The sequence below is a fragment of the Lithobates pipiens genome, unplaced genomic scaffold (genome assembly GCF_037356315.1).
Source record: "Lithobates pipiens isolate NorthernLeopardFrog02 unplaced genomic scaffold, aLitPip1_a1.2 Scaffold_8, whole genome shotgun sequence".
NCBI lineage: Eukaryota > Metazoa > Chordata > Amphibia > Anura > Ranidae > Lithobates > Lithobates pipiens.
Window position 1 is genome coordinate 105,201,062 of NW_027507903.1, and position 144,179 is coordinate 105,345,240.

Here is a 144,179-nt window from a genome sequence, read left to right on the forward strand (position 1 = left end):
ATGCTACTCTTTCTTTAAGGATAACCCTATTCATATTTTGCACCCACTCTCCGCTAGTAGGAGGTGTAGAGGACTGCCATTTCTGAGCTATGAGTTTTCTAGCTTGGAAAAGACACCTTAATTTTGCTAGATTACTATCTTTAGGGTAACTACCTCCCTCAATCCAACCCAGTACACACCCCACCGGTTCTATTTCTACTACCGTCTCAAAAACTTGGGTAACTATCGTCACTACCTCCCTCCAATACCGATGTAACTTAGGGCATCTCCAGAACATATGAATCATGTCCCCTTCTGTTCTTCCGCACCTAGGGCATACAGCATCCTTCTACCAAACTGAGAGAGCCTCTTGGGAGTATAATATGCTCTATACAGCAAGAGTAGATGCGAGAACTTTTGAGATGGAGAAAGGGACACCCAAGGTGCCAGCTCAAGAATCCTCTCCCACTGATCTTCCGAGACATTTCCCACGTCTGTCTCCCATTTTTTTCCTATTTATTTGCCCCTGTGTTCTTACCTGGGACTTCTTATAAAGATTTACATAGACTTTGGATATTAACCCTTTCCCCGAATTTACTTGCATTTTATCCTTAATTACCGGTATCTCGCACCATTCTATTGCAACCTCCCCAAACTGCTTTTCCAAGGCATGCCTAATCTGCAGATATCTAAAAAAAATACTTTTTCGGGATTAAAAACTGGTCCCTTAACTCTTGAAATTGTTTCAGCTTGCCATTCTGGTAAATCTGTTGGACAAACTTTATGCCCCTTCTTTCCCATTCCCTTATTTGTCCTATTTTTAGTACCTCATCCAGCTTATTGTTAGCCCAGAGGGGGAGTATTCTGTAAATCCCCTATATCCCAGTATTTTTTTAGCTATTTCCCACACCTTTGTCATCAACCCTAGAGTAGGGATGCCTCGCATAGAGACCCCTGCCTCTAGTGCCACTACCAATGGTCTACCAAGCAGTTGTTCAAGGGGAGCTCCCTTTTTCCGCCCATCCCCCTCTATATCCTCTCCTGCCAGGTGTTGTAACTGAGCTGCTAAAAAGTAGTTAAATGGGTGTGGGAGTGCAATTCCCCCACCATTACTTGGAAGTTGCAGAGTCTTTAAACCGATACGTGCTTGGCCCTCTTTCCAAATCAATTCTCTGAATATAGAATCCATCTTGTAAAACCACTCCCTATATATCCATACTGGAGAATTATGTAAAACATACAGAAGTTGCGGCAGAAATATAATTTTAATTAAATTACATCTGCCCGCTGCCGATAAAGGTAATTTATTCCATATATTAATTTTATGTTTAAATTTAGATAACAATGGAGCCAGATTATTTACCACGTACTGTTTAGGGTCTTTGGTAATACAAATACCCAGGTATTTCACCTGACTCACTATCTGGATATGTGCAGCTTCACAAGGTAAAGTGCTATCCAAGGGGTCGATAGGCAATATACAGGATTTATCCCAGTTTATCTTTAAACCCGCGAGATGGCCAAAATTTTTAATTCTGTACATCACTACCCTTATTAAATGCTGTACATTTCTGAGAAGCAGAAGGAGGTCGTCTGCAAATAATACTATTTTTTCTTCCTCCTCCCCTCTCCTAAAACCGTTTATCCCCATGTTTGATCTCAGGGACACGGCCAAGGGTTCAATCACCATAGCAAACAAGAGGGGAGACAGAGGACAACCCTGCCTCGTACCTCTCTTCAATCAAATCCCGGCCAAACTATCATTATTTATTCTTATCCTTGCTTCCGGAGACCTATACAGCATTTTTACCCATTTTATGAATACCAGACCCACATGAAATTCCTTCAGAACTCTCCACAAATAACTCCACTCTAGAGTATCGAAGGCCTTGGCGGCATCTAAAGAGAGAACAGCTCTCTGGCCATGTCTGTCCACTGGTATTTGAAGATTTAGAAAGACCCGTCTTATATTTATACTCGTGGATCTCCCGGGAATAAATCCTGATTGGTCAGGGTGAATAAGCTTTTCTATCACTCTGTTCAATCTAGCCACCAAGACCTTGTCTAAGATTTTTACATCCAGATTCAACAAAGAGATAGGTCTATATGATGAGGGGATAAGAGGGTCCTTGTTTTCCTTTGGTATCACTATTATAGTTGATTCCATCATTGAAGGCGGAAGCTACCCCGTTCCTATCACCCAATTAAAAACTTTTAGCAGTTCCGGGATTAACACCTCGCCAAAATTACGATAAACCTTCATCCTACTTTCTGCCATACTAATCCTTGGTACCATAGACGGGGTTGAATTTGTTTTCACCAGGTGCGCTAGCATCCGACCAACCCTTTCACCTTCCCCAAATGCTAGTTGTTTCTGGAATATAAATTTGTTTTCAGCCTTCTCTAGCATTATAGGACGATATTCCTGCTGCGCTTTTAACCATTGTCCCTGATTATCGGGTGTTGGAGCTTTTATATACTGGGTTTCTGAATTTACCACTCTTTGAGGCAAGCTCTTCCCTTTCCCCAGACTGTTTTTTAATTTTAGAGATCTGTTGTATCAGAAGGCCTTGAAAGTAGGCCTTTAATGTGTCCCATACTATCCCCAGCGAAGGCGAACCTGTATTCAAATCTACGTATTCTCTAAGTGCATCTAATACTACCTTTGGTTCTCTCATAAACTCCAACCATGGGGGGCTAAATCTCCACCCCCGTTGCTGGTTTCCCTCCCTTATATCCAAGGAGGCCATCATTGCTGAGTGATCAGATAAGCTTCTTGGCATATAATTTATTTTACTTACTAGTGCCACTGCCTCATCATTCCCCAAGATCATATCTATCCTTGACAAGGTTGAGTATGTAATAGAAAAGCACGAGAAAGATCGGGATTTTGGGTTCTGGATTCTCCAAAGGTCCTTCAAGCCCATTTCTCCCATAAACTGCGATAGGCGGCTTTCACTTATGCCCCCTTGTTGAATCCTCCCATTGGGGAATCTATCCAGTATTTTATCAATAACCATATTAAAATCCCCCATTAGTATCAATGGGACTCCCGGCATTATAAACATTGGCCAAGATCAGAATCTTTTCCTCTAATTTACCACATAAAAAAATATACCTCCCCTGCTCATCAATCTTAGCCTGGAAACAGTTGAAGGGAATCCCTCCTTTGATCAAAATACTGACCCCTCTAGAAAAGGAGGTATAACACGAATGATATTGAATAGGGTACTCCCCCCACCCCAGCTGTGAAATAGAAGCATTTGTGAAGTGTGTCTCCTGTAGACAAAGAAGCATTACTCCATGAGACCCAGCCATTAGCTTGACCGCTGTCCTCTTCTTCAGATCTCCCAGACCTCTAACATTCCAGGAATATAGGGTGAGACTTCTCCCCCTTAACACTGTGTGTTCACTCATTGATGGTTATAGTGCCAGTACCTATTATAAAATTTGTGTAACTCATCTTTGTTATTCAATTTTATGTGACAATCTTTTACCCATTGTTCACTCATTGTGATTAAATGTGCTTTATATAGTGCTCTTCTAATTAAGATGTGCTTCTTCCACACTTCTCCCCATCCTGCATACCAGCCAAACCTTATACACTCTATTCTCCCTTCTCTCCAAACATACCCATCACCCAACTCACACACTTCTCCCATTGCCTCTTTAGGCATCTCCTGGGGCCTTCTACTGTGACCTTCCCATACACACCTTAACTGTAAATCATTCAACATCATTCTTTTGTGCGTTACTCCCTTCCCTCGTCCCCTCCCCTCTACTCCCCCCCCCCCCCCCCAAGAACCTCCAAACAAAAAATATACCCCATATAACAAATATAAAAGGTGAGCAACCCGCTAGCCCCCCTAAAAGGGGTAATATGCGTGCCGCTCCCCTCTTTCTCTATCTCGCCCTCCCCCTCCCTCCCCCACCAGTATTCAAAATTACATCTTACCAATTATCCCCCTCCACCACAGCAAAAAAATAAACCCACACTCCTCTCCCTCCCCCCAAAACAGGGAGAGGAGGGGGGGAGCCAAAGAAGAGAACAGGGACAACAGTCCGCCACCACTAAAGTCTCTGAGAATGGGACTCCAACCACTCCTCAACACCTCTAGGGTTATCAAATATTATAGCCCTTTCAGGGGCATTTAACCGTAGTCTTGTTGGGTATAATAAAGCATAAGTCATGTTTGTTTGACGTAGTTTCCGTTTTACTTCCCCAAATTTGGCTCTTCTTCTTTGAAGGTCTGGAGAAAAGTCCGGAAAGATTGATACTCGAGAGCCATTATATACAATCGTGCCCTTTTCTCTAGCTTTACGGGTGATAATCTCTTTATCTTTAAAAAACAATAACTTGGCCAAACATGGTCTTGGGGGGGGGGGGGGCACCAGTTTGTGGAGGTCTTGCGGGAACTCTATGTGCCCTTTTAATAGCAAAGAGTGGTGAAAAAATATCCTGACCAAACATGTCTCTAAGCCATTTCTCTAGGAAAGCTATAGGGTCTGGTCCTTCGCAAAATTCTGGCAAACCCACTATCCGAATATTCTTCCTCCTCATCTTGTTCTCCATTTCATCTAATTTATTTTCATGTTTGGTTAGCTGTTCTTGCATCGACCTAATTTCCCGTACCAAAGGAGCCAGGTCCTCTTCAACCCGGCCCTCTACGGCTGTAGTGTTTTCCTGGATCCTTTGGATATACTGTCTAACGTAGGATAGTTCCTCCTGGATGGTAATGAGTTGAGTACTCATTCCTCCTAGGGATTCTCTACATAGGTTGACTGCCATCAAAACCTCTTTTAACGTTGGTTTAGGTTCTAACCCTCCTTGAGGCCCCTCCTCGAGTGGCCCAAGTGCCCCCTCTGAACTTAAATCTTTGGACTGGCCCTGGGTGTTTACAATATCTTCGCCTCCTTCTTCCAATGCCATTGGGGGAAGGCTTAACCCGTGGCTTTTCCTAGTACCCTTAGCACCTGATAGCCTGATGGATTGATTTTGCTGTCCTTGTTGCAGACCCTTTGGGGGAGTCTAGCTAAGCCCCTGACCAGGGTTATGAGCGTATTTTTCTAATTTTGCGGCCGCAGCTGCTTGGCTTGCTTTAGTCGCACGGTGTGACGGCATGATGGTTTTGCCTTTATTCCGAAATAGTATTCACAATGAATGTATATACTTAGTTTCCTTCTCAACCCAAAAAAAAGGGGGAAGAAGGGAGGGTAAGAGAAGGAAAGAAGAGCATACACAGTAATACAGATATCTTTTCTTCGCCTTGCTCTTCTCCAACGCAAATAATACTTTGTCTATTTAAGTCGTAGTCACTTTAGTGGCCTGCTTTATTGCCCCTTAATGGATCAAGCCCTGGGGTAGAACAAAAGCCTCTATAAATTCAAGTGATTCCAATTAAAGACAGCTCCAGCCAGTGCGATGAATACAGACAGGCTCTTTAAGTCAGGTTAGCAACCCTTCAAAAAAAAAAAAAATACAGTTCTCAATATTATCTCAATATTATTTTGAGCAGAAAATTCTTAGATGTCAGGGTTAAGGCAGAGGAGAGGCATCAAGCAAGCAGGTATATAGGGTGGAAGTTAATAGAGCTACCCAGCATCCTTCCCCAGGATGAAACATCTTAATCACAGTTCACAGCTCACTAGATGATTCGCACTCACCACCCTGCTTGAGGCATTCCAGTTTACTCAGCTCTCTCTCACCACAGTTCCTTAAAGTTGCCTGTATACTTCTCCTGCTGTGTTTCTCTAGTAATGCATATGCCGAAAGCTTGCTCCTCTCCTCACCTCTCTGGCCTCAACATTCAGGTCCCAGGTCTCCTCAATCTTCAGATCTAGCCGCCAGACAAGAAGCAGGGAAAGAGCCGTCCCCTTCACCGTTCCGCCCACTGCCGCCGAATCCCCATCGAATCACAATCTCCGCCGCACGGCGGAGTGGTAGGCGGAGGGGGAGAGAGGGAATGTCCGCTCAACGAGGCACCGGTTTCCTGGAGTGTCCTCCGTCCGTGTGAAGGCTGGCGGGGAAAGACGCCGCTCATTGCGGTAACATGGAGGGGAGAGCGAGGCATCGGCTCACTCACACACACACAGCCTCCTCCATTCGGTCACGTCCCCGGTAGTGGTAAACACTTAGCTAGGCCTGATAATCTAATGGTTTCTGAAAAGTCCTTGTCTGCTAAGTAATATAATGCAACTGGTAGATAAGGGGGGCTCCCTTGACATCATGGATACTGATTACTAGAGCAATTAAATTAAGACACAACTCAGTGACAAAGACGTTCATTTGAATTTCCTACTGATACAGTAACATCATTAAAAAAAAAAATACCCTGGTCAATGTATTAAATTGGGCGTTCCCCCTAGAATTATTGTATCATGTGCCTGTGGTTAAACAGTCATATAACACACATTCTTTGATAAATGCATAGTTCCATGTTTGACATCTGTCTGTCCTCTGGTCGTCCAGCAATGAGCATTAGAACCTGCTGGCTTTTTATTAGCAACACCATTCAACTCATGGTGTTACTCAGCCCCCCCAACAGCACTATGTCATCTAATGCCAAGTTCACACGATCGCATTTTCCAACAACAAAAACTTGGATTTTTTTCTGAAGGATGTTGGCTCAAACTTGTCTTGCATACACACTGTCACACAAATGTTGGCCCAAAATTCCGAACGTGAGAACGTGGTGACATACAACACGTACGACGGGACTATAAAAAGGAAATTCAATAGCCAGTGTGCCACCCTTTGGGCTCCTTCTGCTAATCTCATGTTTATCTCGTGTTAGTAGGAGTTTAATAAAAGACGATTCACACTTTTCAGCCTCGTGTTTCTGCTTTTCAGTTTGTGCTTGTGGGTTCGCATCTGTCCTTCAGTGCGCGTGTTGTCAGTTCCTTCCTGTTTTTCAGTGCATTCTATTTATAGTTTGCTTCTGTTTTTCAGTGCATTCTTGTCCACTCGTTTCTGCTATTCAGATTGTTCTTCTCAGATCCTGATTTTCAGTGCGTTCTGTTAGTACGTTCTGACCAGCCAACCATTTTCTAACCATGTTGCGGTTACCTTCTTGTCGGAGAGCTTGTGCCGTTGTTGGGCTTGGTGTTGGAGTTCTTGCTTTGACCCAAGTCCAGTCCGTGAACAGGGAGAGGAAGAGTTCATGGACGAAGAATTGGTTGCTCCAGCATGACCAATTCTGTTATATTCCTTTGCTGCGGGAGATCCAGGAGAATAATCCTGATGAGTTCAGGAATTATCTCCGGATGACGAACCCTATTTTTCACCGTCTCTTGGCTTTGCTGTACCCTTATATTATGAAGCAGGACACCTGCATGCGGCAAGTCATTACTCCCAAGCAGAGGCTAGTCGCCACCTTGCGATACTTGGCGTCAGGGAGAAGTCTCCAGAATATCAAGGTCATGACTGGGATCTCCCCCCAGGTTCTGGGAATCATTACCTGTAATTCAGGTCCTGCAGAAGGACTATATTCAGATAAGTTTTATCCTTTAATATCACATTCTATGTATTTAATGTTTGCTAATGTATTGAATTTATTTCATCATTCCCTAAATACCCTGATTGTAATATGCTGTGAATGTCCTAATGCATGCTGTAAACTGTTAATGCTCCTTGTGTCCTTTATGCATATTTGCCTTCACTAACCTCCCCAGCATGCTATCCTGGGCCCATATACATCTAGCCTAGTCACTTAACAATGTATTTTGTCAGCTCCATTGTATTGCTTACCCTAAACACCCCCTAAAATGTGTTCAAATGTTATTGTTGTCCTTAAATTCATGCAGAGTGTAAGAGGCTTTTTTTGGGGGCCTAAAACTCATTTGGAACCCTCCCCCCAACCGCTAAGTCAACTGATACCAATACTCTATCTGCTGACTTTGCCAAACCCATACACACTATACAGACCTCTTTTGTGTTCATATTTATGAATGAATTCACCAAAGCATGTAATGCAAGGGCCTGCCTGAATACTTTCAAATGGTACTGTTTAAAGTTTTGTGATCCTATTATCTTGATAGGAAATTGTAGAATGTAAGAATGTGCTTCAATTTGTACAGTGTGTATTCATATTTTTGGATTATAACACTTCTTACCTGTCCAGTGGGCTGCCAATAGTGTAAAGTAAGGAGGGGCTGGCCAAAGTAGCACACATTATTTATGCATTCATCTCTCAATAAAGTGGAGAGGATTACCTGTCCAAAACAGCTCCCCCTCCTCCCCCCTAAAATGTTTACAATGGGCCATCAGAGGGGGTGATGAATCTGATAAGTGAACCTTATACTTTGTCTTTAAATACTCATTTCAATAAATGTTATACTTATGTTGGCCAAGAATGTTTGTGTCTAATCTGCTTGCAATGTTATGTGCAAAAGTACACTTCTTTTTTTCCTTCAAACTGACAGGAATGGCAGACTGTGGCTGCCCAGTTTGCCCAGCAGTGGGACTTTCCCAACTGCAGTGGGGCAATAGATGGGAAACATATCCACATCGTCCCACCTTCCAACTCGGGGTCATACTATTATAATTATAAGGGGTATAGTAGTGTCGGTGGTGTCGGCCCACGTATGAATTCCTCTATGTGGACGTGGGGAAGAATGGCCGGATTTCGGATGGTGGAGTCATCGCCCAGACAGAGTTCTACAGATGGTTCCAGAATGGCAGCTTGGGCTTGCCACCTCAAGACAATGTGGCGGGACTCTCATTCATCTTTGTAGCAGATGAAGCATTTTCGCTGGGGGACCATCTTATGCGGCCATTCCCTATGAGGACCCTCACCCTGGACCAAAGGGTTTTTAATTACTGGCCACCTATTCCTTACTGCAATCAATATGGCAGAATATAAACTAAATCACATTGTTCTTTCCTGCTGCATTGTACACAACTTTTTACGCAAAAATGCAGCCAACTTTGTGGCCTCTGTTGCAACTGAGGCCGGCTTACCTGATGGCACTTGAAGCTGGCCATCCTGGCTTGCCCCCCCCCCCCCACAAAGCGCACACGAAGTCCTGCAAAGCTATCTGGAGTACTTTGTGGGTAGGGGGGCCATTGAGATGCCAGATAATGTATAACATCTTCTAACCACTTCAATACAGGGCATTTATACACCCTTCCTTCCCAGACCAAATTTTAGCTTTCTGCACTCTCACACTTTGAATGCCAATTACTCAGTCATGCAGCACTGTACCCAAACACATTTTTTAACATTTTTTCCATACAAATAGAGCTGTCTTTTGGTGGTATTTAATTACCACTGGGTTTTTTATTTTTTGCAACATAAGTGAAAAAAGAGCGAAAATTTTGAAAAAAAAAAACTTTTTTAGTTTCTATGATAAAATCTTAAAAATAAGTCATTTTTGTTCATAAATTTGGGTCAAAATTTCTACTGCTACATATCTTTGGTAAAAATAACCCAAATTTGTGGATATTATTTAGTCTCTTTGAAAGTTATAGAGTCCACAAGCTATTGTGGAAATCATTGAAAATGTATCACATCTGATCACACCTGATGCTTCTGATGACCTATCAGTTAACCCTAAAAGTTATTTCTCACACATAGTATATGCATACTTCCAATTACACCCCAAAATACATTCTGATAGTCCTCCCAAGTATGGCGATATCACATGTGTGGGACTTTTACACAGCCTGGCCACACAGAGATGTCCAACATACAGGGAGCACCGTCAGGGGTTCTAGGAGCATAAATTACAGCTCTAATTTTCTAACGACCTATTACATTTGTGAAGGCCCTGGAGCACCAGGACAGTGGAATTACCCACAAAATGACCCCATTTTGGAAAGCAGACACCCCAATGTCTATTGTACGAGGCATAATGAGTCTTTTGAACAGATAATTTTTTTCCACAAGTCTTCAGAAAACGTGGAAAGAAAATGAAAACGTATTTTTGTTTACACAAAGTGGTCAGTTTATAAGATATTTCAAACTCAAAGCATGTACATAGCAAAATGACACCCCAAAACACATTCTGCTACTCATAATGAGTATGGCAATACCACATGTGTGAGACTTTTACACAGCCTGGCCACATAAAAAGGCACAACATACAGGGAGCACCGTCAGGCATTCTAGGAGCATAAATTACACCTCTAATTTCCTAACGACCTATCACACTTTTGAAGGCCCTGGAGCACCAGAACAATGGAATTACCCACAAAATTACCCCATTTTGGACAACAAACACCCCATTGATATCCTATGATGGCTGATGCCACATGTTGACTCACTGTGTGCTTCTTCAAAATGTGGCTTTCAAATTACTTTAAAATTTATATAAAAAAATTAAAAATACCGACAACATTGAATTTTTTTTTTGGTTGGATTTTGGCTAAAACATCCATGATGTTGGTGAGTCTTTTTTCAACATCATTGAGGTTTTCCTTGACTTTCTCTAATTCGCGATTGCACACCATTATTTCGTTGATCAGGATCTGTGCACTTGCACTGTTGAGTTTCTTCTTCCACAACATCCATATCACCTAAAACAAAAAATACACACCATGTATTATAAATATGCAGGCATACATATATTACCTGAAGCTATAGTCTCATACACTGACCTGTTGTGACTATTTCGTCCACTTCCTGAACCTCGGAAACCACATCCTCAGGGTGTGTGGGGATTTCTCCTTCTTCCTGGTGTCCTCACGTCTTGATTCTTTTCTCCCCTATGTGAATACAAAAAGGTATACTTAAGCACACAGATATTTGAGGCAAGAAATAGTAATATGAAACATTGCCTGGAAGTGTTGTCCAATTTTGTCTGTTTTGGCAGAGTTCCAAGCTGTAGACATGATTTTTCCCTTTCCAAAGCTGGAATACTTACCTGTTTTGTTAATGTTTCACACACGGAGAGACCCCTAGTATCCACTGGAGCACCTGTGTGGGACACCATAAAAAGGGTGTTCTGGTGTCCCACACGAATTGCTCCTGCGTCCAGATGTGTAAACAGCTGCTGAGTGTCCTCTCCTTACACTGAATCAAGTTTGCATTTCATTATAGTTACAAACACATCTAGACAACAGTGTACTAAACTTATTTTCATACAAATAGACATGAACAAATGTAGTTAACCTGCATCTGCTAAAAACATTGTATAAGTGGTCGAATGAACGATGTTTAATACGAACAATTACTGTGTACATGAACCTCAAACTTGCCATTTTAAACTGTGCAACAGTAAAGAAAAGCACATGGAGCAGCAGTAAAGTATTAAATCTAGGAGCAAGTGGTGAGAGTGTATAAGAGGACAGAATCTCACCTGCCTGTATGGTGTACAGAGATGTGTATTTATCTTTCTGTGTGGGTCTGTCAATAGTACCTACAACAGGATGACACAAGATGAATGAACCAGGGAAAAATAGGACCTGAGGGTGGTGTCCAAAATACTCATATTTATATATATATATATATATATATATATCGGATGTGACCCTATCATATTATAAGAGGATTGGATAAGTTTATGAATTAAGTGTAGCATCTGTTTAACTAACCTGCAACCAAGAATTGTAAGGGTGCTGCAGCCTGCACGCATCAGCGGAAATACAGGAGGCAGATGCTTCTAAAAATGACTGAAAAAGCCTCTTGCCAGAGAGTGCCTTCAGCTTAGGGAAAGTTTTCAGAGTTTCCAAATGTCTTCACCCTGAGAGACATCAGCTGTGTAACATGGAGATGCAGGCTTTTTTTAAAACCAGCAGTGGGCGGGTCTGTGGGATGGACAAGTGGACTTTAGTGACAGACTAGAATCAATGGATCTCAGTGGAACTAGGATCGTATACGTTTAGTGTGAAGATGTGAAGACAGATTGTATGTTGACCTGGATTATAGAGGGAACACAACATCTGCGCTAACTGGGATTGTTTTCATGTTAGTAAAACTGTAAAGCTTAACCCAAAAGGACAATAACCCCTTCATCCTGGTGTACAACTAATTCATTGTCTACCCTCCTTGTTCCAAGGCTGAAGTTACCTGCCCCGATGCCCCCCCCCCCCCTCCAATGGAAAATGGAGCACCAGCCGCCACTGGCCATCAATATGACTAATATTAACAGTATGGTTCATAGTAATGTCAGATTAGATTATAGGACAATCTGAATCCCAATTATGTAACTGAACTGACAACTAGTGGGCAGAAGAGAAATGACCAGTTACTGCCCATTTTTTTAACCAATTAGAAGAAAGTAAATATTGGTCTGGAAGTCATCGATAGAGACAATGGATCCAGATCACATATGAGATCCCAATTCCTAAAGAAAATACTTTGACACACTTCCTGGATGACATGCAAGAAGGCTGCTGCCCGCTGAGCACTGTCAATATCAATGACCTCTTGCTGCTGAGACCAACTACCATCTCATCCCATAACACTTTAAACATTTTTTATTTTGAAGCAGTGGTGAGATATAGATCAAGTATCTTTACTAACCTCTTTGCTTCCAAGATCGTTGGAATTGTATTTTACTGAAAGTGTTTTTATCCATTACTATTCACAGTGTGCAAGGCAAATTTATCTGTTAAATGTTTCCCACGTATTTTCTCTATTTTGTACGTTGAGATTGTATAGTGTATGGTTAAATTGGGTACAGAGCTGTGTTGCAACTAGGTTATTATTGTCGGTGTGGACCAGTTGTTTGTTTGTTGTTCATGCAATTTCAGCAGATCTATTGACTTTAGAACTTATTTTGATTGTAGCAGTGTTTTGCTCTTTGAGATACGTTTCTATCTTTCCTAAGGCCGCAGACATTGAGAAACTGCCTTAAGAGTGCTTATGTAGTAATAATAATAATAATAATAATATATATATATATATATATTTTATTTTTATTTTTTTTGATATTTGGAATAATGGTTTATCACTTTTTCTTGTTGTTGTATCTGCTATTGTGTTCTGTCTTTCAAATTTAAAAAGTAATTCCATTTCAATTCCCAATTCCCTTGACTGTGTGTGAAAATGAATCACCAGTAATTCTAGTTTTGTATATAAATATGTAATTAAAGTTGCATAATAACTTAATACTTAATAAATTATCTGTATTTATTACATTTAATTGGGAGATATTATTATACAGGATTTATATAGCGCTGACAGTTTAAGCAGCACTTTACAACATTAGGGCAGACGGTACAATTACAATACAATTCAATGCAGGGGGGAATCAGAGAGCTCTGCTCCTTAGAGCTTACAATCTAAGAGGGAGGGTCAAGTTATACAAAGGGTAATAGCTGCGGGGGGTGAGCTAATGGAGAAAATAGTGCAGTTGTTAGATGGAGGCAGGATAGGCTTCTCTGAGATATTTATATATTTATTAAGAAATCACCATAAGTTTAAAAAAACTCAGAAAACTGGATTGTTGTGGTATACTATTGAGTGTCTGAACACAATTCATTGTGCTAAGTTATTTATTATTTCGTGTAATCAGTCTGGAAGCACTGTTTAAGAATTCTATGTATATATCAGGCACTGCCTTTTTATTAATAATTTGCCAAGCCCCCCTTTTTTTTTATTTAATTACATTTTCTCCACATTCATCATAATTCGATTTTTATACCACACACTCACGACATAACAGACAGTGTTTTGCCCCATCCATTTTTCTTCTATTCTGACAAATGCTCCAGTCCCTTATGCAGAGAAACAACCCCATAACAGGATATCACCACCCCTATGCTTCACTATAGAAATGTTATGTGAATGGTGAGCTGTATTGGATTTCTGCCAGACATCGTTTGGTGTTGAGGCCAAATAATTCAATTTTTGTGATCGTTTTTCCAACTCAGCCAATCTGTTTTTAAATTGTTTTTTTCTTCTTTTCTGACATGTTGATGTTAAATATTTCACAACTGTCTACAAAATGTGATTCTTTTAAAAGGGGTGATTCTTTTCTATACCCACTGTATAATTATATATATATATATATATATATATACATATATACACACACACACACACACACACATATACATACACATACATACATACACACAAATATAACAATGTTTCATACGTTATGTGACACTGGGCATCCAGGAAAGCCAAAAAATTAAATGGTACATAAAGCTCCCCCTTCTAATGAGAGTTGGTATTTTAATTTTAATTTTAGTACCAGCAGTCTCAGCCACAAGGCAGCCTCCAGGCTGTCAAACAAAATATCACATTCCCAGCCGATTGTTTGTTTTATGATGATATAGTTGTAGACATGACTCATTTGACGTGACTCTTGATATCAACCTCATTTTGCGTGTTGGGTTGCAAGTAAAAGAGGATGCAAGAAACAGAGGAGTTGTGCTTGTTATGGGTGTCATCCTTGAAGTTTAGTTTTTGGACAGGACTTCTCTGACTTTTTCAATGATAGTGTCAACTTCTGCCATGGCTCCAAGACCTGTGGAACACAAAAAATGTGAATAAGCTATTAAAATTAGCTAAGGGTTAAATGGGAGCACTGATAGTGACCACCAATAATAAATGCTGTCATCTGGTATGAAGAGATAAGATATTCACAGTGTAATAAACAGAAATGCAAACTTATAGCAATGCTAGCCTCAAATTATACTTGTATAAAATAGCAGAGTATATATTTGCTGTACTGGAAGTTTGCACATTTATATGGCTAATATATACAGATCATAAACTCTGCCATTTCCTTTTTCATGTTTGTATATACAAACCTGGCTGGCGTGGGCTCCGTCTTAGATGACGGGGCACCCACAGCTGAAGTTTTATTTCTGCTAGCCAGCTATTTAAAATGTCTGTGAATAGTAATACTTGCATAAAGCACTTCCAATTATATGGGCACCTGCTCCCCACCCCTTCCGTCACCTCATTGTATGCAATATCAAAACTAATTTGATGCACTTAAAGCTTAAGTGTGGTTAAGGTAGCTGTGCAACAGTCTCTGAATATGGCTTCCTCTGCAGAGTAAAGCTGTGCCCACAAAATAGATAATAATCATGGCTTAGGAGTGTCAAAGGGGAATTGAGATGTTTTAGAGATAAGAGGGCTAGGCAAATTTCTTTCACACATATTTACTTCAGATATGTGCAGATAAACAAGCAAACAGGAATCTGCTTTTCACTTGATTTCATAAAGGACTTAAATAGTGACCAGCCATGTATTACCCCTTCCACAGCCTATATGCCTTTCCTGCTAGTGTACTGGGAAGGGTGGATGCCTTTCCTCTCATGATAAAAGTTTAACCATTTTTATTAGCCTTCCCCCCCCCCCGAGATTATTATTTTTCATTTAAAGTATATGTGAACCCCAAGTGTGTGTGTGTGTGTGTGTGTGTGTGTGTGTGTGTGTACACACACACACACAGGGGATCGAAAGTTTGGGCACCCCGGTAAAAATGTGTATTAATGTGCATAACGAAGCCAAGGAAAGATGGAAAAATCTCCAAATGGCATCAAATTACAGATTAGACATTCTTATAATATGTCAAAAAAAGTTAGATTTTATTTACACTTTCAAAATTACAGAAAACAAAAAAATGGCGTCTGCAAAAGTTTGGGCACCCTGCAGAATTTATAGCATGCACTGCCCCCTTTGCAAAGCTGAGACCTGCCAGTGTCATGGATTGTTCTCAATCATCATCTGGGAAGACCAGGTGATGTCAATCTCAAAGGTTTTAAATGACCAGACTCATCTGACCTTGCCCCAACAATCAGCACCATGGGTTCTTCTAAGCAGTTGTCTAGAAAACTGAAACTGAAAATAGTTGACGCTCACAAAGCTGGAGAAGGCTAGAAGAAGATAGCAAAGCGTTTTCAGATGTCAATATCCTTTGCTCAGAATGTAATTAATAAATGGCAGTCATCAGGAACAGTGGAAGTTAAAGCAAGATCTGGAAGACCAAGAAAAATATCAGACAGAACAGCTCGCAGGATTGTGAGAAAAGCAATTCAAAAGCCACGTTTGACTGCACAATCCCTCCAGAAAGATCTAGCAGACACTGGAGTTGTGGTACACTATTCCACTATAAAAAGAGATACTTGTACAAATATGGTCTTCATGGAAGAGTCATCAGAAGAAAACCTCTTCTGAGGTTCTGTGGACCGATGGGGTTAAAACAGAACTTTTTGGCCGGAATGAGCAAAGGTATGTTTGGAGAAGAAAGGGCACAGAATTTAATGAAAAGAACCTCTGTCCAACTGTTAAGCATGGGGGTGGATCAATCAGGCTTTGGGGTTGTATTGCAGCCAGTGGCACAGGGAAAATTTCACGAGTAGAAGGAAAAAAGGATTCAATAAAATTTCAGCAAATTTTGGATGGTAACTTGATGCCATCTGTGAAAAAGCTGAAGTTAAAGAGAGGATGGCTTCTACAAATGGATAATGATCCTAAACACACCTCAAAATCCACGGGGGATTACATCAAGAGGCGTAAACTGAAGGTTTTGCCATGGCCTTCAAATCCGTTCAGAAATTAAGTTATGTGTAATAAAATGGAACGACACAGGGAAAAAGTATTGAACATGCCAACTGAAATTTATTTAATTCTTCATACAAAATCCTTTGTTGGTAATGACAACTTCAAGACTCCTCCTGTATGGAGAAACTAGTGGCATTCATTACTTGTGGTGTGATTTTAGCCCATTCTTCTACAGTCTTCAAATCTTGAAGGTTCCGTGGGCCTCTTCTATGAACTCTGATCTTTAGTTCTTTCCATAAAATTTCTATTGAATTCAAGTCAGGTGATCGGCTGGCCCATTCTAGCAGCTTTATTTTCTTTCTTTGAAACCAATTGAGAGTTTACTTGGCTTTGTGTTTGAGATCATTGTCTTAATGAAATGTCCACCCTTGTTTCATCTTCATCATCCTGGTATAGACTCTTTGGGCCCAATTTGGACTTTTTTACTTAGTGGTGTACTCATTTTTGTTGTCAGCGGTTTTAGACATTAATGGCTGTGTGTGGAGTTATTTAGAGGGGACAGCAAATTTACACTGTTATACAAGTTGTACACGCACTACTTTGCATTGCAGTGTTGTCACATGAAAAGATATAATAAAATATTTTCAAAAATGTGAGGGGTGTACTCACTTTTGTGAGCTATTGTGTGTATATACAGTATCTCATAAAAGTGAGTACACCCCTCAAATTTTTTTTTATATATTTTATTATAGCTTTTCATGTGACAACACTGAAGAAATTACATTTTGCTACAATGTAAAGTAGTGAGTGGGCAGCTTGTATAACAGTGTAAATTTGCTGTCTCCTCAAAATAACTCACACAGCCATTAATGTCTAAACCACTGGCAACAAAAGCGAGTACACCCCTAAGTAAAAATGTCCAAACTTGGCCCAATTAGCCATTTTCCCTCCCAGTGTCATACGACTCGTTAGTGTTTCAAGGTCTCAGGTGTGAATGGGGAGCATGGGTTTTAAAATTTGGTGTTAACGCCCTCACTCTCTCATACTGTTCACTGGAAGTTCAACATGGCACCTCATGGCAAAGAACTCTCTGAGGATCTGAAAAAAAGAATTGTTGCTCTAAATAAAGATAGTCTATAAGACGATTGTCAAGACCCTGAAACTGAGCTGTGCTATAGCATGGTGGCCAAGACCATGCAGCGGTTTACCAGGACAGGTTCCACTCAGAACAGGCCTTGCCATGTTCAACCAAAGAAGTGAAGTACACGTGCTCAGCATAATATCAAGGTTGTCTTTGAGAAATAGACGTATGAGTGCTGCCAGAATTGCTGCAGAGGTTGAAGGGGTGGGGGGTCAGCCTGTAAGGGCTCAGACAATACACCACACACTCCATCAAATTGTTTTGCATGTCTGTCATCCCAGAAGAAAGCCCAGTTTGCTGAAGACAAGCAGACTAAGGACATGGATTACTGGAATCATGTCCTGTGGTCTGATAAGACAAGGTAAGCTTATTTGGTTCAGATGGTGTCAAGCAAGTGTGGTGGCAACCAGGTGAGGAGTACAAAGACAAGTGTGTCTTGCCTACAGTCAAGCATGGTGGTGGAAGTGTCATGGTCTGGGGCTGCATGAGTGCTGCCAGCACTGGGGAGCTACAGTTCACTGAGGGAACTATGAATCCCTCCCTTCTAGATTGTAAGCTCTAACGAGCAGAGCCCTCTGATCCCTCCTGTATTGATTTGTATTGTAAGTGTACGGTCTGCCCTCATATTGTAAAGCGCTGCGCAAACTGTTGGCGCTATATAAATCCTGAATAATAATAATAATAATGTCAACATGTACTGTGACATACTGAAGCAGAGCATGATCCCCTCCCTTCAGAGACTGGGCCACTGGGCAGTATTCCAACATAACGACCCCAAGCACACCTCCAAGATGACCACTGCCTTGCTAAAGAAGCTGAAGTTAAAAGGTGATGAACTGGCCAAGCATGTCTCCAGACCTAAACCCTATTGAGCATCTGTGGGGCATCCTCAAATGGAAGGTGGAGAAGTGCAATGTCTCTCACATCTACCAGCTCCGTGATGTTGCCAACCTGTGAAGCTCTGGTGAACTCCATGCCCAAGAGGGTTAAGGCAGTGCTGGGAAATAATGGTGGCCACACAAAATATTGACACTTTGGGCACAATTTGAACATTCTTACTTAGGGGTGTACTCGCTTTTGTTGCCAGCGGTTTAGACATTAATGGCTGTGTGATGAGTTATTTTGAGGGGACAGCAAATTTACACTGTTATACAAGCTGTACACTCACTATGTTACATTGTGCACAAATGACGCACAAATGTGAAACACGTAGGAGTTGTGGGAGACATACTATTCCTAAACACAAGCCAGGAACAGGTCGGTCCAGAGGAAGGAGAATATCACCACCTGCGGAACAACATTGGCTTGCCCGATTTTAAATGGTTTTCTCATTGCTAGAAAGGCTTGGTGTCGGCCAATAGGCACACTGAAATGTGAGTGCAATATGTTTTTATTGATTTCCCATTAAAGTTGAAACGGTTTTACACTATATTGGTTCTATCTAATTTTGTATGAATATACGGACACTGAGGAATTGCGGGAGAAGTGCATTAAGGATTGGTTATCCATTGAATGAACCGAAGGCTTACTGGTTGGTGACGTCTGGTGAGTGGCCATTCTGCTTGGTGACGGTGGCACAGATTTGGTTTTCTTAGTGGACACACATAGCCTTTTTTCATTAGAAGATGTATGGTGATTAAGACAGCATGGTTGGAGGGGTCGCATCAACCATTGTACAAGAAGGACACTGTTTTTGCAGACATATATATCATCATAAAATCATTGTTTTGTGTATAATTTTAGGACATTATGGTGACACAGTGACTATTTAGTATAAGTTATTTAGAAGGGGGTGGGAGGCGCAAATCCCCTAAGTTTTATACATCATACACTTACCCTGATCCTTTTGGTGGGGTACTGAGACTGGGATTGCTGCGGACCCTTAAGCATAAAAGGGGGTAGGTTGAGCGCCGGTACATCTTGGTTTTATTTCCACAAATGGATTACATCAGAATAAAATATCAGAAAAGTACCAGACACAACTTGCAGTGGACGTTTTGGGCTATACAGATAGCACCCTTTCTCACAATCACATATCTGATCTGATCTCAAATCTCGTATTGCTTGAAAAGTTGACTGGCAGTTGTGTCTGGTACTTTTCTGATATATTTTTATCTGATGTAATCCATTTGTGGAAATAAAAGAATTCTGTGCAGCAATTCGCATCGTTGTTTCTACATATCAGCCCGTGGGAAAACTATACTGCTAGCACTCCAAGGATCGTTTAGTGCATATTACCTTTAGGACGGTGATTATATATATATATATATATATATATATACACATATATATATACATATACACACACATATACACACACACACACACACACACACACAGTCTTCATTTGGTCTAGTGCGGCCCTCGCTCTGTTCGGTCTTATCTTTGCAAGATTTCATTATGCAGGATTTCATTGGCCAAATTTCAATTCTGAATACTGACCATAAGCACATAGGCTATTAATGTACCTCATCACATTCCTCTCCAAAATCATTATCTGATCTGCCTGCAGCTTTAGCGGCATCCAAGCCATCTGCTGCAGAGGCTCTATTGGATGAAGAGTCTGAAAAATCATTGCAACCTTAAAAATGGAAGAAAAGCCTGTAGCTTTTAGGCATTAAGCAGGGAGAAGGCTAAGAGAGGAACTCTGATTTGCAGCCCTTGCAAACTACCTCCTGTACCCAGGCACATGAGACGTTGTCTGTCCATCTGTCCACAGGGGCTAACGAATGTAACCTACTATGTAAAGCAGGGACATCCTTTCATGCCAAGGAGGTCCATGGTTTGCAGTTGAACTGAGCTCTTGGCTTAGGTCTGGCCTTAGAGGAATTATTCTTGGCCTCAACTGTGTCTTATATGGCTAGCTGTTGGAGGTACGGAACCTCAATCATAGAATTTTCCTACAGGGATTATAACTCCTACACCAAACATCCCTCAGTTTAGTTTAATATAAAAGCGGATAAATAGCTCTTCTCCATTCTGTGAATGTTATGTGGGCCTTTCAAGTTTATCTAAATGGCAGAGTTCCCTTTAGGAAATCAGATTCCCTACCTGTGATTCAGAGGGACCAAGTAAAGGTTTCCCAGCTTCTAGTTCCACCATTTCCTGGTGGATTTGCTACCTACTGTCCAAGTGTACATTTTAAGGGAGAAAATTAAGCATTTTCCTTTTAAGGTTCAATCAACTAGGCTAGTAAACAACTATTGGGCCTTCTGGATCATGAGGTTTATTGCTACAGTTCCAGTGGTAAAAAGATTTCAAGAATTTTATTCCAAAACGTTTTTTTCCACAAATAAATGTGTGGACATTTGCCTTAGCTTGTATCTCAAAACTTTAAGGGGGAGATTTACTAAAACTGGATCACTCAAAATCTAGTGCAGCTGTGCATGGCAGAAAACCAGCTTTTAACGTAATGTACTCTACCAGGTATGTCCCAATCTTCTTCCATCCGGGAGATTTTACAGCCTCTGTAGACAGCAAGGATGAGTATTTGCATGTCCCTATTTTTTCCATCACACTAGCGGATCATTCACTGTTTTGCTACGTCAGATATATACAATTAGCAATTTTCTCAGACTTTCTTATAAAATCAGTTTCTAGAAGGAAACATCAGCTTTGTTAAGTGAACATTCCTAACACAAATGCTACTGGAAATGTTTACACATGCTGTCCTCAAATACAATGGAAAAATAAACACTGCCATCTAGAGTTTGAGTTAGGAAATGTTTCACTCATAAAAACTGATGCAGAAATAGGATGTGGCCATGTGGGAATAAGCTGAAATAAAAGAAAACCTCTATTGATGGGATATTTAAGGCAACAAACAAATTAGAAAAAAGTGTTGGATTAAAAGCATCGCTATATTCTCTTTCACAATCTACAATGTTTTTAATAATATCGGTGTATAAAATGTTTGGAATTTTTATGGAAATTACTTTTTTTATTCAATAAAGTTATATATTTTTCTAATTTGTTTGTTGCCTTAAAAATCCCATCAATAGAGGTTTTCTTTTATTACAATTATCGTAAGGGGTGATGGCAACTACATGCCCAATTAGTATGAGTCGTAGTTAATGTTTAAGCAGCATAAGTTGAAAGTGGGGCTCCATAACCACAAGATGACCAAAGAAGGAACCTTACCTGGGACCAATGCAAAATCTACACAATGAGAGAACAGAATTTCTGCAATCGCATAGCCTGGAGCCCTGCTTGCCTACAGAGCTCATGAAGCTGCTATAACCTGAACTAAGTGACTTTTCAGTGTATCTCAATTGCAATTTGTATACCCATGGTTATTTTCTAGGATGGTTAGGTAGTGTGTGCATGTGTTGTATGTATATATACTTTATATGTATTGTATTGTTTTCCTGCAATTGTAAGTAGTTTTGTTTAGTAAAACACATTCATATACTACAGAGGTGTATGCTTCCTTGCTTTATTGCAAAGTGACCTACAAGATACAAAGCATAATGGGGTTAACACTTTCAGTTTGTAGCCCTTCCACTTGACCCCTTTTCCACACCTTGTAGGTTCACCAAGTTTCTAGCCAACGTGCTTGCCTTGTTATGCTCCCAGGGTATCCCCACTGTGGGATATTTGGAGGACCTCTCCTATTTATTGAGCAGTCGGCACAATTCTAGTACAGTTCAATCCCTAGAAAAAAAAATTTGGACTGTTCAGAAGTCAGCATTGGAGCCAACTCATTGCTTGGAGTATATGGGCCTTATTCTACACACAGCTCAAGCAAGTTTTTTACCCCCCAGGAGAAATGTAAATATTTCTACATTTTGGTTGTCCCTACAACATTATACATCCCAGCTGTTGGGTCACTTGATCAGGAACCAGTTGGACAAGACCAAAGCAGTGGCATACACTAATCATCAGAGAGAAACCCTGAAGTTTTGTCAGTAAGACAGGATTCATTCCTTGGCAGAACATCATGCTGCAGCCTTGTCTGTAATTGACATTCCAGGTGTGGACAATTGGCAGTCATATTTCCTCAGGCAGCAGCCCTGGATTCAGGAAAATGGGCCCTACACACAAAAGGTGTACTAAAACCTGATGCTCCTGGCCTCCAAGTTCAACAACAAATTTAACAGGTTTGTCTCCAGCTACAGAGATCCTTTTGGCAAAAGAAGTGGATTCTCTGGTGGCTCTGTGGGATCAATATAGCCTGATCTATGCTCGGCCATGAAACGCCTTCTACATCTGATTTGCACGATAGAGAGGGAGGGCATTCCAGTGATCCTCATAGCTTCAGACTGGCCTAGGCAGATGCAATACTCAAACCTTATCAGACTCCTGGAAGATGCTGCATGGCCACAACCAGGTCACCAGGATCTTCTCTCCCAAGGACCGATTTACCACCCTGCTTCCCTGTTGCTTGCTTTAATTTCATGAGTGTTGAAGTCTAGGGCTTAAGAGATACTGTAGAATTCTCTCTGAATCTGTGATGGATACAATGCTAAAAGCTGGGTAATCCACTTTTTAAATAGGTCTACCATAGCACATAGAAGACAGTTCATTTGGTGTCAGAAAAAGTTTCATCCCAGTTAATATTCTATGTAACAGCTATTACCCTTATATATAACTTGACCCTCCCTCCTAGATTGTAAGCTCTAACGAGCAGGCCCCTCTGATTCCCCCCGTCTTGAATTGTACTGTATTGTAATGTCTGCCCTAATGTTATAAAGCGCTGTGTAAACTGTCAGCGCTATATAAATCCTGTATAATAATAATAATAATAATATTCTGTGGGACACAACCTTACCTAGTTACAATAAGATCTGGACCAGCATTTAGCCCAAAATCCATCAAAAGTCAAATCTCAGCTTTTTTGACTTCGTTCCAGAGACTGCTAGCCTCCCATTTCCGATGGGACTCCTCCTATATGTTCACCTTTTTCTCCATGGGATTTCAATTTGTTTTTGGTCCTTCAAAAAAAATATATAAGAAAGTGGTGAGGCCTACAGTCTTTCCTTTCCAAGATTTCAGCCTTCCACCTCAAACAGGATATTCAACTTCCATCCCTTTGTCCAGATCCAGTAAAAAAGAAGCAGATTTTCTTTCATTGTCCAGATTTGGACCGTGCTATACGAGTCTACCTTACAGGCACTGTTTCCATTGGGAAGCACTCCACTCTTTGTCATCCCATATGGTCCATGTAAAGGGGTACTAGCTTCTTGATTCACAATTGCTCGGCAGCACAGACAAATTATTGCTCAAGCTTCCCTCTGTCCAGCTCATCAAAAGCAGATTTCCCTTCATTGTCTGGATGTAGTTCAGGCTACACATGTCTACTTCCCAATCACTGCTTTCCGTTAGGAAGACAGACTTCCTTTTTTTGTAATTTAGATGATCTGTGCCTATGGGCTCAAGGACAAGTTCCTCCCTTTCCTTGTACAATTATATCAAGCACCTGAATGTAGCTGCAGCTCCTGTCAGCCTCTCATTGCTTTGTACTGCAACTATCTTCATCCACCTTTGAATCTATGCAGGTATTCATTAGATTCTCACTGCAGCTTGTGCTAAAATACTGCATGAATGAGACAAAAGGTCTTTCATGCCGCTTCTTTTTTATGTTGTTTTAAGTGGGCCTGTTATTGTTTTTGCGGTGTTTCCCACCTCTGAGTTTTCTGGCATTTTGTACATTCCAAATGTCTATGAAGAAAGAGAGTTTTTTTTTTTTTTATTGTACTCACTGTAAAATCCTTTTTTGAAGTTCATTGAGGAACAGAGGTCCCACCCCTCTGCATTTACGGTTTTGCTCTCGGCACTTCCTTGTTACAAAACTGAGGCATGCTGTGAGTGGGAGGTGTTATGCAGGGCTGGTGACTTTTTTTTTGTCCAAATGCCCCTGTGGGCGGCAGTATAACTCAAGGGTCTTTGACGCCTGTATCACTCAATGAAGTCTAAGAAAAGGATTTTACTGTGATTACAAAAATCCTATTCAATTTGTTGGGTGAAGATTCTCAATTGGTTTTATAAATCAGCCCCCATCCCTTCTCCTTACCCTGTCTGTTGGTGTAACACAAGGCTGTTCTTTAATCCTTTTTTTTTGGGTGATAAGTTTATTTAGGTTTCAATACAGCAATAAAATATAACTTTCAACTCCCAGGTAAACATTTATAATGTCTTGTGTTCCTTACTGTCTGGCAGCTTTTATTTCCTTTCACTTTCTTGAATGTAATATGGATTTAAAAAAAATAATTGTAAAGCCTCATACACACAGCTCAGGTTGGAGCCGCTCTACTAACAATCCAATGTTAGTACAGCTATCTCACCTGCTGGGCTATTGTGTTCTGGGCGACCCCCCCCCCCCCCCGCGGCCAGAAAACCAAGGTTATTGATCTCAACCACTGGCTGAAAGTGCTAATTGGGAGCCGGCCTGTAATGGATGTGGCTGGAATATCATGATGAAATGTCTATTCCAATATATATAAGTACATGCTTTATATGCCTGACAAATATCAGCTTCGCCTTATCAACCTTAATGATATACAACAGATGTATGCTAGCTTGCTGTGGAACTGAACTGCAAGAGTTAACAGAAGAATCGCACCTGCTCCGAAAATACACTTAAAAGTTAACACAGTTTTAGAAGGAGCAAGAACATAGCTATGAGTGGTTGCTACTTCCTCATATGGACGACCTAGCTAAAGCCTATATTTTGTCACCAATAAATATATATATATATATATCTCTATCTATCTATCTATCTATCTATCTATCTATCTATCTATCTATCTATCTATCTATCTATCTATCTATCTATCTATCTATCTATCTATCTATCTATCTATCTATCTATCTATCTATCTATCTATCTATCTATCTATCTATCTATCTATCTATCTATCTATCTATCTATCTATCTATCTATATATAGTTATTTTGTGGTTTGCATACGCCAGCCTTATCCGATAAAGAAATAGTATATAAGCTGCGATGACAGGAAGCAATAAACAGAAGTAACTTTTACACTGAGCTGTGTCTGAGTGGATTTTATTTCAGAAGCATGCACACTTCATATTGAAAATCAATTTGGCTAGGGGGGCAGATATAAAAATATTGGACAGTTCTGGTTTGACCCAAAACAGGTCGACAGACCTTTTTTGGTCATGAGCCTTCTGTGCACATGGGCCGAATGCCTGCTGGTTTCTACTGAACCGGCTGACATTCTGGCCGTGTGTACTAGACTACTGTATTTTCATTCTACTTCAAGGTATGAAATATTTTTAAAATATTAGCACAAGAGAAGTTACTTACAGAGTGTAAACTATGCCCACCCTTTCTGCTCCCCTCTTCCATTCAAAGAAGTTGTTCTATAGATTCCATGACTAAAAATTGATTTATGAATGGAGAAAGCAGACCTTTCATTCATTAGACTGTGCTACATTCATAGATCACTTTTTTCATGAAAGCTATAGTATAGCATCTAGGAATGGAGAACTTAGGCAGAAAGGGCAGGCATAGTTGGCACTCTTGATGAGTGGCTGTCACAGATCCAGAAGGTTATGGCTGCAGGGTATGGAAGGGGGCAAAGGACTTCAGATTTACACTGGCAGCTGGCAAAAGCACAAGGGAGACTTGATCTACTGTTAGCAAAACTCTCTGATTACCCACAGGCCTCAAGTCATGATTTAAATCTAATCTCTGATGATGTCATATTAAGCCCTGGTTCACATTGGTGTGATTTGACATCAGATTGCATGTCAAATTGGCGACTATTGCCGGCAAAGGTACCCTCCTAATCAGTGAGGCGCCACACCGATTTCAAAAAGTAATTTCTGTACTACTTTTTGAGATTTCAGGGTCCAATTTCCATTGACATCTGTGCAAATGTCTGTGAAATCACAGCTGAAATCGGGACCGACATGCAGGAGTGAAATCGTGCGAGTTCAGCTATATTCGCGTGGCTTCATTCCTGCAGCTCAGTGTGAACCTTGGCTTAGGGATGTTTTCAAGTAGCAAAACCAAAGTGACACTTGCAACCCTTAATAGAAAACAGAAAACAAAACAAGGTTTGTTGAATTTTCAGTTACTGACCTCTGTCTCCACACACCAACGTCTTCTCAATACATGGGATCTCTGTGTAGCCAAAACTTAGAAGACTTTTAATTTGTTGTGCTGTGATTGGATGATTCCACATGGCGGTGTTCATAGCTGGGCAGAACAGCAGTGGCTTTGTTGTATCCCATGCACGGACCACACATGTCTGCAAAGAGAATATATAGCAAAATCTTAAAGTGTTACTAAACACAGGACCCTGCATTCACTATATCTGGTCTCCCACAGTACACAGAACATGGAAATGCAATAGTTTTAGTAAATATAAACTGCTAAATAAAGTTCTCATCAACAGTATATAGCAGTTTTGTGACTTGTATCACTGTCTGGTTAAAGCTTGTAGGGGGAGTTTTCATTTTCTCCTGACCCTCTGTCTGGAAAGTGCTGATTGGCCCTGTGCTGATCACATGCACCCTCCGAAGGAAAAAAAAAAAGGCAATATACACCAAACGGAGCATGTGCAGCCTGTCCCATAATAAGGAAATGGTCTGGAGTCCGCGGAAGAAGTGGAATCAGAGACAGGATCACTCAGCCCTTTTTTCCACAATGCAGAGGATTAACCCTTTAGGTCCCACAGTGCGTATAACAAGCATGCTTTACTGCATCATACAGACTGATTTTACTGTTGTGGGTTTAGTAACACTTTAAGGCTGAACTCCAAGCAAACCACTAATAAAATACAAAAATGTAACGGTTTTACCTACGAAATTGTTTAGACCTCTTTTCATACAGTCAAATGGATAACACCCTTTCTCTGTTAAAATTAAAGTGCATCTAAACCCAAAAAACAAAAATGCTATATATTGCAGCTTACCAGACCATAGATGTAGTGGCTGCATATTTTTCATATTTTTTTTATTGTTTTCAGCTGGTGATCCTGCATGTAACTCACTTCGTCCTATCGTGGTGACATTCTCTCACTGTACTATGTCTGTGGAGGAGCAGTGTTGTCACCCTAGAACAGGAAGAATTTTAGGATTACAGAACCCCTCCCCCTCTACTATACCAGATCTGGGAACAATGCCAACTGATAACAGAGCAGCATATACTGAAAGCACAGTTGATCAGCTCACTGGATTTCTGGCAGAATCATCATATATATTTGCACCTATTGAACAGATCTAAAAAAATTCCTTCAATGGTATATTTAACAGATCAAAGTGAACAAATAATAGGCGTTCATTGTTAGAGTTTACACATAAATACAGGGGTACCATCTATCCAAATAGACACTAGAAACATAGAAACGAGGCTCCCTAGAAGTTATAACCACTGCTCAGCTATAGACAGCAGACCAAAAGGCATATGAATGGAGAATAATGTGACAGATATACACAGTGAGAAATGACTTTCTCCATCTGTGTAGGTCTTCTGCTGTCCATGCCCCTACTGGCTGCAACTGCATAAGGAAGGTTGTTATTGGCTAATGGTTCACAACCTTCTTACAGCAGCAGTGCTGAGTGGGGAACAGGTCTTTAACCCTTTCACTGCCAGGTCCTGTGCTCTACTTTTAAACTCAGGTGTCCAAGCTATTTTTGTAATTTTCCCATTGCCTTTTTATTTGTGCCTTACAGCTTTCAGAGTTTGTTAAATTGTTTGTGCAATCTTTATTTTTTTTTATAATTTAAAAGATCGAATTAAAAAAAAAAAAATTTTGTTTTAAAATTTTATAACGGGTAATTTTGCATGTCATTGATGTACGCTGATGAGGTGGCACTGATGCATCACTGATGGGTGGCAGTGATGGGCACTGATTGGTTATACTGTTAGGCAGCACTTCTAGGTGGCACTGATTAGCACCACTTGTGGGCATCGATAGGTGCCACTTGTGGGCACTGTTGGACAGTATAAATAAGGCATAATTGCCTCTTCCTCTTCGGGACCGATGTCCCTTTAACATAAGCCAGTGATCGGCTTTTTTTTTTTCTCTTCCGCTGCCAGCATGAAGAGGAAAAAAAAAAAACGATCACTGAGCTTTTGTTTTGATTATGTGATGACAGCTGCATTGGCTGACAGCTGATCACATGGTAAGGGGCCGGGACCATATCGGTGATCACCCGAATCTCGGTGACTCTGATCAGGGCGCGCGCAGGGAGCGCGCACAGGGGTCCCGGGAATTCACACCCACGCTGTGGCCGTCATTCGGACATAGCGCGGATGTCAGATGGTTAAAGACCCACCAAACCATATATTTTCTGAAAGCATAGTACCAGTAGAATAAAAAGAAGGTGCTACTGATTTTTAGGTCCCACGATATTTGCACAAATGTTTATCAAACAATATATTTGCTAAAAATTCTCTAAAATCAGTTTTAGCAGATATAAACACAGCAAATTTTACAAAATTCCCACTAAATATAAAAGCTTAACCCTGTATTGAGTTAAGAACAAATATTTGTAAATTTTAAATTGCCCCTTTTCAGAAATAGTGAAAATTCGACATATGCCAAAATTTCTTAAAAAATCTGGGAGGTTTTCCTTTTTCACTTACAGCTTTCAGGAGTTTGTAAAAGAACTATTCGCTATTGTCTTCCGGCTTCTCCTCCTAGCAGATCGGAAGCCGCGAGGGGCGAGTGCGGGGGGAGGCCGTCACTGCGGAGCGCCCGAGTGTGGGCAGACCTGGGGAGGGTTTTTTTGCCGTTCCTCCAAAACAGTTTAGCACCAGTCGCCACTGGGTCTTATGTTTTGTTTTTACATTTTTTTACAGTTATATTTTTTTTTGTGGGGGTCTTTAGTGAGGTATCAGGTCTAAACAGACCCCCATATCTATTTTTTTGAGACAGAGAAAGTAACTGAAGATAGTCGCTTCCTCTCTAGTACTTTACATGAATGAATAAGCAATCTGTATAGAGACTCCTCATTCAATCATAAACTAATGCCACGTACACATGATCGGAATTTCAGCCAGCAAAAGACTGATGTGAGCTTTTCATCGGAAAACGCGACCGTGTGTATGCTCCATCGGAATTTAGCTGGCCGAATTCCCGCCAGCAAAAAATTGAAATTCCGATCGTGTGCATGCAATTCCGATGCAAAAAACTCACGCATGCTCAGATTCAACTACGAGATAGAAACTATTGGCTACTGGGTATTGAACTTCTTTTTTCTAGTCCCGTCGTACGTGTTGTACGTCACCGCATTTTTGACGGTCGGAATTTGGTGTGACCGTGTGTATGCAAGACAGCTTGAGCAAAATCCCGTCGGAATTCTGTCGGGAAAACCAACAGATCTTTTTCCGACCAAAATTCCAATCGTGTGTACGCGGCATTACAGTCTGACACAGTAAACTCTCGGTTTACTTTGATCAGCTCTCATTGGACATAGGAGCCATGGCTGCCTACATCCACTGTACTACAGAGAGGGGTCTGGTAAACACGTACCAAGCCCCCCCCCCCCCCCAAGCTTCACCCCCACCGCTCCTCCCCCCTGCGTTCTTCAGACGGAAGCTCGCTGTAGCTCAGTGCGGGCAGCAGCTGCAGGCGGCGGGATGGGAAGGAGGGATGCCGCTGGAGCAGGGGTGGATCGGAGTGCGGGGGCCAGTATGGGGGTTGATACATCTGGATGTCCTCTGAGCCCCATTTAGCACCTGAAGCTGGTGGGAGTGGCGGAGGAGGGATACTGGCTTATGAGAGTAGCCGCAGGGGATTGGGTTTGCGGGCGGGGGGGGGGGTCAATTAGGGTGCGGAGAGAGGAAATTGGTGCTGGGGGGGGGGGGTAAAGGGGATGAAGGGATAGTAAAAGTGTGGGGGGAGAGGGAGCAGTGGGAGGTGGAGAGGCTGCAAATAGGGAAGAGGAGGCATGGGGGGGTGGTCAGATTTGAGGTAATAACTCTGATCAGCTGGTTGTAATCCACTGGTCAGAGTTATATAATTGTTCAACAGAGTCCTGCTGTAAGTTTATAGTCGTTGAAGTGACCATGAGCTTATAGGAGAAGGAGAAATTAGGTCCGTATGGCTCATTGCTGTTTGGGCCAGTTATAGATGGGGTCAGCGGCTCACTTTTTGTATACTTGTTATATAGGTCAAGCAACAGACCGACACCTTTGCAGCTATGGTGCAATTTGCTTGGTGTTCAGTGTGTCCCTGTACTTTTAAGGAGTCGTGGGTTCCCTCCAGCCCATCTGCCCTTCATCTATCCCATCTGCTTCCACTGTGGAGCCTCTTATAAGTTAGAGTTAGGAACTACATGTAACAGGGTGCCTTGCCGGGGGCCTGTAGCTTAGGCATGTATTTGCAAATGTGTGCAGACTAAACTCCCATCTTTGACTTTTACCTATAGGGAAGTCTATAATAAGGCTTACCTATAGGTACTCTAAATATCTTCTAAATGTGCAGCGTTTAGGAGATATTTACTGTACATGCAGCCAGTGACATTACTGGCGCATGCGTGCTGAAGGAACAGCCACCAGGGCTATTCTTTCAGAGCCTTGTGCCATAAACTGCGACTCAGTTTATGGCACACGTGTGGGAGAGACGGGGCTCCAGCCAGTCACACAGCCGGAGTTTGCAAACCTGGAAGGAATACGAGTGAAGATGGAAGCTGTGTCAGTGGTGGCAGTTTGGCATTGGAACAGCTTAGCTTTAAGGCAAGTTTAATATAATGTACCTTTACCTTGCAGGGGAAAAAAAAAAAAAAAAAAGGCCAGCAGTTTACTACCGCTTTAATAAGACTCGCATGGTTTTGCTTACAAATACTTACTGAAATGTTTATTTCAATCACACAAAAATACTCTCTTCACTAAAGTAAAAACATAAAAGACATGCATTCACAGACATGTCACCATAATCCCAGTAATTAACGCTCAATGACAATATGGCTACTTATGAGTTCTAAACAATTCCTAAGTATACCAGAAGCGGGCAGTGGAAATTCCACTTATACTCCACATCAGATAAACCTTTAAGGTTATAACCAATCTTAGAAAAAAACAGAATGATGGTACATCTCATCTTGTGCACTCTTGGCCCTTGTACACACGGTCGGAGATTCCGACAACCAAATCCGTCGGATTTTGTCCGAAACTGTTGCATACACACGGTCGGACAAAGTGGTCGAAAAAAATCAGATCTTTCAGAACGTGATGACGTAATTTCGTTACGATGGGTCTACGTTCAGGCTAGTAGCCAATAGCTTTGATGTAGGAATTTGATCTGAGCATGCATGGCACTTTGTCTGATCGGAATTCTCTACACATGATCGGAGTATGTCCTTTTGGACCAGTTTGTCGGAAAATATTTCCAGCAAGTTGGAAAATTTGGTCCGACGGATATTCCGACGGAAACAGTCTGATGCATACCACACACAGTCGGATTATCCGACAACACGGTCCGATAGGACACATTCCGACGGATTCTCCGACCGTGTGTACAAGGGCTTAGGACATTCTCTTCTCATAAAACTTTTCAATAAATTGTTTCCTCCGTCTTTTTGTGCTAGTCATGTCTAAGAACAAACACGCATAACCAGTAACACAAAGGTATTACACAAGATGGCAGCACATATTGCACCATAATCACATCATTCTGTAGGGACAGCCAGTAGCAGATGAAACTTGCTGGTAAGCCTACATTCACAAGCAGAGTAATAGCATCACTTGGCTTTAAACTGCAAATCACACTCAGCATTACTAAGCAAGGACTTCATTCAACAGGTCAAGATGGACTATGCTATTCATCAGTTGCATTCAAACTCAGAAATCCCTTAATTTCATGACAGCCCATGCATCAGTAAGCTTGTCAATAAATAGTGAAGCAGCAGTGTTAAAACCATTAGCTTGGTTTGTCCATAGATATGCATTAATTTGCCAGCAGAGAAGCACTATAAGCCATATAAAGCAGCCTACCAGCACAAAAATAGGATTTTTATAACAGCTTACCTGTAAAATCCTTTTTTTCTTTGAAGTACATTATGGGACACAGAGCCATAGTATTTACTATATGGGTTATATAGGCACCTTCAGGTGATGGACACTGGCACACCTTAGACAGGAAGTTTGACTCCCTATATAACCCCTCCCCTTAGCAGGAGCAAAGCAATACACGTGTATACCAGAAGAGGAATGGGACACAGAACACAGAGGTCCCATCCCTCTTCTGGTATACACGTGTATTGCTTTGCTCCTGCTAAGGGGAGGGGTTATATAGGGAGTCAAACTTCCTGTCTAAGGTGTGCCAGTGTCCATTACCTGAAGGTGCCTATATAACCCATATAGTAACTACTATGGCTCTGTGTCCCATGATGTACTTCAAAGAAAAGGATTTTACAGGTAAGCTGTTAGTAGCTAGCCACTACAGTAAGCCATAGTAGTTACTATATGGGATGTCCCAGAGCAATGCCAGGGCACCCTGAGACCAAATAACCTTATACTTCTGCCTGCAGCATACTGTGCCCAAAGGCGATATTCTCATGCCTTTTTACATCCACCTGATAGAATCTGGTAAATGTATGAACTGAAGACCAAGTTGCAGCCTGCAGACCTGAGCCATAGAGGCTTGATGATGCACTGCCCACGAAGCACTAACAGCCCTAAGACACTGGCAAAGAAAAATGAGGTACACCTGGTAAGGGGAGGGTTTATATAGCGAGTCAAACTTCCTGTCTAGGGTGTGCCAATGTCCATGTCCTGAAGGTGCCTACATAATCCATATAGTAACCACTATGGCTCTGTGTCACGTGATGTACGATGAAGAAAGTAGGTTATGCAGAAAGGCTTTCACAGTGTTGGAGTGCAGTAGGATTCATTTGACTATTACCATCACTCAAGTTCCCGCATGCTCGACCCGCATAGCCATTCCACTGTCCCTGCCACAGCAGGTTCGTACACACAGGGATTAAGGACTAAATGTTGGCATGTTATAGATGTAGTCTGGTGTGATTATGGCAATGAGTTTCACTCATGCACCAGTGTTAATTTTGGCAGCAAATTTTCGATTTAGTTTTAGCCTTAGGAATAAAATGGCATTTTAGTTTTAGTCCCATTTTAGTCTTCTATTGTTTTAGTCATATTTAGTCGACTTAATCTCCAGTACATTTTAGTCGACTAAAATCAAATGTGTTTAGTTAAACAATGCATTTTTTAAGCATTTCTCTAGAATTTCAAAACTCATACACTCGGAGTAAAAAATAAAAAAAACACCCAATATGTTATTATTTATGGTTTAACCAGTTGCCGACCGCCGCACGCCGATGTACGTCGGTACAATGGCACGGGCAGGCATAAGGACATACATGTACGTCCCTTGCCTCCCGCGGGTCGGGGGCCCGATCGGGCCCCCGCCCGGTGCCTGCGGCGGTCGGTATTCGTACGGGAGCGATCCCGGACGAGGGGACGGCCATTCATTCATGGCCACCCCCTCGCGATCGCTCCCGACGAATAGAAATCCCCGGTGACATCACTTCCTCTCCTGTAATGTAAACACAGGAGAGGAAGTGATGTATTCTCTCCTCCGTGTCGGTATTTTTCGTTCCGACACGGAGGAGAGCGGATCAGTAAGTTGCACCAACACTCACACACACAGTAGAACATGCCAGGCACACTCACACCCCCCCTTTACCCCCCGATCACCCCCCCAATTACCCCTGCCCCCCAGTCACAGTGACACCAATGTCATTTTTTTTTTTTTTTTTTGCATTGGTGTCATTTGTGACTGTAATAACTGTTAGGGCAGTTAGAGTTAGCCCCCTTTAGTTCTAATGTACCCCCCTAACCCCCCCAATAAAGGTTTAACCCCGTGATCACCCCCCGTCGCCAGTGTCACTAAGGCTGGGTTCACATTGCAGCGGTTTATGAGAACGAATGTGATTCGCACCGCACTGCAGTGCAAATCACATCCGATCTCTGTGCGATTCGAGTTCAGCCATTCGCCGCACCCGCCACACCCGCCGCACCCGCCGCAAATTCGCACGGGACCCTTTTTTTGGCCCGCAGCAGAATCGGATCGCATGGGTGTTCACACCATGCGATCCGAGTTTGCAGATCGCACTGCGATATGCGAACTGATCTGGGGGTGTCAGTAACATTTCACTGACACTCCCAGCAGTTCGCATAGGGCAGTGTGAACTGCCGCCGGGAGGCATGCGATGCGGGAACCCGCCGCGGATTCGCGGCGTTTCCGCATCGCTCCAGTGTGAACCCAGCCTAATAAGCGATCATTTTTCTGATCGCCGTATTAGTGTCACAGGTGACGCTAGTTAGGCAGGTAGGTATTTAGGTTCGCCGCAGCTTTTTATAGCGCCAGGGACCCCCATATACTACCGCATAAAGCCCCCTGATTTCCCCCTAGTTAACCCTTTCACCAGTGATCACCATATAACTGTTACAGGTGACGCTGGTTGGTTAGTTATTTTTTTATAGTTTCAGGGCACCCGCCATTTATTACCTAATAAAGGTTTAACCCCCTGATCACCCGGCGGGTGTCATTTGTGACTAATAACTGTTAGGGCAGTTAGGGTTAGCCCCCTTTAGTTCTAAGGTACCCCCCTAACCCCCCCAATAAAGGTTTAACCCCGTGATCACCCCCCGTCGCCAGTGTCACTAAGGCTGGGTTCACATTGCAGCGGTTTATGAGAACGGATGTGATTCGCACCGCACTGCAGTGCAAATCACATCCGATCTCTGTGCGATTCGAGTTCAGCCATTCGCCGCACCCGCCGCACCCGCCACACCCGCCGCACCCGCCGCAAATTCGCACGGGACCCTTTTTTTGGCCCGCAGCAGAATCGGATCGCATGGGTGTTCACACCATGCGATCCGAGTTTGCAGATCGCACTGCGATATGCGAACTGATCTGGGGGTGTCAGTAACATTTCACTGACACTCCCAGCAGTTCGCATAGGGCAGTGTGAACTGCCGCCGGGAGGCATGCGATGCGGGAACCCGCCGCGCATTCGTGGCGTTCCCGCATCGCTCCAGTGTGAACCCAGCCTAATAAGCGATCGTTTTTCTGATCGCTGTATTAGTGTCACAGGTGACGCTAGTTAGGCAGGTAGGTATTTAGGTTCGCTGCAGCTTTTTATAGCGCCAGGGACCCCCATATACTACCGCATAAAGCCCCCTAATTGCCCCCTAGTTAACCCTTTCACCAGTGATCACCATATAACTGTTACAGGTGACGCTGGTTGGTTAGTTATTTTTTTATAGTTTCAGGGCACCCGCCATTTATTACCTAGTCTCACTAGTGTACCCCTAAATTTAGGGGTGTCTACTTTCCAAAATGGGGTCATTTGGGGGGGGTTTGTGCCATCTTGGCATTTTATGGCCTTCAAAACTGTAACGCCCTTAGAAAGCCTGAAGGCGGTGCTTGGTTTTCGGGGCCCCGTACGCGGCTAGGCTCCCAAAAAGTCCCACATATGTGGTATCCCCATACTCAGGAGAAGCAGCAGAATTTATTTTGGGGTGTCATTTCACATATGCCCATGGCATGCGTGAGCAATATATCATTTAGTGACAACTTTGTGAAAAAAAAAAAAAAAAAAAAAAAAAAAAAAAGTTTGTAATTTTCCCGCAACTTGTGGCAAAATATAAAATATTCCATGGACTCAACATGCCTCTCAGCAAATAGCTTGGGGTGTCTACTTTCTAAAATGGGGTCATTTGTGGGGGTTTTGTGCCATCTTGGCATTTTATGGCCTTCAAAACTGTAATAGGTAGTGAGGAGTGAAATCAAAAAATTACGCCCTTAGAAAGCCTGAAGGCGGTGCTTGGTTTTCGGGGCCCCGTACGCGGCTAGGCTCCCAAAAAGTCCCACATATGTGGTATCCCCGTACTCAGGAGAAGCAGCAGAATTTATTTTGGGGTGTCATTTCACATATGCCCATGGCATGCATGAGCAATATATCATTTAGTGACAACTTTGTTTAAAAAAAAAAAAAAAAAAAAAAGTTTGTAATTTTCCCGCAACTTGTGGCAAAATATAAAATATTCCATGAACTCAACATGCCTCTCAGCAAATAGCTTGGGGTGTCTACTTTCTAAAATGGGGTCATTTGTGGGGGTTTTGTGCCATCTTGGCATTTTATGGCCTTCAAAACTGTAATAGGTAGTGAGAAGTGAACTCAAAAATTTACGCCCTTAGAAAGCCTGAAGGCGGTGCTTGGTTTTCGGGGCCCCGTACGCGGCTAGGCTCCCAAAAAGTCCCACATATGTGGTATCCCCATACTCAGGAGAAGCAGCAGAATTTATTTTGGGGTGTCATTTCACATACGCCCATAGCATGTGTGAGCAATATATCATTTAGTGACAACTTTGTGTAAAAAAAAAAAAAATTTTTTTTTTTGTCATTATTCAATCGCTTGAGGCAAAAAAATAAAATATTCAATGGGCTCAACATGCCTCTTATCAATTTCCTTAGGGGGTCTACTTTCCAAAATGGGGTCATTTGGGGGGGTTTTGTACTGCCCTGCCATTTTAGCACCTCAAGAAATGAGATAGGCAGTCGTAAACTAAAAGCTGCGTAAATTCCAGAAAACGTACCTTAGTTTGTAGATGTGACAACTTTTGCGCAAACCAATAAATATACAATTATTGACTTTTTTTTTACCAAAGACATGTGGCTGAATACATTTTGGCCTAAATGTATGACTAAAATTGAGTTTATTGGATTTTTCTAATAACAAAAAGTAGAAAATATCATTTTTTTTCAAAATTTGCGGTCTTTTTACGTTTATATCGCAAAAAATAAAAATCGCAGAGGCAATCAAATACCATCAAAAGAAAGCTCTATTTGTGGGAAGAAAAGGACGCAAATTTTGTTTGGGTACAACATTGCATGACCGCGCAATTACCAGTTAAAGCAGCGCAGTGCCAAAGTGTAAAAAGACCTCTGGTCATTTACCAGCAAAATGGTCCGGTCTGAAAGTGGTTAAACAAACTACACAGATTTAGCCAATATATAAACGTGTCTACTCGTAAAACCAAGTTTGGTTACAAAAATGTTGCCAATTTGAGTCAAGCAACTCCATTCCTTGCTATATTTTCTGTTGTTGAGAACAAGTAGCCCAAAGTCCATCCACACACTGCACACTCAATTAAATCACTGTGTGGACAAAAGCTTGCATGAGTGGGACACAGCAAAGAGGAAGATCCTAAGCATTATGACAGACAATAGGAGTAATATGGTGGCAGCTTTTAAACAAACCAAAGCCGCAGCAGAAGAACCACCCAGCTCCATGACAGAGTCCAAAATTAATGATCTGCGATGAGCCATTTTTATTATTCTTTTACATGCTGACACTACAGTCAATTATCAAATGGATATTAAATGAATGATCTTGGGGCTGTCTGCTCTACTAGTGTATCTTTGTTATTTTTCCACTTTATTTGTACTTCGTGTAAAACTCTTCCCATGAGATGTTGAACCGGACACCTTGTGTGGTCTTGTCTGGTGCATGGAGGCAAGTGTTAAAAGAATCTTTGATTAAGCAAAATCAATAGTGAACGTCTTCAAGTCTTCCATTTCATTGCACCACTGAAGATGTTGGAGCATTGTGGCCTCTTTTAAATGACTGCTCCACATGCTAGTACATTTAACATGATCGAAAGACTCCTCAAACTGAAAAAGTCGGTCTGCCAAATTGCAAATAACATAGGATGGGACACCACTTGCTCCCTAGTTAAATGGAAAAGGCTCACATTGCATCACCTACTGCTGCCTTTTGCAGAGCGGAACATAATAAAACCCTCCAGAATAACACCATGTCCATGTCCCTGCCCTCTTTACTCAGCCACCTTGAGGACTTTAAACAGAACACTAGCTACCAAGACCGTGGCACAATTGCACAGAGAATGAAAGGGAACGTGAACCAGCATTTTGCTTAATTCATTCTTAGATCCAAGTAACTGATGAAATGTTGTAGCCAGTGCTTGCAGCAGCTGCTTGTTTTTTGTCAATTCTGTGGTCTGTGAAAAACCCTTGTTGATGTGGCAGATGAAAATATTCAGGAACTGCTTAAGAAGGCAGAGAAGTATGCGAGTGCCATAAGAAAATCCACATTGCACCACTTGAGGATCTGTCTGACCCCCTTACATTTTTCACTCTTTGTTATATTGCAGCCATTTGCTAAAATCTTTCAAGTTCATTTCTTTCCCTCATTAATGTACACACAGCACCCCATATTTGACAGAAAAACACAGAATTGTTGACATTTTTGGAGATTTATTAACCACCTTGCGCCCGCCCTATAGCCGAATGACGGCCGTAGAGCAGGCGCGTTCATCCGGGTGGCCGTCCCTGGACGTCCTATTGTTTACTTCCGCAATGCGCGCCGCCGCAGGCGCGCATCGCGGAAGTTCTGTGTTCGCCGTGTCCCCCGGGGACAGGCAAACACAGATCGCTGTAAACGGCCAATCACAGCGGCCGTTTACAGCGTGATCGGCGTGTCCAATGGGAGATGATCTCATATGTAAACATATGAGATCATCTCTCAGCGCCGCTCTCCCTCCTCACACAGACAGTGTGAGAAGGGAGAGATGAACGGCTGCAGCGGCAGCCGTTCTGCTTGGCTTAGATATAAAAAAAAAAAAAAAAAAGTGCCAATCTCCCCCAGCAGTGCCAATCTCCCCCAGCAGTGCCATCCTGCCCCAGTGCCATCCACCCCAGTGCCATCCACCCCAGTGCTACCTGCCCCCAGTGCTACCTGCCCCCAGTGCCACCTGTTGTCAGTGCCATTTGTCACCAGTGCCATCTGTCAGTGCCACGTATAAGTGCCATCTGTCATCAGTGCCAAGTGTCATCAGTGCCACATAGTGCCATCTGTCGTCAGTGCCACGTATTAGTGCCATCTGTCATCAGTGCCAAGTGTCAGTGCCATTTGTCATCAGTGTCACCTGTCAGTGTCACGTGCCATCTGTTGTCAGTGTCACATGTCATCAATGCCACTTATCAGTGCCATCTGTCATCAGTGTCACGCGTCATCGGTGGCACGTATTAGTGCCACGTATTAGTGCCATCTGTCATCAGTGCCACGTATTAGTGCCACGTGTCATCAGTGCCACATATTAGTGCCATCCATCAGTGCCACATATTAGTGCCATCTGTCATCAGTGCCACGTATCAGTGCCATCTGTCATCAGTGTCACGTGTCATTGTCCTGGTGCTCCAGGGCCTTCAAAAGTGTAATAGGTAGTCAACAAGTTAGATGTGTAATTTATGCTCCTAGAACACATGATGGCGCTACCTGCATGTTGGGCCTCTCTGTGTGGCCAGGCTGTGAAAAAGTCCCACACGTGGTATTGTAATACTCAGGAGGAGTAGCAGAATTTTTTGGGGGGTGTCATTTGTGGTATACACATGCCACGTGAGAGAAATAACCTATTACCATGACAATTTTGTGGAGAAAAAAAAATGAAAAATCTTAATTTTGCAAAGAATTGTGGGAAAAATATGACAACATCAAAAAGCTCACCATGCCTCTTACTAAATACCTTGGAATGTCTACTTTCCAAAAAGGGGTCATTTGGGGGGTATTTGTACTTTCCTGACTTGTTCGGGTCACAAGAAGCGAGATAGTCCACCAGTACATCAGATGTGATCAATTTTGTGCGAATCGCACCACAGCTTGTAGACTCTAACTTTCACAAAGACCAAATAATATCCACTAATTTGGGTTATTTTTACCAAAGATATGTAGCAGTATAAATTGTGGCCAAAATTTATGAAGAAAAATAATTTGCATAATTCTGTCACAGAAACAAAGAAATATGCGTTTCTTTTCAAAATTTTCGGTCTTTTTTTATTTATAGCGCAAAAAATAAAAACCCCAGAGGTGATCAAATACCACCAAAAGAAAGCTCTATTTGTGGGAAAAAAAGGACAAAAAATTCATTTGGGTACAGTGCTGCATGACTGAGTAATTGTCATTCAAAGTGTGAGAGCACCGAAAACTGAAAATTGGTCTGGGCAGAAGGCTGTTTAAGTGCCCAGTAAGCAAGTGGTTAAAAAAGAAAAACTGAAATATCACATAGGCCTAAGTATTCAGACCCTTTGCTCAGTATTTAGTAGAAGCACCCTTTTAATCCAATACAGCCATGAGTCTTTTTGGGAAAGATGCAACAAGTTTTTCACACCTGGATTTGGGGATCCTCTGCTATTCCTCCTTGCAGATCCTCTCCAGTTCTGTCAGGTTGGATGGTAAACATTGGTGGACAGCCATTTTTAGGTCTCTCCAGAGATTCTCAATTGGGATTTAAGTCAGGGTTCTGGCTGGGCCATTTAAGAACAGTCGCAGAGTTGTTGTGAAGCCACTCCATTATTTTTGCTGTGTGCTTGGGGTCATTTTCATGTTGGAAGGTAAACCTTCGGCCCAGTCTGAGGTCCTGAGCACTCTGGAGAAGGTTTACGTCCAGGATATCCCTGTACTTGGCCGCATTCATCTTTCCCTTGTTTGCAACCAGCCGTCCTGTCCCTGCAGCTGAACCCCCCCCCCCCCGTAGCATGATGCGGCCACCACCATGCTTCACTGTTGGGACTGTATTTGATAAATAATGAGCAGTGCCTGGTTTTCTCCACACATACCGCTTAGAATTAAGGCCAAAAAGTTTCATCTCGGTCTCATCAGACCAGAGAATCTTATTTCTCATCATCTTGGATTCCTTCAGGTCTTCTTTTTTAGAAAACTCCATGCGGGATTTCATGTGTCTTGCACTGAGGAGAGGCTTCCGTCAGGCCACTCTGTCATAAAGCCCCGACTGGTGAAGGGCTGCAGTGATGGTTGACTTTCTACAACTTTCTCCCATCTTCCGACTGCATCTCTGGAGCTCAGCCACAGTGATCTTTGGGTTCTTCTTTACCTCTCTTTCCAAGTCTCTTCTCCCCCGATAGCTCAGTTTGGCCGGACGGCCAGCTCTAGGAAGGGTTCTGGTCGCCACAAACATCTTCCATTTAAGGATTATGGAGGCCACTGTGCTCTTAGGAACCTTAAAGTGGAAGTAAACTCCCCTATCGTTTTCAGCCAAGGAAGCTGCCATCTTTGCCTCACCACACCAGCTACTGGATGGTTTGATAGTTTGGCTGAGAGCACAGCCAATGTGCAGTTAGCATTCACGGCATGCCTTTTTTTTTTTTTTTTTTAACTCAATGGGTTTACTTCCACTTTAAGTGCAGCAGAATTTTTTTGTAACCTTGGCCAGATCTGTGCCTTGCCACAATTCTGTCTGAGCTCCTCAGGCAGTTCCTTTGACCTCATGATTCTCATTTGCGTTGACATGCACTGTGAGCTGTAAGGTCTTATATAGACAGGTGTGTGGGCTTTCCTAATCAATTCCAATCAGTATAATCAAACTCAGCTGGACTCAAATGAAGGTGTAGAACCATCTCAAGGATGATCAGAAGAAATATACAGCATATGAGTTAAATATATGAGTGTTACAGCAAAGGGTCTGAATACTGAGGACCATGTGATATTTCAGTTTTTAATAAATCTGCAAAAATGTCAATATATATATATATATATATATATATATATATAATTTTTATTTTTTTATTTTCTTACACCTTTTAGATGTTCCTTAGGAAGGCGTCATGGTTGACTGCAACTTCGAAACAAGTTCAGAGTGAGTCTGTCCCAATAGAAAAACTTAAGGCAGAACGAACTTCCTGTTATAACCAATGAAGAAGTCATATAGAAGTGTAAAATGGATAGGCAAGCCAACATCCCAAAGGGTTATATATACACATAAAGTTACAAAAAAGACGAAGTACAACTTTTAAGGTAACCAACACATGAAATAGAAAATTGTAAAATAAAATTTTTCATTTTACAAATTTTAAAATTAAAGCATTTAGGAAAAGGAAAAGGATTGCCACAGAGTCACGTCTTAATATAGTATGACATACAAATCATGGCTTGTGTATACATTCCCAAACAGAAGGAGAAGTGCATGCTCCAAAACGCGTTACCGCCCTCCACCATAACCTGATGTTCCATCGGCCGTATGCATTCCAGCTTGGTTCCAGAACCCAGGCCAGTTCATCACATCTTCACCTACTCCCTAATCCACTTCACCAGGTACTCCGACAGCTGCAGGATGGCTCTTTCCCCCAGACAGACCAGGATTACAGTGATCCGCATGAGGACTAATCATTATTTGCCTATGACCTCTTACTCTCTTTTAAGTGTTTTTAACCCCATTGTGCCTGTAAAAAAAATAAAAATAAAAAAAAAACCACTGCATTTAGAGGCGCCTTTCTCTTTCTTTTGTGACCCTCCAGCGCTACTTATTCTCAAAAAAATGCTGCCTTCACTGCCATCTCTCCACTGCTACCAAGGACCGGATACCCAGCCTCACCAGAACGCCCTCATCTCTCCCTCTTTTCTACAGTATGTGGTCAAATACTGTAAGAGAAGAAACGATCATAATTGCATTTCTACGTTCCGTGTACCGTGGGAGACCAGATTTAGTGAATGCAGGGTCCTGGGTTTAGTAACACTTTAACATCAAAAAGTTAACATATAAACATTGTCTTTTCGAGATTAAGATGCACTCCCTCCTTTATCATTTTTTTAAGACGCCAAGTGGGCACCATCCTGTCTAGTACTGGTGAAGATGTAGCAATTAATGATCTATACGTTAACATTTTTAAGTGCTAACAAGCTATTTCAAGGTTCTTCCACTCATTTGTGCAGATCATAAATACTGCTTTCTTGATAGGATTGTTGATTTATGTAACTTAGATATTTGATAATTGAATAGTGTCTGCTCATGAATGTAAATATAGTAAATTAATCATCTCAAGCAAGACACTGTCTGGCTTTCTGAATGACATCCAAACACTACAAAATAAAAAAAAGGTCAAAGAGCTTATTCTCTCCGCCATCATATGACCGTTTTCTTCAAACCATTAAAAAGATTTACAGCCTACAAAAAAAAAAAAATATATACATTTTCTAAAGGCAGAGGACCTGTAGAATACATTTATAGTCGCTGCTGTTTCTTTTGTTGCATTTTTGCACAATGGTCTATGAAATCTATATTTTCAAAAACCACACTAATAAAAAGTGCACACAGGCACAATGGGGATGATTTGCTAAAACAGGCGCATGCAAAATCTGGTGCAGCTTCCTGGTTTTCAAAGCCTTAAAACTGGTACACACTAGTCTTTTTTCGTGCAACGCTGCAGGTTGCAAGGATAAAAAAACAAAAAACTGACAGCTCCAGTCGGGAGCACCTGTACCAAGCATGCAAGGTTAGTCCAGCGATCTCCCTCGCTGGGCTGTTGAGTTTTGCCCCCCCCCCCCCCGCCAGAACACTCCGATCAATGCTATCTGCCATTGGCTGAGAGCGCTGATCGGGAGTCGGACATCTGCCAGTTTTCCAGCATTCATATCCGACAGAAGCCCAATGGACAATGGACATATGCATGGGCAGAATGTCTGTCTGTATTTTTTGTACCAGCAAATGTCTCCGGACATTCTGCCCCTGTGTACTGGGCTTTAGGCCCCTTTCACAAATGCAGACCTTTCATTTCATCAGTTCAGTCACGTCAAAAAACTAACTTTTCATAACTTTCTCGGACGAATTGTTTTTTATCCGATCCGTTTTTTTTAAACGGAAGAAAAATAGGGCTTTGATCAATAAAAAAAAAAAAAAAAAAAAAAAAAAGGATGATGGATTCAGATGTAAACTGATATAAATGGATGATCAGAGGGCTTCATATATTAACAGATCATTTTTATTATTCCAACCTTTTTAGTATATACATGCATCTGACTCCTAACGACTGGTTGAAAGCCATGAACGTGTTGTGTTACCATGTGTTAAATTTTTATAACTTCCTAACCTCTGTATCAACTGTATTAATCATATTTATTGTCTCATTCATTTTGCACTAAATCCATCATGTCCAGTGATTACTTACCGTATTTATCGGCATGTAACACACACCCTGATTTTAAGAGGGAAGTTTCAGGAAAAAACAAAAAAATAAAAAAACTTTCCACAGCCCCCTGCACAGCACACAGACCCCTCTACAAGCCTTCTGGGACAGTCCTGCCAGCATAACTTTAGGGGTTGAGAAGCTCCTCCTGTGTCTCACCCATTGTCAATGGGGGCTTCTGTGTGCCTCAATGAACGGTGCTCTCTCGTGCTCTCTCCATGCAGGGAGCCCGCAACTAATTCGCAATAGTGTGAACTTGGCCTGAATGTTTACCTTCGTGGATAGAGTGCAAGAAGGTAAAAACCCTTCAGCCTTTACAATCACTTTAACTGCTTACCGTCCACCCACAGTAAGTTTACTGTGGGCGAGCGGCACAGGCACGCCGGACAATGTACTGGTACGCCGCCAGCTTGCTTCGGGGTCTGTGGTGTGCCCCTAGAGGTTAACCCCGTCCCAGCCAGTGTCATTAGTACAGAGTCAGTGTACAGTATTATCAGTGATTTTTGTATTAGTGACACTAGCAATATTCATGTCAGTTAGTGACCTTCCCAGATGGTGTCTTTTGGTGCCAGATTGCCTACCACACTATCACAGTCCCCGTATAAGTCACTGATCACCGCCATTACAGTATAGCGTCTATAGCTGTGTAAATTTCAGTATACACACGAGCACACACACTTGTTTGAAGATACACTTATCAGGATTTTATTTAATTTTTTTACCAAAGATATTTTGGCCTAAATCCCCCTGGTGTGCTGCAAAGAGTTCTCAGGAGTTCTGCGGCAAAAGGATAAAAAAAATCTGCCCCTACTAAATTAGTAAGGTTAAAAAAAAAAAAAATAAAAAAAAAAAACATTCTTCACTACCTGCTCAAGCCTAGTTTTCAACTATAGTATCAGTCTGGTGTATTATATAATAGCAAATAACCTCCTCCAAGACTCTGTGCCTTGGTGATTGCCCATCCACGTCCTGCCAACTGATGACATTGCTGGTTGCTAAGGAGCATGTTGGGAGCCCACCCAGCATCCTTCATTGGTTGCTCTCACTTGCATCCACAACTGAAAGAAAGGTACAGGTTGGCAGGGGGCACAGTCTGTCACTGGCGCTCTCATGGTAGTTCATACGGAATTCTCCTCCCCTTGCAGCCGGTGGTGGGCGGGAGGGGGGATTGCCACCCCCTTCCCTGCTGGCACAGGTTAGTCCTATGGCTAATCCAGCAGCTAAAGATGAGGGAAAAGAGACAGCAGCCTTGCAAGTCTCCCTTTATCTTTAGTGTGGCAGAGAGAGAGAGGCTTCTGCTCACTGCCTGACACCACATACTACTCACTGACCCCCCTACCACTGCATACTGTCCTATCCTGTCAGTACATACAGCTCACCGATTTAAATATTGTACAGGTAAAAAGGGCAACTCTGCATTACAACCTACTGACCACTGAACTCTGTCTCGCATACTACTTTTTAGGTCCAGGTGTGGTGCGGGAACACGTACAAAATCATACGCTTCCCTGCAGTGCACATAAACATGTTGCCTTTTGCAGGCGCATGTGGGTGCCATTCTTAATCCCAAGACCCGATTTGCCGGGATGAGAAGCAGGAAGACATTAGCGAATGTAATTTGCTAATGTCACACGTGTGTGGGCACAGTGCTCTGCACCCCGAGCTCACACTTTCTGAAGCCAATTAGAGCCTCATGCTCTAATCATGTGCTTCAAAACAAAAGAAAAACCCCATTGCAATCCATGCGTCCGGCGCCCTGCATGGAGATTAGGGGCCGTGCACATGGATTGGGGGTGGGGGGGGGGGGGCAGTGCCCCTTATGAGCGGCCATCACTGGGATAAGCATCTATAGATAAACAAGGTACATGATAACATTTGATATATGCCATGAAATGATCACGGTCATAAAAACATTTCAACTTTCCTATTCTCGCTACCCCAAGAGATCTTAGATAGTTTATAACACAAAGATGAACCATATGGGTTTTTTTAAATAAAACTCAGAGAGTGACAAATTTGGTCCAGCTCTGCAGAGAAACCAATCATCTTCCGGATTGTGTGAAAATCAATGTTTCCCTATGAGAGCCATCTTAACTGGTCCAACAAGTCGTTCCGACTTTGAAAATGTTCCCTGCACTACTTTGGTCCGACCTTGATCCTACTTCAACCCATTGAATATCATTGAAGTCGGATCAAAGACGGATCGCCGTCTTGCCTGATTTGACTTTGGCATGCGACTTGATGATCTGGAGTGGGAACTCCACGCCAAATTTTAAATAAGTCAAAATGGCATGGGTCCCCACCCCCCTCCAAGAGCATACTAGGCCCTTCGCTGCAGCACCTTGTCCCCATGTGGATGTCTTCCCGACAACCCTGGACATTAGTTGTTGGGGTCTGCGGGCAGGGGCTTATTGGAATCTGGGAGCCACCTTTAATAAGGGGGCCCCCAGATCCCGGCCCCCCACCCAATCATCGTACCCCTACCCATTCACCCGGGGTAAAAAAAAGCATCAAAAAATAAAAACACCACACACACTAGACCGTTTTTAAAAGTAATTTATTAAGCAGCTCCGGGGGTCTCTTCCCACTTCTCCCCTCTTTCCGGCCTCTTCTCCCAGGCTCCTCTGCTCTTTTGCCCTCTCTTTTGCTAGCATTGGCCCGGTCTTCTCCATTGTCCTCTTTCCACCGGTCTTCTTCCAATGTTGACACGATACTCTCTCCTGATGTAATGCCGTGTGCGCTGTGCGCAACGACTTCTATAGGCATGGCTCGTGGTCACCGGGCGATGTCATCCGGTGACCCTGCCCCTTATAACGTCACCACCCGCTGTGTGATGGGGTGGTGACGTCATAAGGAGCAGGGTCGCCAGATGACGGCATCACCCTGTGACCATGCCTATATAAGTCGTTGGCCCGGTTTTCTCCATCGCTTTTTTCCCTCTGGTCTTCTGATGTTGACACGACACTCTACCGATGTAATGCCGTGTGCGCAACTACTTATATAGGCATGGGGCATGATCACTGGTGAATGCAGTATAGATCTGATGCTGCATCTATCCCCTGCTGCCTCTACACAGAGAGCTGAGTGATCAAAGACCACTGATCGCTCAATTCTCAGTCTTCATTGAGCAGAGAGCTAGTGACCATCAGTAACCACTCTTTGCTCCGCCCCTCCAGCACTCACTGGAGCACAAGGCAGGAGCGGCTTACTCGGGCTCTCAGCACTGAGCAGAGAGGCTGAGCTAGTTCCCCGTCAAGGCATCTGGGTGGATCCCAATATTAAAGTTGGGACCTCTCCAGAGCCTGAACTGGCTGAGTGACACTAGTCAACAGCAGAGTTTAGCCTGCTGTCAGCTGAATACGGGTCACAGGGGTGCAGAACAAACTACTCCTGTGATCCCCAGATCAAAGCATTGGTTCTACTTCTCCTTTAATCGTATGTTAAAAGAATGTGTTTTTATTATAGTATGGTAGGCGACACTTCCATACAGCACGTCCTGCACAAGGCTTCCCTGATAAAATTAAAGTGATTGTTAAGAGATCTATATAGCTACATAATTTTTATAATTTTTTTTTTATAAAAATGTTGCACGTACCAGCTCTGTGCAATGGTTTGGCACAGAGTAGCCCCAATCCTCCGCTTCCGGGGTTCCCCCCCCCTGGCAATTTTGGCTCCGCCCTCCCGCGGAGTGCCCCTATAGCAAGCTACTTGCTATGGGGGGCACTCGTGAGGGCTTTCTCCCAAGCCAGCTCTTTGTGCCCATAGATGCACAGAGCATGTCTTGCCTCCGCCCCCGTTTCTTCCTCACTGGCTGCGATTGGCTCCTGCCGCTGTGTCTGAGCCAATGAGAAGGGATAGAGCCAAGATAGCCACATCGATGGATCAAAATCAGGCTCATGTAAGTATAAATCGGGGCTGGGGGGGGGGGGGGGGTGCAGGCTGGATAAAGATGTTTTTTTACCTTAATGAAGAAAATGCATTAAGGTAAAAATCCTTCAGCTTTTAGAACCACTTTAAGCACATAAATCATCTACATACCATACTCTCCCACTATACTGTGACTGGGCGCTAAAATAATGAACCAAATTCCTATTTGCTAATATAATTGTACCTCACTTGAATATAGTATCAGAATTGCTTATTGAGATTACATTAACACATTAGTTAGAATTCTTATCAGGAATTCTTCCCAGACAGTTTTCCCAAGGTCTGGTGTGGCAACATTATCTGGAGATGACTCCCACTGTATTGAGAATGTGACATCCTTATCTGGCGACCTCTTACACAGAATACAGCAAAGAAACCATTTAAAGCTTCGGCATACCTATTCACATCTCATAAAAGAGGTCATGTATTGCTACAGGTGAACTAATTGGGTATACAGGTTGCCAACCCCCATTTAACCATCACTGAATTATAATCCAAAAGTTTTTGGTATGTAGTGATCAAACACAAGGCTCAAATAATTGTCCTTGACATATTCAACAAACTTGTGCAAATCTTTAGGTGGTTCCCCCCCCCCCAAACAATATAGGTCATCGATACACCTACCAAACCACTCCGGGCCTGCAAACTATCCTAAATGAGGCTGCCAGAACTGTTTTTAAGCATATGGGAAGTCCTTCCTATGTTGAAGTGAATCACAATGGATGGGCTTTATAATACATGTCTATGAGTTGGCCAATGCAATCCCTATGAGACAGATATCTTAGCTCAGCAGTTGTCAAGAAAGAAACAGCAATTACACCGAAACACGGATAGCTCCCTCTAGCGATTAATCTACAAAACATAATTTTTAATTACAAGAACAAAAATATGGAAGGCTCAGTTTTTTACCTTCATGCATCCTAAGCATGTGGGTTAAAAAACTTCTGTGTGCAGCAGCCGCCCTAATGCTTACCTTAACCACATCTCAATTCAGCGATGTGCACAAGAGCCTTGGTTCTCTGTGGACTCACCCTCCTCATTGGCTGAGACAATCACACCCAGTGAGCCAATGAGAAAAGATGGGGTGAGCCACAGCTCTGTGTCTGAATAGACATGCAGAGCAGGGGCTTGGGAGCGAGCCTGCTTTGGTGCTCCCACACCAAGGGGTTTGCTCTAAGGGCACTTGACAGGAGGGAGGGGCCAGGAGCATCGGCGGGGGACCAGAAAAGAAGTGGATCGGGGCTACCCTGTGCAAAACCACTGCACCGGTAAGTATAATGCGTTATTAAAAAAAATAAAAAAAAATTATTAATAGCACTTTAAAATTCTGAAAGCAATATTGAAAATAACTTGAAAACAGGAAAAGCAACAGCTTTAATTTAACCACTTGCCTACAGGGAACTTAACCCCCTTCCTGCCCAAGCCATTTTTCAGCTTTCAGCACCCTCACAATTTGAATGACAATTGCGCAGTCATGTAACCGTGTACCCAAAAACATTTTTTTATCATTTTCTTTACACAACTAGAGCTTTCTTTTGGTGGTATTTAGTCACTGCTGGGTTTATTTTTGACAAAAAAAAAATTTGGGAAAAAAAAAAAAAAAAAAAACAGGTTTACTACAGTTTGTCAGTAATTTTGTAACCAAGTAACTTTTTGCCTTTACTGATGTGCGCTGATGAGGGGGCACTGATAGGCTGAACTAGTGGGCATTGATGAGGTGGCACTTATGGGCACTGATGAGATAGCACTAAAGTGCCGCACTTATGGGCACCGATATGTGGCACCAATAGGCGGCACTGATGGGCAGTGATGAGCATCACTTGTAGGTGGCACTGACAGCCAGTACTGACTGGCATTGCTAATGGGAACTGATTGGTGGCACTATATTGCTATACAGTAATCAGTGTCACCAATCAGTGCCCACCATTACATTCCTAGATGTTCCCCTGCATGGAGATGCCTCTGATCGGCTCTCCTTGCCACACACTCTGTTAGTGTGAGGCGATGAGAGCCAATTACCGGCATCTCCATGTTAAACATGTAACCGGCTGTGATTGGAAACAGCCGATCAGATGGTTAAAGAGCCATGGACACGGCTCTTTACAGAGATCGGATGTCGCACTGTGTCCTAGCACGAGAGCCGCACCGCCCCGCCATCATTTGCAACTAGTTAATGCAGGTCTTACTTGCTTATCTTTCCTTTCATACCTTAAAGTGATTGTAAAGTCTTGTATGTTTTTCTATTGAAATACCAAACATGTCATATTTACCTGCTCTGTGCAGGGATTTTGCACAGGGCAGCCCATATCCTCCTCTTCTCAGGTCCCTGGCTAGAGCTCCTGGCCCCTCCATCCTGTTGAGTGCCCCCACAGCAAAGGAGCTGTGGTTCGGCCCTGTCCCCTCTCGCTTCCGATTGGCTAACCGAGTTTGATTGCCTCAGATAATCAGGAGAGAGAGAGAGTACCGGAGGGCTGAGGCATTCATGAACATCGCTCTTTAAGCTGGCCATACACGTATAGAATTTCTGGTCATTTTTGGAATGATCGTTCGACATTCGTGCAGTTAGTGGACTCAACTTTATCGTCGATTTTGACAGCAGGCCCGGCTAATGTCAATGGATCCAAAGAAAAAAAAACTTTTACAGTTTCAACAAAGGTGTATATGTGTGTCTGTTATGTTTTTTGTTCTGTCTTGTATTTCTCATGTAGATGCAATATAGGTACCGTATATACTCGAGTATAAGCCGAGATTTTCAGCCTCTTTTTTGAGGCTGAAAGTGCCCCCCTCGGCTTATACTCGAGTCATCGCTGTCTGCCTGCTCGATCAGCGTGTCGAGCAGACAGACAGCGGCCATTCTATAATTCAAAAGCCGCGCCTCCGGCTCCGCCTTCGCCTGTGATAGGCGGAACACTGAATTTCCCAGCAGCCTGTGTTCCGCCTATCACGGACATCGTCTCATCCTCGTACTACGGACGAGGATGAGACGATGTCCGTGATAGGCGGAACACAGGCTGCTGGGAAATTCAGTGTTCCGCCTATCACAGGCGAAGGCGGAGGTGCGGCTTTTGAATTTTACAATGGCCGCCGAGTCGCCGACGAAGAGCAGCGATCCTGGCAAGGCACGGGACGGAGGCAAGGCAAGGCACGGCACGGGACGGAGGCAAGGCACGGCACGGGACGGAGGCAAGGAGGCAAGGCACGGGACGGAGGCAAGGAGGCAAGGCACGGGACGGAGGCAAGGCACGGGACGGAGGCACGGGACGGAGGCTCGGGACACAGGTAGGCTGGACACACACACACACACACACACACAGGGATGGATGGATGGAGACACACACACACAGGGATGGATGGATGGATGGAGACACACACACACACACACAGGGATGGATGGATGGAGACACACACACACACACACAGGGATGGATGGATGGAGACACACACACACAGGGATGGATGGATGGATGGATGGATGGAGACACACACACACAGGGATGGATGGATGGATGGAGACACACACACACACAGGGATGGATGGATGGATGGATGGACACACACACACACAGGGATGGATGGATGGATGGACACACACACACACACAGGGATGGATGGATGGATGGACACACACACACACACAGGGATGGATGGATGGATGGACACACACACACACACAGGGATGGATGGACGGACACACAGGGATGGACGGACACACAGGGATGGACGGACACACAGGGATGGACGGACACACAGGGATGGACGGACACACACACAGGGATGGACAGGCATGTCTCACCCTCGGCTTATACACGAGTCAATAAGTTTGCCAGTTTTTTTGGGGGTAAATTGGGGGCCTCGGCTTATATTCGGGTCGGCCTATACTCGAGTATATACGGTAAACTGGAATTATAAAAATATGGTATTGACTGATCACTTTTGAACATGGAAATTATTTTATTCTGTCAGTTAGTGGACAAGTCTCTACCGAGCAACGAATAGTTGTTTGCACTGCATACGGCCAAAACTCTATATGTGTATGGCCAGCCCAAGTCTCCCTTTTTGTCAGTGGGAGTACAGGGTTGACAGCAAAAAAAAATTCCCTGCCCCCACACAAGAGCTCAGAGTACTTGAGTAGCTAGGGAAAAGGGAGTGCCCCTTCCCAATAATTGGAACTACCTGGCTTGCTTCTTCACCTCACCAAGGCTTCTCTTGTGCCCAAAGAGTGATATTTTTTGAGCTAGTTTAACTTCCAATTTAAAGCTGAATTCTATGAAAGTTGAAACGGTTTGTGTTAACTGCTCATTTAGGTCTGGAAGGTGCAGAAAAGTGCTTAAAGCAGACCTTCAGTCATTTTTTTTCAACTTTCCATCCATTAAATCTTCTGCCCTTGTTATTTTAATTTTGGATAGTAAAACATTTTTTATTACAAATTATGTGAGCAGACTGCAGTTCCTCTTTAATCGGTTCCTGGGGCAGCTCATGCAGATATACTGTGGCAGAATGGCTCCCCTGGGCGAAATCCTGTACAGGTACATTCTTCTTTATCCCGGCCAGCAGAGGGCGCGCGCGATCACATGAACAAGCATGGGGATTTGTGTGTGTAAACACACAAATCCCTGTGCTGTCAGGGAGGAGGAAACATTGTTTGCGCCTACTAAGTAGGAAAAATGATATGTCTCCTCTCCTAGTCACTCCCATCCCCACAGTTAAAACAAACAGTTAACCCCTTGATCGCCCCCTAGTGCTACCCCTTCCCTGCCAGTGTCATTTACACAGTAATCAGTAGATTTTTATAGTACTATCGCTGTATAAATGTCAAAAAAAAAAAATTGTCTGATCTGTCCGTCGCAATACCGCTAAAATCGCAGATCGCCACTATTACTAGTAATAAAAAATAAAAATGTCATAAATCTTTACCCTTAGTTTGCTATAACTTTTGCGCAAACCAATCAATAAAAGCTTATTGCGATTTACTTTTACCAAGAATAATTAATATATATTAAAATATAACCCGCAGAGGTGACTGATCCTTCGCTTATGCAAGCTCCTCCATGCTGCTAGACTGGTCCTTCAATTCTTCTCTTATGCTTGGGGGAGCTAATGTCTTGAGGTCATCAAGATTGATGTATTGGTTTTGAGGACATCGAGGGACAGTCCAACACCACTGGAGCATGAGGGAGCACTGTCTGTTGGAAGATCAGGTAAATAAAAATGCTTTGACCTTTCCCCCTGACTAAATGAACTGTCAACCCTTGCAGTGCAGGTGCAGCCCCACGGGAAGGGAGAATTGTATGGTTTCTTGGAGTTCAGCTTGGTATTTCAGAATGACCTACCGTAATTATATTCTAAAAATGTGATAGCTATTCAGGAATGCACAAGAAACGTTTAAGTAAAATACCAATATTATACCCCTAAAAGGTTCATTTTTTTCTCCATATATGCCCGCTTGTGGTGTATCAGGGCAGTACAGTCATACATGATTATAAATAGTAAACAAACAGGGCTGCAGTGCAGACAGGCACTGTGTGATGTATCCATCAATGACTTATCCAAAGTTTAAAGTAATAAAACTAACAAAGCCTGCAATCTGACAAATTATATGGCTTCAGAAGAATTAAAAAAGTACCTAAGGGCCAAATGTAATAAACTTAAAGTGATAACTAAAGCTTTGTTTTATATAAAAAAAAAAAATTATATATATTATATATATATATATATATTATATATATATATTTTATAAAAAAAACAAACATGTCATAATTCCCTCCACTGTGCAGCTCATTTTGCAGAGTGGCCCTGATCGTCCTCTTCTTGGGGCTCTCGGCAGTTCTCGTGACTCCTCCCTGCATTAGACCACCACCTAGGAGAAGCGCTCTCCCAAGAGGGTTACCTTGCGAGCGCCCTCCTGAATCATACACTCTGCGGCCATAGACGCCGAGTGTATGACTCGGCCCTAACCCCCCCCCCCCCCCCCGGCGCCCACATCATTGGATTTGAATGACAGCAGCGGGAGCCAATGGCTGCACTGCTATCAATCTATCCAATCAAAGCCAGGACTCTGTGGAGAGAAGGATGGCGGGGACATGCGCACGGAAATTCTGGGCTCAGGAAAGCAAAAACGGGGGGGGGGGGGGGGGGCGGACACTGCCAGGTGTTTTTTCACCTTAATGGATAGGATGCATTAAGGTGAAAAAAAAGGTTTACAACAACCTCTTTAACAGCAAGAAATGAACATAATCCCCAACGTTTGGTTCACACTAGTCTGCATGGCGACCCAATAATGACCAGCTGAGAAATGCATGCCTGCTCAGTCTCCCTATAAATTTCAAGCAGCCTATGGGGTGGTGCAGACAGGGGCAAGGCGCAGACATCATGGCTCTGTCACGAGTGATGCGCAGTTTCACTGACGCAGTTATCAAGTATGATCATGTCTTCTCTGCTCTTCTATCCATCTGTACATCTCTACTGAACTGACACTGCTGTACTATTTTTGATAAATGTCTTCTGCTGCCATATCTTTAACCACTTGCCGACCGCCACACGACGATATACGTCGGCAGAATGGCACGGGCAGGCATATGGGCGTATATATAAGTCCCTGCCTTCCCGCGGGTGGGGGGCCCGATCGGGGGCCCCCCCCGGTGCCTGCGGCGGTCGGTATTCGTTCGGGAGCGATCCGGGATGAGGGGGCGGCCATTCATTCATGGCCACCCCCTCGCGATCGCTCCCGACGAATAGAAATGCTCCGTGACATCACTTCCTCTCCTGTAATGTAAACACAGGAGAGGAAGTGATGTAATCTCTCCTCCGTGTCGGTATTTTTCGTTCCGGCACCGAGGAGAGAGGATCGGTGAGTTGCACCAACACACCACACGTACAGTAGAACATGCCAGGCACACTCACACCCCCCCTTTACCCCCCGATCACCCCCCCCCCCCCAATTACCCCTGCCCCCCCCCCCCAGTCACAGTGACACCAATTGCATTTTTTTTTTTTTTGCATTGGTGTCATTTGTGACTGTAATAACTGTTAGGGCAGTTAGGGTTAGCCCCCTTTAGTTCTAATGTGCCCCCCTAACCCCCCCCCAATAAAGGTTTAACCCCGTGATCACCCCCCGGGTCACTAAGGCTGGGTTCACATTGCAGCGGTTTATGAGAACAAATGTGATTCGCACCGCACTGCAGTGCAAATCACATCCGATCTCTGTGCGATTCGTGTTCAGCCATACAGTTAGTATGGCTGAATTCGCGCCGCACCCGCCGCAAATTCGCACGGGACCCTTTTTTTGGTCCGCAGCAGAATCGGATCGCATGGGTGTTCACACCATGCGATCCGAGTTTGCAGATCGCACTGCGATATGCGAACTGATCTGGGGGTGTCATTAACATTTCACTGACACTCCCAGCAGTTCGCATAGGGCAGTGTGAACTGCCGCCGGGAGGCATGCGATGCGGGAACCCGCCGCGGATTTGTGGCGTTCCCGCATCGCTCCAGTGTGAACCCAGCCTACTAAGCGATCGTTTTTCTGATCGCTGTATTAGTGTCACAGGTGACGCTAGTTAGGCAGGTAGGTATTTAGGTTCGCCGCAGCTTTTTATAGCGCCAGGGACCCCCATATACTACCGCATAAAGCCCCCTGATTGCCCCCTAGTTAACCCTTTCACCAGTGATCACCATATAACGGTTACAGGTGAGGCTGGTTGGTTAGTGATTTTTTTATAGTTTCAGGGCACCCGCCATTTATTACCTAGTCTCACTAGTGTACCCCTAAATTTAGGGGTGTCTACTTTCCAAAATGGGGTCATTTGGGGGGCGTTTGTGCCATCTTGGCATTTTATGGCCTTCAAAACTGTAACGCCCTTAGAAAGCCTGAAGGCGGTGCTTGGTTTTCGGGGCCCCGTACGCGGCTAGGCTCCCAAAAAGTCCCACATATGTGGTATCCCCATACTCAGGAGAAGCAGCAGAATTTATTTTGGGGTGTCATTTCACATATGCCCATGGCATGCGTGAGCAATATATCATTTAGTGACAACTTTGTGAAAAAAAAAAAAAAAAAAAAGTTTGTAATTTTCCCGCAACTTGTGGCAAAATACAAAATATTCCATGGACTCAACATGCCTCTCAGCAAATAGCTTGGGGTGTCTACTTTCTAAAATGGGGTCATTTGTGGGGGTTTTGTGCCATCTTGGCATTTTATGGCCTTCAAAACTGTAATAGGTAGTGAGGAGTGAAGTCAAATATTTACGCCCTTAGAAAACCTGAAGGCGTTTCTTGGCTTTCGGGGCCCCGTACGCGGCTAGGCTCCCAAAAAATCCCACACATGTGGTATCCCCGTACTCAGGAGAAGCAGCAGAATTTATTTTGGGGTGTCATTTCACATATGCCCATGGCATGTGTGAGCAATATATCATTTAGTGACAACTTTGTGTAAAAAAAAAAAAAAATTTTTTTTTTTTGTCATTATTCAAATCGCTTGAGGCAAAAAAATAAAATATTCAATGGGCTCAACATGCCACTTATCAATTTCCTTAGGGGGTCTACTTTCCAAAATGGGGTCATTTGGGGGGGGGTTTGTACTGCCCTGCCATTTTAGCACCTCAAGAAATGAGATAGGCAGTCGTAAACTAAAAGCTGCGTAAATTCCAGAAAACGTACCTTAGTTTGTAGATGTGACAACTTTTGCGCAAACCAATAAATATACAGTTATTGACTTTTTTTTTACCAAAGACATGTGGCTGAATACATTTTGGCCTAAATGTATGACTAAAATTGAGTTTATTGGATTTTTCTAATAACAAAAAGTAGAAAATATCATTTTTTTTCAAAATTTGCGGTCTTTTTCCATTTATATCGCAAAAAATAAAAATCGCAGAGGCAATCAAATACCATCAAAAGAAAGCTCTATTTGTGGGAAGAAAAGGACGCAAATTTTGTTTGGGTACAACATTGCATGACCGCGCAATTACCAGTTAAAGCAGCGCAGTGCCAAATTGTAAAAAGACCTCTGGTCATTTACCAGCAAAATGGTCCGGTCTGAAAGTGGTTAAACTTCTATATTTAATGCTAGCTCTATAACAACCACACTGCAATATCAATATTACTGGTGATTGATTCTCAACCCCATTTGGCTTGAGTGATCAAGAGAGGTAATTAGCTTTGCGACCCTTGCCTGTATCTGTAGCTGGTCTGGTATTGGCTATCTCTTCTCTCATATTCAGGTGTCTCAAATCAGACCCAATAACGGCCAGCTGAGAAATGCATGCCTGCTCAGTCTCCCTATAAATTGAAAGCAACCTATGGGGTGGTGCAGACATCATGGCTCTGTCCTGAGTGGCTCTGTCACAAGTGATGTGCAGTTTCACCGATGCAGTTTAAAGAAAGCAGGATAACTAAAACTGGATGAAGATACAACAAGAACTCTGCTACACTCTGCAAGACGACAAGCAAACCAGCTTTTTACATTTTATATAGTCAGTTTCCCACTCTAGCCACTAACCTGCTCCTTTTTCTCTTCCTTCTGACATTGGTGTCTTCTATCGTAAAATGATATTTACTCTACCCCTCCTCTCTTCCCTGCAGCATGCACATATCCCCCTCACTCCTACCCTCTCCCTACTATGGCACCCATCATCTCCTGAATTTGCTGCACCTACATACCGACATAAACACCAGGGCCACTAGACACGTGCGCTCATGCACTTCCCACTCCCATCTTGCCTTCCTCGCCCTCCTTCTAGTCTCAGGTGACATTTCTCCTAATCCTGGTACGCCATTTTACAACTGCAAGCCACATATCCAATACCCCTTCCCCTCTGGCAACCACCACAATCCACTCAGTTTAATTTCCATCCCCCTGCTTCCTCAAAGCAGCCCACCAATCTCATGCACCATTTGGAATGCCCGCCCCATCTGTAACAAGCCAACATCTGTACATGACCTCTTCATCTCTCATGGCTTTAACATACTCGCCATAACATAAACCTGGCTTCAAAATGTTGACTCAGCTTCTGCTGCCCTCTCCCATGGTGGTCTCCATTGGACTCACGCCCCAAGACCCAACAGACAGAAAGGAGGTGGAGTTGACTTCCTTCTATCCCCACAAAGCACCTTCCAAATCCTTCCTGTCCCTCCCTCTCTATCCCTCTCTTCTTACGAGATGCACTGTATTTGTCTGTTTTCTCCCATTTGTCTGAGGATTGCAGCAATTTATCGCCCTCCTGGACCAATATTACGCTTTCTTGATTACTTTGCTGCCTGGCTACCCTACTTTCTCTCCTACGAAATACCCACTATCATTCTTGGTGATTTCAACATTCCTGTCAATGTTAACAGCCCACTACAGATAAACTTCGACTTGACCTCATCTTTTGACCTAACCCAGTGGACACATACTTCCACTCACTCCAATGGTAATACCCTTAACCTTGTATTCTCCCATCTCTGCAACCCTGGAAACCTCACCAACATCTCCTTTCCTCTCTACGATCACAAACTCATTACTTTCACTGTATCCTTGCCTCCAACCACCTATCCCTCCAAGCAAACCATTACTTGTAGAAACCTTCACCCCTTTAACCACTTCATTACCCAGTAGTCAAATACCATAGTAAAATGACGTCCACAGATGGGATCTCCCATCCTGGGTGGGTGTCATACGATATCCTTGGCTTATCGCCGCTACTGCAGGCCCCCGAGTGGTGATCGGAGATCCGGCATGTCCCTTGGACACAGCCATTCCCCGATGGGGGTAATGGAGCGGTGGAGCTTCGGGAGCAGCGTGACCGGCTGTGATCGGTCACTATGCAGAGCTCCTTGTGTAGCAGCGTGCATGGTGACCATGCGCAGCAATCAGGACTGAGGCTTTTCCCTTGGATACAACCTAGCCCCAATCAGGGTAAAGAGCCAATCAATTGGCTCTATACCATGTGACAGGCTGTGTCCAATCACAGCCAGTCATTAAATGTAAACAAAACATCAGTGTGTAACCGCTGTTGCTGGGTTCTCCTCTTCACACACCAATCCAATATGAGGAGGAGATTAGCTAACAGTGAGTTACATGTTACAGTACCCTATATACGAACTACTGTGCCCAGATTGACCCCAATAAATAAAGAGGACCTGTCAACTAGTACCTGTCCATCAGGAAGGTGTACACCCCAGAAGAGGCATACCAAATACTCAGTCTGACCGATAAGAGCAACGGGGAGCTCTCACAGCTCATTTTTGATTCCGATTCTGGTTCAGAATATGAGCCCCCCGAAGGCAGCACATCAGGATCCGAATCAGAGGAGGAAGAAGTCCGTACACCAGGCAGCTACCAGCATTGCCAACGGTGGTAGACCCCAGGAGGAGAGCCCAGTACAAGCGCTGCTAGATCCCAGGAGGAAAGGCCCAGTACAAGTGCGAGCCAAAGAATTAGGGCCCAAACCCAGCTTCCAGATGCCTTGGCAAACCCATTGTAGCTGCCTTCTACTACAGGGTCATCCACTATCCCCCCTTTTACAGCACAGCCAGGTGTGCAGGTCAACACTGCAGGTTTTTCCCAAATGGATTTTTTAAATTTATTTTTACCTGACAAATTCGTTTGAGGCATCGTGGACCAAACCAATCTTTTTGCCCAACAATTCATTGCAACCAACCCCAGCTTCAGCTATGCCTGCCCTTTTGAATGGAGACCCCTAAAAGTGGTGGAGCTTCCAATTGTTTCAAGGCTTAACGGCTCAACATGGGGCTTACAAAGAAAATGAAATGCATATGTATTGGTCGACCAAACCCATCCACCATATGTCAATTTTTTCATTGGGTCCAGGTCCCGATACGAAATTATAAATGTACTTCCTGCATTTCAGTGACAACTCACAGTGACCCCCTCCCCCCCTCGAAATCACCCAAACTTTGATAAACTATATAAAATTTTCCCCCTAAATAATTTTTTTCCCCCAGAAGTTTGCCGAACTTTATGTTCCCAACAAAAACAGCTCTGTGGACGAATCCCTGGTGCATTTCACAGGCTGGCTGGGAATCAAGCAATATATCCCCAGTAAGAGAGTAAGGTACGGCTTGATGCTCAACAAGCTCTGTGAAAGCACCACTGGTTACGTGTACTCATTGTACGAAGGCAAAGATTCCCAGCTCCAGCCCCCTGAGTGTCCATCGTACATAGTAATAAGTGGAAAAATTGTTTGGGAATTGGCATTCCCACTCCTCCAAAAGGGGCATCATTTACATGGACAACTATTACACCAGTTTGCCCCTTCTCTGCCACCTATACCTTAAAAAAAATAAAAACAACACTTTTCCTGTGGTACAACAAGGAAAATCCGAAAGGGCTTCTCACGTCTTGTCACCACAACCAAAGGGGGATGATCGACAAGCTTGAGGAACGAGGAAATGTTGGCAGTGAAGTGGAGGGATAGGAAAGATGTGTACATCATGTCCACCATACACGATGACACCTCGGTGGAACTTTGCCGAAAACGCGGTCCCGTTCGCAAGCCTTCCTGTATCAATGAGTACAATAAATTCATGGGGGGGTGGATTTAAATGATCAAGTTGCAGCCCTACCTTTCAGTCACAATTAACTTTTTTCATTTGGCCCTTTTAAAGTGGAGGGCCACCCTGAAAAAAGAAAAAAAAAAAAAAAATATATATGTATTTTTTATGTACTTACCATAAATGCCTGTTGCTAGGCACATCATCCTAATCTGCCTCTTTCTCCTCCACGGAGATCTTCTTTTTCTCCTCCATGCGGCGTCTTCTGGGTAATGGGTCGCGCTGTGTTCTGGGAACTGTGTGTCCCAGAACACAGAGCGTCCCATTCACAAAGCGCTGCGCGACTCACGCATGCGCAGTAGGAAACGGGCAGTGAAGCCGCAAGGCTCCACTGCCTCTTTCCCTTACCCAAAATGGCGGCGCCGGGACCCGAGACCGAGGGACGGGTCAGCCTCGGTCGGCCGACATCGCGGGCGCCCCGGACAGGTAAGTGTGCTTATTAAAAGTCAGCAGCTGCAGTGTTTGCAGCTGCTGACTTTTAATTTTTTTTTTTCAAAACCGGCCCTCCTCTTCAAATTCTCTCATCGTCTACCAAAAATCAACAGAAACACCCACTACCTTCATAAAGTTTATTGAAGACATTGTCACAGCCCTGATCTACCAACAAGTATCCCCCCCCCAGAAAGCATTCGCTCCGATTGTGTCAGCAGACTATATGAGCGCCATTTTCCGACCATATTCCACCATCAGGATCCGGAAGACGACGCAAAAAAATAAATGTCGGTGTGCACCAAAAGAGGAGTTAGGAAAGACACCAGCTTCCATTGTCTCGACTGTCCCTCCCAACCTGGCCTTTGCATCGGAGAATGCTTCAAGCGATATCACACTCTCAAAAACTATTAGCCCATATTTCTAATACCGCCATTTCCCAGTTTTCAATTTCTGTCCTTAATATTTCCCAGCCTCAGCCAACCATATCATTGTCTTCCATGTGAACTGACCCTGGCCTGTTTCTCGACTATGCCGCTGCCTACCGTCTGCATTGTTTATCCGCCATGTTTTTGCCTTTCACATGAACTGACCCTGGACTGTATCAACTATGCCTCTGCCTATTACCTGCACTGACATCAGCCTGTTGACCATGTTTTTGCCTACCCCTTGGACTGATCTTTCACCTTGCTACACAGGGGTCTCACATATGTGAGGGGCTCCAGAATAATGTTCCGAGTTCAGAAAAACAGTTTTTGGTTTTCTGTGTTCCCAGAACTGGGTCTGGTTGTCCGGAGGCTTCAAAGTGATTTGGATGGGAGAAGCCTCTACCCAGTCTACATTCTTTCCTGACCGATGCCCTAAGCTTGATGGTCCTGCCTTCTCCCTGGACAAATACTCTGGCTGTGCTGACCATACCTCTGCCTGCTGCATGTACTAATTATGGACAGTATTACTGCCTGCTGCATGGACAATCCTTTGATCCTTTTGCTGCTGCTGACCACATCCCTGCCTGCTATCTGGACCAATGCTTTGGCTGTGCTGACAACATCTCTACCTGTACTGACTATTCCTGCCTGTTGCCCGTTTTGCTGTCGCTGTTCACATTCCTGCCTGCTGCCTGGACCGATGCTCTCCTCTGTGGACCACTGCACTACTAAAACTGCAGGTAATCTTTTCTTTACCCTTTGCTCAGCAGAATGTATTTTGGTTTTTAATTGGTATGTACAGTACATGCTATGTGTTAGAAATATGAAGGGCCGTCAACAATGTGAAAGGTTGGCAGGAATTTGTGTGTGTAATTTATGCTCCTAGAACACCTGACAGTGCTACTTGGATGTTGGGCCTCTGTATGTGGCCAGGCTGTGTAAAAGTCTCACACATGTGGTATCGCCATACTCGGGAGGAGTAGCAGAATGCATTTTGGGGTGTCAGTTTTGCTATGTACATGCTATGTGTTGGAAATATCTTATAAATGGACAACTTTGTATAAAAAAAAAATAAAAAATATGCGTTTTCATATTTTTTTAACACATATTCCAAAAACGTCGGGGGGAAAAAAACGAACCATTCAAAAAGACTCAATATGCCTCATAGATTATATGTTGGGGTGTTAGCTTTCCAAAATGGGGTCATTTTGTGAGCGTTTCCATTGTCCTGGTGCTCCAGGGCCTTCAAAAATGTAATAGGTGGTTGAGAAATGAGATGTGTGCACCTAGAATGCCTGAAGGTGCCATTTTTAATTGGGATGGCATCACCAGCCCAATTGGCACCATCTCATCACTGGGGATCCAGTACTATAAGCGCATTAGACGCACAGCCGTATGGCATGTGTGTCCACCTGGTGTGGTAAGACTACCCATCTTCACATTTGAGTATCTTTCAGATGTATACCGCTGTATATTCGATCCATCTGCATTTCTGATTTATCCATCTTGACCACGTTTCCTACTTCAGTTTGAGATTGAAGATACATTTTTCCATTTATTGGACACTATATGTGGACATTTGGTTATTGGACTATTGTGGTTCATTAGTATTACCCTATTTTTGGTGTATGTTTTTATGTCACATTTACTTATTTTAGTTTAATCTATTCCCATTTGAGGTGACTTAATTGTTATTTCACCTAGTCACATTCATTTAGTGCTACACTGTTTACCTGTTATTATTTCAATGTTGGGCCTCTGTATGTGGCCGGGCTGTGGAAAAGTCTCACACATTTGGTATCACTATACTCAGGAGGAGCAGCAGAATGTATTTTGGGGTGCCATTTTTGCTATGTACATGCTATATGTTGGAAATATCTTATAAATGGACAACTTTGTCTAAAAGAAAGTGTTTTCATTTTTTTTTTCCACAGTTTCCAAAAACTTCTGGGGAAAAAAAAAAAAAAAAAAAAAAAAAAAAAATGAACCGTTCAAAAGACTCATTATGCCTCATAGATTATACGTTGGGGTGTTAGCTTTCCAAAATGGGGTTATTTTGTGGGCGTTTAAATTGACCTGGTGCTCCAGGGCCTTCAAAAGTGTGATATGTTGTCATCAAATGAGATGTGCAATTTATGCTCGTAGAACGCCTGACAGTGCTACTTGGATGTTAGACCTCTGTATATGGCCAGGCTGTGTAAAAGTCTCACACATGTGGTATGACTATACTCAGGAGGAGTAGAAGAATGTATTTTGGGGTGTCATTGCAAGTATGCATGTGCTGTGTGAGATAAATAACTTGCTATGACAATTTTGTGCAAAAAAAAAAATGTTACCAAGAATTGTAGGAAAAAATTACAACTTCAAAAAAACTCACCATGCCTCTTACTAAATACCTTGGAATGTCTGCTTTCCAAAAAAAGGGTAATGGGGGGGGGGGGGGTATTTGTACTTTCCTGGCTTGTTAGGGTCTCAAGAAATGAGATACATCAGGTGTGATCATTTTTTAATGATTTGCACCATAGCTTGTAGACTAACTTTCACAGAGACCAAATAATATACACCAATTTGGGTTATTTTTACTAAAGATATGTAGCAGTATAAATTTTGGCCCACATTTATGAATAAAAATTACTTTTGCAAAATTTTACAATAGAAACTAAAAAAAAATTATAATTTTTTTTTTTTTTTTTTAAATGTCTTTTTCCGCTTAGATTGCAAAAAATAAAAAACACAGCGGTGATTAAATACCACCAAAAGAAAGCTGTTTGTGGGAAGAAAATAATAAACATTTGGTTTGGGTACAGTGTAGCATGACTGAATAATTGTCAAAGAGTGAGAGTGCTGAAAGCTAAAAATTGGTCTGGGAAGGAAGGGTGTATAAAAACCATATAATAAAGTGGTTAATCCTTCTCTTCTCTATTCCGCTACTGACCACCTATATGACAATCTCTCTCCTGTCCTAACCTTGCCACCTCTGTCTACAACAGTTCACTCTTCACTAGATGCACTTGCTCCTCTAACCACGTGCAGAATCAGGCCCCGACCATTACAACCCTGGCAAACTGACAACACTAGAAATCTCAAGAGACATTGCTGTGCTCTTGAACGACGTAAAACCAAATGCCTGCAAGACTTCACCCTATATAAAGCTGCACTTTTAAAATACAATTCCTGCCTCCATACTGCCAAACAAGTCTCTCTTATTAATTCCTTGTCATCCAGTCCCCTCTTCTCAACTCTTTGCTTTGTCCCCCATCCCCTCTACCCACTAACTCACTCAGTACCCAAGAGATTGCCAACTTCATAGACAAGATTGATGCAATTTGTGAGGACACCTCCACTGTGCGTACATCCTCCCCACCCAACATACCTTGCCTAGCAGCACATTCAACACTCTCCTCTTTTGAACTGGCTACTACTGAAGAGGTTACAAAACTTCTCAGATGCCCACATAATCAATTGTCCCTTGGGTCCTGTTCCCTCACAACTACTATGGTCACCCTCTTCTTCTATCCTATGCTCCCTCAGATCTTCAATCTCTCCCTCTCTAGTGGCACCTTCCCCTCCCCTCTAACACATGTGCAGATCATTCCCATACTTAAAAAGCCCTCACTGGACCCTACCAACCTGAACAACTTAAGACCCATCTCATTGCTCCCATTCACCTCTACACTTCTAGAACTCTTAAGTCTACAACCGTCTTCGCTCCTACCTCGAAAATAATCTTCTTGACCCCTTACAGTCTGGCTTTTGCACACAGCACTCCACGGAAACTGCCTTACTAAAACTCACTAACGATTTAGTAACTGCTAAAACCAACAGCCAGTACTCCAAACTCCTACTACTTGACCTCTCTGCAGCCTTTGATACTGTTGACCACCCGCTCCTTCTCAATACATTCCGAGATTCTGCTCTATCCTGGTTCTCTGCCTATTTATCACAGCGCTCCTTCAGTGTCACCTACAACTCTGTCTCCTCCTCTTTACTGCCCCTTTCTGTGGGGGTCCCCCAAGGCTCTGTTCTTGGACCCCTTCTCTATCTACACCTCCTCCCTTGGTCACTTGATAACCACCCATGGCTTCCAATACCACTTATATGCCGATGACACCCAAATCTGTCGGTTTACTCCTCACCTCACTCCTTCAGTCTCCTCTCCGACATATAAGCATGGATGTTGCACCACTTCCTTAAAATAAATCTCTCTAAAACTGAGCTAATATTACCCCAAACCCCCTCCCCCCCTCCGCCCATGCCCCGCTCACCCATGCCCCCCCTCAATGACTTTTCCATCAAAATCAACAATGCAACCATCAGTCCCTCCCTTCGGGCCAGGGTACTAGGTGTAATCCTAGACCCTGACTTGTCATTTCAGCCTCAAATCCAATTGTTGTCTGAAGTTTGTAGAATTCACCTTCCGTAACAGCTCTAAAATTTGCCCCTTTTTAACAAAGGAAACCACCAAGCTCCTCATTCACTCCCTTGTTATCTCTCACCTTGACTATTGCAACTCCCCTCTTCAGTCTATCATGAATACTGCTGCCAGACTTATCCACCTCACCAACCGCTCAGCGTCTGCCAAACCCTCTCCTCCAATCCCTACACTGGCTCCCAATCCCCCAGCGAATTAAATTTAAAATACTAACCACAACATACAAAGCCATTCACAACTCTGCTCCGAGCTACATCACCAATCTTGTCTCCAAATATCACCCAAATCGTCCTCTGCTCTTCTCAAGACCTACTCTCAACCTCTCCTCTCCTCCACTCCTCATGCTCGTCTCCAGGATTTCTCCAGAGCCTCTCCCATCCTCTGGAACCTATTAGATTGTAAGCTCTTCTGAGCAGGGCCCTCTTAATCCTCTTGTATTTTATTGCATTATAACTGTATTGTCTCCCTAAGGAGCAAACACCCCCTATAGGTTATTGTCGTCCGGTAAATGTGGGTCTACCAAACAAACAAACCCCCCTTAGCTGCCCACTTCCACGTGCACTAACGACAAGAGTCCCAGAAAGAAACAAATAAACCACTAACCAATTATTACTACTAAGTGTCTATAGCCATAGATTTCATATGTAGAATAAAGTGATATAATCAGGTGTGTCATAAATAGATCAATGGTGATAAATCCCCACAAAAAATAAAGTATTACAATATTCTGTGTAAAAAGTCTGTATTATAAAATCACAATACATGCATGTTCTAAATCAAAGTCCATATAAAGCATATATAATAGTATGCAATAGTGTACCTAACGCACCAAAAAAAGTATATTAATAAAACCAATGGGTATTGCGCAAAGAAAAATAAAAGACAAGCGCTGTAAAGTCCACAGATCAAAAAATCCATATCCAGAAGTCAGAACATCACCATAAGAAATATATGTAGGATAAACAGTGTCTATATAAGTAGCTATATAGTGATTTTCACATCAATGGTGATCACATAGTGCATATAAATAAATCAAAAGCATCAATCACAGGCGACTTTTGTGCTCGCAGTATCTACTGGTGACTTGTGTGCCCCCCCATAAAAGGTCCCCATTCACCAGATCCTATCACCTATTATCACTATATTAAGCCAGTATCACCAGGTATCCAATGTTATGGCCTCCAGGTTAGGTGGACATGAGTATCAATGTATTCCACTTGGAAAAAGGAAATCAGCTCCCATAGTGTAGCAATTAAAAAAGTTCAATTTATTAAAAAATGTAAATATATAAAAAACAAAAAACAAAGCAGCAATGTATATTTCTTTAAAGTGCTTCAATATAGCAGCAGCCAGACGGAGCACAGAAGAGCTTGTGTAAAGCTGAGTAGGGGGGACGGCAGCGTGCGTTCCACCCTCTCCAGTTCCCGGAACTGACGTAGTATGCGTAGTATCCGTCTGGCTGCTGCTATATGGAAGCACTTTAAAGAAATATAAATTGATGCTTTGTTTTTATTTACATTTTTTAATAAATGGAATTTTTGAATTACTTAATACACTATGGGAGCCGATTTCCTTTTTCCAAGTGGAATACATTAACCACTTCCTGCCCAGTCAATAGCAGATTGACGTCCGTAAAGTGGTTCTGTTATCCTGACTGAGCATCATATGAAGTCCTTCAGGATAACATGTCGCCACGTGCTCAGTCTGACACACCGCTCCACCGATCTCAGTAAAGAGCCTCCAGCAGAGGCTCTATACCACGTGATCAGCCATATCCAATCACGGCTGATCACGATGTAAACAGGAAAAGCCATTGATCGGCTTTTCCTCACTCGCGTCTGACAGATGCCGAACGGCGGCTCTCCTGACAGGGGAGGTCTGCGCTGATTGTTTATCAGCGCAGCCCTCCCTTGGATGCCCACACTTGAACACCAGGGAAGCCCCCAGGACCTCCAGGGATGTAGGCAACATGCAGATAGCCAGTTATGCAACCCATGGCCATCCACATGTGCCCAATCTGTGCCAATCAGTGCCCACAAATGGGCACTGACTGGCACCATCATGTACAAAATAAAATCAGTGATTCCCAGCAATGCCACCCAGTGTCATCGGTGCCACCCATCAGTGCCCATCCATGCCCACCTACAAGTGCCACCCATAAGTACCCATCAGTGCTGCATACCAGTGCTGCTCATCAGTGCCGCCTTATCAGTGCCCATCATTGAAGAAGAAAATTTACTTATTTACAAAAAATAAATAATTTAACAGACAAAGAAAACCTTTTTTTTTTCAAAATTGTTGGTCTTTATTTGTTGCGCAAAAAAACAAACAAAAAAAAAAAAAAATCGCAGAGGTGATCAAATACCACCAAAAGAAATCTCCATTTGTGGGAGCAAAACTATAAAAAATCTGTTTGAGTACAGTGTTGCATGACCCGCACAATTGTCATTCAAATTGCTACAGCGCTGAAAGCTGAAAATTGGCATGGGCAGGAAAGCGTCTAAGTGCCTGGTATTGAAGTGGTTAATACTCATGTCCACCTAACCTGGAGCCCAAGGGACGCCTCTGGAGGCCATAACAGTGGATACCTGGCGATACTGGCTTAATAGAGTGGATTACACGCACACTACCCCTGCAGGGGTGAAAGGATTCAGTGAGTGGGGACCCTTGAGGGGAGCACACAAGTCACCAGGAGATACTACGAGCACAAAAGTCACCTGTGATTAATGCTTTTGATTCAGTTATATGCAATATGTGATCACCATTGATGTGAAAATCACTATATAGCCTCACTTATATTTCTTATGGTGATGTTCTGACTTCTGGATATGGATTTTTTGATCTGTGGACTTTACAGCACTTGTCTTATTTTTATTTGCGTAATACCCATTGGTTTTATTATTAATATACTTTTTTTGGTGGGTTGGATACACTATTGCATACTATTATATGGACTATGATTTAGCACATGCATGCATTGTAATTTCACTGACTTTTTACACAGAATATTGTATACTTTATTTTTATTTGGGGGGGGGGGGGGGGTTATCACCATTGATCTATTTATGACACACCTGAGTATATCACTTTATTCTACATATGAAATTTATGGATATAGACACTTAGTAGTAATAATTAGTTAGTGGTTTATTTGTTTCTTTCTGGGACTCTTGTCGTTCGCTGCCCACTTCCACATGCACTAAGGGAGGTTTATTTGGTAGACCCACACTTACCGGACGACAATACCCGATAGAGGAGTTTGCTGCTTAGATGTCCAAATTTGTATTTTGACTACAGCCCCCACTATCCTCCTGCCTATCCTATACCTATCCTTTTGCCCCCTAGGGGAGCCGTTTTCTTCACCATAAGCGCAGCTTTCTTTTACTTTTTATATAAATGAAATGTAGATGTGCAATTTTTAAAGTGATTGCAAAATTATTACCTTGTAAAACAACCCATTCCGTTTAAAATAGAAATGAAAGGCAAAATATTATTGTACAGATAAAAAAAATAAAAAAAAAATAAACCTTTTTTATAAATGATCACATTCCTTCTGCTCTCAGCTGTACAAGAGCTGGAGGAGGAGAAGCAGCAGTACACGGACCTTCTCAGTGAATGGCTGTGCAGCGGGGTCGTGTCAGGACAACTCTGATCATTGGAGGAGTTCCTAGCATAGCTATAGAACTGACCATGATGTGCTCTCCTGCTTCACGTGGTCAGTTTTTAATAGGAAAGTAAGGGGACACCAGGGATTGCACATAAAAGGAAGAAAGAACAGGATACTCTCTCATACAAGGATATGGTACAACAGAAACATATCAGGAATGTGAAGTGTTGAGGTAACAAACACTTTAAACCACAAATGATTGTGACCGAAACCCCCTCTATGGTTAGATTTACCTTGGTACTTGGTAGCCTCATTGGTTTACATTGCATTCTCACAGCACCTATTTGTGCATACCACTACAAATACACCTGTCACTACTCCAATTTAAAAAGCAGATGTCCTACCAATAAGTTGTCACAGATCCCACTGCAAATCTTCCCCAAAGTATTGGCATCAAGGGGAGCAAGGAGGAAGACATCTGCCCACCGTCGCAACTCAATGTGAAGAACGGGGTCAGAGCGCTGCGTCCACATCTGCATGTATAGAATATAAAAAATTAAAAAGTACAGAAGGTCAATATTTACCACAGAAAAAAAAACTGTAAATATGAACTCTGTAATGCAAAAAACTTAAAGTGCTTCTAAACCAAAACTTACACATGATAGTTGCATTAATTTTACCTTAAGTTTCAACTGATCATCTGACAAACAACATGTGGGAAGTTACGCTCACTCTACTTTATCTAAGGGATAGACATGTCTAAGTCCTTTCACATGGGCTTGTCCATTTGACAGACTCCACTTTGCTCAGCAGGAGGAAAATGGCTCCACTGATCCCCGCTGAGCAGGTGGATGACAGGTCCGTTTCCACTCACTGTGTAGAGACGGACCTGTCAGAGCCCCACTGTTCTCTATGGGAAGGATCAGATGAAAACGGACCGCCTGCCCGTTTTCCTCCAATCCCATTCGATCCGCCAGACGGATGGAAAATAGGGTCACCACCCATCTAGATTTCATGGACAGGATCGGATAGCAGCGGGTGTCAGCAGACATGTCACCTCTGACATCCACCGATCCAGAGGAGCGAATGAAGCGTTCGATTAAGTCCACCTGAAAAACAGCTCGAGTGGTTTCACACTGAGGCAATGCGCTGGCAGGACGTTAAAAAAACTATACTTAACTAGGTGGATGCAGCATCAGTCCCCTGGCGCCTCTGCACTGAAAACCAAGTGATCGAACATCGCCGGCCGCGCGGTTTTCAGATCTCTGTGAGCAGAGAGCTGTAGACTGTCCGTTACAGCTCTCTGCTCATTGGAGCACCGAGCTGTGGAGGGGGCGGAGTGGTCCTCTCAGGCTCTTAGCGGCTCACTGAGAGGCTGAGACGGGCGTCAGTTCAGGTACCTGACAGATCCAGACTCCCACCGACGGGATGACGCAGTGCCTGTGCTGACATCTGTGACATCAGCAAAAGAGCAGACTTCAGTCCGCTCTCTGCTTAAAAAATACACGTATTACAGGAGATGAATTGCATTTCTGTGACCCATAGGAGAAGCCCAGCCAAACGAGCTTTGGCTGGACTGCTCCTTTAACCACTTCCCGACCAGCGCACGACAATGTGCGTCGGCAGAATGGCACAGACAGGCATAAGGGCGTACAAGTACGTCCCTTTAAGAATGCCGCCGTGCCATCAACATTTGCACCGGTCAGGATCTGAGTCCAGACGCGGGTCCCGCAGACTCGATCACCGCGGGGATACCCGCGATTGTCTCACGGGGAGATGCGGAAGTAAACAGCACCTCCCCGTTCTGCCTAGCAACAAGTGACACTGATCTCTGCTCCCTGCGATTGGAGCAGAGATCAGTGTTCACTAACACACAGTCACGCCGCCCACAGTTAGTAACACGCCCCTACGACACACTTAACCCCTACACTGCCACCCCCTGGTTAACCCCTACACTGCCAGTGTCATTTACACAGGAATCAGTGCATTTGTATAGCACTGATTGCTGTATAAATGACAATGGTCCCAAAAATGTGTAAAAAATTTCCTATGTGTCTGCCATAATGTCGCATCACAATAAAAAAAAAAAAAAAAAAAAAAAAATCGCTGATCACCGCCATTACTAATAAAAAATATAATAATAAAAAATGACATAAGACTATCCCCTATTTTGTAAACGCTATAAAATTTGCGCAAACAAATCAATAATCGCTTATTGCGATTTTTTTTTTTTTAACAAAAATATGTAGAAGAATACATATTGGCCTAAACTGTGGAAAAAAAAAAAAAAACAGGGGATATTTATTATAGCAAAAAATAATGTTTTTTTTTCAAAATTGACACTTTTTTTGTTTATAGCACAAAAAATAAAAATTGCAGTGGTGATCAAATACCACCAAAAGAAAGCTCTATTTGTGGGAAAAAAGGACGTCAATTTTGTTTGGGAGACATGTCACACGACCGCGCAATTGTCAGTTAAAGCATCTCAGTGCCGAATCGCAAAACGTGGTCTGGTCTTAAGCCAGCAAAATGGTCCGGTCTGAAAGTGGTTAAGAACTATCTGAATTGTCACATTTGTCGGTAAAAGCATTAGAACTGTCAAACTGCTTTCTTGTTTGAGGCAGGACATTCTTAAACATGAATGCCAGAAAAGTATTGCATACTGTAATCTATCCCCCTCTAGCTACAGGCCTTAAGGAATTCATAAGAACAAAAAATAAATCTCCACATCTTACCTTCCACTCATCATCATCACTGAAAATTGGTACAGATATTTCCTTTACATTATAAAAGTGTTTTGCTTTTTCCGTAGTCACAACCTGCACTTGTACCTACAAAGAAGACATTAAGTTATATGGAATATGATGCAGGACACAGAAACCAGCAGCACAGAACATAAGACAACCTGTGTTTAGGCAAACAACAAAGTAGTGCTTGGTGAAGAACATTGACGAAAGTATTGCTACAATATAGGTGAATGTATTTCAGAAAGCGAAGGCTATGGAAATAATTAGTTATCTGGATTCTGGCTAAAGTAAAAAAAAAAAAAAAAAAAAAAAAAAAACAACAGTTGAACATCATCCTACAGCTTGCTTCTCCAAAACAGTGTATACTGTTAAGGCAGATCTGTGGGTGGTTCAGACATATGAAGATGGCTCCTTTTCTAGGTTGCAGACATCTCAAGGTGCCTGCCCACAGTTTCTACTTCTTTGGAAAGAAGACTTACATTTGCGGGGAGGAATGGTTTCATAAAGAAAAATGTACCCACAGCTCACATTGTCACCATTTAACTCAACTTCTTCTTACCCCTAAAACTGAATTATCGTTTTTGTTCCCCCCCGCTATGCATCACCAGGGTCATAACTTACCCATAAATAAATGGACTGTAAATGATCACCTTGTAAAAAAAAAAAAAAAAAAAAAATTTGAAATACCTTTTTTATAAGTGATCGCATTCCTTCTGTTCTCAGCTGCACAAGAGCTGGGGAGGAGAAGCAAATGTACATGGAGCTGCCCAGTGAATGGCTGTGCAGGTGGGTTGCCAGGACAGATCTGAACACTGGAGGAGAACAGGCTGAGTTTCCAGCATAGCTAGAGAAATGACCACAGTGTGTTCCCTTGCTTAGTGTGGTCAATTTTTATTAGGAGAGCAGAGGGACTGACAGAAACCCCAGGGATTTCACACAAAGGAAGCAATACAAAGAGAACAGGATAGGTTTCCATACAAGTACATTGTACAGCAGATACATATCAGGAATATGAAACGTTGAGTTTTCAAACACTTTAAGTGTGTCCCATGTCCTCATTGGCTGCTGCTTAGTGTATAAATTTCCCCTGAAGTGACTCCTGAACCGTTACCTTCTGGTGCTGCGGAGATAAATTTAGCATCTGCAAATGTTAGGCAATGATGCCACTTGCCCGCCCCTTCGTCCGCTCTCTTCTATTCACAAAACTCAACCTATTTTCTTTCCCAAAATGAAAAGTGCTCTGTGATTGGAGGCAGATCCTGTCATTCATTGACCGGTCCCCCACTCACAAAGTGCTTTACATTCTGGGAAAGAATAGCACAAGGTTTGAGAATGGGTGAGAAGATACGAGGTGTGGGGAGCACCGCCAATGTGTCACACTCGCAGCGCCCCGATCTCAACTCCTGCAAAGCCCTAAGATAACTGCTCTGGGAGGGTATCTGCAGTCACTGTACCCCCATCACTTGGTCCCCATACTCCCTGAAAGGAAGCCCTGAAGTAGATACAGGCAGTCCCCTACTTACAAACATCTGACTTACAAATGATTCCTACTTACAAACGGAGGGAGACAACAGGAAGTGTAAGGAAATCTACCCCTAGGAAGGGAAATTCTCTCCTGTAAGAGTTAATATGGGAAAAAGGTGTCTCCACTGATGCTTTATCACCAATCCTTGTTTCCCCAACAACCCAAAATTTTCTAAATCCAATTGTCACTGGGACAGAAAGTGAGATGAACTCTTCTGAACAGGGGCACAGACAGCAAAATAAATGTTACAGGGGTGACAACCCTTCCCTATGCTATCTAAAAAAAAAAAAAAAAAAAAAAAAACTTAATAGATTTTTTGGCTGGAGCTACACTTAAAAAATGTACCTGTTCCGACTTACAAACAGATTCAACTTAACAAACCTACAGTCCCCATTGTTTGTAGCCTGGGGACTGCCTGTAAAATATTCCTCTAGCTTGTAATCTGCACTTTGTATGATAAATGTTTAGCATGGATATCACTTGTGTACACTCACCCCAGGTATTTGTAGAAGACGGGATACGAGAAGTGGAAGCTTCAGCGCAGCCACACTGCCTGTCACTCCCACAAGCACACGAGCTTCATGGGGTGTGGGTGTAGTCATGGCCCCGGGAGATTCCATGGCAGGATTGATGTCCTCAGGAAACAAATCCTTGGTCAAATCCTGTGGAAAAATAAATAAATAGATGGATATTCAAAGATCAATGAAAGCAACACTTGAACAGTCAACTGTTCGACTTCCTAAAAAAAAAAATTGGGGAAATTGCATTCATTCCGAAGCCGATTGTTAAAAGTAAACAAGATTTTGAAGTAATTTTGAATGGCATTTACAAAGTCATTAACTGTACTATTTTTGATACAAATGCTTTTGTAGTACCCTCTACCTTAGGTAGGTGCTAAGTGTAAGAGTTTTGTGTAAGCTGCCAGTGCAGGTAAATTTAAGCAGGCCTATGCTGTGAGCTAGGCCTGTTTGTTTTGACCTGGAGGCAGGGTAGTGGTCTAGTACAGTGTTTCTCAACTCCAGTCCTCAAGGCGCACCAACAGGTCATGTTTTCAGGATTTCCCTCAGATGAAATGGCTGTGGTAATTACTAAGGCAGTTAAACTGATTAAATCACCTGTGCAAAATAATGGACAGCCTGAAAGCATGACCTGTTGGGGCGCCTTGAGGACTGGAGTTGAGAAATACTGGTCTAGTATAGCAGTAGCTGACCGACTGGCAGGGGGCAGGCCTTCTACATATACCCATGGTCAGCCTGCTTGGGGGGGGGGGGGGAGGTGTTAGCTGGGTGAACTGGATGATCGAGTGTTACACTGTCGTGTCTGAGGGAACCCCTATCTGACTTTACTCCGGGTATGCGTACCAACTGTCTCCTCCAGCTCCTGTTTCAGGATACCTCTCCATGACTATGTAAGGAGAGGCTCCCAGAGATGGAGGAGCTCGGGAGCCTCTCCTTACACAATCATGGAGAGGTATCCTGAAACAGGAGCTGGAGGAGACAGTTGGTCCGCATACCCGGAGTAAAGTCATTCAGGAAGGATCCAGGGCAGGTGTCAGTGAGTGGAAAGCACAGTGGAGAGATCTGGAAGAGGCATGTCAGGGGAGCTGGATGTAGAGCCAGAGACTATGGGAGTTTGTGTCAGATCGATGCAGCCATGAGGGGGGGCAGGATTTGCAAGTCGGACTTGCTGAGATCAGTAGTCCATCTACATTTATTCTCAAGTAAACCGTTGCTGCCATAAAGGGGTACGGCAGCTACATAGGGTCAAGTAACCTCACTGGGACCTATTCAGAGCAAGGCCTAGTCATGTTCTGATGCTGTGACGGGATTACTAGACTTTGACAGTAGTGTGCTGGAGGGAGAAGGGTTCTGAAGTAAAAGTCTGTCAAGGAATTGCGCTGGAGGAAAAAGTCTTCTGAGGTAATAGTCTGTCAAGTTTAGTGTCAGCCATCTTGTTCTTTTGAGAAGTGTGACGCAGTTACTATATTCTTCAAAATACTAATTTATCCTGTGGGCATCCCATGTCCCTTTCCCCAACCAAGTTCAATCCCCTAATAAAACATCAAAAACCAAGCAAGAGACTGTTCATTCACTAAGAAGTATGTTTAATGGATGTCTGACAGTAGGGTGAAATGTGTGGATGCTGTGACACGTAGCAACCCATCGGTACATTTTTTTTATCACGGCTCTTGTTATGTATTTGAACACCACCATTGGCTCGTTGCTGCAAGCTGGCTCCTCCCATCTGTAGAAGTCCATCTGTATGTGAGCAGGATCATCCACACTGACATGCAGATCAATCGCTATTATCAGTTACTGCTGGCAGTTAGGCTGGGTTCACACCGCTGCGGCAGCGAGAACCGGATGTGATTCGCACCCCACCTGCAGTGCAAATCACATCCGATCTCTGTGCGATGCAAGTTCAGCCATACAGATAGTATGGCTGAATTCGCATCGCACCCGCCGCAAACTCGCACGGGACCCTTTTTTTGGCCCGCAGCAGAATCGGATCGCATGGGTGTTCACACCATGCGATCCGATTCCTGTCCGAGTTTGCAGATCGCACTGCGATATGCGAACTGATCTGGGGGTGTCATTAACATTTCACTGACACTCCCAGCAGTCCGCATAGGGCAGTGTGAACTGCCGGCGGGAGGCATGCGATGCGGGAAAACGCTGCGGATTTGCGGCGTTCCCGCATCGCTCCAGTGTCAACCCAGCCTTAAGGATGGGCTCAGGCGCATTTGCAGTTCAACGTGCCCGAGTCCGCCAGAAGGGTTACACTGCGCAGTGCTAATCACAGGCAGCAAGACATATGCAGCTGCGGATCGGGAAACGTCTCACTGCCTGTAATTAGCACTGCACAGGGTAAGCTTCCTGGCGGACTCGGGCACGTGGAGCTGCAAACATGCCTGAGCCCATCCTTACTGGCGGTAACCCATATCAACATCCAGATCGCAACAAAATGCATTCTGACTGGCTGTTCCATTTTTCAAAAACGGACTTGAGGCAGGCAGGTGTGGTCTGGTGTCACAGCAATAAGCATCACCAATGGAAGATTTTCCCTCACTTCCTGTTCTGGACACAGACAGGCGTCCTATCCCCCTCATTACTCTGCAAATTTTACAAAGTTTTGTCGCTGCTTCTCCTTTACCATCTCACTGGAATCAGGCAAGACACATGTAATTATAGTATGAGTGTTAGTCCTCTTCAAACATGGAGCAATGAAATGAATAAAAAACCATCCATTCCTCATTTCCATCGATCATCACATTACCATCATCCGCCGCCCTGCTCTCTATGGCTCCATTCCCCGTCCTGTACACATAAACACAAGCAGCATGGAAACTAGCCCTGAAGACTACAACTCCCAGAAGTCTGTACGCACTCCCCGATCAGCCAATCAGTCCGTATCCCAGCATCCTTCACTCCTGCCGCAAGCGTGTGTCAGAAACATCTGGGGAGATTACTATAGCTCGCTCTCGGTCAGCTCTTCTAGATATAGATTTCAGCTTACGCTTGTTCGGCAAAGCATGCTGGGATTTGTAGTACTAAGCATACACTGGGGCGGGGCGTACACAGACTTGTTCACACCGAGAGACAGTAAGGAAAGCCTGGGAAGTATTACCAGCACTTCCCACAACCCCTTCGCGCCTGTTTACTCCCCGCCCACCAACCAATCATCGATTTCTTCCTGGTCATAAATAGATGTGCCCGCCCATCTCCTAAAACACACTTGACCATGCTCTGCAGTGTCTAATCACAGATAAGGTGTGACGTCATAAGGTGATGTGAGTCAGTGGGGTACAGCGGTCCAGTACACCTGAACAAAATAGGAATTCTTTGGGGTTTTTTTTCGTCCATGCAGTGCATGATAATATTACAGCTTCAATACCGGACCAATTCTGACACTTCTCACCTTTCTGTATCCCCCAAACCAAATATCTCTCTCGCTCTATTATTTCTTTTTTTGCAGAGGTCCTATGGAATAAAATGGCGGGTGTTGCCACGAGGTATTTTCAGGAAAAATTAACTTTAACCACTTCAATACAGGGCATTTTCACCCCCTTCCTGCCCAGACCAATTTTCAGCGCTGTTACATTTGACTGACAATTGCGCAGTCATGCAACACTGTACCCAAATTACATTTTTATCATTTTTTTCCCCCACAAATAGCTTTCTTTTGGTGGTATTTGATCACCTCTGCTTTTTTTATTTTTGAAAAAAAAAAGGTGTAATTGTTGAAAAAAAACACAATATTTATCTCTTTTTGCTATAATAAATATCCCATTTAAAAAAAAAAATTCCCTCAGTTTTTGCCAATATGTATTCTTCTACATATTTTTGGAATTTTTTTTTGCAATAAGCGTATTGGTTTGCGCAAAAGTTATAGCGTCTACAAAATATATATTTTTTTTTTTACTAGTAATGGTGGCAATCTGCGATTTTTATTGTGACTGCAATATTGTGGCAGACACTTTTGACACTATTTTGGGACCATTCACATTTATACAGCAATCAGTGCGATTAAAAATGCACTGGGTACTGTGTAAATGTGACTGACAGGGAAGGGGTTGAATGTGTATCCTAGGGAGTGATTCTAACTATAGGGGAGGGGGACTCACAAGGGGAGGAGACCAATGGTGTGTTCCCAGTACAGAAGAACACTGATCGGTCTCCTCCCCTTGTGAGTCCCCTCTGACAGGACGTGGCTCTGTGTGTTTACACACAGATCCACGGTGCTGCTGTGCTCACGGGCAATCGCGGCCGCTGGGCACGTGCATCGGGTGCCTAGTGACGCAGCGGGGAGCGCTGATCGGAGTGTTCTGGGGGGGGATCACCCTGTCAGAACATAGCAGCTCAGCCAGGGAGAACACTGTACTAACTTCAGATAGTTAGTACAGCGGCTCCAACTGGAGCTGACATTTTTTTTCTTCATTCAACCAGAAAAAGACTCAGTGTGTACCCGGCTTTATACAGGTGGTATGGTGATAGAATTATTTTTCCTGACAGACTCCATTGCAGCAACGTGTGGATTAAGTCCCGCCTCCACTACCTTATAGGACACTACTCCCATAAATCTTTGCTCCCTGCTCCTGGCTGTGTTCTTTTTTTGTCCTCCTCTGAAAGACCCAGAGGTGGTCTTTCTACCTGAAGATCTGTCATTCCCACGATCGAGGTCGGCCGGTCTGCGACTCTGGGTCTGGAAAGTCGCATTACTCTGCTAAGCCCTAGCAATTAGCAGGGTATGGAGTGGGCAGTGGAAGAGGCGCTGTGAAGATGCCCATACCCTGGCCACTGGCAGGCAGGCTGCGCATTGGTTGGATAGCCAGCTATGAGCAGGTGACCTGTTTTGCCCCCTGGAAAGTCCGGTGTCATCTTACCTTACTTTCGGCCGAGTGGTCGATCGTGGTGGGAGTGGTGAGAGGTTCTATGGTTCATTATGGCAGCAGTTTGTGTTATCTTTTATCTGTCCTCATTTTTTTTTCTGTTTGTTTGTATGTGCAGGCATGGCGGCTGATTCTTCCGCGTTCCAGCCGCCGTTCTACTTCCGGGTTTGCGCTCTCGGCCGTACTGCGCATGCGCGAGTACGGTTTGAGACCGAGGCGTGGTTTCGCGCATGCGCGATAGCGTCAACTGCCACTATTTCGCGCATGCGCACAGGCACGGCGATGACATCACAGGGACGGGCTATTTAAACTGGGAATTCGTCTGCAAGCTTTCCCCTGCCTCTGTGTTGCATCTATTGGTAAGTGGCATTCTGGGACAGGGTGGCTATCCCTTCCCTGTCCCTTGCACTGATCCCTTGTCATCTTTTCAGCACGTATGGATATCGCTGAGGACATGGATTCTCTACCGCCTGTCTGTGGCCAGCCCTCTCATAAAAGGTATTTTTAATGATCGCCTGAAGGTCTGGTGGGGGAGGGGTGTATATCTGTTAGCTTTGTCCTGATATCTTGTCTCTTGTGGTTCCTTGTCTTGTTCCTGTTTCAGCCCTTCCAGGTCAGAACAGCATCGCAGCTCTCATAGAGGGAGCGACTCCTCCAAGTCGCATCACCGGCACTCCTCTTCCAAATCAAAACATTTTGGTTCCTCCTCAAGATCAGGACACCGTAGTGAGGAACGGTCGCATTCCTCGAGGGCTCAATCCAGTCACTCAGCTAGTGCCTGTTGGGGGTGTAGAGCTCATGTACCGGCAGGAAAATCTTTGTGCGATCTCTGCTACACCAAGGCTTCCAATGAAAGGGGTGACGCGGATCAACAACTTAAAACCCTGGTGGAAAAGGTTGTTAAGGAGTCCCTCAGAAATATTGAGGGCCAGTCCTATGTTCCTTCGGCAGATCCGCCGCATTCTCCAGGGAGGGAGACTCAGCTGCAGGATACTTGGGAATCCTCTGTGCATAGCCACCCCTCAGCTGCCATATCTGACAGTGACTCTGATGAAAGTGATCCCTGTGTGGGTTTTAATTTCACTCTACTTCCTGATTCTGTGGCTGCTCCTTTCAAACAGAGAAAATTCTTTAAGCAATTACGAAGGAACGGATTAATTTTCCTTTTATCTCTGAGCTAGGTGAGATTATCACAGATGAATGGGGCAAGGTGGAGAAGAAAAATTCCATGCTGTCTAAGGTTTTGAAACTCTATCCTTTCAAGGAGGAAGAGGTGAAGCATTTGCAGTCAGCACCGTTGGTAGACACAGCAGTCATGAGGCTGGTGAAACATGTGACACTTCCCTTAGAGGATACTGTTTCTTTTAAGGATGTTCTGGACAGACGGATTGACGCTGATTTGAAGAGAGTGTATCTCATAGCAGGAATGGCCTGTAAGCCAGCGTTAGCTCTGGCCGCTGTGTCCGAAGCAATGGAGGTATGGACGGATAGTGTAGATGAGATGCTTAGGAATATCTCTGAAGATACGGCTAAGAGCTCGCCTATCCAAGAACGTAGGCTGGCCTTTCTTGGGGAGGCCTCTATCGACATCATACGCCTGGTGGCTGGGGTGATGCTTTCTTCTGTTATGGCCAAGCGGGCTCTGTGGCTCTGTCCTTGGCTGGCGGACCCAGCCTCAAAACAAGTATGGTGACGTATCCCCTTTGAGGGGTCCTCCCTTTTCGGCAATAAGTTAGATAAGGCTATTACCCGAGCCACTGGTGGGAAGTCGGGGTTCCTTCCCCAGGATCGGCGTTTGCAAGCCCAGAGAAGGTCTTTTCCAAAGAGACAGTACCAGGAACGAGCTAGGGAAGCTCGCACTTACAGGCCGGGCTGTGAATTCTCCAGGTCCTGAAAATCAAGACAATCCTCTTTTAAAAAAATCTACAAAAAGTGGTTCAAAAGGAGAGAGGGAACCGACTAAATCCGTTTGAGGTTGGGCCCGCTCAGACAGGTCAGGCGGGGGCTCATCTGTTCCACTTTCTCCATGTCTGGGCGGCCTCGATCCAAGACTTCTGGACCGTCAAGACTGTCTCCTCAGGTCATGTTTGGACCTTCAAGGAATCTCCCAGGCTCAGATGGGTCCCCACCTCTCTCCCGGCTTCAGAAGAAAAAAGGCTAATTCTTCTAGCCTACGTGGAATCTTTGTTGACTCAAGGCGCCTTTATCCATGTTCCAGTCAATCAGCGAGGCATGGGAATCTACTCTCCTCTGTTTATGGTCCAGAAGAAGAGTGGGGCCTGGAGGCCGGTCATAGATCTAACTCACTTGAACAGTTTTATCAAAAAAGAAAAGTTCAAGATGGGGACATTATCCACAATTCAACAATCTGTTCAAGCAGGGGACTGGATGGTCTCCATAGACCTCAAGGACGCCTATTTTCATGTCCCAGTTGCAGAAAATTACCAGCAGTATCTCCGCTTCTCCGTGGGCGAACACCATTTTTAATTTACATGCCTTCCCTTTGGGCTATCAACTTCTCCGCATGTATTTTCAAAAGTTCTGTTGGCAGTGGTGGCTCTTCTGAGGACCAAAGGGATTCGTCTACATCACTACCTAGACGACCTTCTACTGTTGGTTCAAGACAAGGATCAACTTCTGGTACACAGAGAGAAGGTCATCTCCACCCTACAGGAGTTCGGGTGGATCTTGAACTTGGAGAAGAGTCAGCTGGACCCATCTCAGTTGCTGGTGTTCTTAGGGGCCCTATTCAACACTGTCAGAGGCACCATCTCGTTACCAGAAGAGAAGTTGTCAGTGGTCAGGGACAGAATCCATCCGGCCCTCTCTGCCTCTCATCTCCAGGCTCTCCAGGGCTTGAAAATTATAGGCACTATGGTAGCAACAATTCCAATGGTGAGGTGGGCACAGTGGAGGATGAGGCCCTTTCAGAAGGGTTTCCTTCATCAATGGTCAGGCAACAAAACCCAGCTGATTCGAATCACCTTATCCATGAGGAATTCCCTTCTGTGGTGGCTCCAACAGGAAAATCTCTGCAACTGCCATTCCATTCTCCCCATTTCATGGGTAACCATAACGATGGATGCCAGCAACAGAGGCTGGGGCGCCCACTGTCTGGCGGAAGTGGCTCAGGGCACCTGGGTTCTCCTCTCCAGAAGGACAGTGTCAAACATCTTGGAGTTAAGGGCAGCCTTTGAAGCTCTGCTAGCCTTTTGGCACCTGATTTCAGGAGCCTCGGTCTTACTCAGGCTAGACAATACCACAGCAGTAGCGTACATAAGAAGGCAAGGGGGTACCCGAACTCTATCCCTTCTCCAGGAGGTGGAACCGATCATGACCTGGGCTCAGAGGAACCCGAAGGATCTGACAGCAACATATGTTCCGGGGATTCAGAATGTTCAGGCAGACTTTCTTTCCCAGATACTTCTAGACAACGAGTGGTCTCTTCACGAGGAAGTGTTCAATTGGCTCCTGACGTTGGGGCTCTCCCCGGAAGTCCACCTATTTGCCTCTCCCTGCAACAAAAAACTGTAGAGGTACTACTCAAGGTACAGGGATCCTCAAGCCTACGGGGTGGACGCCTTGACGGAGAAATGGTGGTTCCACAGGGCCTATACCTTCCCACCAACTCCTATCATTCATCAGTTCCTGAGGAGACTCAGGTCAGAGAAGTGATAGCCATAATCCCTTATTGGCCCAACAGACCCTGGTTTCCGCTTCTGATGCTCCTCAGTTTCAGGGATCCAATTCCTTTACCATCCAGACCAGACCTTCTGTCTCAAGGGTCGAGATTACATCCTTGCCCAGATCACCTGCGCCTAAAATCTTGTTTTTTTAAAGGGGACGGTTGAAGGCATTAGGCTGTCCTGAAGAAGTCATTCCCACTCTTCTTAGTGCACGAAGAAGTAGTACCAACCGGGTATATGAGAGAATTTGGGCGAAGTTTACAAGTCACTTGTCTTTAAGGTCCAGTTCCTGTAATACCCTGGCAGTCCGGGACGTTTTAAGCTTCTTACAGTCAGGATTGGATATCTCCCTTTCAGTTAGTTCTCTCCGTGTCCAGGTATCAGCAATTTCAGTTTTTTCTGGAGTCGCATGGGCCAATCATCCCTTGGTCCAACAATTTTTCAAAGGAGCAGTCAGGCTTAGGCCACAAAGGAAGCCTAGATTTCCCAAATGGGACCTTCCATTGGTTCTAGATTTCTTCTCTCAACTTGACAAAACTCTCTCAGTCAGGGAATTAACCCTTAAAACCTATTTTCTGATAGCCATAACTTCGGCAAAGAGAATCTCCGAAATTCAGTCTCTAGGTGCAAAGGAACCCTTTCTTACCTTCTTTCCAGATAGGGTTGTCCTAATTCCGATGTTGGGGCCAAATCCCAAGGTTACTTCTGTTTTCCATGAAAACCAAGAAATCACTCTTCCTACCTTCAATTCTGCTGGAAGTCCGGATCCACATCCACTCGATTTGGGAGTTACTCTAAAACAATATCTGGATGTTATAGCTTTTCGTCAATCTGACTTCCTCTTCGTGTTGGCCTCCGTTAGATCCATTGCTGCTTGGGTGGTCCAGGCAATCAAATGGGCTTATAGAGAGAAGGGCTTGGCTCCTCCTGAGGCGGTTACAGCTCACACTACCAGAAGTCTCTCAACCTCATGGGCAGCTTCTCGTCATGTTGCGCCTGAAGTAATCTGCAGAGCGTCCTCCTGGTCTTCAATTCATACCTTCATGTCTCACTATTGTGTTGAACCAGCATCCTTATCCTCTGTTGATTTTAGTTTGAAAGTCCTGTCGGCTGACAGTGTTAAATAAATCTTTTTGTTCAGCATTTTGCCCACCCGGGTGTGTTTGGCGAGGTATTTCCCACAAGTTGCCGCCATGGAGTCTGTCAGGAAAATGGAAAATTCCTATCAAAATACTTACCGTAATTTTCCTTTCCTGATGGACTCCATGGCAGCAGGAGTTCCCTCCCAAATGGCTGGAGTAGGCTAGTTACTGAACACGGCCAGGCGCAGGGAGCAAAGATTTATGGGAGTAGTGTCCTATAGGGTAGTGGAGGCGGGACTTAACCCACACGTTGCTGCCATGGAGTCCATCAGGAAAGGAAAATTACGGTAAGTATTTTGATAGGAATTTTCCATTTTCTCACTGATGTTTGCGACGATAACTCACAAGTGTGGTGCAATCACTGTTTACATATGCGTGTGGGACTTATGTATGCATTTGCACATAGTGAGGACAGGGGTGCTTTAAAAAAATATATATATTTATTTTATCCAAAACTTATTTTACACTGTCTCTATAGTTTTTTTTTTTTTTGTATTAACTTTATTGCTATCCTAAGGCTATTATTATTATACAGGATTTATATAGAGGCAACAGTTTACACAGCGCTTTACAATATAAACAACATCCCATAGCATGCGCTGTGACAAGTCCTCTTTATGGAGAGATCGGGGGTCTATTCGATCCCAAATCTCTCCTCTGGCTTAAATGCAACTAATCAGACACAGATTGGTCTGATTGGCCCTTTTCTGCCTTCGCCCACGTTCACATGTCGAATTCCATGTCAATTCATAGCCTATTGCCAGCAATGGCACCGTCCCAATCTGTGCGATGCCGACTTTGCGGCGCCACACTGATTCCCAAAAAGAGTTCCTGCACTACTTTTGGGCGACTTCAGGGGCGATTTCAATAGACATCTGTGCACTAACTCACAGGTGTCTCTGTAACTGCACCCGAAGTCTGACTGATACTCCGGTTTGAACTTGCACGATTTCAAACCTGCCCTCATCCCTCTGAATTTGGCGCGTGAGTGCGCCCGCGTGTCCTGGGAACTTGATGTTCCCAGGCGGGCCTGCGATTGCGGTTGGGAGAGGAAGAACAGGGAAGGTGCCGATGTAAACATGGCATTTCCCTATTTTTCCTAGTGACAGGACAGTGATCTCTGATCCCTGTGATCGGGACCAGAGATCACTGATGTGTCACTCGTAGCCACGCCCCCTCACAGTCAGAATCACTCCCTAGGACACACTTAACCCCCTCAGCGCCCCTTAGTGATTAACCCCTTCCCTGCCAGTGTAATTTTCACAGTAATCAGAGTTTTTATAGCATTGATCGCTGTATAAATGACAATGGTCGCAAAAATGTGTCAAAAGTGTCAGATGTGTCCGCCATAAAGTCGCAGTCACAATAAAAATTGCAGATCTCCATTACTAGTAAAAAAAAAAAATAATAATAATAAAAATGCCATAAAATTACCCCCTATTTTGTAGACGCTGTAACTTTTGCATAAACCAATGAATAAACACTTATTGCAATTTTTTTTTTACCAAAAATATGTACCGGCCTAAACTGAGGAAAAAATTTGTTTAAAAAAATATATAAAATTGCATATTTATTATAGCAAAAAGTAAAAGAGTGTTTTCTTTCAAAATTGTTGATCTTCTTTTGTTTATAGCACAAAAAATAAAAACCCCAGAGGTGATCAAATACCACCAAAAGAAAGCTCTATTTGTGGGAAAAAAAGGCCATCAATTTTGTTTGGGTACAATGTTGCACGACCGCGCAATTGTCAGTTAAAGCGACGCAGTGCCAAATCGCAAAAAGTACCCGGTCATTTGGCAGCCAAATGGTCCGGGTTGAAGTGGTTAAGTAACACCTGATGGAATTAGGTTTGTTGCATCATAAGCAATTGCCATTTTAACCATGGCTACAGCTCGTTCAGCTTATTCTAGGAGGGCGTCCGTGTACGTCCTCCCAGAATCCTGCTCCCGCGTGCCCCTGGGGCGTGCACCTGGGAACATCCGTGACCGCCGGGTCCAGAGGACCTGACGCATCACGGTAAACGGCTCCATTTGACGGAGTGACCACTTGTAAACAAACCGGCGACACATCATGACGCCAGTTCCTCCCTCCCCTCTCTGTACCGATCGGTTTAGTGTGAGGGGAGAGACGGCAGCAGCTCTGTGGGCTGGATGTGCCCGCAGCGCTGCTCAGTGACAATAATCTGCAGTACTCTGCCTATACTCTGCAACACTGTGCAATACTCTGCCAACACTCTGCAACACTGTGCAATACTCTGCAACACTGTGCAATACTCACCAGTACTCTGCAATAAATTTTAAAAGAAACAAAGAATTATTTTTTTATTTTTTTACCGAATTTTCAGTCTCTTTTGATTAATAGCACAAAAATAAATGGTGATTAAATACCACCAAAAGAAATCTCTATTTGTGTGAAAAAAAGGACAAAAATATCATATAGGTACAGTGTTGCATGACTGAGTAATTGTCATTCAAAGTGAGAGAGCACCGAAAGCTGAAAATTGGTCTGGTTAGGAAGGGGGTTTAAGTGCCCAGTGGTCAAGTGATTAATTAAGGCTGCTTTCACACTGAGGAGTTTTCCAAGCGATTTTGCGTAAAAAAAAAAGCTCAAGAAAAATGCTTCCCTTTAAAATCAATGAATGTGTTCACACTGGGATGGTGCGCTTCCATTGCAGTGAAAAAAATCCTGCTGGAAGCAATTCTGGAGCAAATTTGGGGATATAAAAAACATGGCAAAAATGCCCCATGGTGCCTTTTTGGTGCCGTTTTTGATTCACAGGTCCCTTAACCCTTTGCTAACTGGCTCACGCCGATATACGTTGGCAGAAGGGCACGTAGCGCAATAGCGCCAAAAGTGTCCGATCTGTCCGCCATAATGTCGCAGTCACATTAAAAATCACAGATCGCCGCCATTACTGGTAAAAAAAATATATATATTAATAAAAATGCCATAAAACTATCCCCTATTTTGTAGACGCTATAACTTTTGAAGAAACCAATCAATAAACGCTCATTGGTTTGTTTGTTTTTTCACCAGAAATATGTAGAAGAATACGTATCGGCCTAAACTGAGGAAAAAAAACGTTTTTTATATATTTTTTGGAGGTATTTATTATAGCAAAAAGTAAAAAATATTGAGTTTTTTTTCAAAATTGTTGGTCTTTTTTTGTTTATAGTGAAAAAAATAAAAACCGCAGAGGTGATCAAATACCACCAAAAGAAAGTTTGTGGGAAAAAAAGGACTGACAATTGCGCGGTTGTGCGACGTGGCTCCCAAAGAGCCACGTCGCACAACCGTGCAATTATCAGTTAAAGCGACGCAGTGCCGAATCGCAAAAAAACGCTCTGGTCTTTGCTCACCTACTACTAATCTTACTAGCATATTAAAGTGCACCCATACTAAACCATACAGGTTTGGTGGCTGCTCACCTCCTGTGTGGCTAGCTGTTGGTGATATTATAGTGCAGATGGCGGTTTCCATGACAGCCAATGTCCTATACAGATCTCCACACCTGCAGAGGCTCACAACTGCTGTTAGCGAGAAAGGATGGCTCGTGTTTATGTGCTGTTACTTCTGGTTCTATTTGCTTCATTGTTTGAAGGAGCGCGTTCCTACCACTCTGAGAGTAAGTTAACTTAAGAATCATTTATATTTTGTCTATTTAATTTATTTTTATTTTTCAATTTTATTTAAAGAGGAAGTAAACTCTCCCACTCTGATGCTTCTCTTCATTTAGTCCATTATAATAAGTAATTATCAGACTATAGCCACAGTAATCCAGCCCAAATCGCATATTACTTACTGTTTAAAGAAACTCTAAAAAAACTTGTTTCCAGGGGTTAGGTAGCGCCATCTTAAGTAGTGTTTTCTGAGTCCACAGTGGAGTGTATTTCTGCCCTTACATTGAGCACTTCCTGTACTGTTAACCAAGCCTCCTTCTCAATCCAACGTTTATATGGCAACTCTGCTTCCCTGTTCATAGCTTACTTGTTTATTTCATAGTATTTACTTGTGTTGATGTCTAATGTTTGCCTGTGTCAGTCTTATCAGCTTCAGCTGATAAGACTGCAGTAATGGCCAAGTTTACACTGCATGTCATGTCACATGATCACATGGTGTGTAGAAGGAAGCTCTGAATGATTCTGAAGTCTCCTGGGAGTTCAGTGTTGTGCGGTAGGAAGTCCTGATAACAGATAGATAAGCACATAGAGAGTGTGCCGTAAATCAGGGGAGATCTGGGCATACTCAGTGACTTCATTCTAAAGAACAAAAGGGATTACAACAATACTATGCAAGTAAGGAGATATCTACAAGCAGTGTTCATTAGGGTTTTTTATGCTGATTTGCATGGGACAAAGTTGTGGGGGAGGGTTTACAACCACTTTAAAGTGGTTGTAAACCCTTACAAACCACTTTGACCTACAGGTAAGCCTAGATTAAGGCTTACCTGTAGGTCCAAGCAATATCTCCTAAACCTATATGGTTTATGAGATATTTGCCCGAAAACGGGCACCGCTGTCTACGGCGCATGCGCCGTAGACAGCGGCGCGCAGGCGCACTGAGCGTGGCATTCTCATCGACGAAGCTGCCGCGCGTGTCGGCTCCCGTGCGCATGCGCGGGAGTGACGTCATCGCGGCTTCGCCGAATGACAGCGGCGGAGCTGCGAGACCCCACCAACAAGATGGATGCGGCGGACTACAGGGGACAGCGGCGACTTCGCTGGCTCCTGTGTCAGGTAAGTGACACATAATGGGCTACTATGCGATGCATAGTAGTCCATTATGCTTTGCCTTTGCAGGGAATGAAAGAGGAAGTAAACTCATCAGGGTTTACTTCCTCTTTAAGGAGTTGCATTGTTAGTGAGAAGGAGGGGGGCTGCCATAATGTGCAAGTATGAACAGCATAACTGACCCTAGCAACATTGGCCAATGTGTCAAACTATATATACACACACACACACACACACACACAGTGGTAATCTTGCCAGTATATTAAATCATATATTAAAGCATTAGTAATCTTACTAGCATATTAAAGTGCACCCATACTAAAATAAAAAAAAAACGCAATAAGCGTATATAGATTGGTTTGCACAAAAGTTATAGCTTCGACAAAATAGGGGATAGATTTATGGCATTTTTATTAATTCAAACCCTCAAACGTTATATGTTTTTTTTTTAAAGCTGAGGCCCTAGAGAATAAATTGGTGGGTTTGCCAATTTTTTATGTCGCACAGTGTTTGTGCATCGGTTTTTCAAACACAATTTTTTGGGGAAAAAATACACTTTTTGGTATTTTAATGCAAAAAAAACACAATGCATAACCCAATTTAAAAAAATATATATATAAAGGATGATGTTACACTGAGTAAGTAGATACGAAACATGTCACGCTTTAAAATTGTGCACGCCCATGCAACGGCGTAAAACTTACATTTTACTACCCATAGGCGCCGCTTTAAAAGCCTTTACAGTTTACCACTTTAGATTTACAGTGGAGGTCTAGTGATAGAATTACAGCCTATGATCTGACATTCATGTAAAACCTCACATATGAAACCTCATATGTGACGATCTCTGTTTACGTGACGATCTCTGTTTACATGCAGATCCGCTTTTGCACGCAAGCACGGGAACAGTGGCACTTTAATAATTATTTATTTTTTAATTTTTACACTGTCGCTTTAAATATATTTTTTGATCACCTTTATTGCTGTCGTAAGATATGTAAACATCCTTGTGACAGCAATAGGCATTGACATGTCAGCATGTGCAAGCTGCGCTGTGTCCCGTGAATTGTCCTGCAGTCTGCTGGGATCTGTGATTTTCCCAAGAGTCTACAGGGAAAGGGGGGGGGGGGCAACTTCTGTTTAGATCGCACTGCCAAAATCAGGTACACACTACAATAAAACATTCCAAATCTGGGAGAGGAGGGGGGGAGGTGAAGTTCTGCTTTAAAAAAATATATATATTTATAGTATTGTCAGACACATGAGCGACCCAACAACTGCTGTGAAAGGACATCATGTATTCTTTGCTGTGGCTATATTTAGGCAATAAGAGGGAGTTGTGGTGGATAATGCTGGGGGTTGTGTCATACTCACTCCTACCTACAACAGAAAAAGGAGACGTAGTGTGGAAATCTTTGTATGGGGATTGAAATGTTTATATGGTAAAGTGAACCACACCCCTTAATCAAACTGGCCACACCCCTTAATCAAACTGGCCACACCCCTTATTTCAATTAACCACATTATTACTCACTATTGGTGAGCTTGTCCCAAGGTTGATATCTCTGCAACTAAAAGGCAATATGCAATTTGTGGACCTTAAAGCTTCATCACACAGACGTATATTTTTTACGTAGGAATTTGTTTTAGTAGAAGTGTGTTAATTCGCTGTTAGAACTGGTTTTATAGAGGAATAGGAGTTACTGCTTTATGTGGCCTTGCAGCTCTGTGGTTATGAGTTCACTTACCTCAATTAAAACTATTTGCATGCAGTTTGCAATAAGAAAGGAATACGAAGTCAGGCTTTAGTACAATTGCTGTTTTCAAATCTGAAATTAACATTAAATCAGATCACTACATCTGAGCGCTACAAACCAAAAACGTTATTTAATTCATTTTTAATATTCAAAGCAAACTCCCCATCCATCCACGTCTCTGTGCTTTATTTTGTTGAGAAATCACTTTGAAAAACATCCCTCTGGCTTTTCTGGTCCTGGCCATCTTGAGTAATTTACGTAGCATTTACTTCAGGGAATCCATCTGCCCTTAGCTTAAGTATGCATCCAGGAGAGTGTGCTTAGTTGAGAAAACCCTCCTCCTTTGCTCCCTTCCTGAAGACTCCTGGGATGTATGTCGTAATTTGCCTAGGCAAGAAACCAGGAAGTAACTTAAGAAATGTAAAAAAAAAACAGGTAAATATGATATACTTTCCTATCTAGTTACTAATGCTAGCAGCAAGAGGATTAAAAATAATCAATGTTGATTGGGAAAGTGAAGTTTCAGTTCAGTATTCACTCTAAAAAGCTGTATAATGTGTTAGTACTGTTTTAATTAATACAAATTCACAATATTAGTACATTTTATATGTTTAGAAATAATAAAATAAATACGAACGTTAGTTGTTATTTAAAGTGGTTGTAAACCCTTACAAACCACTTTGACCTACAGGTAAGCCTAGATTAAGGCTTACCTGTAGGTCCAAGAAATATCTCCCAAACCTATACGGTTTAGGAGATATTTGCCCGAAGACGGGCACCGCTGTCTACGGCGCATGCGCCATAGACGGCGGTGCGCAGGCGCACTGAGCGTGGCATTCTCGATAACGAAGATGCCGCGCGTCTCGGCTCCCGTGCGCATGCGCGGGAGTGACGTCATCGCGGCTTCGCCGAATGACAGCGGCGGAGCTGCGAGACCCACCGAGAAGATGGATGCGCCAGACTACAGGGGACAGCAGTGACTTCGCTGGCTCCTGTGTCAGGTAAGTGACACATAATGGACTACTATGCGATGCATAGTAGTCCATTATGCTTTGCCTTTGCAGGGAATGAAAGAGGAAGTAAACTCATCAGGGTTTACTTCCTCTTTAAATAGTTGTTTCAGTAACTGTATATCATATTGATGTGAATTCAGTGTTTTTACTATTGTATTCTCAGTGAAAGTGAATGATTTATGACCGTGTTCTTCTTCTATTTTAGGTTGTGGTGCACGCAACATTAAAACTTATGGTTCCCGGATTGTAGGAGGAGTTACTGCCCGGGAAGGTTCCTGGCCATGGTTGGTCAGCATACAGACCCCAGGGTTCAATGGATATAGGCACTTTTGTGGAGGAACCCTAATACAAGACCGATGGGTGCTGACTGCTGCCCACTGCTTCAGTGATTTAAGGTAAGGATGTCTCAAACTATTTTGACATGTAGATTTGGGTTGGGATTTCTAAGCGCTAGGCAATGTCATAGATATAGATATAGAGAGATGGATGGGTAAAATCCAGTGGATGCCATTGCACACATATCGGAGAGAAAATCGGCCCGGGTGCGCAGCAAAGCCTGTAGTACATATAGTCCAAAAGAGGTCCTTAGGAATTTGAGCTTGTGCCTTGTCGAAACGTTGCAATAAAATCTTTACCGTGAGTTTGGCTCTCAAGACCTGTCGACCTGTCAGTGCGGCTCCTCTCTCTTTTGGAATATTATATATATATATATATATATCATATTAATCTCTTGACATATACTGTAGCAGTCTGTTCAATGTGTTTCAATTTTGTGCTAACATCTTCTTGCAGTCCTTTTTAACATTATTTATTTTTTATTTTTTATTTATAGCTTTGTGGCCAAATGGAGGATTGTGATAGGAGGTCACCAACTATCACAACTTGGCAAGGATGTGCAGATAATACATGTGGAGTCGTACATCCTGCATAAAAGATATAATGGGCGATTAAAGATCAATGATATTGCCCTCATACAGCTCAACTCGCACATAGTATACAACGACTTTGTTCAGCCAGCCTGTTTACCCAGCAGAACCATGGACATCTCCAACATGACCACATGCTACATAACTGGCTGGGGACTAATGTCTGAGAAAGGTAAGTTTTGTTTGCAGTCATGAAATCTTTATTGAACCTGTTCCTGGTATCGTTATTGCAAACCAAACATAACAATGTAAAAGAAGATGCCAAGGAGAGCCAATTTGGGTTCCTACGTTTTCTCGAGTGTAAATTAGTATTTCAGCTCTATCTATAGAATATCTTCTTGTATTAGCCATTATATAGGCCAAAAAAGCACAAGGGTACTACTGATTGATGGAGTGTGGGTGAATGCCTGCTAAAGCTCCACATTTAGAGCTGATCACTGCCAGTTGGTGGACACCGAGGAGAACACTTAGGAAAAAAGAAAAACGATATACTGGCACTTTCTGGTATCTGCTTTTTGTTATACTGGCATTACAAGGTTTATACCATGTGTATTACAGTACTTCACTTCTCGTATCTCGCAATGGCTGTATAGTGTGCATATTTATAACATTTTTATTCTCCTCTTTACAGCTGATAGAGCAGCGGATATACTACAGGAGGCCAAAGTGTTTCTGATTGACAGCAAAACCTGTAACAGCCCAGGCTGGTACAAAGGCCGCATCTACGAACAAAACCTGTGCGCTGGATATCAAAAGGGAGGAATTGACAGCTGCCAAGTAAGTTCTAAAAGAATATATTCATTTTTTGCAAACAATGCCTGTCTTGTACAGAGGAACATTATATACATTCATATTATATTCCATGGTTGTATATACTATACCAGTGATGGCAAACCTTACCACCCCAGATATTTTGGAGCTACATTTCCCATGAGGCTCAACTACACTGCAGAGTGCATGAGCATCATGGGAATTGTAGTTCCAAAACATCTGTGGTTCCAAGGTTCGCCATCACTGTACTATGTGGGTGCATATAGTCTCCTTGTAATATATATATTTTAGTTAGAAGTAGCAGCTTATAGGTGTAGAAAAGGGTTAAAATAGCACAAGGTGCTTAAAGGAAGCATGTCATGAGAAAAGGATATAGATTTCCATTGATGTCCTTTCCTGAAAATGATGCTACTTATATGCTCATGCACTGACTTTAATACCTTCTGGGTCACTGACTTGGAATAATTATGCAGATAATCAATTATAAATGTTTTGCAACTTTAAATTGCTATATTCTTCTGGGGCTGTGACTCAGAAATTGAATCCAGACACATCCAGGGAAATGGCATTTTCAGAAGAATTTTGTTTATAGCACCCCTTATATTTTCAAAGTTAGATACTATTTAATTGCCCTTCAGTTATCCGTTTGACCACTAAAGGCTTTTTAAAAAGACCCTGTCACCACTCAATGCATAAGGAGATAAAAAATGCCAAAGTTAACTAACATTGAAATACTAATTTTGTTGCTCCTTCTTGCCCCCACTGTGCTGCAAAAATAACCTCTCCTTTTATTCAGCTCTGACACTTCTAGCAGGCTTTGGGTCCTACAGACTCGCAGCTGCTCTTCCTCCACTACTCTAATGTCAGCCAATGTCCTGGCAGCAGCCAGGGAAAGCCTCATGCCACGCACCCTTACAGTCTTTGTAGTAATATAACATAAGGGCCAAGGAAGAAAGTCCAGGAATGTTCTCTAGCCACTTGAGATCCGCGCTATAGCCAAATGACTGCTACAGCGCGGACCTGCATTGCCGGGACGTCGTCTATTGAAGTCATCCCATGCACAAGCAGCCTGCGCGCCCCCCTAAAGGGAGCGCGCAGCGTGCTCTGTGATCAGCGAGTCTATGAGACTCGCTGGATCACAGATCGGAGTAAGGGGTCAATCCCCACCCTTACCACGTGATCAGCTGTCAGCCTATTTTTGCGAGGAGAAAAAAAAAATCAGATCACCGGTGGCAGTGAGAGGGACATCAGTCCTGATCACTGCGAGCTTACGCCAGCTCCTCGGTACCCACCTATGCCCCCTACAAGTGCCACCTAGCAGTAGGCAACAGTGCCACCTACCAGTGCCCACCAGCGCCACCCATCAATGCCCATAGTGCCACCTGTCAGTGCCCACAGTGCCACCTATCAGTGCCCACAAACAGTGCCTCAAGAACAGTGCTGCACATCAGTGCCACCTATCAGTGGCCATCAGTGTCACCTACCAGTGCCACCCATCAGTGCAATCTTATCAGTGGCCTTTAGTGCCACCTTATCTGTGCTCATCAGTACCTACTTATCTGTCCCCATCAGTGCCATCTTAACTGTGCCTATCAGTGCCGCCTCATCAGCGCATATCAATGAAGCAGAAAAATTACCTGTTTGCAAAATTTATAACTATTAAACATGATTTTTTTTTTTTTTTTTCAAAATTTTCCTTTTTTTTTTGTTTGTTTAGCAAAAAATAAAAATCCCAGCTGTGATTAAATGCCACCAAAAGAAAGCTCTATTTGTGGGAAAAAAATGATAAAAATGTTATTTGGGTACAGTGTTGTATGATCGCACAACTGTCATTCAAAGTGCGTCAGCACTGAAAGCTGAAAATTGGTCTGGGCAAGAGGGGGGTTTAAGTGCCCAGTAAGCAAGTGGCTAGAATGCTCAAGGAATTTGTTGGAGATGATAACATAAAAAAAGGGAGAACCAGGGAAAAAGCAGTAAAGTAACAAGCGTATTTAACCACTACAGATCCGCGCTATTGCCAAATGACGGCATTAGCGCGGACCTACATTTCCGGGACTACGTCTATTGACGTCGTCCCGGATACGAGCGGCCTGCGCGCCCTGTGATCGGCGAGTCCGTGAGACTCGCCTGATCACCGATCCGTGCAAGGAGTCGATCCCGACCCCTTATCACGTGATCAGCTGTCAGCCAATGACAGCTGATCATGTGATAGAACGGAGCCGGTAATCGGCTATTATTCCTCCTCGCGCTGACAGCGCGAGGAGAGAAAAAAAAAGCCGATCACCGGCGGCCGTGATCGGGACATCAGTCCCGATCACGGCCAGCAATACAGCTGACCACCTGCCCCCTGCCAGTGCCCACCTGCCCACCGCCGTGCCATCCTGAATAAAAGTAAGTGCCCCCCATCAGTGCCCCCCATCAGTGCCCATAGTGCCCACAGTGCCACCTACAGTGCCACCCACAATGCCACCCACAGTGCCATCCAGCAGTGCCACCAACAGTGCCACCCACAGTGCCCACAATCTGCCTCAAAGGTGCTGCGACCCAGTGCCGCCCATCAGTGCCCAGCAGTGCCGCCCATCAGTGCCCAGCAGTGCCACCTATCAGAGCCACCTATCAGTGCCACCTATCAGTGCCCATCAGTCCCATCTATCAGTGGTACCTATCAGTGCCCATCCGTGCCACCCATCCGTGCCACTTATCCGTGCCACCCATCCATGCCATCTTATCTGTGCCCATCTTTGCCCATCAGTGCCGCCTTATCTGTGCCCATCGGTGCCGCCTTATCTGTGCCTATTAGTGCCGCCTTAACTATGCCTATCAGTGCCCACCAGTGCAGCCTATCAGTGCCCACCAATGCAGCCCATCAGTGCCCACCAATGCAGCCATCAGTGCCGCCTAATCAGCGCACTTCAATGAAGGAGAAAAATGACCCGTTTGCAAAATTTTATAACAAACTATTAAAACATGATTTATTTCTTTTTATTTTTTTGCATCTTTTTTTGTTTGTTATAAAACTCCGAGCTGTAACTAAATACCACCAAAAGAAAGCTCTATTTGTGGGAAAAAAATGATAAAAATTTCATTTGGGTACAGTGTTGTATGCCCGCGCAATTGTCATTCAAAGTGCATCAGCGCTGAAAGCTGAAAATTGGTCTGGGACTGAGGGGGGTTTAAGTGCCCAGTAAGCAAGTGGTTAATTAAGTTCCTCTCAAAAGATAATATGGGGCCTCTGCTCACATTCTGGTATTTGCTATTTTTTGTGAATATTATAGATTTTTTTTTCTTCTTCTAATCTATTACAGGGAGACAGCGGAGGACCACTCATGTGTTTGGATAAAAGAACTTCAAAGTACTTTGTAGTTGGTGTCACGAGCTGGGGTTCTGGTTGCGCCCGCAAACAACGTCCGGGTGTCTATGCCAGTACCCAGCATTTTCTGAAGTGGATTTCTGCTAAATTAATGGGTTGCTCTGCTCAGCAGAAACAGACGCCTACTTTTAGTGCCACTTCCAATAAATTTTCTTCAGGATCTGAACGTAAATTGGATAACATGCCTTCATCTCAACAAGTCTTCACAGCAAGGCAATCTATGATGGACAGCCCCTACGCCAGGAAGATCCTGAAGAGGTTTAAACTTGGAGCTTAGTGCATCGGCCACAGGCCCCAGAAGAGGAGGATCAGGTGCATAGAGGCACTGAGTGTACAGGAGGGGGTGGGGGGGGCTGAGTGTGTACAGGAGTGGGGTGGGGGGGCTGAGTGTGTACAGGAGTGGGGTGGGGGGGCTGAGTGTGTACAGGAGTGGGGAGGAGGCTGAGCGTGTACAGGAGTGGGGGGGCTGAGTATGTACAGGTGTGGGGAGAGCTATATCTGGATATCCCTTTGCTGAATATACTGTATTTTTTATTTTGGAGTTTTTTGTTTTCTTAGATCTGCTAGGGAAAGATAGATTGGGGGGGGGGGGGGGGCATTGAAAAGGTGGTGTTAATGTAGGGTCCTGCTGAAAAGAGTCTACCTTATTATAGTGGCAGGCTTCATATTTTGTGGATAAGACTTAGTGTTATATCTTGAAAGCATTGATGACTTGGAATACATTTTTCATTTTCATATATTCAGTTGTAAGAGTCTTAAAATAAAAGTGGGTGCACTGGAGGACTTGGTGGCCTGTGGGCGAATTTGGTGGGATGGCTAGTGGGCGGACACTGGGCCTAAAGCTGTGCAAGGGGCCCCAAAATTTCTGATGGCTGCTCTGCGTGCAGGTGCATTCTAATTTGCGTGTGAGCAGGAGGGACAAGGCTGCTTACAATTTTTTCATTGTATTATTAATTTTATTTAACTACTTGCTGACCACCACACGATGATATATGTCCACAGAATGGCACGGGCAGGCATATGGGCGTACCTGTACGTCCCTGCCCCTCCCCCCGGTGCCCGCTTCCTTCTAGGAGCAATCCGTGCTGAGGGGGAGGCCACCGATTCATGCGATCTCTCCTGACAAATGGGCCTGTAAACTGTAAACACAGGTCAGAGGAAGTGATGTCATATCTCCTCGCGCTTCCTTTTTCGTTCGGGAGCTGTGGAGAGAGAACGAGAAAAGTGAGTTGCACCAACAGCACACTAACACCAGTACACATTAGCACACAAATCACCCCCTGCAACCCCAGTCAGTGTCACTGTGTCATCAATTGCAGTTTTCATTTTTTTACTGATCACTGCATTTGGTGTCATTTGTGACTGTAAAAAGTGTTAGGGCAGTTAGTGGTACTCCCCTAGAAAAGGTTTAACCCCTTGATTGCCCCCAGTTAACCCTTTCATCCCCTGTCACCAGTGTCACTAAGCAATCTTTTTTCGATCGCCGTATTAGTGTCACGGGTGACGCTAGGTAGCCAGGTATTTAAGTTCACCATCAGGTACCCCCATATACTACCTAATAAAGGTTTTAACCCCCTGATTGTCCCCTAGTTAACCCTTTCACCCCCTGTCACCAGTGATCACCGTATAAGTGTTACGGGTGACGCTGGTTAGTTTGTTTTTTATATCGTCAGGGCACCCGCCATTTATTACCCAATAAAGGTTTAACCCCCTGATCGTCCGGTGATATGCTTTGGCATACATATATTTTAGGCACAGGTTTGCGTTAAAAAATATTTTATATTATAATTTTTTTCCTATTTTTTCTGTATTTGCTTTGCAGGTATGGTATGTCTTACTGTTATACTGTAATATTACTTTATTTTATTGTTAACCATCATTTGCTTAGCAGGTATGCCATTCAGATGCAGAGCGGATTTATTTATCTTGACAGCAACAGCGTTTACTCCCACGATACATAAAGCCGTGACTGTGGCACTGTAGGAGGTGATTTCACCACCACAGGTTAAAAACAAAATGGTGCATGTATGCCCATCATTAGAAGTGAGTAGGATGAAGGGAGGTATTCTAATGGTGGGCATACTCACCGATCAATCTCTTTTTTTTTTTTCGTTCAGCCCACAGGCTTAAGATTACAATATATGCCCAACAAGGACATTGCTGGACTTTGAGTGGTTATACCAGAATAATGCCTGTGGGTTTTGTTGTGGTTAAAATGGTATTTATATATACCTGACAAAGACCAGCTAGGTATAATTATGGCAATTACCACACTTACGAAAGCCGCTTAGCACTAAAACACTGATGAGACAGCTTATTACTGAACACAAGAAGAAATGAGTCAAAGTTAATGTTCAAAGCTTATCTGGTTTAATTCTGGGTGGGTCTACAACGTATATACGCTATTATTAGCCAATCATTGCATAGAACATGGGTGTGGTTAATACAGAGGTGTACATTACATATCATTACATGTCATTAATTATGCCATCTGCTTTCATGACTCATAGTCATGAGTCCTGTGGCCCAGACATATTGAGACACAATTTCTTTATTTAGACTGTATGCAGAATAAAACTGCTTATGCAAGCTATATTTTCTTATATGTATGCTGTATAGGAAACTGCAACAGTCTGTAAATACAGAGTTTAAACTAACTAACAGATTAACCCAAGTTAATCTTGTATGAACTTATAAAGATGGAGTCACTCTGGTTCAGCCATATCACAACAATCTCCTCTTTAAGTCATGAAATCAAATCATGAACATGACTTACTTCTCATTGTGACATACTCATCCCGGTCACCATAGTAAAAGTTAAGATATATTCTATTAGCTGCAGCTGGGTTGGAAGGTCAAGTACCTTGGGAAATCATGCACATCATAAACTTGAAACGGGCATATAAAAGTAATACCATATGCAAAATCAGTACAACAAACAGCAATATCCCTAATCCAGGATCTAGCATTGAAACCAAACCCCCCATGTTACCCCAGGGGGCTCCCAAGCAATTATTTTGCCTTTTCGTCATGTCAATACCTCATTAGGCTCCTGAGAGGAACCATGCCCAGGTCATGTTCTTTTCCAGAAACAATGACCCAGCATAACAGTGTTTGAGGGGGCATTTTAGGATGAACACTAGCCTTGAGCAAGTGACGTTCCTCACTGTCCCCGAGAATCACCACTATCGGAACCAATGAGGCCAAGTAACACCATCCCTTGAAATCATTCAGAATCCATCGATGGCATGTTTTTCCACAACATATGTAGGTGCTGTTGCCCAAAGCCAGTGGCTGTCTGCTTAAGGACCCGTTGGGCACCTTCAGAGAATCCTGCAAGGGCAATCTGTGAAAGTAGCTTGGCCATCTCAGTATGAGGGTCAGAGGTATGCACGAAGTGTGATGTAGGGCACGATCTAAGGTGCCAAACACTATAGAGTTCCTGTAGACTCTGAATACACATCCCCTCTATGTCCAATGAGTGTGTTTTTGTTGGTGTTATTGGGTAGGCCACATATAACCTTAAGGCCCCCCCAGAACACAGAGGCTGGTCAATGACTTGTGAACCAATACATATATAATACAGTGCCTATGCCAGCATCCCTTCAAACAGTATACACACTGAAATGGTTGAGCATGTCCTGGGCACACTACAACAACAATCCCAATATGCCTCCTGACCCTCACCCGGACCACCTTCTAAGCATGCAAAAATAGAAAACAACAAACACATAATCTCAGCAGCATAGCAATTGTCCATGGAATGCAAAAGGGAGGGAGGGGCATGACAGCCTTTAGACCAATTAAAAATAGTCCCAAAGAAAAGCTTAAAAAGAAAAGTCTCTTGGATGGCTGCAGAATGTCCATTAAATTTGCAAAAAAGGAAGGAAAAAGAAATGTCCACATTATAACTTTCATTCTGCTCAACTTTTTCCCAGAACCTTTTGGTTCAATTCTGTGATCACTCATATGTACAGACATGAATTCTCTACCCCAAAACACTGCCTCTTTGTAAGGACAGAAATTGATATCCACAGACAGATGGGAAATTATGCGCTGGGCAAGACCGGGGACTTTGGGCTGGCACATCTGGATCTCTCTCATGTGGTGCTCACAGTAATTTTGTACCCCAGGTTTGCGTCATCTGGCTCCCCCTCGAGGTGTCATTCGCAGGAACATTTTCCAGCAGGAGTCCGCCTTTAGTCATCTGAGCACCTCCTATGGTATTTGAACAACAAAGATGAACAACAAAGCTGTCGTCATCACTTCATCCGGATAGGGTATAGGGCAGGGTATGAATGGGGTGTAGGGTATGACTGGGGTAGGCATTTCTTCATGTGCATATGGCTGTGGGTAAATGCAGGCTGGCTGGGGCAGATACTCCTCATCTGACATGAGTAATCACAGAATCTACCTGATCAATTCAGGTCTTAACCACTGGAGGTATTAAAAATAATATTCTTCATTGACTCAAACATAAGTAAAACTCAACAAAATCAACATTTTAAAATCCCCAATCTTTGTTAATACAGCTTAAACACTATTAAACAATTTGCACAAATATAGAACATTTGCTGTTATCAGAAAAAAAACATCTTTTAACTTCAATAATGTCAAAAACAGTCTTAAAGTCAGACTCTAAAAAATTGTATCTGATCAGATGCCTTAGAAAAAAACATTTGGTACCAGCGCATACATATAATTTTATCAGTGACATGTCACATTCCCCTTTTAATGTTCCCAATTTACTATGGAGTGGGCATGGGCTTAATATGTGCCCAACACATTTCATGAATAGACTGACACTAGTTGCAACATTTTAACAATAAACATGTACCTTCATAGATAACTTTTCTGAATCAAATCCTTCTCTAATATTCATTCTCCAAGTCAGCAAGTCTCTCTGACTATGGAATGCAAATATAGCAGTATGCTCCCCACAAAAGCGGTGGTGATGGCATGGTTGGTGGTTTGGTCCCCTCTTCCACCCGAAACAAAATAGCAGATCTCTGCGAGCGGATATGTACCTCCGTGCATTGTGCTAAACAGTACTTTGGACAGGAGGGATCACTCAAATAGTAATCTGTCTTTGTCCAAATCTGCGATTCAATCCTCTTAAAGCACCACACACAGATAAGTACCCTACTCTGTCCCTCTCACCTGCCCACTTTAGCAACGCTCTCTGTCTTGGCAGGATCATAGGACATATATCAACTACCCAACAATTTATCTGCATTCACAAAACAAAAACAATCTTATACTCTAAATTGGAATTCCAAGACAAGACAAAAATTCACATACACATAAAACTAAGCATTTATCTCTATTAACAACTTTCCCTTACCTAGGTGTCCATCCTATGAAACTGCGAACAGCGGCTGAAAGGGTTAATCCTGTGTCTAGGGTGGTCCCTTCAACCTCTCAGACCTTAGATCCAATGTATTGTATAATTTCAGATATATCTGGAATCAGTTCTCAAAGAACATATAAAACAACACTCACACCATGCTGTCTTTTGAGAACTAATTGTATTGAGTTATCACAAAGTAATTCATATAGTAAATTACACGTCACACAGAATAAGACATGTGCAGTAGAAATTAAGACGTTTACAGCTGGTCAAGACAAGAAGCTTTTGTTCGTTGTTCTAGCTAGCTAAAAGAATGTGAGAAAAAGATAACAAAACGTGAGACCGTTCATGATTTCTCCAGTAGCTGAAGGAATGCTGAGAAAATGTGTGAAAGTTTTAGATAAGTGTGTGAGAACAAATGAGTTAGAAGAATCTCATGTTGAGACAGTTATCCGAGAAGTTAAAGGGGTGTTCAAACTGTACATATTGTAAAATGTAAGTTTGTGAATATTAAGATGGCTGACAGAAACAAGATGGATGCTTAACATAACCTCTTAAGTCATGGAATGACTTTCTACAGATCCGCAGCCTCCTGAAATCTACGGTTCTCGCTACGTTTGTTATATTCATTTACATAAAGCTGTAGATATTGTGTATATGCATGAGAAGGTTGGTCATTTGCTAATACAAAGTAGAATAAGCTTGAAAATCAGGTAGCCTATCAATCCTAACAATAGTACTATGATAATCATAATCACTATGTCCTTTAACCATGAAAACATTCCACCTAAACCCAAACTAGAAAAGGGATTCCATCCATAATTACCTATGTCCCTTGCTTGTTTCATTAATTAATTTACCTGTGTGCGGTGTTGATTAATAACGTCATAGTAGTCTGCAATTTCCAGGCTGGTATTGTGAAACCACGTACAACATAATCTTGGGTCATTTTGCATAAACCTGTCAGAGCTGCACTCATGCTTTCAATAGCCAATTTGTGTAACTCTAGTTGTCTTCTAATTGCTTTGAGCTTGACATTGAGTAGTCCTATATCTTGGGAGTTTTTTTCCATAGCATCATTTATTAGACTAGTGTAGTTATATAATTTGTCCATCATGGTTATGCCCCATCCTGTCCAGGATGGAAACCATGTCCATGACTTATCTGAAGTAGAAAACATAGGTGGGTTTTCTCGCTTGTATTTATAAGTTAACCTATGTACTGGACTTGAAGTAACTGGTATGTGATGTTCCTGATTCTGGCCTAGGGCTGACATGACTGGTACCAATTGTGCTAAATAACACCACCCTTTCACTCCTGCGGGGATCCATGGGTAACACATTTTACCACTGCATATGTATGTATTGTTTCCCAATGAAAAACTTCTTAGAGAACTATGTTGGGGCTCAGCTCCAGCCTCAAATGCAGCACTAACAAGTTTACTCACAAGTATAACAGCGGTTGTGTTCCTGTATGTAGTAAGTTCACTAATGGTGTTGTTAAGGGATTGATTTTTGTAACTACACATATGACCTATGATAATTTTACTGGTGTGGAAGGGAATACCCTTGGAAATGTTAACTACTGACTTGGAACACATACCTATTCCGTTGGAAGTATTGCCTAACAGAACACACCACTCGGGTTCATGTGTCCTTCCTAAAGTGTAAAACATAATACTCTGATTGCGGTACCCTTCTGAGACATTCTTAATACTTAAGACTAGAGTATTTTCCAATAATGACTTGAGGTTTAGAGGGACAGCTAAAAGTGGGATCTTAGCAGTTTCTGGGTGTAACCTACAAATCCAGCATTTTTTATACCCTGACTTTTTAGTATAAGCATATTTAAATTTTAACAGTAACATTTTTCCAGAAAAACCTGTTTCTTTGATCAATTCATTCGAGACATCTCTTTTACTGTGATTTCTGAGGTGAAAGTCAGTATGGTTGGCGTGTTTTTCGCTTTTACCACATATGAGTTTCAGGGCACCCAAGTCATCAGGATGAAAGATACAGTTAGTTATTATACATACTAGGAGAAAGATCAGAATTAGAAACATCACCAGAAGGCAAAAGCCCTTCCCAGAAGTCTGTGGTCAAATGAGTGACATCACTGTCCTTTATTTCTCTGGTTGTCTTTTGAGGACTTAAAACACCTGCTTCGCCTCTTTTCAGCCTTTCTTCAATTCCTGGGCTTAGATCAACCTTCTTTACTCTGCTGGCATGGATCCAAGTAGGAGTTTCCTCTGTAAGGATGGTGGTCCTGGTGACGGCTACCACTTTGGTCACTGGTCCGAATGGAACCTCTGGAGCCTCTGGACCACAACTTGATCACCGACCTGGAACGGGTGGGTTGGTACCTGTGAAGAAGGAGGAGAGGTGCAAGCAACTCTTCTTTCAACAATATCAAGAGTTTCAATCAATTTTTTTTTACATATTCCTCCTGTATTTGTTCCAAATCACCTTTCTCCACCATCAAAGGATGATTAGCCCACGGTGTGGAGAATGGCCTACCCATGAGTACCTCAAAGGGGGAATAACCTGTCACACTGTGAGGGGTCATTCTGATTTCAGCTAATACAGCTGGGAGAACTTTTTTCGCGCTTGCCAAAATTCACACCCGTAGCTTTCCTTATCCTGTCTTTAATTGTTCTATTCATTCTCTCTACAATCCCTGAACTCTGTGAATGGTAGGGGAGGTGAAATTTCCAGTCTATTTTTAGTACTTTTACAAGATCTTGGCAGATTTTAGCTGTGAAAGCTGGGCCATTGTCTGAATTTATTTGCAATGGACATCCCCATCTAGGAATAATTTCCTGCGTGAGGATCTTCACTACAGTTTGTGCGTTTTCATTGTTGGTGACAAATATTTCTGGCCAGCGTGACATCATGTCCACTATGATCAAAATGTATTGTTGTTTCTTTCCTTCTTTGGGCATATGTGTAAAGTCTATCTGTAAATGGGTAAATGGTGTTGTTGGGTACTCAAGATGTTCATGCTTTGATTTCTTTGGGTTTATTGGATTGTTCCTAATGCAAGTGACACATCTCCGTACAAAAGCTTTGACTAGATTAGGTAATCCTTCAATGAAAAAATCTGCATCTAGGAGTTCACATGTGGCCTGCCAGCCCCTGTGACCCAGTCCATGGTATTGTGCAATGAACAGGGGGGCGCTAGCAACAGGAATACACGGTTTCCCCTCTTTGCAGATTAATCCTGTTTTAGGATCCTTCTGTACCATCCCATCACAGTTCCATTGTGCAAAATCATCAGGGGTGGCAAAAGCCTGCAGTTCCGTGAGCCAATGTGTCTCTTTCAGGAAACATGGCTGAGGTGTTAGCATGGGCATTTGAATGTCTGCCTTTTGTGTAGATGCAGCTTCTTTGGCTATTCTGTCAGCTAGTGCATTACCTTTGGCTATATCAGTCATTTGTAGCCTGTATGTGCTTTACAGTGCATGATAGCTAGTTTTGAAGGCAACTGAATTGCATCTAGTAATGCTGTGACTAGGTCAGAGTGTGAGATGCTCCTTCCATCTGCTGCCACATATCCTCTGCAAAGCCATATTACACCATGGTCCCAGACCACACCATGAGCATACCTGGAATCGGTGTAAATGTTTACCTCTTTTCCTGCAAACAGCTGGCATGCACGGGTTAATGCTATCGATTCAACAGCTTGTGCAGACTGATAGGGTATTGGATTGGCCTCGAGGACAGCATCTGGCAGTTGGACAACAGCATATCCCGCATGATAGACATTATCACTTGGTCTTCTGCAAGAGCCATCAACAAAAACTGTTTGTGCAGTAGGGATTGGTACTGAAAGCATGTCAGCTCTAGGTGAAGTGTCCTGATGTATTGATTGTGTACAGTCATGAGGTGGTGTTAAGTCATCCTGTTCTCCTTTAAGACCTAAAAAGGCATTCAAAATTGGAGCTGGGCCAGAGTTTATGTTTGAACTTTTTATTTTCAGGTTTGAATTGGATAGGAGGATGACTTCATACCCACTCAATCTTTGTGCTGACATATGCTGAGTGTCATGGATCTGCCACCTAGGGGTTAAAATAGTGCAGACTAATTTCAGTGATTGGTAACAGGCTGCCTTATTTAAACACCTCAGCAGCACTGTGTCTTTGCTGTCTGGTCTGCAGCTCATACCTGTTCCAGTGACTTCCTGTGATCCGATCTGTTTCCTGTGTTTGACCCGGCTTGTTTGACTACAATTTGATCTCTGCTATCCTGACCCTGGCCTGCCTTGTAACCACGCTCTACTCTACACTGCTTGATATCCTATTGCCGAACTTTGCCTGTATCCTGACCATTCTCTGCCTGTCGTCTATATCTACATCTGATCATCTGTTACCAAACCCGGCTTGTCTGCACCAGCTGAACTGACAAGACCAAAGACGAACCAGGCACCCATATACTGCCAGGCTCTTGTTGCTACTGTTGCAACATCGGTGGCCCTTGAGCCGGGGTTGTACGAGACAGCCTTCCCACTGCACATCAGGCTCATCCGTAACACTGAGTATGTAAAGTTTTGAGGAGTGTGGTAACGTTGTGTGAGGCATGTAAAGTAGTGTTATGACCCAAGGTAAATGGTGCTGCCATCTCTACAACCATAGCACAAGAAGCCAACGCTCTGAGACAAGCAGGCATGCCTTGCACCTGTACTGGAACTACTTTTGTGGAAAAAAGCTACAGGGCGCAGTCTCCCACCATGTTCCTGGGCCTGTACTCCTGCCATGGTTCTGCAATTTTCCCTGGCAAACAAGTGAAACATTTTGTCAAAATCAGGGAGGCCGAGGCTCGGGCTGGTAACCATTGCACATTTCAACATGGCAAAAGCATTTAACATTTCATCAGACCATTTTACAATGTCCGACATTTTAGAGAGGGTTGCTTGTCTCAATATATTGTCATAGAAAGAACAGTCAGGTATACATTGGCAGCAGTAACCAATCTTTCCAAGAAAGGTTAGCAGGTCTTTCTTGGTAAGCGGGTGGGGCAGACCCACTATAGCAACAGTTCTTTTGTGGCTGACTTTCCTAACTCCCGGAGACAGCACAAACCCTAGGTACTCAACCTCCTGTTTACACCATTGTATTTTGTTCTTAGACACTTTGTGACCACATGTATGTAACCATTTCAATAAGGATAGGCTATCAGCTTGGCAGTCCTCCTACAAATCAAAATATCATCAACATATTGCAACAGTACAGAACCATGAGGGGCAGTCCAAAGTCCTGAGGGTGGCTTGGAGTACTATAGAATAGACCACAGGTGAGTCTATGTAACCCTGGGGCATGCTACACCAGGTAAACTGGCAATTGTGTTGGTCAATGGACACAGTAAAAGCAAAGAGTGGCCTTGTCTCCTTGTCTACAAGGACAGAGTAAAAAGCATTATTTAAATCAATTACAGTAAAACATTTGGCTGTTGCTGGAATGGAGTACAGTAGTAATGGAACATCAGATACAATGGGTGCTATTGGGACTATGAGGTCATCTATAGCCCTCAAGTCCTGTACAAATCTGAAGGAGCCATCTGGCTTCTTTACAGGGTTAATAGGTGTGTTGTATGGAGAAATAATTTCCTCCAGGATTCCATCCTGCAGAAACCTTTTCACCATTGGCACTATGCCATCCATCTTTTCCTTAAAGAGTGGATACTGTTTGTGATAGATAGGAAATGCACCTTCTTTGAGAGTGGCCTTGTATGGTGTGCATGAAATAAGTCCTACATCCAGATCTGATGTAGACCAGACCTGAGGGTCTATATCCTCAAAATCTTCTTCACTATTTTGTTGTGACAGCATCAATAAACCTGGTTTGCATGCTACTATAGTGATTTTATCTGAGGAAATGTCTAGACCTCCTTCTGAGTTGGTTCTAATTGTGATTCCTAGTGGCCCAAACAAGTCTCTTCCCAACAAATTTACAGGGCACCTTGGTATTATCCTAAAAGAATGTGTGCATATGTTGTACCCTTCATCATCTTCTATTGGTAGTGGTGGGGTCCTATATGTTTTTGTCAGTATCCCATTAATTCTCAAAGAAGTTTCCGCTGGTTCCCACTTGCCTTTGAAATGATCTTCACAAATAGTACTCCTAGTGGCGCCGCTATCGACGAGATAGGGAAGGAGTCTCCCATTTATTGAAATAACAACCATTGGACTGTCAGTGAAATCATCTGAGACAAAAAGAAAAGCTGGGACACTACCCTCCGGGCCCCATCATTGTTGTTGATTTCCCCATTTGATTGGAAATGTTGGACTTTGTTGGAATGATGCCTGTGGTTGTTGTGTCTGGTTAGGGACAGAGCTGGAGTTGGGAGTCTGAAGAGGGGTGGGTTGAGGGCACTGACTCACCCAGTGATCCTCAGCACCGAAACTGAAACATCCATTGTTTCTAGAGCAACTTGTCCCTCTTCCATTTCTGCCTTTAAATCTGCCTCTAAAATTTCCTCTGCCTCTGAAGTTCCCCTTCATATTCCCTTGGAAATGTTGTGTTAGAGACAGGCGACGGCTTTGGTATATCAAAACAACCTGCTGCATCTTTCTGTGAAAGAGCTTTGCCAAAGTAAGTTCTAGAAAGTGTTGACCATTCAGTAATCATTTGTTTGACTGGGACCACTAAATGGGGTCTGAGATTACTCAGGAAAGTCTAGATCAATAATGGATCCAAAATTGTTAGAATACCCAAACCGGCTTTCTGTCCATCCTGCCATATGATCCACTCAAGGGTTAACTAGGTAGTGTCCTGTACCACACACTCTGGCAACAAAATCTTTACAGCTTTCACCTAGATTTGGCAATGGAATTTTCCCTTGTGTTTTTCCCATTATCAATTCACAGTATTTGACTACCACCTAGTGGTGTAAGTTAGACAATACCTCAATTATTTACACAATAAAGAAAATAGATTTGGAACAAGCTCGAGAGTTTTTGGACATACAATAAACACACAATCTTGCTCATGGACCTGCTGTCTTGCCTCAGACAAGCTTAATCCTTCTATGAAATTAACTTTGCAATGTAGATTAATTCTTAAAACTTCGATTTTTGGTTTACCTTCCCTAAAATATGGACCTCTGCCCAAATTGTGCCAGTAACCTTCAGGAACACTACTAATCAAGTATTCCCTTTGGTTCCTGAAGCAAAACAGCAGCCCGCATACACACTCAGAGCACTTCATTCAGCGTGATATTTTAAAGCAAAGCAGTTATACAATCATACACAAAGTTTGCACAATACATTGATCATCAGTCACCAGTTCTGTCCCGAACAGAACTAAAACTCTAGAGTACTCTGTAAATCCTTCTAAGGTCATCAAAACCTTTTCAAGTGTCCCCAAAACACTACATGACCCCTAAGGTCATCACCGGTCAACTTATCTATACTTATGAGAGGTTCTATAACCCAACAGCAATCTCTGTGGGATGGAAGCCAAGTCACACACCTGACACCTGGACCCCGGCAAGTCAATTTCACTCAATAAGAATAGAATTCACTTACCGAGTCCGTTAACTGTTAAAAGTAGCCTTCCAATCCCGGATGAGCCCCCAGTGCTGAAAGGGTTAATCCTGTGTCTAGGGTGGTCCCTTCAACCTCTCAGACCTTAGATCCAATGTATTGTATAATTTCACATATATCTGGAATCAGTTCTCAAAGAACATATAAAACGACACTCACACCATGCTGTCTTTTGAGAATTAAGGATTGGCACTGATCACAGTCCACAAACAGTCCATGAAACAGAGACAGTCATGGGAGAAGTGTTTAAACATGTTCTTCCTCTGATGATCGCTGCACTCTGAGAATCCTCACTGATCAACACAAAAATGGTCAGTGCATGAAGCTGCAACCCTAGCGCCTCACCGGAGATCCGTGTCAGAATTCACACCCCCATTATCAACCCTACCAACCCTACCCACCCTATCCCTCTTATCCCCTATTCCTACAACATCCCACTCTCCCATCTCCCTCCCTTCTTGCCCCTCAGGGCTTCCCCATAGGGGTGCACCCGTGACCTTCTTGCATCCCTCCCACCACTTACTTGCAAATATAATTTTTAGCGTACTAAGCATAAATTGAACCAAAAATAGGGAGCTTAACTGCCCCCTTAAACACATACCAACATACATTTAATTTTAAACCTCACCCATTGCTATTCAACCCCCCGCATCGCATAGTAGTCCATTGTGTGTGTCACTTACCTGACACAGGAGCCAGCGAAGCCACTGCTGTCCCATGTAGTCCGGCCCATCATCTTCTCGGTGGGTCTCGCAGCTCCGCAGCTGTCATTCGGCGAAGCCGCGATGACGTCACTCCCGCGCATGCGCACGGGAGCCGCCACTCACGGCATATTGATTTTGACCGCGGCGCGCTCAGTGCGCCTGCGCACCGCTGTCTACAGCGCATGCGCCATAGACAACGGTGCCTGTCTTTTGGTAAATATCTCCTAAACTTCTTGGAGATATTTCTTGGACCTACAGGTAAGCCTTAATCTAGGCTTATCTGTAGGTCAAAGTTGGTTGTAAGGGTTTACAACCACTTTAACTGGAATGAATTCAGCTCTATGTTTCTGGAGATCTGGCGAAAAGTCAGGATAGAGGGAGACCCTGGCCCCCTCAAACCTAATGTCCCCCACCTCCCTGACCCTTTGCAACAAAGTCATTTTGTCATTATAGTTGAGGATTCTCATTACTATCGGCCTAGAACGGTCCCCCGTATGGTGGACTTTTGAGGGAGTTCGATGTGCTCGTTCTATCGCAAATAATGGACTAAAGGAAGTACCCCCAAAAATCTCCCAGAACCACCCCTCTAATAAGCTTATTAAATTAGGACCCTTGCTACGCTCGGGGAGGCCTATCACCCTAATAATTTTTCTACGGTTCCTATTTTCCATCTTGTCCAGCTTAGCAACTTGAGTATTTATTGTGTTTTTAAGCAGTTCAATTTCGCGGTTTCACTGGACTCAACGCATCCTCCACTAGGCTTACACGTTCTTCAAACTTGGAAGTCCTTAGTACAGTTTTGCTCAGATCTTGTTTCATAGAAAGTAGTTCCTCCTTAATACATCTTAACTGAAATTGAGTCTTTACATTCCTTAATCGCATTCAGTATCTCTAGTAGTGTGGGTTCCCCCTCCAAAAACAGTAGATGCAGGTATATAGGTAGTGGCTGATGTGGTCAGGGCTGTCTTTAAGGCAGGGCAAAAGGGGCAGCTGCCCTGGGCCCTATCATTGTTGTGGGGCCCAAAACAGCTGCCTCATACTTGTAAACTATCCAGGTTTAAATTCCCTTGTCCCTTGAAGTTTTATTCCTGTGCTGTGTCCCGATATCTCAGTGTGAAGTGCTGGTACTAATTCTGCCCAGCTCTGCTCTATTGTTGTGTGCAGATGACTCACCTGCAGACCCTGTGTTTACATGTAAATAACCGACATTCATATGTAAATAGCGGCGACAATACTAAGTAAATAGCTGCGGCTGGCGGCATTGATATGTAAATAAAGGCGGCATTCCTATGTATATCATGCTCCCCTGCTGTGAGGAGGTGATGTGGGGGGGTCCATGAAAAATTTTGCCCAGGGTCCAATCTATATTAAAGAAGGCCCTGGATGTGGTTATAGTAGTTAATGTTTTACCTCCCCTCAAACCCTTATTACCTACATTTTTGGCAACCGAGAGGGTAGAAGGGTTAGAAGGGGTAAACCCTTGGCTCTTTCTGTCTGCGGGGGAATTTTTCTGCTCTTTATTCTGTGATACTTGCTGAGAGCCCAGCTTGGTAGGTGAAACAGACGCTGAGTGAGCATATCGCTCCAATTTAGTGGCTGCAGCAGAAGCCGTCTGGTTGGTTTTATCCTTTGCAGAGCAAGTGACTTGTGACCCCTCATGGGGTAAGTGCTCCTCAGGCAGTCTTTTCCTAGACATGGCTATCTTGCTTAAAAAACTGAATATATCTCTTGCTTACGTGGGAAAAAAAAGGTGGGGGGACCCTTACAAAGAAGGTACACAAAAAATCGTACTTGGGTACGCTTATTGATTATCTTGCTATGAAAAAAAAAAGCACCAACAGTCCACCTCTGTTTACTATTACAGTGAGCCAACTATTTCAGCAGCAAGGAGAAATAAACATGTGGGCATAGACATAAAGGCATGCAATCAATCTAAACAGTCCAGATGGCAAATAGCAATAGGAATCCTATGCATCCACATAGTGCAGCCCCGCTTCTAAAAAAGAAAAAAAAAGGCAGCCAAGTAAGGTAATGATAGCTCACTCAGCACAGCGTGGTGGTGGACGGAGCAGGGCGGGGGAACAGCACCACACACTCACTCCCAAGCTCCTCTCATCCTCACGCGCATCCGCAACTTGTCACGCCTCCATCATATGTAAAAAGCAATTGCACCATGCAAGTGAGGTATCACAACGAAGGTCAGATCGAGGGCAGTAATTTTAGCAGTAGACCTCCTCTGTAAATCTAAAGTGGTAACCTGTAAGGGCTTTTAAATATGTATATAGTTTGTCGCCGCTGCACGTTTGTGCACAATTTTAAAGCATGTCGTGTTTGGTATCCATGTACTTGGCCTAAGATCATCTTTTTTCTTTCATCAAACATTTGGCCAATATAGTGTGTTTTAGTGCATTAAAATTAAAAAAAATATTTTTTTCCAAAAACAAATGCGTTTGAAAAATTGCTGCACAAATACTCTTTGAAAAAAAAAATTAAACACCCACCATTTTAATCTGTATGGCCTTTTCTTTAAAAAAAAAATATATAATGTTTGGGGGTTCAAAGGAATTTTCTTGCAAAAAAAAAGTATATTTTCATGTAAACAAACAGTGGTTAGAAGAGTGGGTGATGTGTGGCATAAGCTTCTAAATGTTGTTTATAAATTGCCAGGACAGTTCAAAACCCCCCCCAAATGACCCCATTTTGGAAAGTAGACACCCCAAGCTATTTGCTGAGAGGCATGTTGAGTTCATGGAATATTTTATATTTTGACACAAGCTGTGGGAAAAAGACAATTTTTTTGTTTGCACAAAGTTGTCACTAAATGATATATTGCTCAAACATGTCATGGGCATATGTGAAATGACATCCCAAAATACATTCTGTTGCTTCTCCTGAGTACGGGGATACCACATGTGTGAGACTTTTTGGGAGCTTAGCCACAAAAACCAAGCACCGCCTTCAGGCTTTCTAAGGGTGTACATTTTCTATTTCACTCCTCACTGCCTATCACAGTTTCGGAGGCCATGGAATGCCCAGATGGCACAAACCCCCATCCAAATGACCCCATTTTGGAAAGTGAGTATTTGCAGATCTTTTTTTGTCACTTAGTTTTGAAAATTGAAAAGAAAAAAAAAATATTCCTTTTCTTTCTTAATTAAAAAAAAAAATGAGAGCTGCAAAATACTCACCATGCCTCTCAGCAAATAACTTGGGGTGTCTACTTTCAAAAATGGGGTCATTTGGGGGGGTTGTGCTATCTTGGCATTTTATGGCCTTCAAAACTGTGATAGGTAGTGAGGAGTGAAATAAAAAATGTATGCCCTTAGAAATCCTGAAGGTGGCGCTTGGTTTTCGGGGGGCCCCGTACACGGCTAGGCTCCCAAAAAGTCCCACACACGAGGTATCCCCATACTCAGGAGAAGCAGCAAAATGTATTTTGGAGTGCGATTCCACATATAACCATGGCATGTGTGAGCAATATATGATTTAGTGACAACTTTTTGTAAAAAAAAAAAAAAAGTAATTTTTTTGTCATTATTCAATCACTTGGGACAAAAAAATTAAATATTCAATGGGCTCAACATGCTTCTAATCAATTTCCTTGGGGTGTCTACTTTCCAAAATGGGGTAATTTTTTTTTGGGGGGGGGTATACTGCCCTGTCATTTTAGCACCTTAATAAATGAGTTAGGCAATCATAAACTAAACTGTGTACATTTCAGAAAATGCACCCTAGTTTGTAGACGCTAAAACTTTTGTGAAAACCAATAAATATACGCTTATTGACAATTTTTTTTAACAAAGACATGTGGCTGAATACATTCTGGCCTAAATGTATCACTAAAATTGAGTTTATTGGATTTTTCTTTCAACAAAAGCTAGAAAATATAATTTTTTTCCATTTATATCGCAAAAAATGAAAATAGCAGAGGCAATCAAATACCATAAAAAGAAAGCTCTATTTGTGATGAAAAAAGGCTGCAAATTTCGTTTTGGGTACAACATTGCATGACCGCGCAATTACCAGTTAAAGCAGCGCAGTGCCAAATTGTAAAAAGTAATCTGGTCTTTAGACAGCCAAATGGCCCGGGGCTTAAAAAAAAAAAATTTACACGGTCTCAATTTTCAACAACAAATTTTTGTGGAAAAATACACTTTAATGCATTTTAGCGCACATGAATACAATATAATACCCAATTGTTTGGTAAAATATAAAAGATGATATTACGCTAAGTAAATAGATTCCAAACTGTCATGCTTTAAAATTGCGCACACCCATGGAATGGCAACAAACTACGGTACTTAAACATTTCCCCTGGGGCCCCCCTTTTTTATCAGTTTAGAGTAACACAGGTCTGGAGCTAGAATTATTGTTCTCACTCTGGCATTTGGCTCAATACCTCACATGTGGGGTGTGATCACTTTTTACATACATGTGTGGGGCCCTAATGTGTGCATTCAGATTTGCAATTGAGCGCAGAGGGGGGGGGGGGGCATTTCATTTTTTTTTATTTTATTATTTGTTTTATTTAATATTATGTTTTGACACGGTCTCTTTAAAATATTTTTGTATCAACTTTATTGCTGTCACAAGTGAAGAATAACATCCCTTGTGATCCCATAGGCAGTGGCAGGTACTTTTTAATGGGAGATTTAGGATATATTAGAAAGCAGATCTCTCTTCTGCCCTCAAAACCATCTGATCAAACCAATGGTTGCTGTCTTGTAAAGTAGTGCATGCACTATTTTTGCTGCTGCCCAGCAAAAATTTCAGCCCATTCAAATGAATAGGCTGAAATCACACTGCACCTCAATCACATCGCTGTGCATTCCTGTGCAATTCGTCATTTGAACCGGTCCTTAATATTTTAAAATACTGGCAACTCAGAATACAACTAACTTTTTTTGGTACTGACTAATTTATAATGAAACAAAAAAGATTGATTGCTAGGCCCTCGGATGGCAATCAGGACACCCCAAATAACAAATGTACCACATCCTATTAATAGATTTGAAAAATGGAAAAGGGAATGGACTTTACCGGCACATTTAAAAAATATATATCAAAAATAGTTTTAATAGTTCACAATGCATAATGTACAAATACACATCAAAAAGCAATACAAATTAATTAAACAATACAAAGACAACAAAAATAAAAGGACCCATTGATCAACCCAAAAGGATTAAAACCATTTGTGTACTTCCTGTAAGATATTATTAACCGAATCAAGGAAACCTCCACTAGGATGTGGCATATGTTGATGGGGTGTTCATAGGTCCTGATGATTAGAAAACAACTGGGTGCTCGACGTGTTTCGCCATTTTCATATCGCTTTCTCAGGAGCTTCTGTTTGATTGGAAAAGAGCTTTTTGAATCATAATCATAATAATAATTTATTATATATTTTTTTATATGTGCCTGTAAAGTCCATTCCTTTTTCCATTTTTCAAATCTATTAATAGGATGTGGCATGTTTGTTATTTGGGGTGTCCTGATTGCCACCCGAGGGACTAGCAATCAATCTTTTTTGTCAAATTAATTGGTGGAAGCACCTTGGTGTCCACGCTATAATGGACAGAAGGGATGAGCTTTGAGTTCAAGTCAAACTCATGTTTGACTCGAACGTTGCCTGTTCGCCCGAACAGCGAACAATTTGGGGTGTTCGCGGTAAATTCGAAAAGCCACGGAACAGTCTATGGGAGAAATCTAAAGTGCTGATTTTAAAGGATTATATGCAAGTTATTGTCATAAATAGTGTTTGGGGACCTGGGTCCTGCCCCAAGGGACATGAATCAATGCAAAAAAAAGTTTTAAAAACAGCTGTTTTTTCGGGAGCAGTGATTTTAATTATGCTTGAAGTGAAACAATAAAAGTGTAATATTCCTTTAAATTTCGTACCTAGGGGGTGTGTATAGTATGACTGTAAAAGGGCACATGTTTCCCGTGCTTAGAACTGTCCCTGCACAAAGTGTCATTTCTGCAGGAAGAAAAAAGTAATTTAAAAGCATTCGCAGCTATAATGAATTGTCGGCTCCCCGTAATACAGAGAACAGTCATTGAAAGTCATTGATAAAAAATTAAAAAAACGTGTGGGGTTAGCCCCACATTCAATTACCAGGCCCTTCAGGTCTGGTATGGATATTAAGACGAACCCTGCATCAAATAAAAAAAAAAATGGCGTGGAGTTCCCCCCAAAAATCCATACCAGACCCTTTATCCGAGCACACAACCTGGCAGGCCGCAGGAAAAGAGGGGGGGACGAGAGAGCGCCCCCCCTCCTGAACTGTACCAGGCCACATGTCCTCAACATTGGAAGGATGCTTTGGGGGTCTGTGACCCCTCAAAGCACCATGTCCCCATGTTGATGGGGACAAGGGCCTCATCCCCACAACCCTTGCCCGGTGGTTGTGGGGGTCTGCGGGCGAGGGGCTTATTGGAATCTGGAAGCCCCCAAGCCCCCTTTAACAAGGGGACCCCCAGATCCCAGCCCCCCTGTTTGAAATGGTAACGGGTACATTGTACCCCTACCATTTCACAAAGAAAGTGTAAAAAATTGTAAAAAAACACACAGACACCGTTGGGATAAGTCCTTTATTAAAAATCCCTATTTTCCCTCTTCCCCACTAAATCTCAAACTATCCAAGTAATATATTCCTTCAATAGCCAAAACCCATTCTATCATTCTGGGGCTTACTTCTTCTTGCCATCTTTTAGGGATAAGGCTTTTTGCTGCATTAAGCATATAGGGCACTAATGTTTTGTTATATTGTTTCACTGATCCCTCTGTTCCATGGAACAGGCATATTCACGGATCTTCAGGTACAGTTTCTCCAGTTATTTCCTTAATAAGTTGTAAAATTCCTTTCCAATAGTCTTTAATTTTAGAACAATTCCACCACAGGTGGGCCATTGTTCCTACTACCCTACATCCTCTCTAACACTCCTGGGATTTCTCTGGTTGATATTTACCAAGTTTATCTGGTGTTGCATACCACCTTGCCAAGCACTTATAATTCATTTCTGCTGTTCTCATATCAATAGACAAACTATGTGTTAGTTTCAGAATTTTCCTTATCTTATGTTTATATTCAAGTGATTCAAGTTCTCCACCCCATTTTTTAAAGAATGGCGGTACCGCCAGTTCCTCATTTGTTAACAATATTTTATATAACCGCGATATATCCTTTTTTGCTCCCCCATCCATACATAGTCGTTCAAGAGATGTTAAGTCCTCTACTGTTCTTATTGGTTGGGGTAAATTCTCCACAAAATGCTTCAACTGGAGGTAACGCCATTAATTTATTACCATTAAATCTGTGTTTTTGTCTCAAAAAGTGTGTTTATTTTCCCTTCATTAATTATATCTCTTAATTGTGTACTTTCCCTAACCCAATTCCCTCCTATGTCCCCTTTTCCGGGCAAAAAAATAATCATTCTCTTTCAAAAAAATTAAAGGTGAATTATATTTCCATTTAAATTGTTTGTGAACCAAATCCCATATTTTAAGTGCATGTCTTGTCATCTCGTTTGTATTTACCCCCAACCCCCTATATTGTGGGGGGTTCCATATTACCCTATTCAGCCATACTCCACTAATATTATTCTCTATTGTAACCCATTGCTTTTCGCTTTTTTCCCTTGCCCATTCTATAACACGTGATAACACCACTGCGTGATAATATTTCTTTATATCTGGTATCGCCAAACCTCCTTGGTTTTTCCCTTGTTTCAGTGTGGTAAATGAGATTCTGGCTTTTTTATTTTGCCAGATGAATCTCATTATAATCGTTTTTAAAACTTGAAAATAGTGCGGCAAGGCGATAGGCAACATTTGAAACTTATAGGTAATCTTTGGTAGTAGAACCATCTTCACTGTATTAATTTGCCCAATCCAGGAGAGAGATCTAAATTATATATTTTTTTATTTCATTTTTTATTTCATCTAGTAGAGGGATATCATTTTCTTTGTATAATTTTTTTTAACAAAGTCGCCAACTTAATTCCTAAATATTTTAATCCCTCCTTCCTCAAAGGGAACTGGAATTCCTTTTGCAAACTTTGCTCTTCTTGTTTGTTTAAATTTATATTTAAAATCTCTGATTTATTCAGATTAATTTTAAAGTTTGATATTTCTCCATATTGTTTTAGAGTTTTAAGTAAATTTGGCATTGTCATCCTAGGGTTGGATATGTAAAACAGCAATTCGTCTGCAAAAGCCGCCACTTTATGCTCCTATAGTGCCACTGTTCTAATTATTTCTTTGATAAATGGTCTTTGTTATTTAAGGAACTTAGGAATCATTTAATATACATTTAAAAATGGTTTTGACGTTGTGTCAAATGCAATTGTTGTTAAGCAGGAAGATAATATACCTGCAGTTGACGATATGATAATCAGCATCGCTGCAAAGTCCTTCTTAGCAGCCTTGCATTGTGTATAAGCATATGTTTCATGTTTATTTATACTGCATTGTCTCATTACTTGCTCAGCTGGCTATAGTGGTATCACTGTAGCCACCCACATGACCACCAGGGGGGGGCCTCCCCCCTTTCGAATCGGTATCTATGCAGATGCAATACGCGGCCACCCAAGCCGTGAGCTGCGCATTGTCTTCCCCCTCTTTTTTCTCTATACGGGGGGTGGAGTGGACAGTGTTCAGCTCGCGGATACTATGGATAACGCATCTCCCGATGCATGCGCAGTGTCCCCTTGGCTGGTCTAAGTTGATGTCAGACGTGCGCTGGCATCACTCAGACAGGGTGCATAAATACAGCGAGCTGGGATCCATAGTCCAGAGGCGTTCTGTGGTGTGGAGATGTCCAGCATACGTTTTTTCTGACCATAAAAGGATCAGTGCCTTTTAAACAGACATCAGGTCTTTGAGGTATTTCATATATTCAAGAGTTAGCAATTTTTTGGACCCCAATACTTTCATAGTTACCTGCCAGGCTTTTCAGTGCATAATGTCAGGCTGTAAGGTTACCTTCGGCTTTCTAATTGCCAGCAAATTTAAACAGTTTGACCTAGCTGAAATATTAACCAGTGGCTAAGACTACGGGTGCAAAAACAATGTAGTTAATTTATTTATATAGGCGTATTATATGTAAAAGGGCCATTAGTAGAGTCTTAAAATGTAAATGGAGCATACATGGAAAACCTTTTTAAAATCGCTACATGAGTGGCAGACCTCCCTTGTGATGGAGATATAGATGTTTTCTCAGCCTTAACAATTATACTTGTTCACAGAGTCAATCTAGAGTTTTATTAGTTATTTATATTTAGTAATTTTATTATTATCTAGTTTACAATTTATGAGATTATAATTCTATCTCACCCCATCTTTTGCTCACCCAGAAATCTAATATAGTCAGCATAAACGATTCTTCTTCAATACATGGTAATAGCCTGGAAAAGTGGCCTGCAATAATATTTTGTAAGTATAAAATTGGCTGTACATGATAGTATGTATCCAGAAACATACACCATTGTCCTGTTCTTTTAAAAGCACTATATGTACATTTATATTACAGTTACCAGATGCACCCTCATTTTGCAATCTGCATGTAGATTTTCTTTTTGATCCTTGGGTGGACCCCACAGATCCTTGAGGTCATCCCCGCCTTTCCATCAGGAAAGGCTTGTGGTGTGGTAGCAGTAGTATTTTGTCGGCTGGGCAAGTCTGAGCCTTTTTTAAATACTAAGTGTGGTGAGGTGACACCAGATGCATATAGAAGTACACGTTGATATTGTATACTGTATACTTTATATCTATATTGTCGGTTCTTATGATTCAAAAATCTCTTTTCCAATCAAACAGAAGCTCCTGAGGAAGCGATAATATGAAAATCGCAAAACATGTTGAGCACCCAATTATTTTCTAATCATCAGGACCTATGAACACCCCATCAACATATGCCACATCCTAGTGGAGGTTTCCTTGATTTAGTTAATAATACCCCACAGGAAGTACACAAGTGGCTTTAATCCTTTGGGTTGATCAATGGGTCCATTTTATTTTTCTATTTTTATTTTCGTTGTTTTTGTATTGTTTACTTAATTTGTATCGCTTTTTGATGTGTATTTGTACATTATGCATTGTGAACTATTAAAAAAAATGTTGATATACATTTTTATATGTGCCTGTAAAGTCCATTCCTTTTTCCAAATCTATTAACAGGATCTGGCACATTTGTTATTTGGGGTGTCCTGATTGCCACCCGAGGGCCTAGCAATCAATCTTTTTTTATTCATTATAAATGAGTCGGTACCAAAAAAAGTTAGTTGTATTCTGAGATGCCAATATTTTAAAATATTAACCACTTTCAGACCGGACCATTTTGCTGGTAAATGACCAGAGGTCTTTTTACACTTTGGCACTGCGCTGCTTTAACTGGTAATTGCGCGGTCATGCAATGTTGTACCCAAACAAAATTTGCGTCCTTTTCTTCCCACAAATAGAGCTTTCTTTTGATGGTATTTGATTGCCTCTGCGATTTTTATTTTTTGCGATATAAACGTAAAAAGACCGCAAATTTTGAAAAAAAATGATATTTTCTACTTTTTGTTATTAGAAAAATCCAATAAACTCAATTTTAGTCATACATTTAGGCCAAAATGTATTCAGCCACATGTCTTTGGTAAAAAAAAAGTCAATAATTGTATATTTATTGGTTTGCGCAAAAGTTGTCACATCTACAAACTAAGGTACGTTTTCTGGAATTTACGCAGCTTTTAGTTTACGACTGCCTATCTCATTTCTTGAGGTGCTAAAATGGCAGGGCAGTACAAAACCCCCCCCAAATGACCCCATTTTGGAAAGTAGACCCCCTAAGGAAATTGATAAGAGGCATGTTGAGCCCATTGAATATTTTATTTTTTTGCCTCAAGCGATTGAATAATGACAAAAAAAAAATTTTTTTTTTTTTTTTACACAAAGTTGTCACTAAATGATATATTGCTCACACATGCTATGGGCGTATGTGAAATGACACCCCAAAATAAATTCTGCTGCTTCTCCTGAGTATGGGGATACCACATATGTGGGACTTTTTGGGAGCCTAGCCGCGTACGGGGCCCCGAAAACCAAGCACCGCCTTCAGGCTTTCTAAGGGCGTAAATTTTTGAGTTCACTTCTCACTACCTATTACAGTTTTGAAGGCCATAAAATGCCAAGATGGCACAAAACCCCCACAAATGACCCCATTTTAGAAAGTAGACACCCCAAGCTATTTGCTGAGAGGCATGTTGAGTTCATGGAATATTTTATATTTTGCCACAAGTTGCGGGAAAATTACAAACTTTTTTTTTTTTTTTTTTTTCACAAAGTTGTCACTAAATGATATATTACTCACACATGCCATGGGCATATGTGAAATGACACCCCAAAATAAATTCTGCTGCTTCTCCTGAGTACGGGGATACCACATATGTGGGACTTTTTGGGAGCCTAGCCGCGTACGGGGCCCCGAAAACCAAGCACCGCCTTCAGGCTTTCTAAGGGCGTAAATATTTGACTTCACTCCTCACTACCTATTACAGTTTTGAAGGCCATAAAATGCCAAGATGGCACAAAACCCCCACAAATGACCCCATTTTAGAAAGTAGACACCCCAAGCTATTTGCTGAGAGGCATGTTGAGTCCATGGAATATTTTATATTTTGCCACAAGTTGCGGGAAAATTACAAACTTTTTTTTTTTTTTTTTTTTTTCACAAAGTTGTCACTAAATGATATATTGCTCACGCATGCCATGGGCATATGTGAAATGACACCCCAAAATAAATTCTGCTGCTTCTCCTGAGTACGGGGATACCACATATGTGGGACTTTTTGGGAGCCTAGCCGCGTACGGGGCCCCGAAAACCAAGCACCGCCTTCAGGCTTTCTAAGGGCGTTACAGTTTTGAAGGCCATAAAATGCCAAGATGGCACAAACCCCCCCCAAATGACCCCATTTTGGAAAGTAGACACCCCTAAATTTAGGGGTACACTAGTGAGACTAGGTAATAAATGGCGGGTGCCCTGAAACTATAAAAAAATAACTAACCAACCAGCGTCACCTGTAACAGTTATATGGTGATCACTGGTGAAAGGGTTAACTAGGGGGCAATCAGGGGGCTTTATGCGGTAGTATATGGGGGTCCCTGGCGCTATAAAAAGCTGCGGCGAACCTAAATACCTACCTGCCTAACTAGCGTCACCTGTGACACTAATACAGCGATCAGAAAAACGATCGCTTATTAGGCTGGGTTCACACTGGAGCGATGCGGGAACGCCACGAATGCGCGGCGGGTTCCCGCATCGCATGCCTCCCGGCGGCAGTTCACACTGCCCTATGCGAACTGCTGGGAGTGTCAGTGAAATGTTACTGACACCCCCAGATCAGTTCGCATATCGCAGTGCGATCTGCAAACTCGGATCGCATGGTGTGAACACCCATGCGATCCGATTCTGCTGCGGGCCAAAAAAAGGGTCCCGTGCGAATTTGCGGCGGGTGTGGCGGGTGCGGCGGGTGCGGCGAATGGCTGAACTCGAATCGCACAGAGATCGGATGTGATTTGCACTGCAGTGCGGTGCGAATCACATTCGTTCTCATAAACCGCTGCAATGTGAACCCAGCCTTAGTGACACTGGCGACGGGGGGTGATCACGGGGTTAAACCTTTATTGGGGGGGTTAGGGGGGTACATTAGAACTAAAGGGGGCTAACTCTAACTGCCCTAACAGTTATTACAGTCACAAATGACACCAATGCAAAAAAAAAAAAAAAAATGACATTGGTGTCACTGTGACTGGGGGGCAGGGGTAATTGGGGGGGTGATCGGGGGGTAAAGGGGGGGTGTGAGTGTGCCTGGCATGTTCTACTGTGTGTGTAGAGTGTTGGTGCAACTCACCGATCCGCTCTCCTCCGTGTCGGAACGGAAAATACCGACACGGAGGAGAGAATACATCACTTCCTCTCCTGTGTTTACATTACAGGAGAGGAAGTGATGTCACGGGGGATTTCCATTCGTCGAGAGCGATCGCGAGGGGGTGGCCATGAATGAATGGCCGCCCCCTCATCCCGGATCGCTCTCGAAGAAATGCCGACCGCCGCAGGCACCGGGGGGGGGCCCGATCGGGCCCCCCACCCGCGGGCAGGCAGGGACTTATATATACGCCCATATGCCTGCCCGTGCCATTCTGCCGACGTATATCGTCGTGCGGCGGTCGGCAAGTGGTTAAGGAGCGGTTCACATCATGAATTGCACAGAAATGCACAGTGACGCAATTGAGGTGCAGTGTGATTTCAGCCTATTCATTTGAATGGGCTGAAATTTTCGCTGGACAGCAACAAAAATAGTGCATGCACTACTTTACAAGACAGCAACCATTGGTTTGATCAAATGGTTTTGAGGGCAGAAGAGAGATCTGCTTTCTAATATATCCTATGTATTCTTCCCTTGTGACAGCAATAAAGTTGATGCAAAAAATATTTTAAAGAGACAGTGTCTAAAGATAATATTAAATAAAACAAATAATAAAAAATAAAATAAAAATGAAGTGCCCCCCCCCCCCCCCCCCCCGTCCCTCTGCACTCAATTGCAAATCCGAACGCATACATTAGGCCCCACACATGTATGTAGAAAGTGATCACACCCCACATGCGAGGTATTGAGTCAAATGCCAGAGTGAAAACAATAATTCTAGCTTCAGACCTCCTGTGTTACGCTAAACTGGTAAAAAAAGGGGGGTCCCAGGGGAAATGTTTACGTACCATAGTTTGTTGCAAGAACTGCATGCACCATATACATCTCTTAGTAGTATAGTGTCTGAACGGAACAATATCTGATCTTATCAGATCTATACTAGCGTCCACAGCAGTTTAGGGTTCCCAAAAACATAATGTTAGTGGGATCAGCCCAGATACCTGCTAGCACCTGTGTTTAGCCCCTCTGCCAAGCCCAGCCCACCCAAGTGCAGTATCAATCACTGTCACTTACAAAAACACTAAATGCATAACTGCAGCATTCGCAGAGTCAGGCCTGAGCGCTGCGAACGCTAACATTTTTTTTTTGTAGCGTTTGAAGCAGTTGCTGACAGCCAGGAGTTCTTTTTCCTGTGAGTCTCACAATTGTACTAGTACTGGACCAAAATGTCAAATCGAAGGTACAGTAGTGAAGAGGCCTACACTTATCTGAGCATGACAGATAGTGAAGAGGAAGTCACCCATCAGATTCAGGCTCAGAATGCGAACCGGTAGACAGCAGCGGCACCCTGCCAAGATCAGGCGTAATTGACCCCGTTATGCTGTTGTTGAGTTGCAAGAACCATGGGGCACTCATATGGAGCAGAAAGCCAGTACTAGTGCCGCTCATCCTTCTGGAGAACTGGCAAGCAACAGTGGCCTAGTACATCCTGGTCTTATATCCAGCACTGCAGTAACACTTGGTGACGTGGCGAGTCCCATAAGTGCAGGACAAACTGGTGATGTGGCTAGCATGAGTGGTGTCCATCAGCCACCAAGAAGAAGACAAGCACAGGCCCATTGAGCCCATAGTGTCCTTCCTGCTGCATTCTAATTGGGAGCCCACCACTTCTGCAGCACCCGTACTTTCCCCATTCACTGGCCAACCTGGAATTCAGGTTGAAAGTTGATTTTACGCCACTTGATTTTTTATTCGCTGTTTTTCACGGAAGATCTCTATAGATCTATTGTGGACCAAAGCAATTTGTATGCCGGTCAATTCATCGCCGCTAATCGCTAGTTGACCCTTGCCAGAGATTGGAGATCTATTACAGTCTCAAAATTTAAAACCTTCCTTGGCCTATCCCTCCTCATTGGCATAGAGTTAAAAAGAGTGAGTTGCAGTCATATTGATCCACTGACCCAATTCACCCTATGCCAGTGTTCTCTGCCTCCATGACCAGGACACAATACAAGCAGATCTTGTGGTTCATGTACTTAAATGATAATGAACTCTGACGTCCTTGCGGTGACCCTGGATTTGATCGGCTCTACAAAATTCAGCAGTTTGCAGCCTTGTTTACTCCTGATCAAGTTGTTTGCATTGATGAGTTCCTGATTAAGTTTTCTGACCACTTGTCTTTCAAACAGTATCTTCCCAGCAAGCGTGCCAGATCTGGGGTCAAGATGTATAAGCTCTGTGACAGGGCAACAAGCTATACATATAGTTTTATGGTTTATGAGGGGCAAGATAGTCACGTACAGCCAGAGAACTGCCCAGACTACATAGGGAGCGCTGGTAAGATTGTGTGGGACTTGTTGTCACCCTTATTCGGAAAGGGGTACCATTTGTACGTGGACAATTACACAAGTGGGGCACTTTTTAGTCACCTTTTTGATTAAGGAACTGGCGCATGTGGCACCATGCGATCTAATCGCTGGGGCTTCCCCCAACGGCTTGTAGAATCCCGACTTAGACTGGGGGAGAGAGCCTGCTTGAAGTGTAATAATTTGTTAGCAGTAAAGTGGAGGGATTCACTGAATGTTTTTGTTCTTTCCTCTCTTCACGCTGATACGACAGTCCAAATTCCTATGGCAACTGGTGTTGTGGAGAAACCCGTGTCCACGAATACAACCTTAACATGGAAAGGGTGGACTTCAATTACCATTTGTTGGCGCTGTACCCAACTGCCTGTAAGGCCAGATGCTGGTACAAAAAAGTGTCTGTATACTTATTTCAATTGACTCTGCTAAAAGCTTTTGTGCTATACAAAGCTTAAGGATGAACTGGATCCTTCCTAAAATTCCAGGAAGAGATCGTCACAGCTAGGGATGAGCTTCGTGTTCGAGTCGAACGCATGTTCGACTCGAACATTGGCTGTTCGTCTGTTCGGCGAAATCCGAACTCTTGGTCCGTTCGCGTCAAAATTCGTGTGGCGCGCGCGGACCACAATGCACTGCGGTGGCGCAGTGCATTGCTGGCTCATGATTGGCCAAGCATGCACTGTGACCCCGCATGCTTGGCCAATCGCAGCGCCAGCAGCGAGGAGAGCCATGATTGGCCACAGGCAGGATGCCTGTGGCCAATCATAGCTCAGGCTGTGTAGTGCACGCCCCACACTATATAAGGCCGCCTTTGAGGCGGCCTCGTGTAGTGTGTTGGCATCTGAAGCAGTGGGTGTTCTGTGTACCTTCAACACAGTTACACACCAATCGTTTTTGGCTAATTTCCTATCTTGCTCTTGTGTAGTGGTTATTGTCTGTGCCCTGACCGCAGTATACACCACTATATTCACCTCACCTATATAGCTAGTGATCTAGCTTTAACAATAGAGCTTGCAGTCAGTAGTGTCAGGAGATAGTGCGTGCTGTCTGCGTGCTCTGTACCCAGTACATACCGCTATAATCCACCTACATAGCTGTTCTCTATTTGAGCCCAATTGTCATCTGCAGGAGTTATTGGAAGTTGTGTGTGCTTCCAGCACAGCACAGTATACATCTGTATATACCCCTTTAACTCTGCTGTTTTCTGGTTATTGTCTGCGTGCCCTGACCGCAGTATACAGTGATATTCACCTCACCTATATAACTAGTGGTCCATCTTTAACAATAGAGCTTGCAGTCAGTAGTGTCAGGAGATAGTGCGTGCTGTCTGCGTGCTCTGTACCCAGTACATACCGCTATAATCCACCTACATAGCTGTTCTCTATTTGGGCCCAATTGTCATCTGCAGGAGTTATTGGAAGTTGTGTGTGCTTCCAGCACAGCACAGTATACATCTGTATATACCCCTTTAACTCTGCTGTTTTCTGGTTATTGTCTGCGTGCCCTGACCGCTGTATACACCGTGATATTCACCTCACCTATATAACTAGTGGTCCATCTTTAACAATAGAGCTTGCAGTCAGTAGTGTCAGGAGATAGTGCGTGCTGTCTGCGTGCTCTGTACCCAGTACATACCGCTATAATCCACCTACATAGCTGTTCTCTATTTGGGCCCAATTGTCATCTGCAGGAGTTATTGGAAGTTGTGTGTGCTTCCAGCACAGCACAGTATACATCTGTATATACCCCTTTAACTCTGCTGTTTTCTGGTTATTGTCTGCGTGCCCTGACCGCTGTATACATCGTGATATTCACCTCACCTATATAACTAGTGGTCCATCTTTAACAATAGAGCTTGCAGTCAGTAGTGTCAGGAGATAGTGCGTGCTGTCTGTGTGCTCTGTACCCAGTACATACCGCTATAATCCACCTACATAGCTGTTCTCTATTTGGGCCCAATTGTCATCTGCAGGAGTTATTGGAAGTTGTGTGTGCTTCCAGCACAGCACAGTATACATCTGTATATACCCCTTTAACTCTGCTGTTTTCTGGTTATTGTCTGCGTGCCCTGACCGCAGTATACACCGTGATATTCACCTCACCTATATAACTAGTGGTCCATCTTTAACAATAGAGCTTGCAGTCAGTAGTGTCAGGAGATAGTGCGTGCTGTCTGCGTGCTCTGTACCCAGTACATACCGCTATAATCCACCTACATAGCTGTTCTCTATTTGGGCCCAATTGTCATCTGCAGGAGTTATTGGAAGTTGTGTGTGCTTCCAGCACAGCACAGTATACATCTGTATATACCCCTTTATCTCTGCTGTTCTATAAAAAAGGCATCTGCAGGAGTTAGTGGGTGTTGTGTGCCTCCAGCTCAATATAAACTACCCAACTACTGTTTTACCCAACTCCCTTCAGGCCATTACCATGTCTGGAAGGCCAGCAAGGAGAGGCAGACAGGCGCGAGCCGATAAAAGAGGGCAAGCAGGCTCTGTGTCTAGAGACAACAGTGCTGGTCGTGGACGCGGTGCATTGTCATCAGCACGTGGCCATGGGACATGCTTGTCCTTCTTTTCTGCAGCTGGACATGTTGAACCGCAACATGCCAACGACTTGGTAGAGTGGATGACCAAGCCCTCTTCATCCTCCTCATCCTCTCTCACCCAGTCTCAGGGTAGTAGCAAAGCAGCTGCCAACGCATCGTCTTCCCTCCTCTCAATGTCATCATCAGTGACTCCTTCCCTAGACCCACCACGTCCTCCTGAGGAGTCTCCTGAACTCTTTGAGCACAGTGTTGGGTACATGCTCCAGGAGGATGCCCAGTGTTTGGTGGGCTCTGATGATGACACTCAGCTAGAGGAAGGCAGTAGCGTGAGCGCAGAGAGAGGGGATGCTCAAGAAGGACAGCAATCTGGCAGTCATGTTCCACAAGCTGCAGCATACTGCCAGGTTTGCTACAGCGATGAAGAGGGAGGGGATGATGAGGGCACTGACTCCACGTGGGTGCCTGAAAGGAGGGAGGAGGAGGAGGAGGCACATGTCCAACGAGGCAGGATGCCCTCCGGGGGCCAGCTTAGGGGCAGCACACCGACTGAATCACACCGCAGAGCTCCGCCTGCGCAGAGCGCTTCCTCTGCGCGTTATTCTAAAAGTTCTTTGGTGTGGGCCTTTTTTGAGACGAGTGCATCAGATCGCACCGCTGCTATTTGCAACATATGTCTCAAGCGTATCTCACATGGCCAAAACATCAGCAGCTTGGGCACCACATGCTTGACCAGACATATGTTGACCTGCCATGCAGCTCGTTGGCAAGCGTTCCTCAGAGACCCACACCAAAGAACAAAGCGGACCTCTCCTTGCTCCTCATCAGCTGGCATCTCCAACCCCACTAGACCTTCAGTCCTCTCTGAAACCTGCTCTGAGAGGAATGAAGGTGTAGAATTAGGTGTGTCACAGCCAAGTGCTTCCGGGAACTCTGCTAGTGGTACATCCACGTCCGATTATAGCAGGCAAATGTCCCTGCCCCAGCTGCTGGACCGGCGGAAGAAGTTTACTCCCAGCCATCCACATGCCCAGCGGTTGAATGCTAGCTTGGCTAAATTGCTAGCACTTCAACTGCTGCCTTTTCAGTTGGTAGACTCGGCCCCCTTCCGTGAGTTTGTACAATGTGCGGTTCCTCAGTGGCAGGTCCCCAAACGCCACTTTTTCTCACGGAAGGCGATTCCGGCTCTCTACCGGCATGTGGAAGGCAATGTCCTTGCCTCGCTGGACAGGGCGGTCAGCGGTAAGGTGCATATTACCGCTGACTCATGGTCCAGCAGGCATGGACAGGGACGTTACCTGTCTTTCACGGCCCATTGGGTCACTCTTCTGGCTGCTGGGAAGGATGCAGGACAAGGTGCAGTAGTGTTGGAGGTTGTTCCGCCACCATGCCTCCAAAATGCTACTATTGGTTGTGACACACCTCTCTCCTCCACCCCCTCCTCTTCTTCTTCCTCCATGGCCTCTTCCAGTGCTCTGTCCTCAGAACCAGCGGTGCTCCGTAGGCGTTGCAGGGGCTACGCAAGTACGCAGGCAAAACGATGCCATGCCGTGCTTGCGCTGGTTTGTTTGGGGGAAAGGAGCCACACTGGGGCGGATGTTTTGTCAGCTCTGCAGGGGCAGGCCGAGAGGTGGTTGACGCCATGCCAGCTTAAGCCAGGAATGGTGGTTTGCGACAATGGCACCAACCTCCTCTCCGCCCTCCGACAGGGACAACTGACCCATGTGCCCTGTGTAGCTCACGTCCTTAACCTGGTGGTGCAGCGGTTCTTGGGCAGGTACCCCGGCTTACAGGATGTCCTGAAGCAGGCCAGGAAAGTCTGTGTGCATTTCCGCCGATCATTTAATGCCTGTGCTCGGCTGGCTGAGCTCCAAAAGGAGTTGAACCTGCCCAAGAACCGCCTTATATGTGACATGCCCACCAGATGGAACTCAACATTGGCCATGCTGCAGCGGCTGCACACGCAGCAGAGGGCCATCAATGAGTACCTGTGCGACTACGGCACCAGGACAGGGTCAGGGGAGCTTGGTTTTTTCTCACCACGCCAGTGGGGCATGATCAGGGATGCATGCACTGTCCTGTCACCGTTTGAGGAGGCCACAAGGATGGTGAGCAGTGACAGTGCATGCATCAGTGACACTGTACCTCTTGTCCACCTCTTGGAGCATACGCTGCGTGGAATAATGGACAGGGCACTTGAGGCAGAACAGAGGCAGGAAGAGGAGGACTTCCTTGCCTCTCAAGGCCCCCTTTATCCAGACAGTGTTCCTGCTGTGCCACCCATCACACAGGAAGAGGGTGAGGAGGAGGAAGAGGAGGAGGAGGATGATTGTGTCAGCATGGAGGTGGAGGCTGGCACTCAGCATCAGCAGCAGCAGTCTTATAGGGATGATTTACAGTCCCAAGAAACACGTGGACTTGTACGTGGCTGGGAGGAGGTAGCTGCGGATCATGTTGTCCTTAGTGACCCAGAGGACTCCGGACCGAATGCCTCAGCTAACCTACGCTGCATGGCCTCCCTGATCCTGCAAAGCCTGCGGAAGGATCCTCGTATTCTTCGGATCAAGGAGAGGGACCATTACTGGCTGGCCACTCTCCTTGATCCACGGTACAAGGGTAAGGTTGCCGACCTTATCTTGTCATCGCAGAGGGAGCAGAGGATGAGACATCTCCGGGAGGCCTTGCAGAAAGCTCTGTGCAACGCGTTCCCAGAGACTGGGAGGTTACAAACTCCTGGTCCTGGACAACGTGTTGCTGAGGCATCGGTCAGAAGGAGCGGTGGAGAAGGTGGCCGTCTGACTGATGCTTTCAGACAATTTTTTAGTCCGCAGCCTCAAGGTATGATTGGTTCCAGCACCCATCGCCAGCGTCTAATTTACATGGTGCAGGAATACCTAGGGGCAAGGTCAGACTTGGACACCTTTCCCACCGAAAATCCTCTGGCTTACTGGGTCTTGAGGATGGATCACTGGCCAGAGCTTGCACAGTATGAGTTACTGGCCTGTCCTGCATCCAGCGTTCTTTCGGAACGCACCTTCAGTGCTGCTGGTGGCTTTGTTACCGATCACAGGGTGCGCCTGTCCACCGAATCAGTTGATCGACTGACCTTCATCAAGATGAATCAGTCTTGGATCACCCACAGCTACCAAGCACCTGAAGCTGATGTAACCGAATAATTTTTTTTGAAATACCACATCCCTTCAAGACTGCCTATGCTGATGCTGAGTGACTGTCCTGTTATGTTGATTGTCTATCCTCTTCCTCCTCCGCTGATATGTTGGAAGAACATTTTTGGTTCTGGGTGATGCCAGCAGCCCAATTTTTCTGCCCCTGTTTAACAGGGGCGTTTAATTACAATTTTTGATGCAATGCTTTGCAGCAGGGCTAATTCCTGCAATAAAACTAGAGTATATGGCAGTTGTTGGAGTGTGGTGGCACCAGCACCAGTGCCTAAGGCCCAATTTTTCTGCCCCTGTTTAACAGGGGCGTTTAAGTACAATTTTTGATGCAATGCTTTGCAGCAGGGCTAATTCCTGCAATAAAACTAGAGTATATGGCAGAGGTTGCAGTGTGATGGCACCAGCACCAGTGCCTAAGGCCCAATTTTTCTGCCCCTGTTTAACAGGGGCATTTAAGTACAATTTTTGATGCAATGCTTTGCAGCAGGGCTAATTCCTGCAATAAAACTAGAGTATATGGCAGAGGTTGGAGTGTGGTGGCACCAGCACCAGTGCCTAAGGCCCAATTTTTCTGCCCCTGTTTAACAGGGGCGTTTAAGTACAATTTTTGATGCAATGCTTTGCAGCAGGGATAATTCCTGCAATAAAACTAGAGTATATGGCAGAGGTTGGAGTGTGGTGGCACCAGCACCAGTGCCTAAGGCCCAATTTTTCTGCCCCTGTTTAACAGGGACATGTAATTACAATTCTTGATATAATATTTCACAGGAGGGCCCCTTCCTGTGCCCACCCAGAGTAACGGTGAGGACTTATAGTGTTGTGGCACCAGCACCACAACCACCAAAGTTCAATTTTTCTACCACTGTTCAACAATGGCATGTAATTACAATTCTTGATATAATCATTCACAGCAGGGTGCTCCAGCGCCCACCAAGAGTCACTTTGAGGGCTTACAATGTTGTGGCAAAACCAACACCTTGTTCCGCCATTTCTGCAGAGCATATAGGGCAGGCCCCTACTTTCAAACATCCAATTTACAAACATCTCCTACTTGCAAACGGAAGGAGACAACAGCAAGTGAGATGAAAAAAGATGGACGACAAAACAAATTATACAGGGGTGATAACCCTTCCCTATATTTTCCAAAAAGCTTTAGGGTCCTTTCACACGGGGCGGATCAGTTCTGATCCGCCCCGTGGATGTCCGTTTGCTCAGCGGGGATCAATCCGCCGATCCCCGCTGAGCAGGGAGATGACAGCTCCGTCTCTGCACACTGCGCAGGGACGGACCTGTCACAGCGCCGCTCTCCCCTATGGGATATCGGATGACGACGGACCGCAGTGCCCGTCGTCACCCGATCCGATCCGCAGATGGATGGAAAAATAGCTTTTTCCTCCGTTACACTTTTTCGGATCGGAGCGGGTCGGATGTCAGCGGACATGTCACCGCTGACATCCGACGCTCCATAGACCTCTATGGAGCACCCGTTCAGGTCCGCCTGAAAAACTGACAGGCGGGCCTGAACGGGACGTCAGTGTGAAAGAGGCCTTAAAATAGTTTTTTTGACTGGAACTACACTTTAAAAATGTACCAGTTGAAAATTACAAACAGATTCAACTTAACACAACAAACCTACACAGTCCCTGTCTTGTTTGCACCGCCTGTATACTGCTGTTCTGAGTATATAGGGTCTGGGGGCCACACGCATTTCCTTTTTTTAATATGGGTACGGGGTTCCCCTTAATATGCTTACAAGACCCAAATAGGCTGGTAATGGGCAGGGAGGGCTACCCATGCCATTTTTCTGAATGATTTTCAACCATATTGCAGGAACCAGATATAACATTAAAACCGCAAGCAGTTTTAAATGGTGTTATTTCCGTTTAATGTCATTTTGTGCAGGGACTGTTCTAAACACGGAAAACACGTGGCACTTCACAGGCATACTACAGACACCCCCCAGGCACCATATTTAAAGGAATATTTCACTTTTTTTTTTCACTTTAATCGTCATTAAAATCAGTGTTCCCGCCAAAACGGCCATTTTTAAAACTTTTTTTTTTGCATTGACCCATGTCCCCTGAGGCAGGAGTCAGGTCCCCAAACCCTTTTTAGGACAATACCTTGCATATTAGCCGTTAAAATTAGCACTTTCCATTTCGAACGTTCGAGTCCCATAGACTTCAATGGGGTTCTAACGTTCGTAACGAACGCGGGGTCCGTTCGAAAGTTCTGGTGCGAACCGAACCGGGGGGTGTTCGGCTCATCCCTAGTCACAGCCCTTCTGTTTCCAGATGGTGCTATGGCCCACCTTCCCAATGCAAATGCAGCGAGCCGGCTGCATGAGAGGCATTTTTCTTATGTCCTCCCTCGTACCCCTACCCAAAGAACACCACAAAGAAGATGTGTCTGCAGAAAACGTAGATTTAGGCATGACACTCGCTTTTATTGTCCCTCCTGTCAACCTGGTCAATGCACCGGTGACTGTTTCAAACACTACCACACACTAGTGGAGTATTAGTGTAGGGTACAGCACTACACAGTCCTAGGGCACACTAACACCGGGTTTCGAAAAATGAGATGGCCATCACATTTTGGGAGACCCTAATCTGCAACGTTCAGTTTACAGTTTTTACAAAAGTGAAAAAAGCTAAAAGAATAAAAAATAAAATACACACAAAAAATATATAAAATAAAAAAGCAAAAATAGTTGTGGTTTTATTATTCTTCTCTCTACTGTCCTCTCTATTGTTCGTTCACTATTATTCTATATCTATTGTTCTCTCTCTGTTTTATTTTACTATGTTTTATTGTATTTGCTTTGCAGGTATACTGTTATACTGTAATGTTACTTTGCTTTATTGTTAACTATCATTTGCTTAGCAGATACACCATTCAGCTGCAGCACTGATTTACCAGAATGATGCCAGCAGGTTTAGGTATCATCTTAGTATCGTTCTTTTCAGCCAGTGGTCAGCTTTTATGGAAAAGCTATCCTAGCGGCTAATTAGCCTCTATACTGCTTATACAAGCAGTGGGAGGGAACGTCCCCCCCCCCCCCCCCAAAGTCTTCCATGGTTTTCTCTGGCTCTCCTGTCCCAACAGGGAACCCGAGAATGCAGCCTGTGGTTCCGCCAGCTGACTATAGAGCTGAACAGAGACCAGAACAGCTACAATCATCTCTATGGCCTGAGAAACCAGAATCTACAAGCATTTGATGACTTCGCTGGACATAAACAGTACCATTGGGAAAGCATTTTATCACACCCCAATTTTTTCAAAAAAAGAGTACCTGTCACAAAATATTGCCATCATAGAGGATATTTACATTCCCTGAGATAATAAAAATGATTTAAAAAAAAAAATGAAAGGAACAATTTAAAAATAAAAAAGCAAAATAAATAATAATTTTTTTTTTTAACCACTTTCAGACCGGACCATTTTGCTGGTCAAAGACCAGACCACTTTTTGCGATTCGGCACTGCGTCGCTTTAACTGACAATTGCGCGGTCGTGTGACGTGGCTCCCAAACAAAATTGACATCCTTTTTTTCACACAAATAGAGCTTTCTTTTGGTGGTATTTGATCACTCCTGCGGTTTTTATTTTTTGCGCTATAAACAAAAATAGAGCGACAATTTTGAAAAAACGCATTCTTTTTTACTTTTTGTTATAATAAATATCCCCCAAAAATATATAAAAAAACATTTTTTTCCCTCAGTTTAGGCCGATACGTATTCTTCTACATATTTTTGGTAAAAAATATCGCAATAAGCAATTATTGATTGGTTTCCGCAAAACTTATAGCGTTTACAAAATAGGGATAGTTTTATAGCATTTTTATTAATAATTTTTTATTATTTATTTTTTTACTAGTAATGGCGGCGATCAGCGATTTTTATTGTGACTGCGACATTGTGGGGGACCCATCGGACATTTTTGACACATTTTTGGGACCATTGTCATTTATACAGTAATCACTGCTATATAAATGCAGCGATTCCTGTGTAAATGACACTGGCAGTGAAGGGGTTAACCAGTGGGTGGCAGTGTAGGGGTTAAGTGTTCCTAGGGATGTGTTACTAACTGTGGGGGGGTTGGGCTTTCATTTAGTGAACACTGATCTCTGCTCCAATCACATGGAGCAGAGATCAGCGTCACTAGTTGCTAGGCAGAATGGAGAAATGTTGTTTACAACGGCACTTCTCCATTCGGCCGCTCCGTGAGACGATCGCGGGGATGCCCGCGGCGATCGAGTCCGCGGGTCCCGCGACCGGACTCACGGGGGTCCCGACCAGCGCTCCCGATGGCAGGGCGGCAAATTTAAAGGGACGTACATGTACGCCCATTTGCCTGCCCGTGCCATTCTGTCGACGTACATCGTCGTGCGCTGGTCGGCAAGTGGTTAAAAAGCGCCCTGTCCCACCGTGCTTACGCGCAAAGGCAAATGCAAACATTGGTCTGGTGTCCAAAGCACATAAACCCAAGGTAAGTATAATAGCAAGTCCTAGTTGCAATCTTGGAACATTCAATAAGAGGATAATATGCGATCAGTCTAAACTACACGGCATGTTCACCAATGCCAGGAGCCTGGCGGACAAGATGGGTGAACTAGAGATACTATTGTACGAGGAGGATTTGGATTTCGTGGGAATTTCAGAGACTTAGTTCAACAGCTCTCATGATTGGCTGGCAAACATTCAAGGGTATAACCTTTATCGCAAGGATAGAGAGGGTAAAAAAGGGGGAGGGGTATGCCTATATATCAAGAATAATGTACAAGTGAATGTGAGAGATGACGTCACTAAGGGAGCTAGGGAGGAGGTGGAATCCTTATAGGTAGAGCTCCAAAGGGATGAAGCTAAGGGGAAATAATACTGGGAGTATGCTATAGGCCCCGTAACCTGAGGGAGGAAGGGGAGACTGATCTGCTATCACAATTTGGATTAGCAGCAAGGATGGGAAGTGTTATCATAATGGGGGATTTTAATTATCCAGACATAGAATGGGCACAGTGAGCCCTGCATTCATCTAAGGCTCGCCAGTTCCTAAATGTATGGGTCAGATGGTAGACGCACCAACTAGAAATAAAGCGTTACTGGATCTACTGATTACCAACAATACTGACCTGATCACGGATGTGGAAGTACGGGGCAATTTAGGGAACAGTGACCACAGGTCAATTGGCTTCCGTATAAATCACACAAATAGGAAACACAAGGGGAATACAAAGACACTGAATTTCAAAAGAGCCAATTTCCCTAAACTACGAACCTTATAAGGCATAAATTGGGATAAAATCTTAGGAACAAAGAATGTGGAGGAGAGATGGGTTTGCTTTAAGAGCATATTAAATAAGGGCATTAGCCAATGCATCCCATTGGGTAATACATTTAAAAGAGCGAACAAAAGTCCTGGGATGGCTTAACTCCAATGTAAAAATGCATATAAAAGCAAAGGAGAAGGCCTTCAAAAAATACGAGGTTGAGGGATCATCAGCATTCAGACTTTATAAATAATGCAACAAGAAATGTAAGGGTGCAATAAGGACAGCTAAGATAGAACATGAAAGACACATAGCAGAGGAGAGCAAAAAAATCCCAAGAAATTCTTTAAGTATGTAAATAGTAAAAAGGGGAGGACAGACCATATTGGCCCCATAAAGAATGAGGAAGGACATCTGGTTACAAAGGATGGGGAGATGGCGAAGGTATTGAATTTATTCTTCTCCTCAGTCTTTATGAGGGAATCGGGGGGCTTCGGTAACCAAAACTGCAGTGTTTATCCTCAAAATACATCACAGGAAGCACCTCCATGGTTAACAGAGGACAGAATTAAAATTAGACTTGGGAAACTTAACATTAATAAACCACCGGGATCAGATGGCTTGCACGTGAGGGTACTTAGGGAACTCAGTCAAGTAATTGCCAGATCATTGTTCCTAATTTTTACTGACAGTCTACTGACTGGAATGGTACCAGCTGATTGGAGAAAAGCTAATGTAGCACCAATATTTAAAAAGGGCCCAAAATACATCCCTGGGAATTACAGACCAGTTAGCCTAACATCAATAGTATGTAAACTCTTGGAGGGGATGATAAGGGACTATATACAAGATTTTAGTAATGAGAATGGTATCATTAGCAGTAATCAGCATGGATTCATGAAGAATCGATCTTGCCAAACTAATCTACTAACCTTCTATGAGGCGAGTTCTCTGCCGGATGTGGAAACCTTGAAAAAAGATCTGAACAAATTAATGGGGTGGGCAATTACATGGCAAATGAGGTTCAATGTAGAAAAATGTAAAATAATGCATTTGGGTGGCAAAAATAGGAATGCAATCTATACACTGGGGGGAGGACCTCTGGGGGAACCTAGGATGGAAAAGGACCTGGGGGTCCTAGTAGATAGGCTCAGCAATGGCATGCAAAGCCAAGCTGCTGCTAACAAAGCAAACAGAATAGTGGCATGTCTTAAAAAGGGGATCAGCTCCAGAGATAAAATGATAATTCTCCCACTCTTCAAGACTGTGGTCCGGCTGCACCTGGAATATGCTGTCTAGTTCTGTGCACCAGTCCTCAGGAAGGATGTACTGGAAATTTAGCGAGTACAAAGAAGGGCAACAAAGCTGATAAAAGGTCTGGAGGATATTAGTTATGAGGAATGGTTGCGAGCACTGAACTTATTCTCTCTGGAGAAGACACGTGAGAGGGGATATGAGGGGATATGATTTTAATATACAAATACCATACTGGTGACCCCACAATAGGGATAAAACTTTTTCGCAAAAGGGAGTTTAACAAGACTCATGGCCACTCATTAAAATTAGAAGAAAAGAGGTTTAACCTTAAAATATGTAGAGGGTTCTTTACTGTAAGAGCGGCAAGGATGTGGAATTTCCTTTCATGGGTGGTGGTCTCAGCGAGGGGCAAGAAACTATTAGATAAGCACCTGAACAACCGCAACATACAGGGATACACAATGTGGTGCTAACATATGGTCATGCGCATGGGTTGGACTTGAGTCTTTTTTCACCCTCACCTACTATGTAACTATGGGGGTTATTTACGAAAGGCAAATCCACTTTGCACTGCAAGTGCACTTGGAAGTACAGTTGCTCTAAACCTAAGGGGTAGATCTGAAATGAGTGGAAGCTCTGCTGATTTTATCATCCAATCATATGCAAGCTAAAATGCTGTTTTTTTTATTCTCCTTGCATGTCCCCCTCGGCTCTACTGCGACTTTACTTCCAAGTGCACTTGCAGTGCAAAGTGAATTTTCCTTTAGTAAATAACCCCCTATGTGTCATATGTAAACAGCAATTGCACCATGCATGTGAGGTATCGCCGCGAAGGTCAGATCAAGGGCAGTCATTTTAGCAGTAGACCTCTGTAAATCTTTTAAAAATGTATGTAGTTTGTCGCCGCTGCACATTTGTGTGCAATTTTAAAGCATGTCATGTTTGGTATCCATGTACTCAGCATAAGATCTTTTTTTTTCATCAAACATTTGGGCAATATAGTGTTTTAGTGCATTAAAATTAAAAAAAGTGTGTTTTTTCCAAAAAATAATTACATTTGAAAAATCGTTGGGTAAATACTGTGTGAAAAAAAAAAATTGCAACACCTGCCATTTTAATCTGTATGGCCTTTGCTTTAAACATATATATAATGTTTGGGGGTTCAAAGTAATTTTCTTGCAAAAAAATATTAACAATAAGTGTCAGAAAGGGCTTTGTCTTTAAGTCATTAGAAGAATGTGACGTGTGACATAAGCTTCTAAATGTTGTGCATGAAATGCCAGGACTGTTGAAACCCCCCCCCCCCCCCCAAATTACCCCTTTTTGGAAAGTAGACACCGCAAGCTATTTGCTGATAGGCATGTTGAGTCCATAGAATATTCTATATTTTGCAACAAGTTGCGTGAAAGACAATTTTGTTTTTTGCACAAAGTTGTCACTAAATGATACATTGCTCAAACATGCCATGGGCATATGTGAAATTAAACACCCCAAAATACATTCTGCTGCTTCTCCTGAGTATGGGGATACCACGTGTGAGACTTTTTGGGAGCCTAGCCGTGTATGGGACCCCGAAAACCAATCACCGCCTTCAAGAGGGAGTCCGGCGAAATATTTTTTTTTAAAAGACGGCAGCTACAAATACTGCAGCTGCTAAATTTTATAAATGGCCACTTACCTTTCCTGGAGTCCAGCGATGTCAGCAGCTGTGGCAGAGCAATCGCTCGGCTCTCGGCTGCTGCCGGCACCATTCTCGGTGAGGGAATCAGGAAGTGAAGCGTTGCGGCTTCACTTCCCGGTTCCCTACTGCACATGCGCAAGCCGCGCAGCACAATGGGAATGGTCCGTGCTGTCTTTGGGACCTGTGTGTGTCCCAGCAGACAGCGTGCCAGGACAGGAAGAGGCATAGACTGCCGTGGGAGTCTATGCCCAGAAGTGGGTGAAAATACCTCTTACCTCTGCACCCCCCCTCCAATCACTTCCCTTACGGTTTCTGTAAAGCAGGGGTCCCCAAACTTTCTAAACAAAGGGCCAATTTACTGTCCTCCAAAATTTAGGGGGGCTGGACTGTGGCCATTGGGAATACAAAATGTCCCAGCATCAGTGGGAATAAACAATTCCCCATCATTGGTGTCAGTGGGAGGAACTGTGCCCCATCGTTGGTGTCATTGGGAGGAATTGTGCCCCATCATTGGTGTTCTTGGGCCCCATTGTTGGTGTCCTTGGGGAGGAACTGTACTCCATTGTTAGTAAAAAATAGATGGTGTTGCGCTCCACGCCAAATAAATTAAATCTAATAACACAATTGATAAGTAATCGCATAAAATCTTGAAGACGCACTCATGCGATTAAAATTACTATTAATTATAACTACAAACTTTAGTGCAAAAAATTAATGCCAAGTGATTAATACAGTGCTCGGAATAAAGCTAGTTCCTACTAATATTCATAAATGAAGGAACTAAAATGATCTATACAATCATAATAAAGTGCCAGATAAAAAATGCAGATCTTAAAAATACTTCAAAAGAATCGTGACATCAAACAAATCTGTATCAGTCCATGAAAGTGCATCCAAGTGCCAACATGTGTGCAAAATTTATATATAAAAAAACCATATATAGTAAATACACAATAAAAAAATATAGAACGGTATGTGAAAAGTATGTATCACAGAGTACAAAGACAATAGTCCAACAAACGTGATTGCTAAAAGTGTCTCTAAATTAACATAAAAAACTAAGTAATAAAGTTCATGCAGGAAATAAAATAAATCCACGCTGTGCTATGTGAAGAAATTAATCCTGTGAACGACCCCGGGATAATTCCACCAGTGATCTTGCAGCTCCTTAAACGTGGGTGCTCACACACTGAGTGCAGTGGGTACCTTACCTCACTGCTGTCAGTCAGACAGCAATATGCTCCAATATAGCGGTTGTGTCCTCAAATGGGATATATGTCCTCAGTGGGTGTAGGGATACTCCAATACTTTGCGGTGTATATCCTAAATGCAGTATGGGCGCCCCCAAAACTTTTCCTCCAGATATTCCGCAAAGGATCGCAAGTCAGACCCAAGAAAGAAAAAAAGGGGGACTCCAATAGTGAAGTACGTCACACAGAAACTTTATTATAAAAGGACCAAGTCCTGGGTACTCACATTTATGCAGTAAAATTCAAACGTTTTTGCATCTAACAACGAACAGCTTCCTCGTTCGTACCCCGGACGTCACTTCCGGTATCCTCCTAGGCCAATCCTACGCGTATCGTCATTGATCACGTGACTTCATCAGGGACTAGTGCATAGGAGGTGGACGAACGTTTAAATAGTCTCTCTAATTCGCGGCCATTTTCCTGTAGTCAATCCTATTTATTACTATTCGCGGACACGACTCTAGTTATACGACCATTTTCTAATAGGTTATATTACCGACCGGTTCTATGCGCTTCCCGGTCGTTTTTCCTTATAGGTACTAAGCCAATTTATTCATCTTTTAGGTAGATCTGTGTCCGCTTACATGGACTAAAGTCCAATTCGGACACCCGGTAGTTGTATTTATTCGAACAACGACCCGGGATCTCCCCACTTATATGACTACAAATAGCATTCTTGATGTTAGTGGCGGTTTAAGCACATTCACTTGCTATTAGAACGACGGGGCCAACAGTTCGTTCGTGAACTAATAGTTTAAAATAAAAATATGTTGTAATAAAAAATTCATAAAAATTCATAAAAAGTGGCTTAAGACAGAGGGTAGTATGTAAATTATTAAAATATTGATATTCTTTAATTTTTAGGTAAAAACATAATAAATCTAAATCTATGTCTAAATCAAAAAGTGACATATAAAATGTTAAAACATTGGTACTCTTTAATTTGTGGATAAAAATATATCTAAAATAGTGTGGCATGGTATTTTTTAATGTAAAGATAAAATGCTCCCGACAGTTAGTTAAGCGATAATCAAGATATCAGAAAAAATCGCATATATATGCGATTTGAGGGATGGATACCGGAAATGAAGTCCAGAGTTCCCAAATTCCCTTTCAATGTATCATCATAAAATACAGTAAACCGAAACAAGCAAGATATTATATGTCGTAGTACTTTAAATATATAAAATTCAAATCCATCATAGAAATATCTAAAAATATCTAAAAATTGCTGATAAAACAGTTAAGATCAAACTCTATGTTGAGTCCTTGGGGTGTGAAAGTATCTAAGGTAAAAATCCATTTAGATTCTAGTTGGCTGAGTGTTCTCACTTTATGCCCCCCCCTCCAGTGCTTTCTATAGGGCTCAATCCCCCAAAATGTGAGGTGGGTGGGATCTTTATTGTGGTGTGTCAAAAAATGTTTTGACACACTGTGTTTGTCAAATCCATTAATTATATTTTTGACATGTTCCTTAATGCGAACCCTCAGGGGTCTCTTGGTGCGGCCTACATACTGTAGGCCGCAACTGCATTGTAGGACATATACAGCCCCTTCAGTGTTACAGCAAATAAACTCTTTAATGTCATAGGAATTCCCAGTGCTTGTGGAGCTAAATTTGAGTCTTTTTTCAGGTGGACGTTTTGTTTTTGTACACGCAAAGCACCGCTTGCATGGAAAAAAGCCTTTTCCTGTGAAAAAGGTCACACCATTGTATGGTGGGTCAGGAACATTCCTGACGATCTTATCCCTCAATGTCGGTGCCCTTTTGTACACGAACTTGGGAAATTGAGGTAGAAGGTCTTTTAGGTGCACATCTGAGCGTAAAATATACCAGTATTTTTTAATAATCGCCTCTATTTTCTTATATTGGGCATTATAGTTCAATATGATTGGTACTTTGCCAGCTTCCAGCTTGGGAATTTGTTTGTCTTTAATCATCTCCATGCGATCCATGTTTTTGACTTCTAAGATCTTCATTCTAATTTCTTCGTCCTTGTATCCTTTATTTGCGAACCTTTGGCCAATCTTCTCTGCTTGTGTCAAATATTCTTCAGTTTTTGTGCAATTTCTGCGCAATCGCATCAGCTGCCCTTTTGGGATATTGCACAACCAGTTTTTGTGGTGGCAGCTCATGATTGGCAAGTAGCTATTCTTGTCAACATTTTTAAAGTGCGTTCTTGTGCGTAGAGTTTCATTTTCTTGTAGGATTTCTAAGTCAAGAAAAGAGATGGATTCACTATTAACTACCCATGATAATTTAATATTTCTGTCATTGCGATTCAGTGTCTCCAGGAATACGGTTAAGCTATCTATGTCTCCTTTCCAAAATATGAGGATATCATCTATATACCTCTTGTATAGTATTAGCTCTTCAGGTTTGCCAGGTAGTACCACATCCTCTTCCCATTGAGACATAAAAAGGCAAGCTACACTGGGCGCAAACTTCGCTCCCATCGCAACTCCAGTTTTTTGGTAGTAATATTCGCGGTCGTACCAAAAATAGCTGTTCTTGAGGCAAAAGTCCAAGCATTTCACTAAGTATTTTCGCTGTATGCATGGCAATGTACTATATTTCCTTAGGCCCCACTTCACAGCCTCACACGCTTGGTGGTGTAGGATTATTGTATATAATGACGAAACATCTGCTGATGCCATAATCCATGGGCCTTCCTCTTTTGGTAGTCCTTCCAAGATTTGTAATACTTGTTTGGTATCTCTAAGGTATGCTTTTGTTTGCTTGACTACTGGTTGAAGATATTTATCGATGTATTCCCCCATTCTTGAAGTTAAAGAGTCGATCCCATTAACTATGGGTCTCGGGGGTGGGTCCGCTTTATCCTTATGGATCTTGGGAAGCGAGTAAATAATCGGGGTCCTACATGCCTCAGGGATCAGATACTTCGCTTCTTTTTTATTCAAGATGTTTCTCTTCAATCCAAGGTGTACCACCTGTTCCAGCTCCTTTCTGCATTTAAAAACTGGGTTCTTAGGCAATTTTGTATAGGTAACACTATCTGACAGTAATTTTGTCATACTGTCCTTATACTGCATTTTGGAGAGGATTACAATCCCTCCCCCTTTATCAGCAGGTCGGATAACTATATCTTTCCTCTTTGTTAATTTACTGATGCCACTCTTTATATGTTTAGGTTCCTCCAGTTTCTTAATTCTTAGACCTTTCAAGTCTTGTAAAACCACTTTTTTAAAAACTTCAATATGTCTATTATTCGAAATCAAAGGGT

General features: G+C 43.3%; 2 protein-coding genes and 1 long non-coding RNA gene across 6 annotated transcripts; 1 reads left to right on the forward strand and 2 right to left on the reverse strand.

Annotated features, from left to right (window-relative positions):
- Positions 1–13,031: 13,031 nt before the first annotated feature.
- Positions 13,032–77,730, reverse strand: PPCDC (phosphopantothenoylcysteine decarboxylase). 4 transcript variants are annotated; one of them, XM_077473033.1, is made up of 6 exons: positions 77,625–77,706; positions 74,603–74,770; positions 72,572–72,667; positions 70,241–70,369; positions 26,575–26,743; positions 13,032–14,397 (listed from the first exon to the last, which is right to left on the reverse strand). In XM_077473033.1, exons 1-6 carry the CDS (start codon positions 77,664–77,666, stop codon positions 14,330–14,332), a joined length of 672 nt encoding a protein of 223 aa, XP_077329159.1. In that variant the 5' UTR covers positions 77,667–77,706; the 3' UTR covers positions 13,032–14,329. The 4 variants fall into 4 exon arrangements, with proteins under 4 accessions (XP_077329159.1, XP_077329160.1, XP_077329161.1 ...); XM_077473034.1 differs by lacking the exon at positions 77,625–77,706 and adding an exon at positions 77,385–77,615; XM_077473035.1 differs by lacking the exon at positions 77,625–77,706 and adding an exon at positions 77,496–77,609.
- A 12,594-nt stretch (positions 77,731–90,324) lies between these two features.
- Positions 90,325–102,794, reverse strand: LOC143960985 (uncharacterized). The gene is made up of 3 exons (XR_013270392.1): positions 102,237–102,794; positions 97,923–98,094; positions 90,325–91,199 (listed from the first exon to the last, which is right to left on the reverse strand). It is a non-coding gene; the product is annotated as an uncharacterized LOC143960985 (long non-coding RNA).
- LOC143964297 (acrosin-like) lies at positions 92,027–97,226 on the forward strand (the record flags this gene model as incomplete). Its single annotated transcript, XM_077473997.1, has 4 exons — positions 92,027–92,220; positions 92,658–92,923; positions 93,383–93,528; positions 96,828–97,226. Coding segments are annotated over 4 exons (948 nt in total), but the record flags the coding sequence as incomplete, so codon positions are not given.
- Positions 102,795–144,179: the final 41,385 nt, after the last annotated feature.

Bases quoted from the DNA above. Each gene is read 5' to 3' on its own strand.
- PPCDC (XM_077473033.1), bottom strand. From the start codon at position 77,666: ATGCTTAGTACTACAAATCCCAGCATGCTTTGCCGAACAAGC. The intron at 70,370-72,571 runs GTAAGATGTGGA...CTATACATGCAG, and splicing joins GTGATGATGATGAGTGGAAG to ATGTGGACGCAGCGCTCTGA. The intron at 26,744-70,240 runs GTAGGACATCTG...TTCTCTTTGCAG, and splicing joins GGATCTGTGACAACTTATTG to ACATGTGTGGTCCGTGCATG.